At 38.9% G+C, this 134,905-nt stretch overlaps 13 protein-coding genes across 31 annotated transcripts; 5 read left to right on the top strand and 8 right to left on the bottom strand.

The window, feature by feature from the left end:
* The first annotated feature begins 17,592 nt into the window (after positions 1 to 17,592).
* cacna2d3 (calcium channel, voltage dependent, alpha2/delta subunit 3) lies at positions 17,593 to 50,481 on the top strand. Its single transcript, XM_041033540.1, has 38 exons — positions 17,593 to 17,717; positions 19,505 to 19,586; positions 23,399 to 23,515; positions 25,686 to 25,745; positions 30,273 to 30,435; positions 31,003 to 31,134; positions 32,349 to 32,409; positions 32,564 to 32,714; positions 32,949 to 33,023; positions 33,141 to 33,230; positions 35,732 to 35,845; positions 36,915 to 36,993; positions 38,274 to 38,407; positions 38,893 to 38,910; positions 40,745 to 40,816; positions 40,909 to 40,989; positions 41,093 to 41,167; positions 42,100 to 42,183; positions 42,375 to 42,446; positions 42,558 to 42,619; positions 42,732 to 42,799; positions 42,953 to 42,998; positions 43,112 to 43,209; positions 43,395 to 43,488; positions 44,640 to 44,735; positions 44,861 to 44,996; positions 45,667 to 45,730; positions 46,104 to 46,165; positions 46,256 to 46,300; positions 46,396 to 46,458; positions 46,992 to 47,062; positions 47,178 to 47,253; positions 47,524 to 47,564; positions 47,931 to 47,986; positions 48,137 to 48,254; positions 48,416 to 48,528; positions 48,795 to 48,877; positions 49,790 to 50,481. Exons 1-38 carry the CDS (start codon positions 17,593 to 17,595, stop codon positions 49,880 to 49,882), a joined length of 3,270 nt encoding a protein of 1,089 aa, XP_040889474.1. The 3' UTR covers positions 49,883 to 50,481.
* A 203-nt stretch (positions 50,482 to 50,684) lies between these two features.
* LOC121179016 lies at positions 50,685 to 56,182 on the bottom strand. Its single transcript, XM_041033584.1, has 11 exons — positions 56,116 to 56,182; positions 55,853 to 55,879; positions 55,467 to 55,757; positions 54,905 to 55,201; positions 54,291 to 54,329; positions 54,131 to 54,199; positions 53,643 to 53,747; positions 52,677 to 52,720; positions 52,529 to 52,589; positions 51,617 to 51,660; positions 50,685 to 51,529 (listed from the first exon to the last, which is right to left on the bottom strand). The coding sequence occupies exons 1-11, from the start codon at positions 56,147 to 56,149 to the stop codon at positions 51,437 to 51,439; spliced, it is 1,104 nt and encodes a 367-aa protein (XP_040889518.1). The 5' UTR covers positions 56,150 to 56,182; the 3' UTR covers positions 50,685 to 51,436.
* A 1,238-nt stretch (positions 56,183 to 57,420) lies between these two features.
* Positions 57,421 to 64,286, bottom strand: LOC121179003. 7 transcript variants are annotated; one of them, XM_041033558.1, is made up of 17 exons: positions 63,941 to 64,286; positions 63,754 to 63,780; positions 63,316 to 63,597; positions 62,828 to 63,106; positions 62,129 to 62,422; positions 61,183 to 61,473; positions 60,890 to 60,949; positions 60,622 to 60,702; positions 59,930 to 60,010; positions 59,803 to 59,811; positions 59,541 to 59,636; positions 58,997 to 59,015; positions 58,844 to 58,863; positions 58,705 to 58,742; positions 58,493 to 58,562; positions 58,070 to 58,110; positions 57,421 to 57,971 (listed from the first exon to the last, which is right to left on the bottom strand). In XM_041033558.1, exons 1-17 carry the CDS (start codon positions 63,972 to 63,974, stop codon positions 57,879 to 57,881), a joined length of 1,815 nt encoding a protein of 604 aa, XP_040889492.1. In that variant the 5' UTR covers positions 63,975 to 64,286; the 3' UTR covers positions 57,421 to 57,878. The 7 variants fall into 7 exon arrangements, with proteins under 7 accessions (XP_040889492.1, XP_040889493.1, XP_040889498.1 ...); XM_041033559.1 differs by having other exon boundaries at positions 60,917 to 60,949; XM_041033564.1 differs by having other exon boundaries at positions 63,316 to 63,496.
* A 1,518-nt stretch (positions 64,287 to 65,804) lies between these two features.
* Positions 65,805 to 73,612, bottom strand: LOC121179005. 6 transcript variants are annotated; one of them, XM_041033567.1, is made up of 18 exons: positions 73,491 to 73,598; positions 73,217 to 73,241; positions 72,709 to 73,007; positions 72,204 to 72,497; positions 71,458 to 71,769; positions 70,314 to 70,373; positions 70,171 to 70,230; positions 69,955 to 70,014; positions 69,801 to 69,851; positions 69,561 to 69,638; positions 69,321 to 69,404; positions 68,694 to 68,786; positions 68,402 to 68,420; positions 68,239 to 68,258; positions 67,558 to 67,598; positions 66,724 to 66,793; positions 66,093 to 66,133; positions 65,805 to 65,991 (listed from the first exon to the last, which is right to left on the bottom strand). In XM_041033567.1, exons 1-18 carry the CDS (start codon positions 73,522 to 73,524, stop codon positions 65,899 to 65,901), a joined length of 1,734 nt encoding a protein of 577 aa, XP_040889501.1. In that variant the 5' UTR covers positions 73,525 to 73,598; the 3' UTR covers positions 65,805 to 65,898. The 6 variants fall into 6 exon arrangements, 5 of the variants coding, with proteins under 5 accessions (XP_040889501.1, XP_040889499.1, XP_040889504.1 ...); XM_041033565.1 differs by having other exon boundaries at positions 69,801 to 69,866; positions 72,709 to 73,005; positions 73,215 to 73,241; positions 73,491 to 73,592; XM_041033570.1 differs by having other exon boundaries at positions 69,801 to 69,866; positions 72,204 to 72,440; positions 72,949 to 73,007; positions 73,491 to 73,592.
* Positions 73,613 to 73,858: 246 nt separating this feature from the next.
* On the bottom strand, positions 73,859 to 79,250 carry LOC121179011. Of its 2 annotated transcripts, XM_041033577.1 has the most exons (13): positions 79,132 to 79,250; positions 78,973 to 78,999; positions 78,518 to 78,799; positions 77,604 to 77,897; positions 76,995 to 77,285; positions 76,707 to 76,766; positions 76,448 to 76,507; positions 75,739 to 75,825; positions 75,545 to 75,563; positions 75,258 to 75,277; positions 75,078 to 75,094; positions 74,886 to 74,934; positions 73,859 to 74,389 (listed from the first exon to the last, which is right to left on the bottom strand). In XM_041033577.1, exons 1-13 carry the CDS (start codon positions 79,163 to 79,165, stop codon positions 74,364 to 74,366), a joined length of 1,266 nt encoding a protein of 421 aa, XP_040889511.1. In that variant the 5' UTR covers positions 79,166 to 79,250; the 3' UTR covers positions 73,859 to 74,363. The 2 variants fall into 2 exon arrangements, with proteins under 2 accessions (XP_040889511.1, XP_040889512.1); XM_041033578.1 differs by lacking the exon at positions 76,707 to 76,766.
* Positions 79,251 to 83,883: 4,633 nt separating this feature from the next.
* LOC121179026 (protein B4) lies at positions 83,884 to 85,553 on the top strand. The gene is made up of 5 exons (XM_041033598.1): positions 83,884 to 84,096; positions 84,234 to 84,490; positions 84,574 to 84,682; positions 84,795 to 84,844; positions 85,014 to 85,553. The coding sequence occupies exons 1-5, from the start codon at positions 84,003 to 84,005 to the stop codon at positions 85,269 to 85,271; spliced, it is 768 nt and encodes a 255-aa protein (XP_040889532.1). The 5' UTR covers positions 83,884 to 84,002; the 3' UTR covers positions 85,272 to 85,553.
* A 45-nt stretch (positions 85,554 to 85,598) lies between these two features.
* LOC121178968 (transmembrane and coiled-coil domains protein 1-like) lies at positions 85,599 to 88,587 on the bottom strand. The gene is made up of 5 exons (XM_041033491.1): positions 88,514 to 88,587; positions 88,295 to 88,410; positions 86,946 to 87,363; positions 86,729 to 86,864; positions 85,599 to 86,080 (listed from the first exon to the last, which is right to left on the bottom strand). Exons 1-5 carry the CDS (start codon positions 88,585 to 88,587, stop codon positions 85,745 to 85,747), a joined length of 1,080 nt encoding a protein of 359 aa, XP_040889425.1. The 3' UTR covers positions 85,599 to 85,744.
* A 158-nt stretch (positions 88,588 to 88,745) lies between these two features.
* Positions 88,746 to 100,655, bottom strand: tmcc1b (transmembrane and coiled-coil domain family 1b). Of its 3 annotated transcripts, none has more exons than XM_041033554.1 (8): positions 100,607 to 100,655; positions 97,387 to 97,562; positions 95,652 to 95,695; positions 94,052 to 94,827; positions 91,903 to 92,322; positions 90,548 to 91,032; positions 90,317 to 90,452; positions 88,746 to 90,208 (listed from the first exon to the last, which is right to left on the bottom strand). In XM_041033554.1, the coding sequence occupies exons 4-8, from the start codon at positions 94,649 to 94,651 to the stop codon at positions 89,894 to 89,896; spliced, it is 1,956 nt and encodes a 651-aa protein (XP_040889488.1). In that variant the 5' UTR covers positions 94,652 to 94,827; positions 95,652 to 95,695; positions 97,387 to 97,562; positions 100,607 to 100,655; the 3' UTR covers positions 88,746 to 89,893. The 3 variants fall into 3 exon arrangements, with proteins under 3 accessions (XP_040889488.1, XP_040889489.1, XP_040889490.1); XM_041033555.1 differs by lacking the exon at positions 100,607 to 100,655 and adding an exon at positions 99,010 to 99,120; XM_041033556.1 differs by having other exon boundaries at positions 88,748 to 90,208; positions 94,052 to 94,314.
* Positions 100,656 to 101,377: 722 nt separating this feature from the next.
* LOC121179006 (proline-rich protein 36-like) lies at positions 101,378 to 104,939 on the bottom strand. The gene is made up of 6 exons (XM_041033571.1): positions 104,612 to 104,939; positions 103,328 to 103,447; positions 103,126 to 103,244; positions 102,691 to 102,841; positions 102,485 to 102,606; positions 101,378 to 102,407 (listed from the first exon to the last, which is right to left on the bottom strand). The coding sequence occupies exons 1-6, from the start codon at positions 104,844 to 104,846 to the stop codon at positions 101,511 to 101,513; spliced, it is 1,644 nt and encodes a 547-aa protein (XP_040889505.1). The 5' UTR covers positions 104,847 to 104,939; the 3' UTR covers positions 101,378 to 101,510.
* A 5,776-nt stretch (positions 104,940 to 110,715) lies between these two features.
* LOC121178995 (glutamine-rich protein 1-like) lies at positions 110,716 to 116,781 on the top strand. 4 transcript variants are annotated; one of them, XM_041033545.1, is made up of 12 exons: positions 110,716 to 110,732; positions 111,943 to 112,202; positions 112,314 to 112,388; positions 112,741 to 112,878; positions 112,973 to 113,827; positions 114,238 to 114,397; positions 114,541 to 114,695; positions 114,775 to 114,889; positions 114,979 to 115,087; positions 115,197 to 115,348; positions 115,445 to 115,535; positions 115,624 to 116,781. In XM_041033545.1, exons 2-12 carry the CDS (start codon positions 111,951 to 111,953, stop codon positions 115,811 to 115,813), a joined length of 2,292 nt encoding a protein of 763 aa, XP_040889479.1. In that variant the 5' UTR covers positions 110,716 to 110,732; positions 111,943 to 111,950; the 3' UTR covers positions 115,814 to 116,781. The 4 variants fall into 4 exon arrangements, with proteins under 4 accessions (XP_040889479.1, XP_040889478.1, XP_040889477.1 ...); XM_041033544.1 differs by lacking the exon at positions 110,716 to 110,732 and adding an exon at positions 110,853 to 111,197; XM_041033543.1 differs by lacking the exon at positions 110,716 to 110,732 and adding an exon at positions 110,853 to 111,277.
* A 79-nt stretch (positions 116,782 to 116,860) lies between these two features.
* LOC121179014 (mitochondrial RNA pseudouridine synthase rpusd4-like) lies at positions 116,861 to 119,399 on the bottom strand. The gene is made up of 6 exons (XM_041033582.1): positions 118,937 to 119,399; positions 118,451 to 118,658; positions 118,229 to 118,322; positions 117,730 to 117,880; positions 117,497 to 117,594; positions 116,861 to 117,331 (listed from the first exon to the last, which is right to left on the bottom strand). The coding sequence occupies exons 1-6, from the start codon at positions 119,322 to 119,324 to the stop codon at positions 117,128 to 117,130; spliced, it is 1,143 nt and encodes a 380-aa protein (XP_040889516.1). The 5' UTR covers positions 119,325 to 119,399; the 3' UTR covers positions 116,861 to 117,127.
* A 632-nt stretch (positions 119,400 to 120,031) lies between these two features.
* Positions 120,032 to 123,391, top strand: LOC121179023 (WD repeat-containing protein 82-like). The gene is made up of 9 exons (XM_041033593.1): positions 120,032 to 120,450; positions 120,670 to 120,770; positions 120,887 to 120,953; positions 121,540 to 121,639; positions 122,098 to 122,214; positions 122,342 to 122,497; positions 122,612 to 122,681; positions 122,770 to 122,912; positions 123,004 to 123,391. The coding sequence occupies exons 1-9, from the start codon at positions 120,290 to 120,292 to the stop codon at positions 123,034 to 123,036; spliced, it is 948 nt and encodes a 315-aa protein (XP_040889527.1). The 5' UTR covers positions 120,032 to 120,289; the 3' UTR covers positions 123,037 to 123,391.
* Positions 123,392 to 124,884: 1,493 nt separating this feature from the next.
* Positions 124,885 to 133,333, top strand: LOC121179024 (twinfilin-2-like). 2 transcript variants are annotated; one of them, XM_041033596.1, is made up of 9 exons: positions 124,885 to 124,909; positions 125,775 to 125,852; positions 125,965 to 126,143; positions 126,966 to 127,061; positions 127,156 to 127,260; positions 127,608 to 127,733; positions 131,637 to 131,787; positions 132,477 to 132,598; positions 132,773 to 133,333. In XM_041033596.1, the coding sequence occupies exons 1-9, from the start codon at positions 124,885 to 124,887 to the stop codon at positions 132,938 to 132,940; spliced, it is 1,050 nt and encodes a 349-aa protein (XP_040889530.1). In that variant the 3' UTR covers positions 132,941 to 133,333. The 2 variants fall into 2 exon arrangements, with proteins under 2 accessions (XP_040889530.1, XP_040889529.1); XM_041033595.1 differs by having other exon boundaries at positions 127,156 to 127,314; positions 127,620 to 127,733.
* Positions 133,334 to 134,905: the final 1,572 nt, after the last annotated feature.

Raw genomic sequence — 134,905 nt, 5'->3', positions numbered from 1 at the left:
ATCGGACAAAAAAAGTCAAAAATTTTTTCGACCTCAAAATGTCATAAAAAACATCATAGTATAGTATGGGGTTTTTTTCGGGCAAAAAAAGTCAAATTTTTTTTCGACCTCAAAATGTCATAAAAAACGTCATAGTATAGTAAGGCGTCAAAATCGGACAAAAAAAGTCAAAAATTTTTTCGACCTCAAAATGTCATAAAAAACGTCATAGTATAGTAAGCCGTCAAAATCGGACAAAAAAAGTCAAAAAAATTTTCGACCTCCAAAAGTCATAAAAAACGTCATAGTATAGTAAGGCGTCAAAATAGGACAAAAAAAGTCAAAAAATTTTTCGACCTCAAAATGTCATAAAAAACGTCATAGTATAGTAAGGCGTCAAAATCGGACAAAAAAAGTCAAAAATTTTTTCGACCTCAAAATGTCATAAAAAACATCATAGTATAGTATGGGGTTTTTTTCGGGCAAAAAAAGTCAAATTTTTTTTCGACCTCAAAATGTCATAAAAAACGTCATAGTATAGTAAGGCGTCAAAATCGGACAAAAAAAGTCAAAAATTTTTTCGACCTCAAAATGTCATAAAAAACGTCATAGTATAGTAAGCCGTCAAAATCGGACAAAAAAAGTCAAAAAAATTTTCGACCTCCAAAAGTCATAAAAAACGTCATAGTATAGTAAGGCGTCAAAATCGGACAAAAAAAGTCAAAATTTTTTCAACCTCAAAATGTCATAAAAAACGTCATAGTATAGTAAGGCGTCAAAATCGGACAAAAAAAGTCAAAAATTTTTTCGACCTCAAAATGTCATAAAAAACGTCATAGTATAGTATGGGGTTTTTTTCGGGCAAAAAAAGTCAAATTTTTTTTCGACCTCAAAATGTCATAAAAAACGTCATAGTATAGTAAGGTGTCAAAATCGGACAAAAAAAGTCAACATTTTTTTCGACCTCAAAATGTCATAAAAAACGTCATAGTATAGTAAGACGTCAAAATCGGACAAAAAAAGTCAAAAAAAAATTCGACCTCAAAATGTCATAAAAAACGTCATAGTATAGTATGGGGTTTTTTTCGGGCAAAAAAAGTCAAATTTTTTTTCGACCTCAAAATGTCATAAAAAACGTCATAGTATAGTAAGGCGTCAAAATCTGACAAAAAAAGTCAACATTTTTTTCGACCTCAAAATGTCATAAAAAACGTCATAGTATAGTAACACGTCAAAATCGGACAAAAAAAGTCAAAAAAAAATTCGACCTCAAAATGTCATAAAAAATGTCATAGTATAGTAAGCCGTCAAAATCGGACAAAAAAAGTCAAATTTTTTTTCGACCTCCAAAAGTCATAAAAAACGTCATAGTATAGTAAGGCGTAAAAATCGGACAAAAAAAGTCAAAAAATTTTTCGACCTCCAAAAGTCATAAAAAATGTCATAGTATAGTAAGGCGTCAAAATCGGACAAAAAAAGTCAAAAATTTTTCGACCTCCAAAAGTCATAAAAAACATCATAGTATAGTAAGGCGTCAAAATCGGACAAAAAAAGTCAAAAATTTTTTCGACCTCAAAATGTCATAAAAAACGTCATAGTATAGTATGGCGTTTTTTTCGGGAAAAAAAAGTCAAAATTTTTTTCGACCTCAAAGTGTCATAAAAAACGTCATAGTATAGTAAGGCGTCAAAATCGGACAAAAAAAGTCAAAATTTTTTCGACCTCAAAATGTCATAAAAAACGTCATAGTATAGTATGGGGTTTTTTTCGGGCAAAAAAAGTCAAATTTTTTTTCGACCTCAAAATGTCATAAAAAACGTCATAGTATAGTAAGGTGTCAAAATCGGACAAAAAAAGTCAACATTTTTTTCGACCTCAAAATGTCATAAAAAACGTCATAGTATAGTAACACGTCAAAATCGGACAAAAAAAGTCAAAAAAAAATTCGACCTCAAAATGTCATAAAAAATGTCATAGTATAGTAAGCCGTCAAAATCGGACAAAAAAAGTCAAATTTTTTTTCGACCTCCAAAAGTCATAAAAAACGTCATAGTATAGTAAGGCGTAAAAATCGGACAAAAAAAGTCAAAAAATTTTTCGACCTCCAAAAGTCATAAAAAATGTCATAGTATAGTAAGGCGTCAAAATCGGACAAAAAAAGTCAAAAATTTTTCGACCTCCAAAAGTCATAAAAAACGTCATAGTATAGTAAGGCGTCAAAATCGGACAAAAAAAGTCAAAATTTTTTTTGGACCTCAAAATGTCATAAAAAACGTCATAGTATAGTAAGGCGTCAAAATCGGACAAAAAAAGTCAAAAATTTTTTCGACCTCAAAATGTCATAAAAAACGTCATAGTATAGTAAGCCGTCAAAATCGGACAAAAAAAGTCAAAAAAATTTTCGACCTCCAAAAGTCATAAAAAACGTCATAGTATAGTAAGGCGTCAAAATCGGACAAAAAAAGTCAAAATTTTTTCAACCTCAAAATGTCATAAAAAACGTCATAGTATAGTAAGGCGTCAAAATCGGACAAAAAAAGTCAAAAATTTTTTCGACCTCAAAATGTCATAAAAAACGTCATAGTATAGTATGGGGTTTTTTTCGGGCAAAAAAAGTCAAATTTTTTTTCGACCTCAAAATGTCATAAAAAACGTCATAGTATAGTAAGTTGTCAAAATCGGACAAAAAAAGTCAACATTTTTTTCGACCTCAAAATGTCATAAAAAACGTCATAGTATAGTAAGACGTCAAAATCGGACAAAAAAAGTCAAAAAAAAATTCGACCTCAAAATGTCATAAAAAACGTCATAGTATAGTATGGGGTTTTTTTCGGGCAAAAAAAGTCAAATTTTTTTTCGACCTCAAAATGTCATAAAAAACGTCATAGTATAGTAAGGCGTCAAAATCTGACAAAAAAAGTCAACATTTTTTTCGACCTCAAAATGTCATAAAAAACGTCATAGTATAGTAACACGTCAAAATCGGACAAAAAAAGTCAAAAAAAAATTCGACCTCAAAATGTCATAAAAAATGTCATAGTATAGTAAGCCGTCAAAATCGGACAAAAAAAGTCAAATTTTTTTTCGACCTCCAAAAGTCATAAAAAACGTCATAGTATAGTAAGGCGTAAAAATCGGACAAAAAAAGTCAAAAAATTTTTCGACCTCCAAAAGTCATAAAAAATGTCATAGTATAGTAAGGCGTCAAAATCGGACAAAAAAAGTCAAAAATTTTTCGACCTCCAAAAGTCATAAAAAACATCATAGTATAGTAAGGCGTCAAAATCGGACAAAAAAAGTCACAATTTTTTTCGACCTCAAAATGTCATAAAAAACGTCATAGTATAGTAAGGCGTCAAAATCGGACAAAAAAAGTCAAAAATTTTTTCGACCTCAAAATGTCATAAAAAACGTCATAGTATAGTATGGCGTTTTTTTCGGGAAAAAAAAGTCAAAATTTTTTTCGACCTCAAAGTGTCATAAAAAACGTCATAGTATAGTAAGGCGTCAAAATCGGACAAAAAAAGTCAAAATTTTTTCGACCTCAAAATGTCATAAAAAACGTCATAGTATAGTATGGGGTTTTTTTCGGGCAAAAAAAGTCAAATTTTTTTTCGACCTCAAAATGTCATAAAAAACGTCATAGTATAGTAAGGTGTCAAAATCGGACAAAAAAAGTCAACATTTTTTTCGACCTCAAAATGTCATAAAAAACGTCATAGTATAGTAACACGTCAAAATCGGACAAAAAAAGTCAAAAAAAAATTCGACCTCAAAATGTCATAAAAAATGTCATAGTATAGTAAGCCGTCAAAATCGGACAAAAAAAGTCAAATTTTTTTTCGACCTCCAAAAGTCATAAAAAACGTCATAGTATAGTAAGGCGTAAAAATCGGACAAAAAAAGTCAAAAAATTTTTCGACCTCCAAAAGTCATAAAAAATGTCATAGTATAGTAAGGCGTCAAAATCGGACAAAAAAAGTCAAAAATTTTTCGACCTCCAAAAGTCATAAAAAACGTCATAGTATAGTAAGGCGTCAAAATCGGACAAAAAAAGTCAAAATTTTTTTTGGACCTCAAAATGTCATAAAAAACGTCATAGTATAGTAAGGCGTCAAAATCGGACAAAAAAAGTCAAAAAAATTTTCGACCTCAAAATGTCATAAAAAAACGTCATAGTATAGTAAGGCGTCAAAATCGGACAAAAAAAGTCAACATTTTTTTCGACCTCAAAATGTCATAAAAAACGTCATAGTATAGTATGGCGTTTTTTTCGGGCAAAAAAAGTCAAAAATTTTTTCGACCTCAAAATGTCATAAAGAACGTCATAGTATAGTAAGGCGTCAAAATCGGCCAAAAAAAGTCAAAAATTTTTTCGACCTCAAAATGTCATAAAAAACGTCATAGTATAGTAGGGTGTCAAAATCGGACAAAAAAAATCAAAAAAAATTTCGACCTCCAAAAGTCATAAAAAACGTCATAGTATAGTAAGGCGTCAAAATCGGACAAAAAAAGTCAAATTTTTTTTCGACCTCAAAATGTCATAAAAAACGTCATAGTATAGTATGGCGTTTTTTTCGGGCAAAAAAAGTCAAAATTTTTTTTGACCTCAAAGTGTCATAAAAAACGTCATAGTATAGTAAGGCGTCAAAATCGGACAAAAAAAGTCAAAAAATTTTTCGACCTCAAAATGTCATAAAAAACGTCATAATATAGTAAGGCGTCAAAATCGGACAAAAAAAGTCAAGTTTTTTTTCGACCTCAAAATGTCATAAAAAACGTCATAGTATAGTAAGGCGTCAAAATAGGACAAAAAAAGTCAAAATTTTTTTCGACCTCAAAATGTCATAAAAAACGTCATAGTATAGTAAGGCGTCAAAATCGGACAAAAAAAGTCAAAAAATTTTTCGACCTCAAAATGTCATAAAAAACGTCATAGTATAGTATGGGGTTTTTTTCGGGCAAAAAAAGTCAAATTTTTTTTCGACCTCAAAATGTCATCAAAAACGTCATAGTATAGTAAGGTGTCAAAATCGGACAAAAAAAGTCAACATTTTTTTCGACCTCAAAATGTCATAAAAACGTCATAGTATAGTAAGACGTCAAAATCGGACAAAAAAAGTCAAAAAAAAATTCGACCTCAAAATGTCATAAAAAACGTCATAGTATAGTATGGGGTTTTTTTCGGGCAAAAAAAGTCAAATTTTTTTTCGACCTCAAAATGTCATAAAAAACGTCATAGTATAGTAAGGCGTCAAAATCGGACAAAAAAAGTCAAATTTTTTTCGACCTCAAAATGTCATAAAAAACGTCATAGTATAGTAAGGCGTAAAAATCGGACAAAAAAAGTCAAAAAAATTTTCGACCTCCAAAAGTCATAAAAAATGTCATAGTATAGTAAGGCGTCAAAATCGGACAAAAAAAGTCAAAAATTTTTCGACCTCCAAAAGTCATAAAAAACGTCATAGTATAGTAAGGCGTCAAAATCGGACAAAAAAAGTCAAAATTTTTTTCGACCTCAAAATGTCATAAAAAACGTCATAGTATAGTAAGGCGTCAAAATCGGACAAAAAAAGTCAAAAATTTTTTCGACCTCAAAATGTCATAAAAAACGTCATAGTATAGTAAGCCGTCAAAATCGGACAAAAAAAGTCAAAAAAATTTTCGACCTCCAAAAGTCATAAAAAACGTCATAGTATAGTAAGGCGTCAAAATCGGACAAAAAAAGTCAAACTTTTTTCGACCTCAAAATGTCATAAAAAACGTCATAGTATAGTAAGGCGTCAAAATCGGACAAAAAAAGTCAAAAAATTTTTCGACCTCAAAATGTCATAAAAAACGTCATAGTATAGTATGGGGTTTTTTTCGGACAAAAAAAGTCAAATTTTTTTTCGACCTCAAAATGTCATAAAAAACGTCATAGTATAGTAAGGCGTCAAAATCGGACAAAAAAAGTCAAAAATTTTTTCGACCTCAAAAAGTCATAAAAAACGTCATAGTATAGTAAGGCGTCAAAATCGGACAAAAAAAGTCAAAATTTTTTCGACCTCAAAATGTCATAAAAAACGTCATAGTATAGTAAGGCGTCAAAATAGGACAAAAAAAGTCAAAAAATTTTTCGACCTCATAATGTCATAAAAAACGTCATAGTATAGCAAGGCGTCAAAATCGGACAAAAAAAGTCAAAAATTTTTTCGACCTCAAAATGTCATAAAAAACGTCATAGTATAGTATGGGGTTTTTTTCGGGCAAAAAAAGTCAAAAATTTTTTCGACCTCAAAATGTCATAAAAAACGTCATAGTATAGTAAGCCGTCAAAATCGGACAAAAAAAGTCAAAAAAATTTTCGACCTCCAAAAGTCATAAAAAACGTCATAGTATAGTAAGGCGTCAAAATCGGACAAAAAAAGTCAAACTTTTTTCGACCTCAAAATGTCATAAAAAACGTCATAGTATAGTAAGGCGTCAAAATCGGACAAAAAAAGTCAAAAAATTTTTCGACCTTAAAATGTCATAAAAAACGTCATAGTATAGTATGGGGTTTTTTTCGGGCAAAAAAAGTCAAATTTTTTTTCGACCTCAAAATGTCATAAAAAACGTCATAGTATAGTAAGGTGTCAAAATAGGACAAAAAAAGTCAAAAAATTTTTCGACCTCAAAATGTCATAAAAAACGTCATAGTATAGTAAGGCGTCAAAATCGGACAAAAAAAGTCAAAAATTTTTTCGACCTCAAAATGTCATAAAAAACGTCATAGTATAGTATGCCGTTTTTTTCGGGCAAAAAAAGTCAAATTTTTTTTCGACCTCAAAATGTCATAAAAAACGTCATAGTATAGTAAGGTGTCAAAATCGGACAAAAAAAATCAAAAAAAATTTCGACCTCCAAAAGTCATAAAAAACGTCATAGTATAGTAAGCCGTCAAAATCGGACAAAAAAAGTCAAAAATTTTTTCGACCTCCAAAAGTCATAAAAAACGTCATAGTATAGTAAGGCGTCAAAATCGGACAAAAAAAGTCAAAATTTTTTTCGACCTCAAAATGTCATAAAAAACGTCATAGTATATTATGGCGTTTTTTTCAGGCAAAAAAAGTCAAAAATTTTTTTGACCTCAAAATGTCATAAAAAACGTCATAGTATAGTATGGCGTTTTTTTCGAGTAAAAAAAGTCAAAATTTTTTTTGACCTCCAAGTGTCATAAAAAACGTCATAGTATAGTAAGGCGTCAAAATCGGACAAAAAAAGTCAAAATTTTTTTCGACCTCAAAATGTCATAAAAAACGTCATAGTATAGTAAGGCGTCAAAATCGGACAAAAAAAGTCAAAAATTTTTTCGACCTCAAAATGTCATAAAAAAGTCATAGTATAGTAAGCCGTCAAAATCGGACAAAAAAAGTCAAAAAATTTTTCGACCTCCAAAAGTCATAAAAAACGTCATAGTATAGTAAGGCGTCAAAATCGGACAAAAAAAGTCAAAAATTTTTTCGACCTCAAAATGTCATAAAAAACGTCATAGTATAGTATGCCGTTTTTTTCGGGCAAAAAAAGTCAAAATTTTTTTCAACCTCAAAATGTCATAAAAAACGTCATAGTATAGTAAGGCGTCAAAATCGGACAAAAAAAGTCAAACATTTTTTCGACCTCAAAATGTCATAAAAAAGTCATAGTATAGTAAGCCGTCAAAATCGGACAAAAAAAGTCAAAAAATTTTTCGACCTCCAAAAGTCATAAAAAACGTCATAGTATAGTAAGGCGTCAAAATCGGACAAAAAAAGTCAAAAATTTTTTTTACCTCAAAATGTCATAAAAAACGTCATAGTATAGTAAGGTGTCAAAATCGGACAAAAAAAGTCAAAAAAATTTTCGACCTCCAAAAGTCACAAAAAACGTCATAGTATAGTAAGGCGTCAAAATCGGACAAAAAAAGTCAAAAAAAATTTCGACCTCCAAAAGTCATAAAAAACGTCATAGTATAGTTTGGCTTTTTTTTCAGGCAAAAAAAGTCAAAAATTTTTTCGACCTCAAAATGTCATAAAAAACGTCATAGTATAGTTTGGCTTTTTTTTCAGGAAAAAAAAGTCAAAAATTTTTTCGACCTCAAAATGTCATAAAAAACGTCATAGTATAGTAAGGCGTCAAAATCGGACAAAAAAAGTCAAAAATTTTTTCGACCTCAAAATGTCATAAAAAACGTTATAGTATATTAAGGCGTCAAAATCGGACAAAAAAAAGTCAAAAAATTTTTCGACCTCAAAATGTCATAAAAAACGTCATAGTATAGTAAGGCGTCAAAATCGGACAAAAAAAGTCAAAAATTTTTTTTACCTCAAAGTGTCATAAAAAACGTCATAGTATAGTAAGGCGTCAAAATCGGACAAAAAAAGTCACATTTTTTTTCGACCTCAAAATGTCATAAAAAACGTCATAGTATAGTATGCCGTTTTTTTCCGGCAAAAAAAGTCAAAAATTTTTTCGACCTCAAAATGTCATAAAAAAGTCATAGTATAGTAAGGCGTCAAAATCGGACAAAAAAGTCAACTTTTTTTCGACCTCAAAATGTCAAAAAATGTCATAGTATAGTATGGCATTTTTTTCGGGCAAAAAAAGTCCAAATTTTTTTCGACCTCAAAATGTCATAAAAAACGTCATAGTATAGTATGGGGTTTTTTTGGGGCAAAAAAAGTCAAATTTTTTTTCGACCTCCAAAAGTCATAAAAAACGTCATAGTATAGTAAGGCGTCAAAATCGGACAAAAAAAGTCAAAAAAATTTTCGACCTCAAAATGTCATAAAAAACGTCAAAGTATAGTAAGGCATTTTTTTGGGCCAAAAAAAGTCAAAAATTTTTTCGACCTCAAAATGTCATAAAAAACGTCATAGTATAGTAAGGCATCAAAATCGGACAAAAAAAGTCAAAAATTTTTTCGACCTCAAAATGTCATAAAAAACGTCATAGTATAGTAAGTTGTCAAAATCGGACAAAAAAAATCAAAAAAAATTTCGACCTCTAAAAGTCATAAAAAACGTCATAGTATAGTATGGGGTTTTTTTCGGGCAAAAAAAGTCAAATTTTTTTTCGACCTCAAAATGTCATAAAAAACGTCATAGTATAGTATGGCGTTTTTTTCGGGTAAAAAAAGTCAAAATTTTTTTTGACCTCCAAGTGTCATAAAAAACGTCATAGTATAGTAAGCCGTCAAAATCGGACAAAAAAAGTCAAAAAATTTTTCGACCTCCAAAAGTCATAAAAAACGTCATAGTATAGTAAGCCGTCAAAATCGGACAAAAAAAGTCAAAAATTTTTTCGACCTCAAAATGTCATAAAAAACGTCATAGTATAGTAAGTTGTCAAAATCGGACAAAAAAAATCAAAAAAAATTTCGACCTCTAAAAGTCATAAAAAACGTCATAGTATAGTATGGGGTTTTTTTCGGGCAAAAAAAGTCAAATTTTTTTTCGACCTCAAAATGTCATAAAAAACGTCATAGTATAGTATGGCGTTTTTTTCGGACAAAAAAAGTCAAAAATTTTTTCGACCTCAAAATGTCATAAAAAAGTCATAGTATAGTAAGCCGTCAAAATCGGACAAAAAAAGTCAAAAAATTTTTCGACCTCCAAAAGTCATAAAAAACGTCATAGTATAGTAAGCCGTCAAAATCGGACAAAAAAAGTCAAAAATTTTTTCGACCTCCAAAAGTCATAAAAAACGTCATAGTATAGTAAGGCGTCAAAATCGGACAAAAAAAGTCACGTTTTTTTCGACCTCAAAATGTCATAAAAAACGTCATAGTATAGTATGCCGTTTTTTTCCGGCAAAAAAAGTCAAACTTTTTTCGACCTCAAAATGTCATAAAAAACGTCATAGTATAGTAAGGCGTCAAAATCGGACAAAAAAAGTCAAAAAATTTTTCGACCTCAAAATGTCATAAAAAACGTCAAAGTATAGTAAGGCATTTTTTTGGGCCAAAAAAAGTCAAAAATTTTTTCGACCTCAAAAAGTCATAAAAAACGTCATAGTATAGTAAGGCGTCAAAATCGGACAAAAAAAGTCAAAATTTTTTCGACCTCAAAATGTCATAAAAAACGTCATAGTATAGTAAGGCGTCAAAATAGGACAAAAAAAGTCAAAAAATTTTTCGACCTCATAATGTCATAAAAAACGTCATAGTATAGCAAGGCGTCAAAATCGGACAAAAAAAGTCAAAAATTTTTTCGACCTCAAAATGTCATAAAAAACGTCATAGTATAGTAAGGCGTCAAAATCGGACAAAAAAAGTCAAAAATTTTTTCGACCTCAAAAAGTCATAAAAAACGTCATAGTATAGTAAGGCGTCAAAATCGGACAAAAAAAGTCAAAATTTTTTCGACCTCAAAATGTCATAAAAAACGTCATAGTATAGTAAGGCGTCAAAATAGGACAAAAAAAGTCAAAAAATTTTTCGACCTCATAATGTCATAAAAAACGTCATAGTATAGCAAGGCGTCAAAATCGGACAAAAAAAGTCAAAAATTTTTTCGACCTCAAAATGTCATAAAAAACGTCATAGTATAGTATGGGGTTTTTTTCGGGCAAAAAAAGTCAAAAATTTTTTCGACCTCAAAATGTCATAAAAAACGTCATAGTATAGTAAGCCGTCAAAATCGGACAAAAAAAGTCAAAAAAATTTTCGACCTCCAAAAGTCATAAAAAACGTCATAGTATAGTAAGGCGTCAAAATCGGACAAAAAAAGTCAAACTTTTTTCGACCTCAAAATGTCATAAAAAACGTCATAGTATAGTAAGGCGTCAAAATCGGACAAAAAAAGTCAAAAAATTTTTCGACCTCAAAATGTCATAAAAAACGTCATAGTATAGTATGGGGTTTTTTTCGGACAAAAAAAGTCAAATTTTTTTTCGACCTCAAAATGTCATAAAAAACGTCATAGTATAGTAAGGCGTCAAAATCGGACAAAAAAAGTCAAAAATTTTTTCGACCTCAAAAAGTCATAAAAAACGTCATAGTATAGTAAGGCGTCAAAATCGGACAAAAAAAGTCAAAATTTTTTCGACCTCAAAATGTCATAAAAAACGTCATAGTATAGTTTGGCTTTTTTTTTCGGCCAAAAAAAGTCAAAATTTTTTCGACCTCCAAAATTCATAAAAAACGTCATAGTATAGTTTGGCTTTTTTTTCGGTCAAAAAAAGTCAAAAAAATTTTCGACTACCAAAAGTCATAAAAAACGTCATAGTATAGTAAGGAGTCACAATCGGACAAAAAAAGTCAAAAAATTTTTCGACCTCTAAATGTCATAAAAAACGTCATAGTATAGAATGCCGTTTTTTTCGGGCAAAAAAAGTCAAAAATTTTTTCGACCTCAAAATGTCATAAAAAACGTCATAGTATAGTAAGGCGTCAAAATCGGATAAAAAGAGTCAACTTTTATTTCGACCTCAAAATGTCATAAAAAACGTCATAGTATAGTAAGGCGTCAAAATCGGACAAAAAAAGTCAAAATTTTTTTCGACCTCAAAATGTCATAAAAAACTTCATAGTATAGTAAGACGTCAAAATCGGACAAAAATGTCAAAAAAAATTTCGACCTCAAAATGTCATAGAAAACGTCATAGTATAGTATGGCGTTTTTTTCGGGCAAAAAATGTCAAAATTTTTTTTGACCTCAAAGTGTCATAAAAAACGTCATAGTATAGTAAGGCGTCAAAATCGGACAAAAAAGTCAACTTTTTTTCGACCTCAAAATGTCAAAAAATGTCATAGTATAGTATGGCATTTTTTTTGGGCAAAAAAAGTCCAAATTTTTTTCGACCTCAAAATGTCATAAAAAACGTCATAGTATAGTATGCCGTTTTTTTCGGGCAAAAAAAGTCAAAAAAAATTTCGACCTCAAAATGTCATAGAAAACGTCATAGTATAGTATGGCGTTTTTTTCGGGCAAAAAATGTCAAAATTTTTTTTGACCTCAAAGTGTCATAAAAAACGTCATAGTATAGTAAGGCGTCAAAATCGGACAAAAAAGTCAACTTTTTTTCGACCTCAAAATGTCAAAAAATGTCATAGTATAGTATGGCATTTTTTTTGGGCAAAAAAAGTCCAAATTTTTTTCGACCTCAAAATGTCATAAAAAACGTCATAGTATAGTATGCCGTTTTTTTCGGGCAAAAAAAGTCAAAAATTTTTTTGACCTTAAAATGTCATAAAAAACGTCATAGTATAGTATGGGGTTTTTTTCAGGCAAAAAAATCAAAAATTTTTTCGACCTCAAAATGTCATAAAAAACGTCATAGTATAGTAAGGCGTCAAAATCGGACAAAAAAAGTCAACATTTTTTTCGACCTCAAAATGTCAAAAAACGTCATAGTATAGTATGGCATTTTTTTCGGGCAAAAAAAGTACACATTTTTTTCGACCTCAAAATGTCATAAAAACGTCATAGTATAGTATGGGGTTTTTTTCGGGCAAAAAAAGTCAAATTTTTTTTCGACCTCAAAATGTCAAAAAACGTCATAGTATAGTATGGCTTTAAAATCGGACAAAAAAAGTCAAAAAAATTTTCGACCTCAAAATGTCATAAAAAACGTCATAGTATAGTAAGGCGTCAAAATCGGACAAAAAAAAGTCAAAAAAAATTTCGACCTCAAAATGTCATAAAAAACGTCATAGTATAGTAAGGCGTCAAAATCGGACAAAAAAAGTCAAACATTTTTTTGACCTCAAAATGTCATAAAAAACGTCATAGTATAGTAAGGCGTCAAAATCGGACAAAAAAAGTCAAATTTTATTTCGACCTCAAAATGTCATAAAAAACGTCATAGTATAGTAAGGCGTCAAAATCGGACAAAAAAAGTCAAAAATTTTTTCGACCTCAAAATGTCATAAAAAACGTCATAGTATAGTAAGGCGTCAAAATGGGACAAAAAAAGTCAAAATTTTTTTCGACCTCAAAATGTCATAAAAAACGTCATAGTATAGTAGGGCATTTTTTTCGGGCAAAAAAAGTCAAAAAATTTTTCGACCTCAAAATGTCATAAAAAACGTCATAGTATAGTTTGCCTTTTTTTTCGTGCAAAAAAAGTCAAAAATTTTTTCGACCTTAAAATGTCATAAAAAACGTCATAGTATAGTAAGGCGTCAAATTCGGCCAAAAAAAGTCAAAAATTTTTTTTACCTTAAAGTGTCATAAAAAAGTCATAGTATAGTAAGGCGTCAAAATCGGACAAAAAAAGTCAAAAATTTTTTCGACCTCAAAATGTCATAAAAAACGTCATAGTATAGTAAGGTGTCAAAATCAGACAAAAAAAGTCAAAAAAATTTTTGACCTCCAAAAGTCACAAAAAACGTCATAGTATAGTATGCTGTTTTTTTCAGGCAAAAAAAGTCAAAAATTTTTTCGACCTCAAAATGTCATAAAAAAACGTCATAGTATAGTAAGGCGTCAAAATCGGACAAAAAAAGTCAACATTTTTTTCGACCTCAAAATGTCATAAAAACGTCATAGTATAGTATGGGGTTTTTTTCGGGCAAAAAAAGTCAAATTTTTTTTCGACCTCAAAATGTCATAAAAAACGTCATAGTATAGTATGGCTTCAAAATCGGACAAAAAAAGTCAAAAAAAATTTCGACCTCAAAATGTCATAAAAAACGTCATAGTATAGTAAGGCGTCAAAATCGGACAAAAAAAGTCAAAAATTTTTTCGACCTCAAAATGTCATAAAAAACGTCATAGTATAGTTTGGCTTTTTTTTCGGCCAAAAAAAGTCAACATTTTTTTTGACCTCCAAAATTCATAAAAAACGTTATAGTATAGTTTGGCTTTTTTTTCGGTCAAAAAAAGTCAAAAATTTTTTCGACCTCAAAATGTCATAAAAAACGTCATAGTATAGAATGCCGTTTTTTTCGGGCAAAAAAAATCAAAAATTTTTTCGACCTCAAAATGTCATAAAAAACGTCATAGTATAGAATGCCGTTTTTTTCGGGCAAAAAAAGTCAAAAATTTTTTCGACCTCAAAATGTCATAAAAAACGTCATAGTATAGAATGCCGTTTTTTCCGGGCAAAAAAAGTCAAAAATTTTTTCGACCTCAAAATGTCATAAAAAACGTCATAGTATAGTAAGGCGTCAAAATCGGACAAAAAAAGTCAAAAATTTTTTCGACCTCAAAATGTCATAAAAAACGTCATAGTATAGTAAGGCGTCAAAATCGGACAAAAAAAGTCCAAATTTTTTTCGACCTCAAAATGTCATAAAAAACGTCATAGTATAGTAGGGCATTTTTTTCGGGCAAAAAAAGTCAAAAAATTTTTCGACCTCAAAATGTCATAAAAAACGTCATAGTATAGTTTGGCTTTTTTTTCGTGCAAAAAAAGTCAAAAATTTTTTCGACCTCAAAATGTCATAAAAAACGTCATAGTATAGTAAGGCGTCAAATTCGGCCAAAAAAAGTCAAAAAATTTTTCGACCTCCAAATGTCATAAAAAACATCATAGTATAGTAAGGCGTCAAAATCGGACAAAAAAAGTCAAAAAAATTTTCGACCTCCAAAAGTCATAAAAAACGTCATAGTATAGTATGCCGTTTTTTTCGGGCAAAAAAAGTCAAAAATTTTTTCGACTTCCAAAAGTCATAAAAAACGTCATAGTATACTAAGGCGTCAAAATCGGACAAAAAAAGTCAAAAATTTTTTCGACCTCCAAAAGTCATAAAAAACGTCATACTATAGTTTGGCTTTTTTCTCGGGCAAAAAAAGTCAAAAATTTTTTTGACCTCAAAATGTCATAAAAAACGTCATAGTATAGTAAGGCGTCAAAATCGGACAAAAAAAGTCAAAAATTTTTTCGACCTCAAAATGTCATAAAAAACGCCATAGTATAGTTTGGCTTTTTTTTTTCGGGCAAAAAAAGTCAAAAAAAATTTCGACCTCAAAATGTCATAAAAAACGTCATAGTATAGTAAGGCGTCAAAATCGGACAAAAAAAGTCAAAAAATTTTTTGACCTCAAAATGTCATAAAAAACGTCATAGTATAGTAAGGCGTTTTTTTCGGGCAAAAAAAGTCAAAAATTTTTTCGACCTCAAAATGTCATAAAAAACGTCATAGTATAGTAAGGCGTCAAAATCGGCCAAAAAAAGTCAAAAATTTTTTCGACCTCAAAATGTCTTAAAAAACGTCATAGTATAGTAAGGCGTCAAAATCGGCCAAAAAAAGTCAAAAAATTTTTCGACCTCAAAATGTCTTAAAAAACGTCATAGTATAGTAAGGCGTCAACATCGGCCAAAAAAAGTCAAAATTTTTTTCGACCTCAAAATGTCATAAAAAACGTCATAGTATAGTAAGGCGTCAAATTCGGCCAAAAAAAGTCAAAAATTTTTTCGACCTCAAAATGTCATAAAAAACGTCATAGTATAGTAAGGCGTCAAAATCGGCCAAAAAAAGTCAAAAAATTTTTCGACCTCAAAATGTCATAAAAAACGTCATAGTATAGTAAGGCGTCAACATCGGCCAAAAAAAGTCTAAATTTTTTTCGACCTCAAAATGTCATAAAAAACGTCATAGTATAGTATGGCGTTTTTTTCGGGCAAAAAAAGTCAAAATTTTTCGACCTCAAAATGTCATAAAAAACGTCATAGTATAGTAAGGCGTCAAAATCGGGCAAAAAAAGTCAAAACTTTTTTCGACCTCAAAATGTCATAAAAAACGTCATAGTATAGTAAGGCGTCAAAAAATGCAAAAAAAGGAATATTTTTGTAAGACCTCAATAATTCATAAAAAATGTCATATGGCCGTAAGGCATCAAAAAATGCCCAAAAAAATTCATATTTTTGTAAGACCTCAAAATGTCATAAAAAAACGTCATATGGCCGTAAGGCATTAAAAAATGCCAAAAAAAAGGCATATATTCGTAAGACCTCAAAATGTCATATGGCTGTAAGGCGTCAAAAAATGCCAAAAAAGTCATATTTTAATAAGATCTCAAAACGTCATAAAAAACGTCATAGTATAGTAAGGCGACAAAATATGCCAAAAAAAAAGTCACATTTTAGTAAGACCTCAAAATGTCAATAAAAAATGTCAAATAATGTTTGTATCTTCATGACTGCTGCAGCAGCAGCTCTGGGGAAAGTATTGAATTATTTGCTCAAGGACACTTCAGTAGGACTTGAATCCCAGTCCTGCATTAAACCAGACAAATAAAACTGTCCTCAGTGGCTTGACAGAGAACTGCTTCTCTTTTCCGCTGATGGTTAATTAAAGCGTTCAGGGAGCCGGTGCTGCTGAGCGGGGGCCGGTCAGAGAAGCGACTGGATGATATTGTCCGTCATCCAACGTGCAGACGGCTTATCGGCACGTCGCAGACAGTACGGGCTCCTCACAACTTTGATGTACGATGCAATTACTAAACTAATAAAAGCCTCAAGTCGAAACACTGCTCCTGTGGTGGTGGTGGTGGTGATGGTGGTGCGGGAGGGTGTGTGGACGGGGAGGGGTAGTGCATCAACCCGCCTGCTGCCTTGACATCATTATCGCTTCCTAATCAGCGTTTAGAACACAGGACGACCGGTACATCTTCAGGTTTTATTTGATGGCACAAACCAAAACTTTATGTCATCGTATGTTTTCGTAGATGTTCCTTCACCAGTTAGGCAGCTGAGGTACTAATTCACCACAATTCAACTCCTGAAGTAATCTCCACGTGGAAAAGTTGCTGGTGAGTGACATGACGTCATTGATCAAGGTGATTAATCATGAGACTTAAGTCAATCATAGACAGTGCAAGAATTCATTGTTTGAACTTGGTGGGGCGGATCGAGAGAACATATATTTCCAAATCCAAATGACTGCCATGTTTTCTTTTTTCTTTTTCTTTTTTTTCTTTTATTGTGCTGCTGGCAGTGCGGATGCTTTCATCAAATATCTGCAGTCTCATTATCGCCCACAGAGCCGTTTTATGTTAGAAATCTCCCCTTTAACACTTCTCCAGGCATTACCTTCATGCGCGGCAGAATAATTATGTCATGCACTACACAATTATTGTTTAATTATTGTAAAAACGCCCGCGTGTAAATCCTGGAGTGTGCAGCACGGAGACTGGAGACAGTACAGTACATCAAGCGTGTGCAGTATTATGCAGCCTCAGCGTTAAATGCAACAACTTAACAGTGAAATGCTGTTTTCAGTCAACATGAGAGAAGTGCATAGCCAAAGTTCAGTATTTTACGGATGGATTTTATTTTTCTCTGCAGCTCTGGGGCCAGTGCGCCGGTGTATGCCTCTCTTTGAACCTGAAAAATGAATGAGTGGATCTCTCAGAAGTCACATTCTGCGGATTTCGACTCTTCGAGCTTGTCATGCTTCTTGGCAAAGACGACACGTTTCCAGGAACAAAGGTCTGAGATTCTTGCAGCAGAGGAGAGGATGGAGGCTGGAGGGTGATGCGCTCTCTCTCTCTCTCTCTCTCTCTCTCTCTCTCTCTCTCTCTCTCTCTCTCTCTCTCTCTACAAGCAGATACAGTGGGGTACGTTCAGGAGCGCGGCTGGAGAAGGTGCACCGGGGTCCAGCAGTCCAGCACGGTGCTGGGACGGGATTTTACTGTGTATCTATTTTTATAAGCAGAGTTGAAGATGCAGGGAAACTGGAGGATCCTTTTCTCGCACATGTGCAGCACCAGCTTCCTTCTGCTCTGGATCTTCGTCGGCTTGAATGTGGTAGAGGTGGCGGGGTCCCAGCAAGGGATCCCTCTGTCAGTGTGAGTGAGAAGCTGCTCTGCAACTTTGTTTTCACGTGGAAATAACTAACATGCATGTCTTTCTGGTAGGAAATGTAGCCATCAGAAGAGCAGCATTTTTTCAAAGTGACGTTTTTTAAGATTTAAATTCATTTGAGGAAGTTTAAACAGATTGAAGTTACAGAGAAATTGAGAATTTGCCAGTGAAGATCTGTGAAAATGCCGCTTATTTCTTATTTGTCTTGGCTTGTCACCACATACTGGTAGAGAGTGATACTGTTGGGAGGAAACAAGTAATTAATTTTAGCAAATAAGCAGGAGGATTAAAAAAATTCTTAGGGGGTGGAGAAATTCAAAGTAGAGCATGTTGACAAAACAGCAACAGCAAAACTCCGTATTTCTTATGTGTCTTATATTGTTATATGGTTGCCTTATATACAATCAGTAAATTAACACTGACAATCATAAATAAGTCAGAAATAACAATGAGTGTTAGGCTCTTTAGGCAGTTAGACTCCACTGTACAGTTGGTTAAAAGGGTTTAAAACAAGAGAAACATCTTTACATCTCCTTGGGTTTGTGGGGCAATTTATTTCTTAAATGCACCTTTTATCATTATGTATTTTTTTCTTGAACAGTGTAATAATTAAAATTGTGAAAGAGCAAGCCATTTGTTGATTAGCTTTATAAATGTTTGTGTTCATGGATGTTCTGAATCCCATTTTGCTTTTTAAGCTGGCATGAATCTGTATCTGCAGCAAACTGAGCGGCCTGGTGAACTGCAACCATTTACTAGCAGAACCTTTCTGAAGAATTTAGTTGCCTAGTTCTGCCTGCAACAATTAATAAGACTAAGAAAAATCCAAAATAAAAATCTACTTATATATATATATATATATATATATATATATATATATACATGTATACATGTATATATGTATATGTGTATATGTGTATATATATATATATATATATATATATATATATATATATATATATATATATATATATATATATATATATATATATATAAAGACTTAATGGTTAGTTTAGTTTAAAAGCCAAAATGTTACATCAGAAACATCCACAAGATTTTGCAAGACAACAGATAACAGAATATCAAAAGAGATTCAAATTTTTCCATTTCAGGAAATCTTTCAGAAGCTGTTTGGAAAAAGGCTCTACTTAGCTCTTTTAGCAAAGCTGGCTCTGTAGATGAGGACAATTCATCCGCAACACACAACTACGAGTCCTTTATTTTTCAGACATGACTTTGTCAGACCTGACTTTGTGAATCTGTAAATCAGGTCACTTTCTTGAAACGTCGTCCATGTTTCTTATAGGATGGTTGCATTCACCTTTGTTTTATATTTTAGGTATTTTAGGCACAGTACTTCAGTGCCACAGTTAGTCAAAGGCATTTACAGTTTAATAGCAGAGGCTCCAATAACTACAGTATAGATCATCAAAACTACAAGCAATCCTCTCTCAGGAGAGTGAAGGTCAGGACCACTGGGCTGTGACAACTTTCTTTTGATTGATCATGACAGAAAAGAAGTCTGAAGAAAAGACAGCTGAGGAGAGATAAAATATGTTTAAAAGCAGACTGAAGATGAAGATGAAGACATGGAGTATTCAATAAATACTATATTTGAGTTTTTGCAATAACATGTTTTTTTTTTATTTAATTCAACCTTTCATTCTATGTATTTCTTTTTTAAAAATTTTTTAGCTTTCACTTGTCCATAATATTTGGCATACTATTGGCTTAACTGGCAATTATTCCTTTTTTGTCTTTTTTTTTTTAGTGTAAAGCTCTGGGCCTCAGCATTTGGTGGAGAAATCAAATCCATCTCTGCAAAATATTCTGGATCCCAACTCCTGCAAAAGGTATTCTTCTTATTTCCCATTCTTGTGTGAACACAAACGCTCTTTCCCTTTGTCTGATGGTTATGTAGTTACACACGTTGTATGGTGTAATGCTGTATTCCCTCTCTAATGGCTGCAGAGACATTTTGGTGTCTCAGCTGAATGCTGATGCGTTATTTTAGAGGAGACTCAGGTGTGTTGGGCAGAGACAGAGCTCTCTGTGTGTGCTCGCGCATGTATGTGTGTGCGCACCTGTGTGTTTGTACTTGATACGGCTCATTAACCACGGCTCTGATCCCTCTCTCATCTCATCTCTCCAGTTAACTCTCTGGAGTCAAGAGTTTCAACCTCTGGATATGAATGCGACAAGGAGACAAATTGAATAAGTGTGTGGTTGGGTTTGACAGTGGGTGAGGGGTGGTGAGAAGTGAAAACTACAAAGAATGAGTGATGATCCAGTGCATTAGATTTAACTTTCTGACCACTTGATGGCAGAGGTGGACTCTATGTTCACAAGCATCCAGTTTGAAAAGGTGGTCAGAGCCAGCTCAGGTGGATAAATGGCAAACTGTCCGCTTCACTTAAATAGGACCAGACCAGACACTGTGAAGTAAACTGCTGGAGGTGAGGCTGTGTTGGTGAATTCTGAAAACACGCACTGCAGTGAGGAGTGTGTGTCCAGGGTTACAGTACATACAGCACACAAAGTGTGTGAACATCATGTGCCTCAAGATATTATGCTGCGGTAACAATACAGGCGATAAAGAGCATGGGTTTGAAGTCTTTTTTGTGCATGTTAAATTTATACATACTGTAGAAGAATAAAGGTTAGTAGCTGTACACACATTACATTCATACCCTTTGGCATTTTAAAAGGCATTAAAGCCTAATGATGCCATTAGGTTACATTAGAACACTGTGCTTTACAGAAAGGAAGAAAAGAAAGAGAAAAAAATGGACGAGGCGGACAAAGCGATAACATGGACAAAAACTGCACAAGCCATAAAAATATAAAGTTATAATGTAAAGCTATTAAAACCCTTAAGAATCCCTACATTTTAAAAAATCCACTGTCTTTGATAGTTTTACCTTTGTGTGTTTTTGTGTTTCAACAGACTATAGGATACTTAGACCAAGTGAACTACTCAAACTCAACATACCATGTTCTGGAAATCTTGCGCATTATTTCACACTCACACTTTCAATAATTCCCACAATAATGAAGTGTAAAATAATAGTTATAATTTTAAACAATGGGGTCGGCACTGGATTTGGAAAATAAAGATGCAGTGTCTGAAAGATCTTGGCCATACAATGTGAGCCTGTAACAACGAATCCATGAGAAGGTCTCTGGTATTGAAAATGGATGCACATGCATCATGTGCAAACAGCTTTTTGATGTCATAGACTCAAATTTACTTTTCTGTCAGGCTGAACTTTATGTTTTTAGAATAGATGCAGTGAAAAGACCAGTGCTTGGTTTGAACCATGGGTTTTATAGTGTACACTGAGTGGTCAGAAAACCATAAACTCCTCAATGATATAATGCAATTTGACACAGTAACCCTGAAATAAATACAATACCTAAAATGCCAAGTTTTAGTTTTTCAGTTTCAGTTTTAAGCTGTTTCCATGTCGATTTAGTTCTATGGTGTGTTGTGAAGGTGTACTTTGTGGTGTGGTGTCACACTGAACTGCATTATATGGAAAAGCGTTTACACAATTGGGTCAATGTCTCTTACATGTACAGATAGGAAAAACAAAAATATTAGAAACACATTGTGAAGATGCATTTCAGAACAGAGCAAACTACAGCCTTAAACATCTCCACAGAATTGGATCAGTACTTAACAACTGAGTTTAATTGTCAGATTTATTACTACTGCACTGCCTTGCACTTGACAGTTGTTTCTGTTTTTCTGTTTTTCTGCTGTATAGATCAATTTCAGCGGAGATCTTCCATCTGTAACAACTCTTTCCTTCCTTCCTGTAGGTAAAGTTACTACATTAATCCCTTCATACTTATTAATCCCCTGCATTTGACCCCACCCTCACTATTTTAGGAGCTGTGGGCTATCACAGTGCCGCGTCCAGGGACCAACTCCAGTTCTGAGGCCAGCGCCTCGGGCAAGGGCAGTAGCAGGATTAATCCTAAAAACTCTGCTGCATGTCTTGGAGCGTGGGAGGACAGCAGTGCGCCCAGAGGAAATCCACGCAAATATGGAGAGAGCATTCAAACTGCATTTAGAAAGCGACTCCAGGGTCCAAACCTAGGACCTCCTTGCTCAGAGGTGAGAGTTCCTTATGTAAGATCTAAGTTCTAACATGCGGTGGAAGCTGAAGCACTGCGTGATTTCCTTCCATTTGTTATTTCATCACTGCACAAAAATGTTTTGCAATATGCCCTGCAGATTTGTCCCTTTTTTTGTGTGTATGTAAGCACTTTACTCGTGTTCCCGTTCATGGAAGCATGTCTGGAGAGAGCTGCGCCGAGCTAGTCAGCACAAAGCAGTGAGCTGTGAGGGAACTGACGGGTCGTTAGGGGCTGGTCATTAAGCCTGATCATTAGATGCTTTTATGGTGAATTACCCGTTTTTACTAAGATTTCTACAAAAAGGGAAACACTGAGGCTCCTCTGGCTCCCGGCAGTCACACCTCACTCCTGCATTGGTCATTACTTTAATCAATAATCATGATCAGTACTTTTGATGGATGGGGCTTAACCTCCACTTGATGACTGGAGGAGTATAAGTCGGGGGGAGGGGGGGGGGGGGGGGGGGGGGGGGGCAGGGGGGGACTGGGGGACTCTGGGTGCTGAGGCGAGGAGGACAGGCGTGAAATGAACTGTTCTGCTCCACTGCGAGCCCACACTCTTCCTTTCAGTAGGTAATTTGTCGCCTCATGTACTGATGTGTGTGTGTTTTTGTGTGCATCCTATCCACACAATGTGTAACGTGTTTGAATGTGTGCTAGGAGGCTATCGTCGCTTTTGTTTATTTTTAGATAAGGTTGTTGAAAGTGTGTGCGATGTGGCTGACCGGACAGCATGAGAGGATCAGGCTTTTGTTTTTATTTGGCATATATGTGCGTGTGCATGTGCGTGTGTGTGTGTGTGGGTGGGTGTGCCAGGCAGGTGTGGGATTATGTAATGTCATATTCCTCCGAGCTGTGGCAAGCTTTGTTCTGTATCACTGGAGGTCCTGTGCATCCAGCAGAATCAGCATTATGTGAGGTGTAGTTCATTACCCAGAGTCAGCCAAGCTTGACACATTATTATCTTTCTCCTGTGCTCTGACTCCATTTCAATTACCCTCTTACCATGCATAGCCTTCAGAGCCAGCCCCGCCCCCCTGGCCACCCAACATGGCCATCTCAAGCCAATCAGAGAGAAAGAAGCAGCATGTGCAGCCAATGAGTGAGACCAGATAAAGACTATCAATCATTCTGTGCTGCAGCAACGGTTTTATCAGCCGTTCATCTGAGACTGGCTGCATGCAGCTTGTCAGCCAACATGTGAAGGCTTATAAGCCTTGTTTAACAACTCCCAGTCTCTCTGAAGTGGGATGCAGTGAAACAATAGTCCTCGAAAATGTTGCAGAACACACACACAGGGGAAAAAAGCAATTATCTAAATATGTTCTTTTTTCTTGCCTTAGTAGTGTAAGGTGAACTTTTTTGAGAGCCCCTGCAGTGGCTAAATTACTCACAGTTTAATCCATCATGTGAGCTGAGTGGCTATTGGCTTCCAGTATGTTTTTCTACAACCAGTGTCACATAAGATTTACAGTTGTCCTCTTGGTCAATGCCACACTCTTGTTTCTGGTTATTTTCAGAAATATAAAGAATTTGAAAAGTCAGTCAGAGTGGAAGAAATTGATGGTGTGAAACTGGTCAAAGATCTGGCCGTGAAGATGGAAGAAATGTTCAGGAAAAAAGCAGAAGCCACCAGGGTAAGTACCATTTGTTTGAAAAAGCATTTAAGTCAACATTTATTTTTTGCTTTGTTCATTTGATGACTATTCTTTTTTAGGGGAAGAGGGACCTTACGTAAATTATTAGGGGAGAGCTTCGGAGAAGGGGGAGGGTTGTATATTGTTTTCTTTTTGCTTATGGGAGGGGTCTTTAACTATTGCTCATCTCCACATGAATTAGTAGCTGCTAGCACCCAACCAAGAAGAGTTGAATCAAGGGTAACTGGACTTGGCTGCGGGTACTAGAAATCAAGTTCAAGTTCAACTCTACTTGGAAAACCATGAACTGGACGACTGAGAATCTTCACAGATAACAGTACTCAACTTGTGTTCTGATATTTCATGGTGCACTGTTGGCACACCTGTCTGAAAGAAACGAACCCTTTGAGTCTCCAACACACCCGGTTATAGGACTCAGGCATCATGTGTCTGTGGTTGTGTCTGATTATACCACGCTAACTACCTCTGATCGAATTCATCTTTATTTTATTATTTTGAATCGGGATGGGGTGACAAAAATTGCACTGCTAAAGCCCCTCAGCTGGCATCTATGCCTATATTTCACTCATTCAGTGACTGATGCAACATTTTGTTGCTTGCTTTTTTGATTGTTTTTGTTGAAATATTAAGGTTTTAATATTATATAATTGGAGATATTAGGAGAGGAGGGTGTTGCAAAGTTTTTAAGTGATCCAGTGAAAATATTAGTAAGTATGGTAAGTATGGGGAGGTTTTTTTTTTCTAATTTTGCACAGTCCTTAAATTGAGCAGGTTAGTCACTAAGCAGACAATTGACCAGTGTTTAAAAATCAAATCTGTCCTTATTGCTAATGTAAAAATTTCGTCTGGAACATGGTCTTGCATGTAGTTTATTACAGTCCAGGTTCGGGCTGTAGTCAGACCCACAGCAGCAGCAGCCTGTCTGTGACCTCAGCGCAGAGGCGCTTGTAACCATTTTAATGCTGCACCTGGCAGGGACTTCTGGGAAATGATAAGGTTTATCTCTCCCTGCCCGATCCCATGTGTGCGACACTTCATAGCAATTCAGCCTATAAATAACACTCGGGAAGGCGCTTAATTTAATGAACGTGATTTGATTCAAATCAAAGTGGGCTTTTTAAAAAATTACGTCTAAGCAATGCAAGCACGCAAGACACAAATTTGGCTGTATAAAAAAATCATTTTTAAACCGACGCCAGCACAGTCACAAAAGTGAGGCACTGGCCTCAATAACGTGAAGGTGGAGTGTCTGACCGCTGCAGGTGTATTTCATAAAAAAATTATGCACTTGCCTATTCCAGGAGTATTCTCCACCTAAATAAGAAAACATTGCATTTTTCGTAGTATATTTTTTTTCCAGCTGTTTTGGCAGCTGTTCTTGACATGAGAACTCACCGTGAGGTCAAGTGCATTTGGCCATCACAGCTCAGCGCTCGGCGGAAAAGCCTCAGTTGTGTTTACATAGCAGTTATTTTGACAGGTGTTAATTACCTGCTCGGCTCCGTAGGCGAGAGTGACTGTAGCGTTTAAGTGGCATTTCCCCCGGAAACACGGAGCCAAGCACATTTTCCAGAATCGAGTTATTACAGAAGCTATCGCTGATTTGGTGCACGGCGTGAAAAAACCCCCATCCTGCCTCCATCAATCATTTTCACAGCTGCACTCCACAGTAGTGCCCCACATTTTATGCGTAATTTTTGTCCTTAAAAACACCGTAAGAATTGCCAAGGAGGGAAAGCCTTAACACTTTGAGCAGCGTATCCGTGTATCGACTTTAACTTAAACCAAAGGCTGCACTTGCTGCCGATTTCATCCGAAGATTAATCTAAAGCCTTGGCTCCTTGATCATGTTCATCTTCAATGGAATGACATTTGCTGGGATGTGGAAATGATAGAGCAAATCTGAGAAATATAAAGAGCAGCAGAGTGTTGAAAAATAAAAAAAATTAAATTCTGGGAATGGACACCCCAGAGGCCTTTGGGGAAGTTTGTATAAGTCTTAAAGAAACTGGTGCAGTATACTTACATTACCCAAAGTAGAATTTGCAGTTTATTTACATTAAATAGGAATATAGATCGTTTAGATACTTTCAAGCATATGCTGTGTAATAGCTCTGCTCTTATTAACCAACCCTTTCCCTCCTCTCAGCGGCTGGTGGAGGCAGCGGAAGAAGCGCACCATCAGCATGAGGATAATCCCGACCTGCAGGTGAGGTTTGTCCCGGCCAAAAGAAAAGAAAAGAAAAGAAAAGAAAAGAAAAGAAAAGAAAAGAAAAGAAGAACATAATTATTTAAAAAATGTGACGTGTCATTATGTTAGACCGGGATGAATCATTTTCAGTCGGGCTGGGGAGGAGCTGCCGCAAGGTGAGAGAAGGGTAATAGGCCCTGAAAGTCTTTTAATTGCGTTGGCATCGTCCTTCACACTGATGTCCTGTCAGCGGTTTGATACATAATGCTTCTTTGATAAGCAATGCCGCACACACTGAAGGCTGCAGGGCCGCACAGTCATAACTCAGACTGAATGTTTTTAAGCGTTGGTATCATAGCTCAGAAAGCAGGTCTGCGCTTTAAGTTCTACGTACAGTCGTACAGAATAACTGCAGCCGATATTACAGTGTTAAAGAAAAATCAACTTTAGGCCTATAGTACAATAGTGATTAAGTTCTGTCGCCGTCTGCATGCAGAACTTAAGGCTGTGCTGCATATTGTAGTCCAAGGCATGGTAAAATTTTTAATAAAGTACTAGCATTTCTCAGGGGATACTGGACTCACTGTACAGTCACATAGACTAAAGCAGAGAGCATTATGGGACACAGAAGTCGGCATGCTTCGCTACTAATTTTAATTATATTTCACAGGATATGCCCATGTCCTCAGAATCTGTTCAGGACATTATTTAGCGACTCCCACTGCCGATTTCCAGGTTTGCACTGCGCTCCCCGAGTCTCTGCAGAGGGAATGCAGTATTTCTGTCGTTTGTTAGTGCTCTCTCTCTCTCTCTCTCTCTCTCTCTCTCTCTCTCTCTCTCTCTCTCTCCAGTGGACAAAGATAAATGAAACTCTTTTGCGCGGCGCATTGTTTCGCGTTCATGGCTCTAGATTGGAAACCCACTGGAGCAACAAAACACTGAAATAAAGGCAGCACTTTACAGTTAATAGAAGCATTTACATCATATGAATACATTTCAGTCACCTTGTTCCCTGCCCGTTTCTCTGGTGTTCACACATCTGTTACAAGACAGGTTATCTTTGAGCCCCTTAAACAAAAAATACGACAGTTTTTTTTTTTTTAAGGAAATATTTTTGATCATGATCCTTGAAAACGTTTCACTTCTTTGTCCCTCTAAGAAAGATCGCTTGCAAAACACCTCTACATTTACACGTCTGCATTACTTTTTTTTCCGTGCATAATGTCATCAAATCATATTTGAGTTGTTACTCTTACATTTTATCCAGATAACATCACTTGGAAAATTCTCAGACTAAACAGTGTATATGCATAAATACACTGTACATAAAAAAAAATACACTACTTCAATTCTTTAGAAAACTTTTCTCATAAACAAGTTTTGTAGAAATATTTTAATGTTTTTGTAAACTTGACATAGTTATATCGCTTTCTTTTTTCTTTTTAATTTTTTGCCATAGACATATCTGTCTCACAATTATTGTATTTTAATAAATCATACGAAAGAAAGAAAAAAATAACTTACGTCATAGTAAAATTGTCACACACTCTTGATAGATGAAATGTGTTTTAACATTTTTATGCAAGCAGTTGACAGTTACTGGTACACAGCACAGGACTATCACACAAACATTTCATTTCAAAGGCTATAAAAAATAATAAGGAAAATTCAATATCCACCTGAGGTAATGATGTAATGTCATGATATTACTCCTTGTGGCATCATTTAACCAACCTCGCCTCCGCTGACACCACATATTTTTCATGCACCATTTCACTGACCACAAAGAGATAAGCCGACCGCTCTTATCTCAGCTGCTTCAAGTCAGGACAGTTAGGTGTTTTGCATTAACCTGAGTGCAGTCTACAGTTCAAGGGTGTGCAGATCAGGTCTGATGGAACAGTAGAAACTTGGCTCTTAATTCTGAAATGTAGCTATTATAATGTTTCTTTGGCTAAGTGTTTGTTCACAGAGGTTTTGCTGAAAACTTAGAAAAATCCTCCATCAGACTTTAAAAATCAGAAACATTTACAGTTGCTCATGAGGTGATTGTTTTTAAAGTATGACATTAAAAATATAACTATAATAATGTTCCTTGTGTAGTTTTAAACATTAACCATTAATCTTTAAGTGAAGGGCTTAAATTTTTGCTTTTATGATTGTTCCTTAAATTTGTTTGCAGCATTAGTAAAGAGTTATTACTACACCATCACTGTGTAATTTAGGAATCCTTGTCTGCTTTGTATTTCATACTTTGTATATGAGAAAATAAAAATGAATAGGAGAGAAGGATGTTAACAGTTTTTAAAAATCCACATTTTTATTTTTGTTCGCTGTGATCAGGGTAGTTCCTGAACATGATAAAAAATCAAGTACACCCTAAACATTCTTGCAAAATTATGCTACTGAGGAAAATTATTTTAAGTGATACTGTAGATTTTCTTCTCAATATTAACTGTGTTGTGCTCCCACTTTCTGTTGAATCCTCTTGTTGAGCACATTTACTCAAACAACAACTTAAAAAAAAAACACTTTCCGTTCAACAATCTGATCCAAAAAAGGCTTCAGGACATATTAGTTCATGTGAATTAAGACAGGTGCTGGGCCTTAAGAGCACAGAGTAAAGCTTCGTGAGACTCACCATCTCCAGATATTGGAGCGTGGTTATACAGTAAGGCCCAGCAGCCTGTAATGGAGGGCAGATCTCTGCAGTAGGGCCTACAGCTAACTGCAGTGGTGTAAGAGTCAGTGGGGCGTCTCGGAGAGCTGCAGTGTCCCATGGCCTGCTCTACAGTAATAACCCTTGTGGTTAACGTGCCTCTCTACAGCACTATCAGTTCTGCTGAGGGTGCACGTTTCTCTCCCCTGCTGCTCCCCCTCCGCAGCTCTCTCCCCACCCCTCCGCCCCGCCGCAGCTCGTCAGAGAGCTGCTCAGGCGTGGTATGAGCTGTCAGGGGCTGCTTGATGGTGATGCCCGTGTGGCCTCCCTCGAGTGTGATGCTGCAGAGTCCATCACCCATCTCTCTCTCCCTCCCTTCCTCCATCTATCCCCCTCTTTTTCTCTCAGTGCAGACAATAAGGACCAGAGGCCACAGAGAGACCGCTCAGACAGGATGAGGTAGTCTTTCTTCTGCAGCAGAAGGCAGTGAAGGACAGGACAGACAAACTGTTGGGTTTCACTTAAGAGAGGCCAGACTTTTCACTGGCACTCATGAAGCTCACTTTGCACATCCAGGAGCTTCTTAGACATCAGTGACAACTTCTACCTTTTATGTTCATTCTGACAAATGGAGAAATTCCCAAAACTGCACTGACTGAACATTGTTTCACCTAAAATATACACACAGTCATGCACATACTGCCTATATATGATGAATCACTGCAGTCAGCCATCTTTTGGTCACCTCGCTCTTCATGTTCACTTGTCAAAATGTCCTTGAGCAAAATACTGAAACTCAAATTCCAAATTATATATTACTGTTATTATCTCTGCCAAGGAAGGTATGTTTTGATCTATGTCTGTTTGTTTGTTTTATGTATCAGCAGGATTACACAAAAAGGGTGGATCTTGATGTAAAAATTTCAGACATATTTATGGTGTTTAGATCTGTGAGTTTGCACACATTGTGTAGATCCTGATAATAATCTGGACCCAGTGGACAAAAATGCTGAATCCACATTACACGAGAAATGAATCATTTATGTCATCAGACTACGTCCCAGACAGATGTGTAGGACTGTTTGCTTTAGCAGAGGTATACAGCCAACCTAACCATTTCCAGTCTATGGGAAATTTCTGGAAATGTGCTTGATTTTCTTATGCTTTTTGCTTTATTTTCTTCTACTCCATTATTTTCTTTCTTTCTTTTTTGGGGGGGGATTTCTGTTGTCTGATTTTATTATTTCTGATTTCTGATCTGATAGTTTGTAACCATTTGTGGGAAGGTTTAGACTATGTACACATTAATTTCATAAATAATCTTTGTTTTGACTGAGGTTTAACACCTCTGAGTAAAAGGCTCACGATTTTCAAGTCTGTCATAAAACAATAGTCACATGCCTGTAGTACATGTACATTAAAACAGGTTTTGTTTGCTGTAATTGTTCCTCCTGTCCATTCTGACTATACAATATTCCTTCCTATGAATCCAGAGGAAGGGGAGAAGTCCACCATCCTGGATTCCCTCTTTGTGTTATTGTAGCTGTGCTGCAGCTCAACAAGAAAACATTGTCAGGGGAAACAAAAAAGGGAATTTCATTTTAAAAAGACTGTAATTCTGGAAGAAAGGCACTTGATTGGACTAATTCAGACCAGTTAGATGTAGTTAGGATCTCATAAAGGATAGTACTAACAAGAGGAATGAATACAGCAACCAAAGACATTCAGTGGGATGTGAGGCTATCCTCAAAGTATTAATACTTTTACTGTTTAGAGGTTGAGCTAGAAGAATAATGCATTTTATGACTACTCTCTTCAGGTTTCAGTTAACATTTGCTGTACCTGAAGTGTCTTTAACATATCCCATATCCACTCTTTTTCTTCAGTATGAATACTTCAATGCCGTGCTGATCAATGAAGTGGATGAGGAGGGCCACAACGTGGAACTGGGTGGAGAGTTCATCCTGGAGCCCAACGATCATTTCAATAACCTGTCAGTCAACCTGAGCCTCAGTGTGGTACAGGTGCCCACCAACATGTACAATAAAGGTAAAGGAACAGGCAGTGGATTATGGGATTATGTGAGGGTTGTTAACCTACTGCGGGCTGATGAACGGGGAGGAGAGAGGGAGGGAGGAAAGTAAGAGGTGAAAGTGAGAGATGGTAGTTGAAGCTGTGTCAGTGTCACGGGCTGGGAGAAATGGAGTTGGGGGATCGATAGCAGTCCAGGCATAAGGAGAAAACAACTGCAGAAGGGTGGGGGTGTGGGGATGGGAAAGATGTTGCTCATATGGTAGCTGTTCACTTGCTTCTTGTTGTATAACGCAGTGTGTCACCACCCCCTGTGTATCGCCTGGGCTGCTTTTGTTTGGCTGTAATGGACTCCCCATAAGTCTCTGTTCGCAGCACAAAGGGAAGCTCGTCTAGCAGGAGGAAGGGAGGGGATGATTTAGTCACAGGCATTGTATCTCCTTCAAAGGGGGGGGGGGTCAATAGGGTACAAAGGTCAACAGTGTGCTCGATAATGGTGACCGGGACCAGGATGGTCACCATTTAATTCACTTGTCTTTCTCTCTTATTTCTCTGTGTCTTTTCCTGCATCCTGCACCACCTCAGATCCTGACATAGTGAACGGAGTCTACTGGTCTGAGGCCTTGAATAAAGTATTTGTAGATAATTTTGAGAGAGACCCCACACTCGTCTGGCAGTACTTTGGGAGTGCCAAGGGATTCTTTAGGCAGTACCCTGGTGAGTGCTGTCATTCTGTCAGTGTATCTTCATATTTCTGTGTGTGTGTGTATGTGTGTATGTGTGTTTGTGTATGTGTGTGTGTGTGTGTGTGTGTGTGTGTGTGTGTGTGTGTGTGTGTGTGTGTGTGTGTGTGACAGAGAGAGAGAGAGAGAGAGAGCGAGAGAAAGAGAGAGAGAGAGAAAAGAAAGGGTTGTCCCATGGGAACCATCAGCTGTCAGTGCAGGGAAAAGGTCAGAACAAATGATTCAGAATTACTAAAGGGGTAATTTGGCTAATGTTGTAATTTTACAGACCATCAGAGAGGATGCATATATACAGACTGTAATTAATCAGCATTTGCCAGTGTGGACCTACAGCCTTACTGAGGAACAGTGCGTGGCTGCTGGATCTAACCAAAGTTATCAGACCGTCACAATGATATGAAACAGCCGCTCGGCTCTCTGCAGTGCTGGAGCGAAGCCACAGAGATGAGATTCAGCTGATGATATTGTTATACAGATACGGACTCTGTATGTTCAACGTAAAAGAAAAAAATCATGATGGAATTTCTTCTTCTTTGTGCTGGCGTATTCATAATTTTAACGTTAAATTAACACACTTCTAAACTTGATTTTTGTTTTGGCCACATTCTATAAAAGCGAGAACATGTTAATATAGATGTGTTTCCAGTTTCAATAATCATTTTCCTGGCGGCTAACAGGAAACAGTAAAATGTTACTGTATACATTTATGTCAAGAAATAACATGAAAAGACCAAAACCAACCACACGGATGTCTGTGTCTCAGCATTTTCCTACTCTGCTCATTGGTTCCTACTGAAGACATACTTCTTTGTAAATGAGGCCATGAACATTTACTTTCACTTTTTTTAAAAAAAGGGATAAAAAAAAAAAGGAGTGAATAGTGTAGTGTTATTTGTTGGGGACTGATTTTAGCCACGTGTTAATCCACATTTGCTGCACTTGTGTGTATTTACTGGATGGTGATTGTTGGGAAAGAGTGTGACTCACTGATCTCCTTTTAATAGTTTTTGGTCAAAAGTGGAGCTTCATGGCTCAGAGGAATAAGCTGTATCAGGCCTTGGATACACAAACATATCAGATATCCCGTGGTAGTGTTCTTGTGTTCTGTGTGACTGTGACTACTGTGAAACTCTGTTATTTTCTGCCTCCTACTCTTTCTCTCTATTGACTTCCTGATCTACTCCCCAGGAGTGAAGTGGCATCCAGATGAACACGGTGTCATTGGCTTTGACTGTAGAAATCGGAAGTGGTAAGGCTCCACATACTTAAGAAAATATTGCTGCACATCATAAAGTATTGCACATCATATATATGCACATCATAAGTATTTCTTTTCCTGTCATTCCTTCATTATTGTAAAAACCTGGGTTTCTTAGTGTGTGTAATTTAACATTAAATCACAGGTACATCCAGGCAGCAACGTCTCCAAAGGATGTAGTAATCCTGGTCGACGTCAGCGGGAGCATGAAAGGGCTGAGGCTGACCATCGCTAGACAGACCGTCTCCTCCATATTAGACACACTGGGAGATGACGACTTCTTCAACATCATTGCAGTAAGTTTTAGTTAAACCAGACTGTCACCTTTTCCCAGTGTGTGTCTGAACTTGTATGTGTCTTTGTTCATTAATATATTTGTGCATCTCAGTCTCAGTTCTCTGTAATTTTAGTCTAAATGTTTTTAGACATTTCTATTAAGTATTTCAGATAACCAGAGCTCAGTCTTCCATGAAAAACAAAGGGTGCTTATTTAATTCTCTTTTATCTAAATGCCATTTATGTTTCCCCAGTATAATCAGGAGATTCACTATGTGGAGCCTTGTTTGAATGGCACCCTTGTCCGTGCCGACAGAACCAATAAAGACGTGAGTCTCTATTCAAGCTGACACATAATGAATGTATATGGATTGTATCAGGTTGAATTTGTGTGATTAATGTTTAAAACCTTTTTTTTCCCCTCTACTTTCATCGTTATCTGTCAGCATTTCCGAGAACATCTGGACAAGCTGTTTGCCAAAGGGATTGGGCTGCTGGGTGAAGCTCTGACCGAAGCGTTCACAATCCTGAATGATGTAAGTTCCAGTACAGTAAACTGTGACTCTCAGTTTAATGAAGATGCTGCTAAAACATAAATCTTCCCAGTCTTTATTCATCGCAGATCAACTAAATTCTTATTTTCTGTTTACTGATTATGTGACAGTGCTGTTGAGTATTCATGAGTTTTCACAAAACGATTCATTTATTTATCGATTCATTTGGCATAAAGTGATGAATTTGTGCACATGCTCAGATATCACAAATAAGCTTTGTTCTCATTTAATTCAAGGGCTCCACTTGACAAGAACATGAGGAAACATTTTATTTTACAAGCCACATTTGTTTTTCACTGACAGAGAGTGTTAAAAAGCGTGTTCTGCGTGTTCTCCCCTAATCATAAAAAGTAGCACACTCTAGTCAAATGTATCTGAGCGTTTGGGAGGTGTGTCGCCTGTCGAAATGCTCCACTGCTATCCCCATTTCGCCCTCCAAACAGACACATCTATTCTGAAGCATGATTAATGCCTCTAATTAATGTCAATGATTAATAACGTAGCTGATTGGAACACAAAGCAGATAAGGCCAGGAGCCACGCCGCACTCCTTTTATCTCCCTGTTTTCAGGCGAGCTTTGGCTGCGCCGTTGAAGCTGAGGGAGCGCAGCTTTTACCTCTGCATTTGTCAGATTAATTAAAGCCCTGCAATGAATATGGTAATCGCGTAGCCAGTAGTCCACCGCTGAAACTCATTGTTACGCCACTGCCCAGCGAATGAAGTCAGAATACAGCCTATCGTGGAGCAAATCAAAAAGAAACTCACGTCACTTGCAGTGCACTGCAGCATTTTTACATCTGGTCCTGGTCAACAGAATGAGAGCAGTGTTGTGATACAACAGGGGCATGATATAATCACGAAAACAGCAAGCATATAATAAAATATTTTATCCGATTTTGCTATCACTGAATACATGATTCATGTTTTTGTTGGATAATTTTAGAACGAGAACATTGGCTCTGAAGCAATGAGGGCTTAGGATTCATAAGATCTGATCAACGTCACGACCTCGATGAATTGATTATGCCGTTTATCTTAACATCTAACAAAGTAATGCGTTTGTATATACAAATTATTTTTTGTTTGTACCGAAACAATTTCTGTTTACATTTAAACTAAGGCTTAGCTAAAGGTTTAAGCCACGACATCAGAGAGTTCATGCACATTTTCAGTAACAAATAAAGACCCTCCAGTCTTTCTCTGGACATCTTTCTCTGGCTCAGGGAATGTGGCAAAATGTAATGAGTCCGTGTAAGAGACACAGATCTGGCTTTTTCATAGGCCTCTTCGCATCTTCTTTTACATTTTGACATGTCACAGTAGGGAAAAACACAGGTATAAGTAATAAAAATGAATAATTCCATTTAGCTGCTTCAGTTTCATTTTACTTGCTGGTTCCTGTCATGGATTATTGGGGCACTTGAATAGAACAGAGCCATCGTTTATGTTATTAGCTCTACCTGTACTTTTTCCTACAACGACCAGTCAAAATACCTGATGTGAAAAAAGTCTATTATAAGCAAAACAATACACATTTTGATTGTGTTCAAATCACTTTAGAGTTAATTTGCTGTTTCCCATTTGTCTGTAGCTAATATGGAACATCTGCATTAAGTGTTTCATCCTTTTCCTGTTATTTTCTTTATTGAAGTACAGCCTTACTCACTGCCCTGCTCAGTTCTCTCTGTTTGCACTCCTGTAATATCACAAACTCTGCAGACAAACAGCAGCATATCAGGCAGAAATTGGCTGCTTTAATTTGAGATGAAAGATGCATGTTGTGCTGTTTCTGATAACAACTTTTAAAGTCACCACAGTTCTTGACCTGCTGGATCGTACTTTACATTTAAGACTCTCTAGAGTATATTTTCAGCTTATGTACTGCATTGGTTTTTGCAGCATCACATCATGCACTGTGTTAATTTATGTAATTTATTTAGTGTCACATTTATTTATTTGTGCCTACTCACATTGACTTAAATCAGACAAGATCATTTTTTACACATTGAATTTGCATTTGTGGTGATTTGCACATGATACCACATGTATAGTGTGTGTGTGTGTGTGTGTGTGCGTGCGTGCGTGCGTGCGTGCGTGCGTGCGTGCGTGCGTGCGTGCGTGCGTGTGTGTGTGTGTGTGTGTGTGTGAGCGAGAGCGAGCTCGGGAGGCCTGCTGATACTTGGCCTGTGGGATGTGAGAGCAGCAGCGCTCAGCAGGTTTCAGCCTGTGATCGTTTCACTACACACTCCTTTCTTTCTCTTCACATTCACCCTCTTACAGGTCAATAAACCAATTAATTACCACAATGCATCTTCCGGCATCAGAATAAAGTGAAACACATTCCTCAAGTTTATTTACTAAGACATTATCAGTATTTTGTTAACCTGGCAGACATAATCATCAAACACAGTGGAAACAGACATTCTCTGTTTGTTTGATGTTTAAATAACAACGCTAGTATGATGCTGCCTTTCTTTCTGCAGTTTAACCAAACTGGTCGTGGCAGTGTGTGCAGCCAGGCCATAATGCTTGTGACTGATGGGGCGACCGAAATGTACGATGATGTTTTTGAGAGGTACAACTGGCCAGAGAGAAAGGTGAGTTTCTTTTCTCTCTTTCTTTCTCTCTTTCCCTCTGCCTCTCACTCTATTTTTTGTTCTACACAGTGCTTCATTTTCAATGTTACATGTGTCCTTTTTCTGAATTTTCTGCTTGCGCTGCACTTTTCTTGCTTCGGTAGACGTATATTTTAATTCTATACGCTGGCTGGAGCTCTGTCTTGACGTTTTGAGGAATCGGTTTCTTACTTCATTACCACACATAACTCTGTAATGCAAAAACCACGTCAATATGATGTTTTTCAGTGTGTTGACACATTACAGAGCAACCCCCTCCATGAGGAAGAAAACAAGGGAAATTAACTGCTTTCGAGGGCAGAGCGTGCACAAGCAGCTCAGACTCAGAGGCTCTAGTCCTTGTGCCCCGTCCGCTGTCTTCTCCGCACACTTCTTGCTGGACTTAACAATGGATTTAAAATCTTTTGTTATGCTCCCTTTGCAAGGCCTAAAAGCAATTGAAATGAAATGGACTGCTGTGCTATTCACAGAGCAATAAAAACAACAGCTCAGGGGCTTTTGTTCAGTCCTATCAAGCATATGTGTGTGTTGGCAGTGTTTGGCAGGGTACGGGGCAGTATTTGGCAGGATACCCCCCCCCCCCCCCCCCCATACACCCTCAGGGTCGCTATATGGCAGCCATTCAGTATTTCTATATGCATTATGCTTAGCAAAGCATCTGGAGCCAATGAGCCGTACAGGTCTGGCAAAGTGTCACACAGTGTTCTTTAAAAGGACACTGGAACATGGCCTCGTGCCCTACCCCCAACAAAAGGATTATTAATTGATTTCAACTGCAACAACGGAAAACTGGAAAAAAAAATCCAGTTTACTGTTAAAAAACAAAGATAAGGTGAAAAAAGATATGACAAGCAGCTAAACTGTCTGCTTCCTCGTAAGAAAGTGAAAACATGCAGCCACTTCTTGCTCCCAAGCCAGATAGAATCAGGACGGGAAGATAAAGTACTGAGGAGACACATCACTTTGCATGCTTTGATTGGTTAATCCTTCCATCTTTGAAACTGTCGACATCAATGTGTCCTCTGCACAGGTGCGGATATTCCCTTACCTGATTGGGCGAGAGTCTGCGTTTGCTGATAACCTCAAATGGATGGCGTGTGCCAACAAAGGTTTGAGACTTTTTTGATAAACACAGCTCGGATACAGCCTGATGTGGTTATGTGATATGATAGGTTGAGGATGTGTGGTTATTCGTGTGGTTTGGTCGTGTATGCGTATGTTGTGTGTGTTTTGGTGTGTGCCTGCATGTGCGTGTGGTGGCTCAGACTCTTGCACCAAAAGGCAATGAAGTGGCACTTGGGGGATCAGAGGTCAATCTGCTCTAATCCCTCTTCCTGTCAGAATGTCCCTCCCTTGGCTGCTTGCTGCTGATGGCTCCCACGTGTCAATGCTTTGGATGAGTGCCTTCTGGAAGGGAAAGTCACAGCCAGGAAAACAGATCACAGGGGGATTGTGGGGGAGACAAGCCCCAAAACCTCCTTCCCCGCCCATGCCACTGCTGTGAAATAATCTTACATGTCCAGTATGAAGCACTGTCAGCAACAGCAGGAGCTGACGCCAAGTCAAATGACTCTTGTGTCGCTCTAAGTCGAACCACTGGAGACCTGCTCCAGAGTGGTTCAGCACAGTCCAGTAATGTCAGGGACATCAGCAGTGGTAGAAAATACCTATAAATAAGTACATTGCACTTCAGTAGAGTTTTGAAGTACTTCTATTTGACTATTTCCATTTTAAACTGCTTTGGACCTTTACTCCACTACATTTCACTACACTACATTTTTCACCCATGCATTCTTAGCACCCATGGGTCACATCTGTGAATGGGAGCTCCCACACAGGGACTTTAAAATTAGCCCCTCCAAGCTACAACTTTAAAGTGTACATTAACATGTATCACTAAAATAGTCAAATCATAGAAAATATCCTGGACGTACAGTAACATTCTAAAAGAAGTCCTTCATCTTTTCTACCGTCGAGGACACTGATGTCATGTCCTTGGCAATTTTATGTAAATCTGGAGGGTTTAGTAACATGGCAGGAGGTTGACTTTACAGTTAAAAACATACACAATTGGTATTTTTTCAGTCTGATTCCAATGCTTTCACTAATTAATTTTTTTTTTTTTTTTTGTTTGTTTTTTTAAAGCCTTATAATAATAAACATGCCTTGCCTTTTTTTGTGTTTGGTCATAGTTTTCTAAAGGGGAGGTGTGGGAGGAATGTGGATAACCTCCCTATTTCTAAAATCCTACTACTTCTTCCACCACCGACCATTGATTGTAATATTTTTTGTGTGTAGCTTTAAATGGTGCAAAAACACGTACAACAACAGATTGTGGAAGATGTGTGTACTGTGCTTTATTTTGGTTAATATGTGCGTTTTATTGCAGGATATTTCAGTCAGATTTCCACCTTAGCAGACGTTCAGGAGAACGTGATGAGGTATCTTCACGTCATGAGCCGCCCGAAGGTGATCGATCACGAGCACGACACAGTGTGGACTGAAGCTTATGTGGACAGTGCTGTAAGTATGTCGTCGAAAGCGGTGCAATTGCTTTTTCTGTGAACATCTAAGTTATTAGTTCTTACTCAATGATTGTACATGCTTTCTACTACTAGTTCTGATATGGGCAAAACAACAGGAAAAGTATAATGTGATCCAGTGCATTAACAAACACTGAGGTTGTATCGGAGAATTGTTGATTCCACTATCAGGTGTTTTTCAAGTCGTAATGTAGTTTGTTAATATACTGTTTCACACTATATTATGAAGTGTTACTTTGTCCATCCCTCTACTGTACAGTAAATGTGCACATGTGTGTGTCTGCTCTCTCATCATTACTCTTCATGCTGCTGGAATGATTCCTCATTATGAGCTTCATTAATCTGCATGGATCGGATCTCTCCCCCAATGTACATCTGTGTCCACAAAGTCAATGCAGAACGGGCTGACTATAATTCACTGGATGATTCAGTGTTTGTCTCTTTGTGTCTCTTCTTTCTTTTCAGCTTACCCAGGCTCATAAGGTAAGTATCTACATGTGATCAGATCTCCATGTGCTCTCAGGTAGACTTAAATTAATAGAAAACATAAGTGATTTGTCATCTTATTGTAAAGGAATTCGCCTTATGCAAGGAGTAGATCTGAACCATGATCAGAAACAAGCTTATCGGTAGTGAATGAGAGGTTTCCACTGGGGCTCGGCAAATGTGAGTCATATTGTACAAAGTAGAAGTGACTTGAGAGGTTAAATAGCTGATTATTGTCCCCACTTTTCAAGTTTAAAGTGAGGAGAGGCTCTTCCCTCTGAGGGACAGAAGCAGTAGAGAAGCATTTATTGTACAATGAGCACACACACAAAAACACACACTCACACGCACACATATAGAGGGGCTGGGAGATTGTCCTCTGGAGTGTGTGCTGTTGTATCTCAGCCTCAGACACACCATTCATCATTCTGTGGATCATTGCATTTTATCTCCTAAAGCCCATAATAAAACTGACATTGGAGGGGAGACCAAGAAAGAGAGAGGGGGAGAGAGAGAGAGAGAGAGAGAGAGAGAGAGAGAGAGAGAGAGAGAGAGAGATGGAGGTGAAGGTGGTTGGGTGTCTGTGGATTTACCTGTGTGTGTGCGTGTGTGTGTGTAGACTGAAACAGTCCAGTTTTCTCTTCCATTGTGTGTTGTGATGAATTTAAGGACCCACCATTCTTCATTTTGTCAAGGTAGCTGGTACACACCGCAGTTCACAGTTCGTTTGCTTCCTACGCATGCACGTACACAAATGAACATCAGTCACACACACACACACACACTAACATGAACACAGGCACACTCAGCTGTGTCGACTCAAGAGGTGAGGGAATAGCAGACCTACTTTAACAGCGCTCATGTGCTTCATTATGTCAGCCTTCATCCTCCTCAGCTGACCCTGTCTCCTCTTTTGAGCCCCACATGAGCCCCACATGGTTCAGGTTTGACAACAGGAAGACTGTAACGAGAATCATAGGCACATGTAATTCTATAGGACTTCATTTGGATGCTACATCTAAGCATTTTTTGCAAGAAGTAAATTCCATTTCCCTCCATCAAATCAGTCTGGCATTTCTAGTTTTCAGTCAAATTTCAGGCCCTAATTGTGAGACTGATAAGTTTTGTACTGTGGACAAACATAGCTATTTCACATTTTGATATGAGACCGGGTTGCTGCACACTAAGAGGAGGACCCGCCCTTTCACTGCTGTGCCAATCATTTGGCACAATTCAGTTGGCCTAGAGCCTATTCAGTCCCGCAGCTCACTAAGATCCCAGACACAAGAACGCACGCCGCAATATTATTTGAAAAGGAGATACCTATGTTTATAATTGGCAGTGAGTCACAGCCAGTTTAATATAACACAATTTTATAAAATATAGGAGGGTAGGGGGTCCCTGCTCCATCTCTCCATCAGTTTCGGGGTCCTTGGCCTGAAAAACATTGAAGACCCCTGTTCTAATTGATGTCTAGTTTAAGCTTTAATTGGTCAAGCACTGTTTGCCTTGCTTTTCCTGATGGCATGCCACTGGTTTAAGACAATTTAATACATTTTTAACCTGTCTTTTAAAAGTGTGCAAATACAGTCTGGTTCCAGACCTCTGACTTACACTTGTTTAAAATGATTGAAATGAATGAAGTGAAACAAAATGGCAAATCATTGTCTGATTATCTGACAAGGGCAGACATGGTTTAAATGTTTTACCTTTTTTTTCACTGTAGTCTAGACGGGTGCTTGAAAAAAATGACACTACTACTACTAATATTATTATTCAGCTAAAATTGCAGCATTTGTCAGTAACAAAGTCCTAACGCTTATATTTTCAGTTGAACGACAAAGCGGGCCCAAGTCTGATGACTACAGTAGCCATGCCTGTCTTCAGCACAAAGAATGAAACGGTGAGTGAGTGACTACAAGAGAAACTGTGTGAGTGTTTGTGCAGTTTTCATCTAAAGTTGTGTGTCTGTGTGCTTTGAATCTTTTCATGCAGAAGAACCAGGGTATTCTGTTGGGGGTCGTGGGAATAGACATCCCTCTGCAGGAGCTGATGAAGCTCATCCCCAAACATATGGTACGATCAGCTGTTCTTGTACTTTTGCTTTAAATAAATGAATGGATTAGTATGCATTTTGAAAAATCTCTTTCACATTCTGTATATCATTTTCTGTCTGTAGTTAGGGATCCATGGATATGCATTTGCCATCACAAACAACGGCTACATCCTGACACACCCGGACCTCAGGCCTTTGGTAACTCAGTTTCTTAACATCACCTCTGCACCTGAACAGTCTCATAGCATTCCCTGACTTTACCCTGTTTTTCCTTTTTTTGTTTTGTCCATGCAATTGTATGCATAACCGAAATGATGATCTGAACACCTCCCTTGACGAGACCACACAGAGACAAATGTGTTATCTGGTTAGGAGGTTACCTGGGCTCGTATAGTCTGTAATCCCCACCTTTTCCTTTGATGTATGCATGCAGGGATAAAGGCCACTCATAGGGCTGGCTGGCCTGAGATTTCCCAGAGGTAACTTAACACTCGCTGGCAGAGACTAACAGCCGCTCACCCTGGGACCACTGGTTCCTATGGAGCAATGGCTGTACTAGTGGATCTGTGTGTGCCAGTGTTAGTGCTATTCCTCTCTGTGCAACTGTGTGTGTGTTTTGGTCTGTGTTGTTTTTTTGTGAGTGTCTCTTTGTGGCTAAAACTGTGCTGTGGTTGTAGTCATTGACTTGTTGTTTTTTGTGGACTGGACTACATACAGTAGCAGCATTTGACATGTATAGTGTAATGCACTGATGTAGACTTGTTTGAGCGTGGACTTCCTATCAATCATATTAATTATTTTTAATTTACCTGGCAGTGTTAATTTCACAGATGATTTGTTAAATAATTACTCAGCAAAAGCTCCATAACAGGACTTGATAGACTAAAGTGCACACGTCATTTTAACTGGGAAACACAAAAAAAGACAAATTTCGATAAAACGTACAAGTAGATTTATTTCTTTAATATCATGCTCATATATTTGGAAATTATGTGTCACATTCAGATTTTACAGTTGTGTCAGGCTAGATTAGTTGCCATGTTTGAGCTATGGTTAAACTTTTAGTGAAAATAATACCCAATTATGCAAAAGGGATCATTAAGTTGTGTGTATTGTGTTCCTCTGTATAGTATCAGGAGGGTCAGAAGAGAAGGAAGCCCAACTACAGCAGCGTGGATCTCTCTGAGGTGGAGTGGGAGGACAAAGATGACATTGTACGTGTCAAAAACAATAATATAGAAAAAATATATATAAATACAGAAAAGTCACAATTTTTTGGCATATATTTTGCATAAAATACAAAAAACTGAATGTACTTGAATCTAAATGTTTATGATGAAATGACTTGATTTCACACTGTAACTGTACAGCTTACATGTTCATTACTTTGCGCTTTATCTTTCAGCTACGCAATGCTATGGTGAGCAGGAGGACAGGCACCTTCTCTATGGAGGTGTTGAAGACAGTGGATAGAGGGGTGAGGCTGCAGATAAAGATGTTTATGATAAAGAAAGTGGAGAGTTGATCTCTCTGTTTTCTCTAGACTGAAGGTGTAAATCTCATCTGAACTGTTACTCTGTTGTTTCAGAGGCGTGTCCTGAAGATGCACAATGACTATTACTACACTGACATCAAAGGAACTCCATTCAGGTGGAAGAGAAGTTTTAATATATTCCTAAATGATTTTCTGTCAGTTTATGTCTCGGTTCCAGTTAAACACTGACTGACTCAAGTTGATTCTCTCCCCTGTCTGTGTTGCTAGCGTCGGAGTGGCTCTTTCCAGAGGCCATGGAAAGTACTTCTTCAGAGGAAATGTGTCAGTTGAAGCAGGTATGTCACTCCATCTCCTGTCATTTACTCTACTAACAAAAGCCTAAATGCAGTTGAGATGCTTGTCACTCTGACCTGCTTGTTTGCGAGGGCTTATTGCATCAGTCTTCCCATGCCGGCATTGCTGAAGCGTTATTGACTTGTGTTTTTCAGGGCTCCGTGATCTGGAACAGCCAGATGTCGCCCTGGCAGATGAATGGTAACGCTGGGGTTATAGAAGAGGGCATTCATGCGTTATGTAGGTTATCCCTCTGTGTTCATCAGGGATGTTGAGGCCTGTGATGTAACAGTGTGGCTCTGTTTGGACCACAGGACCTACTGCAACACAGAGGAGCAGCATGAGCATCGTCACCTGACCCAGATTCAAGCCATCAAGCTCTTCATGACGGGTCGCAGACCGCACCTCAAATGTGAGAGACATCTAAATTGTACTACATGGAGTCTGTATTATCTGTGGGGCAAACTTATTATCAGATGCAGTGTAAAGATAGTAAGCAAAAAATGTGATTGTCACAAAAGAGAGGGATGTTTTGTTGTTTGTGTTTTGTTTTGTTTTTTTAATTTGTTGATCAGGTCATGGTGTAACATTCTGCAGGTGACAGAGAGCTGATCCAGGAGGTTTTATTTGATGCTGTGGTGACTGCTCCACTGGAAGCCTACTGGACTGGACTGGCCCTCAACAAGTCAGAGTAAGCACCATGTGGTACCACTTCTTTCAAGTGGCACAAGTGTTAAGCTCATAATAAAGTCTAATAAGTTCACTGTTTACTAATAAGCCATCAATGCACGTTTGTGAGTCATCTGCAGTTCTAAATGAGAAAAGTAAAAAGAAAGTCATTAGTTACAACTTGTTTTTGTGTGCGCTAAAATAAATTTTGACATGGGTCTGTCACAAGCTCCCATATCCCAGAACGACTGATTTGGCAAGAAACAGTGACAGCACATCACTCCCTGTAATAACACAAGTTCCTGCTTTTCTTATTTCACATTATAAGTGAGCTTTACAGGTGCTGGTAAAATGATGACAGAGCCTTGCTTGTCTTGTTCCAATCTAGCTAAGCTAATAACTCCTGGCTTTTCAGCTAACTCTCGGCAGGAAAGTAAAGAATTATTTTTTCCAAAATGTCCAGGGATTTTTTCAAAACCTGGCAAACCCAATATTGTTCTTATCAGTGGCCCAAAACTGATTATAAAAGCAGTAGTGAAGTACTTGTTAATCATTAAAAAGCCGTTAGTGGAGATAACCTTTGTAAACTATACCTTTTTAGAAGGAAAACACTAAGCCCTTGTATGTTTACCACTGACACTTTGAATCCTTTTCTGTTATATATGTGTCCTTATTGGTGCATAGGATCTTCTCTAAATTGCATGTTTGTTTATGTGTAATTTAGGACGTTGCACCTAATGATTTATAATTTTTTTTATCTATTTGTTTATTTTTGATTGACTGATTCGGCCCACAGAATGTCAAACATAAAGGGCCCATCTCAAAATTTCATGGCTCAATGTGGTGACTTCAAATTGCTGCAAATTCAAACTGACATAAACCCCAAATGAACAATATCACATTACATATAAAAAAGCAGGCAAGTTTAAGATGTACTGTAACATCACACAGTCTGACTCTTAATATGGTCTAGATCAGCTGTTGCTGTTAAATCAACAACAGATCTGAGCTTTCTCTCAGAAACAACCAAGTCACATTGCATAACTGCTTTTTAAAAAATTCCTAAAATATAAGTATAAACAGTAAATCTAAATTACATGTAGGGTTGTGTAGCTGTGTCAAAAATGATGCACAAATGTGTTTATGTGGGACTGCTCTGCATTACACCAACAGGAACTCAGACAAAGGAGTGGAGATTGCCTTCCTAGGAACACGCACTGGCCTCTCAAGAACCAACCTGTTTGTGCCCGCCGATCAGCTCTCCAATCAGTGAGTGCCGCTGCTCAACATTTCTCTAACCATTACTTACAGCACGAGGCGAGGCCGTGATTGTGCTTGATGAATCTAATCCTTTGCTCCTCACTACTTCAGTTTCATTCTGTGTGCGTCCTTAGAGATTTCCTGACAGCGGAGGACAAGGAGGGTGTGTTTAATGCTGATCACTTCCCTCTGTGGTACAAGAGAGCGGCAGAGCAGGTCCCCGGCACATTTATTTACTCCATCCCCTTCAGCACAGGTATGCAGAAACCAGTGATCGCTGCATTTAATCTGTGCAGCAAAACATATCAAGACAGAACCACACAAGACATGAGCCTATCTCCTATCATGAGCCTGCACATATTTTATCTGCATCTTGCACTACACAAGTCCATCTCAATATACTTTTCACTTGCCAATATAGAAAATTCATCTGGTTACCTTAGTCATTCAGCATTTTAACATCTAAATCAGTATTTCCCCATTTCCCCCTCTGTGTTATGGTTTGTGGTTTTTACTGGTTTTCAGTGATAGGATGTGCAGTACAGCTCACTTCCCTCATGGCTTTTCTGCAGTTAATGTGTCCCACGTTCTGTCTGCTGGCCGGTGGGGGGGGGGGGGGGGGGGGTGGAATTCAGCTTCACTCTCCAGGACATTTACCACCTTTCTTCTGTTAATGACAACTGCATCCACTCAGGGTTCGACATCGTAGCCTGAAATGTCCCATAACAGCACTCGTTTCAGAAATATTAGAGTCATCTGGCCATAGAAAAAGCTCTAACTTGATTCCATTACTGTAAAGTAATGGACTGGTGCTGCCGGTTTCCTTTAGAGTCAGCTGAGGCTGCTGAGTACAGGGCGCCATCTACTGAACAAAAAGAGTAAAGTGAACAATTGAATTATACTTTATTTCTGCTCTTCCTCTCTAGCTTTAGAAAATAAGAGTGTGGTTTTGGCCAGCACAGCAATTCAGCTCCTCGATGACAGAAAGTCTCCAATTGTTGCAGGTAACAACCTCTAAACCACCTGTCATATTGAAATAACAATTCTTTAGGGTCTTTTAAAGCACTTCTTTAAACTGACTTTCAGCTGAAAGCCTTTTCCTAATGTTTTAACTATGTGTTTTTATCCTGTTATAATTTTATTTTTGTATGCTCCTCATTCCTTAACCATTTTATTCTGTTATATTTTTAAAAGCTTCTTGTAAGTAATCATTTTAACTCTGTTTAGAAAACTGCTATATCAACAAAGCTTTTTTTTTTCACAGCTAAACAGACATTATTTTAATCATTATTATGTTCTATTGTGTCTATTATGTATTTTGCATAGCTGTTCTTCTGGATATTGTACAGTCTCTTATGTGCTTGGTGTTGTGCTCAGCTGTAGGGATCCAGATGAAGCTTGAGTTCTTTCAGAGAAAGTTCTGGACTGCCTGCAGACAGGTGACTACACAGGAACTACTGTGACATGGTTTGCAAAAACTGGGTTTCCAGATTGGATGTGAAACTAAACTCCTTGTGTTTTGTGCTCAGTGTACAGCTCTGGATGGAAAATGTAGTATTAGCTGTGATAATGAGGTAAGAACAGTCACCCAGCTCTGGCTCCTGATTTTTTCCTCTGGTTGTTTGTTGTTGCTTTGTTTACAAAATCTTTTTTATGCGCCCTCTGACAGGACATTAACTGTTATCTCATTGACAACAATGGTTTCATTCTTGTCACAGAGGAGCAATCCCAGGTACAGTGTGCATGTTTGAGTACACACGTTTACATCTATGAACAAAAGTTGAAATAATGGATAGACCTAAATACATGCTGCCTTAAATTTAACTGGTTCAATTGTCCTTAAAGTGTTTACCCACAAGCCTTGAACACTTCAGTTCTCTTCGCTCTAACGCTGTAACTTTTGGCAGCACCAAGCAGCAGACAGACACAGATAGATACTGGCTGGTAAAAAGCCATTCCTTCAGGAGTTGGTGGAAACCAAAAGCAGAGCTGAGTAAATATTGAACTTCTATTCACTCTGTGACCAGAAACACAACTCTAAATGAATCATAATGTTGCTCTGTAACTACTGGATGTATAAAAAAGCAACTGTTTGCTAACCACATCAGCTTAAATGGTGATAGGTCTGTGTTGTGTTCACAACATGTTTAATAATCTTTTAATCAAGTGTTTCCATTAATTTGTACAACCCAATCTACAACATGTGGTCTATGTATGGTACATATAAGTGTGTGCCTGTGTGCTTTGACATAACTTCTCTATCAGACAGGGCTCTTCTTTGGAGAGGTGGAAGGTGCTGTTATGAACAAACTTCTCCAAATGGGCTCCTTCAAAAGGTCTGAGCCACAGTTTAACACATCATAAAACCATTAATCCAGTAAAAAAATTGCCTTAAAAATGTGCTGTTGGTATTTTTCTTCTGAATGTAACCCCTGCCTGTTTGTGTTGCAGGATCACACTGTATGACTACCAAGCCCTTTGTAAAGAGTACGCTGGGAGCAGCGACAGCGCACGCACTTTATCAGACGTAAGTGTGCAAGACAGAACAAAGGCTGGTAGATTTAGAGATAAAGAAATTAGAAGCAGACATTTTATTGTCTGTGAAACAGAGCATCTACATTTATGTTGGCCAAGTAAAGATAATGAGCATAGACCACAACACCTCAGTCTCAGAGTTTGTGGTTAACAGTGTTCAACAGTGAAAGATCAGATTAGAGTTTTGCAATATGAATAGTGACATTCAAACAATGGTAAACAGCACACAGATTGTGATATGAAATGCTTTTCTCTTTCCCAGCCTTTCTCTGTGGTTAGATGGCTCCTGACTGAACTTGTCATGTAAGAGTATTGTAAATATTATATTTTTTTGTGTGTGTGAATACAAAACCTATATAGTGACATACACAATACTTCTACTAGTTATTCATTACGTGTAAGCATAAGCACAACATCAGTTTCAAATAAACCAATTCAGTTGCAACCACATGTCTTTCTTTTCAACTATGTAATAAGTTCATAACTCAACACGTCAACCAATAACAAGATGCACTGGCTATTGCTTACTTAATAGCTGCTTAAATGCTAATAAATATGAATGAATGTCGTCATCATCTATTTATACCTTTTTCTAAAGACATGAATTTATATTTTCCTCACTGTCACCAACCATTGGTTTAACTGTGATGTTTGTGTTTCTCTCTTTAGTTTTCTGCTAGAATTTAACCTGTACAGCTGGTGGAATGTCGATCTTTCAGTTAAAGGTAACTGCAGCTGATGATTATTATAGGCTTGTATGTGCTAGAGAGTTAGGTGAATGTGTTAGACGGCATGAGAGTGAGAAATGGAAATTCTCTGTTTGTTTTTTTTTAAGCTTCTGTGGTTCAGCTAAACTTTCCTTGTCACACATTCAGCTCAAAGGTCTCGGGGTAAAACCATGATGGTTCCATGTGATACAGAATACCCTGCTTTTGTCTCTGAACGCACCATCAAAGAAACAACAGGCAACATTGACTGTGAGGGCTGCATCAGGTACTGCTTTAGGCCGTCTTAAATAAACTACTCCAAGAATCATCAACTATCAATCATCAATTCCCTTGCTCACAAATTCCATCCATAAAACACTTTCAGTCTGCCACTATCCATATTATAACTTTTTAACTCCAGCCTCTTTGTCTTTGTTTGGATTACAGATCTTTTGTCATACAGCAGATTCCCAGCAGCAACCTCTTCATGGTTGTTGTGGACAACAAGTGCGACTGCAGCAGTGCTCTTCCAGTAACCATGGATCCTATCGAGATCATGTATATCCTTTCTAAATGAAACGCTGATGTTATGTGATAGGTGCACACCTTTTCTGACCACATTTTCATTTGAGTACACGGCTATTCTAATCACAAGAGTACATACTGTTTAAGCTACTGGCTGTGAGAATCATAGGTGAGTTTTTTGAGCTGCACCACTGAAGCGTTCAGTTTCACATCAGACTAAATGATTCTGAGCTCAGACTTATTAACTTAGGTCTTAGGAGGATTTTCTGTCCATTTATTTTTATCCTTGACACCTTTGAACACAACGAGTCACTAAAATGTGACAGGCTGAAGTTTCAGAAGGACAGAAAAAAACCTGAATCATGTCATCCTTTCCACCCCGAGGTATGCGTGTATGTGTGTGTTTGTGTGTGTGTGTGTGTGTGTGTGTGTGTGTGTGTGTGTGTGTGTGTGTGTGTGTGTGTGTGTGTGTGTGTGTTGCCTCTACATGTACAATTATAAAGTTAAAAATGCAGCAGATCGCTCTATATATGACACATACTATTCATAATGCAACCTGATCACTTAGTGAACTCCCACTTTCACTGAGATACTCAGCTCCATGGAATGAAAGACAAACAGTTTATGTATAATTGAATCATTAAATAGTAGTTTTGGTTTATTACAATTTTTCTTAGTTATGGCTAACATTCTTATATTAGTAATAATGTAATTGTACTCACTAAGTTAATTTCTGAGATCTGGGAAGACAGAGATGTTGCTAAAAAGAAGTGCAAGGAGGCATGAAGAACAAATAGTCAGACAGTCATGCTGGTTTTGAATAAACCCCTCGGTCAGCCAATCTTATTTGGAAAAAAAAACAGTGGTTAATGGTATATTTTGAAACCGTAAGTTTACAGACTGACTCACTGATTCAACTTTAACCTCCTGTGCTTACCACAGTTGTGCAGAGTTCTTCTGTGCAATAAAGGATTATTAACATTATTTAATGTGTGTTTTCTTCCAGTTTACATTGATAGGTAGATGTCTGATCACCTGACTGCTCAGGGTTTTGTTTTTTTTTTTTGTCTTTGAATTTTGTTCTACCAATGCCGCTGTGTTCCCAGATGCCAGTAGTCACTTTTGTGAGTCCTGAGCTATCATGATCAATAGAAACCATACTTGCGGATGTAAAAAATGAATGTCACCGGACATGAGGTTGTTCCTCCATAGTTTACATCTATTAGCTCTATTAATGTTTAATATCATGCCCATGTACTGCTCCATATGTATCAGAAATGATTGTGCCTTCTACAGGAAAATGCCATGGAGTGTGGTTCAGCAACACGCCTCTTCAGTCCTCTAACAGCGGCTCTGCTCCCTCTGATAGCAGCGACTATCAGCAGGTGACCATTAACAGCAGGAGTGGACATCAGTAAGGACGAACTCAACAAGAAGATGCTTATTAACACATAGAGAACATGGCCAATCAGAAATGAATTCGCTCATACCTCTGCGACAGGCAGAGCTCCGCTAAGAAAAAAACTTTATCTGTAGCACTGAGACTCACATCCATTAATGCAGAAAACGCAAACGATGTGGTGTAACAAAAGAAAATGAGATTAATGGTAGTGATTGGTGACTTTGCTCAGTCAGCGTTGCAGATCACGGTCACTGACAGTTTGTCATACTGTCCTGAATCTGCCCTGAAATTAAATAAGAGAAAGTAATATGTCTATAGTCAAAATTAATGCCTAGGAGTACAGAAAACAAGTCCTTTGTGCAAAGGATGATAGTAAGACATCACGTTTGTTTTTTGTTGTGAGGGAAAAAATGAAAGTTAATGTAAACGCAGAATGTAAAAGGCACTTTTGTCATCTGTGAAAATGCAGAGCAGTCTGTATTTTTGGCATTAAATTGCTAAAAAAAAACAATTGACAGTGCCGCCATACTTCAAATTTCAAATATTTTAAGTTTATTTTGTAACTACCTTCTTTTTGACGTTGATAATAATGTGGATCATGTAAAATATAGTAGAGACAACAGAAGATTAAAGCTTCATGCTGTCAGTTCCTCCTTTTTTTAAAGCAGAAGACATTTCAGACAAGCTAAAGATGCATGATGACAATTCAACAGTGTGTTTAAGAATGTTAACTTCATACATCATGCCATAATTTGTCAAGGTGACCACATACTCTTAACCACGTTTGAGAAAGCTGGTGAATAAATACAAAGAAATATTTTACTTCATTTCCACCTCGTGTTATTTTCTCAAGTGTGTGTGTGTGTTGTATTACTCATGTTGTCGGGACATAAATCTGCTAACACATTCACATTGTGAGGACTCATCTTCCTTTTGGGGAGAAAAATCAAGTCCCCATTATATAAATCATTCGATTTTAGGGCGAAGACCAAATAGTAATAATGGTTAGGTTGACGGTAAGTCTCCAGGAAATGACTGTGAGGATCTAAAATGGAACAATGAATGAGACTCAAAACCAAACAATAAAAAATAGAGACACTAAATACAGAACATAATACAAAGCAATTCATAGTATGCTGTTATATACAAAAGCAGAGTGTTGTAAATACATTCATGTTTCAGTTGAACAAAAAACATAAGAAAACTAAACAAACAAAAATTACAAACAGAAACTGAACTGTTTTGTTTACTGTTTTGTTTCTTATTTTTCTTTTTTGTTTGTTTGGGTTTTTTTTTTTAGTCTTGATCTGAAAGAATAGGAAAAGTTGTAATACATGCTGTGCTTTTTATACTTTAAACTGCAACTTAAAACTTGAAACCTCTGGTAAAACTTTGGTTTAATCCTATCCGTTGGTAGGCATTGCAGGAGTCTAAAATTATACTATTCTACCGTCCTATGCAAGTCAACTCTAAACACAAGGCTTACATTTCTAACAGTTTTTCAGGCTGCTGCTTTCGCTCTGTGTTTAAAAGTTTGTGTTTCAGTGTGCCTGCACCGTGCTGTTCTTCATACCTCCCAGGGCCAATGCAGCTGGCTCCTCAGAGATGATGGAGTAAAAACTGTATGTGTCAAACTGTGAACACAAAGAAATCAGTCGTATCATCTATTAATAAATGTGGCACATAGATTTAATGCTACACATAAATTTAATTCCACTTACGTTCTGATTTTGAGACTCTCGCCTTTTCACTTCCTCAGGTCCTGCTAGTGAGAAAGACCAACATTAAGATGACACAAACGCAAACGATCTGGTGCAGCAAAACAAAATGAGTTTAATGGTAGTAATTGGTCACTTTGCTCAGAGCGAACGTCATTGACAGTTTGTCATATTGTCCTGAATGTGAGCTGACATGTATAAATAGTCACATTGTGAGGACTCATTTCCTTTTGGGGAGAAAAATCAAGACCCCAAAATATAAATCATTCAATTTTAGGGCGAAGACTTGGTTTAAGGTTAAGGTAAGGGTTAGGCAAATAGTAATAATGACTGTGATGATAGTTTGTGTGGGATCTAAAATGGAACAATGAATGAGACTCAAAGAAACTAACCAATCAATAAAAAATAGAGACACTAAATGCAGAACATAATACAAAGCAATTCATAGTATGCTGTTACATACAAGCAGAGTGTTGTAAATACATTCATGTTTCAGTTAAACAGAAAACATAAGAAAACTAAACAAACATTACAAAAATTACAAACAGAAACTAATGTGAACTATTTTGTTTACTGTTTTGTTTCTTATTTTTCTTTTTTTCTGTTTGTTTTGTTTGGAGTTTTTTTTTTTTTTCAGTCTTGATCTGAAAGAACAGAAAAAGGAACCAAAAGTTGGAATACATGCTGTGCTTTTTACACTTTAAACTGCAACTTAAAACTTGAAACCTCTGGTAAAATTTTGGTTTAATCCTATCTGTTGGTAGGTCTGAGAAAGAGGCATTGCAGGAGTCTAAAATTTTACTATTCTACCATCCTATGCAAGTCAACTCAAACACAAGGCTTACATTTCAAACAGTTTTTCAGGCTGCTGCTTTCGCTCTGTGTTTAAAAGTTTGGGTTTCAGTGTGTTCATACCTCCCAGGGCCGATGCAGCTGGCTCCTCAGAGATGATGGAGTAAAAACAGCGTGTGTCAAACTGTGAACACAAAGTTCACAGTTGTATCATCTATTAATAAATGTGGCACATAGATTTAATGCTACACATAAATTTAATTCCACTTACGTTCTGATTTTGAGACTCTTGCCTTTTCACTTCCTCAGGTCCTGCTAGTGAGAAAGACCAACATTAGGTGGCGTGATCATTGTCACTGTGTGTCTCAGACAGCATTATTCTTTCAATTTCATCAATTAGCCAAAACAAAATAAACAAGCTAGAACATTTTATCATCATAGAACTATTAATATTATCTCTTCTCATGCAGTATTTTGCTCATATATGAAAAAGAGATGAGACCCATGCAAAGGAAGTCATTTTTGCCTCAGTGCAGCAGTGGTCTCCCACACGCGCCCTACTTTCAGTTTGAGTCTTGCGTCTTTGCTGTATGCATGTTGTTTTCACAGTGGTTATTTTAGTATCTGAGACCAATGTAAAGTCGGTTTAACTGAAAGAAATGTGAAGTTCCAACACATATTTCCTCCAAACTGCAAATGGTTTTAAAGAGCCAAGCTGTGTATAGGAATATGTGTATAGGAATGTGTGTGACCAACCTTAACCCAACTGAAGCACAGTGTGCGCTGACAACATCTGTTTAATTAATGCTTCATCATCAGTGCCTCCTCAACCAGCTGTCTGGCTATCAGCAAGGCCATCATAACCTCATACCTCTCAGTGTTATCATGATGATACACTCACGCCAATGATGTTTGCTTCTGCAGCTCCCTCCAACACAACATCTGCTTTATGTGCTAAATTCTTAGTGTTTTGGTGTGTGAGCTAGTAGCTATTTTTTGTTTGTTGTGAAAACATTTAACACTGAAACTGACAGCAAATATCACAATTCAGTGACTGAGAGAACATTCTAGAGCTCACAGACATTCAATAATTAGAGGCAAATTGTTGAAAAATACTTTGATAGGGAGGGTTTTTGATTTTTGTCATGCCGCTACATTTCATTATTAAACAGCATGCGCGAACACCCACATAAAAAATAGATTGAGGCTTTACAAATTAACACATTGTAGCTCTCACCAGCTCTGTTCTGGTTCCTGAGAAATGCTGATAATAGTAAGATGACACCCACAGCCACTCCACAACCAGCCACAATGACTGTCAATTTCCATATGCTTGTTCCTGCTTTGAAAAAACAGAAGCCATGAATAAGCACCAGTGTCAGTACTTACATCAATTAAAACAAAAAAAGCAGGAAGACATGTACTATGTAAAACTGCAATATTTCCACCACCAAGGCCAGTGCACACCAACAATTCAACTTTAAAATATAAATCTTTGCTATTTTTTAACATTTTTCCCAAATGATGTCACATCTAACTTTTTTTCTCCCAATTGCAGAAGTAATTTGGGTGAGCAATTTGCACAGCTCATGCTATCTTGTCACAAAATGTGTCAAATTTCCAAAAGAAAAATCATCATGCTACTAGATGGCATGCCATTATAGTAAATTTTTTTAATGTTTATGTCAGAATATGCAGTTTGTGTGAGGAATTACTCACACTCACCTGGAGCCTTTTTCAGTGGGGTTACAGGAAGAGAGCTATCTTTGGTGCCAGGCTCACTGACACTCAGACCTAGTAAGCACACAACCACAGTTTTCATAACGTCCGCAGCAATGCATGTTAGTATTTTAACGCACTAACAAAAATCTTTATTTTACTGTACCTGTTTTTTCACTACCAGATTCTGGAGTCACACCAGCATCTTTTTTATACACACACACACACACACACACACACACACACACACACACACACACACACACATAAACACACACACACACACACACACACACACACACACACACACACACACACACACACACACACACACACACACACAAATGTTTGTCACAAAAGTAGAAACGAGAGAACATGGTCACCTTTTATCACAATTATGGCCATGTGCATGCATGTGATGCTCTTATTATGGACTCTAGTCCTTGTATGTATGAACAAACTTGACCAATAAACATCATTTTGATTCTGATTTAATAATATCTCATTTAAACTTTTCAAATGACATTCATTTCAAATTTTGTTGCAAATTTCACATTGTTGCAGTATTTTAAGTCCTGTCATACACTGCCACACTACTCATTCTTTAATACATGTGACTGTTAATGGGAATGGAGGTTGCTGAGTATTTCTTTCTGCTTTTCAGTCTGCAACCCCCAAAAAACAATTTACACCAACAATATTACAGCAAGACAACTTCTCTTGTGCTATTACATTATCAGCATATAGTAATACCAGTAGATGGAAGTAACAGGTACTCACTGTTTATGGCAATGGAGGATATCTCACTATATGGAGATTCAATTTTTTTTTCTCCAAGCTTTACAGTGTAATGACAGGTCACTTTAACCACAGCAGGTGAACTCTGGTGTGATATCTTCAGCAGCGCAGTTGCTGTCAGTGTGTGTTGACAGGAGAAGTTTCGGACGGTTCCTCCACTCAAAGTGTAGAAAAAACACTGAGACACAGAAACAGACGATGGAGTCTGACAGTTCAGTGTGACCGAGTCTGTCTCTGTGATCACCGATGGATTCACTGTCAGTTTAGGCGGAAGAGGAGCTGTAAATTTAAACATTAAAAAGATGGAATTTGCATGTATTTGAAAATATTTCTAACAATGAATGCATTGTACCATAGTTAGCCCTATGGCTGATTGCATTAACCGAAGCAGAATATTATTGTATGATTTCTGATACTGATACACTTGTTGTACTGATACACTTCCCATGAAGAAACAACCACTATACTGAAAGTCGTCAGTACCTCTGCACCGATTCTGTAGCAAGATATAATAACATCAATACATAACAGTAAAGTTACTCACTGTTAATGGTGATGGAGGATATGTCACTGTATGGAGAATCTAACTTTCCAAGATTTACAGTGTAGAAACATGTTACTTCAACCTTGGCAGGTGAATTCTGACGTGCCATCAGCAGCAGCTCAGTCCCTGTCAGTGTCTTCAGACAAGAGAGGGCTCTGACAGTTCCTCCACTCAAAGTGTAGAAAAAACAGTGAGACACAGAAACAGACGATGGAGTCTGACAGTTCAGTGTGACCGAGTCTGTCTCTGTGATCACTGATGGATTCACTGTCAGCGTAGCTGGAAGAAGGGCTGAAAGGGTAGAGATTAGCATGTGTATGAAATACGTACGTGTATGATAGCCGTACAGCTGGCCATGGAAACAAATATTAAACCCAGGAACTCACCTTGTACTTTGACCTCATGAAAAGAATCTGTTGGAGAAACAATATGTTAACAAATGAAAAAGATGCATTTATAAATGAAAGATTAAAACTAACGTGTAGTCCTTTCAGTCAAATGGAAAAATGCTGCCATATCTCATGCACATAACGAAACATAAGGGCTGATATTACATACTAATTTGATGCTTGCAAGAAATAGTGTACCTCTACAGGTGTGTAAGAGCCCACACTAATGATGAATGTTCCAGATAGAAGGTTTAACTTACAGATGAGGACGACAAGCAACAGATGTCCAGCCATGATGAAGCTGAATACTGCAACTGGCAAGAAATCTGATTTTGACATGCACAAGTGTTAGCTGATGCACTTGATCTCAGGAAAACCACAGCAGGCATCAGAATGCAATAAGCCTGTTAGACAAGCCACAGAAACATGTACAGCCATCCTCTGTAAGGCCTTGTATGTAAAATTTAGATCTAATGTGGCTCAGTGTCGACTAAATGATGCAGAACGGCGGCTGAAATGCATACTAGGTCGCCTAATCCATGACTGAAATCAGTCCTCACTAATTTAATCAATAATTTTGGAGTAAAGTTTTCTTAATAATGTTTTCTTTAAAAAAAATACATAAATGAATAAAATAAAATATATAGTGTCCACTTGTGAAGATTTACAATTTCAATGGCAAAAAATGGGCTTTGGCCTTAGAGCCACAAAGAAGCTGGAGAAGTCTTGATGAATGGACCAACACATTTCTGGTTTTGAATTATTAAACCATAAAAGTCTGTGAAGATGCTCAGTCATCCAGGTAATGGTATGTCTAATTTTGTATCTCTTTCTTGAATATTTCTTGGAGGCCCCAAGACTACTGGGAAACCTGGGTCTCCGTCTGGTAGGCTCGCTTGGTATTTCATCCATTAAAAAGTTTCTCCAGCAGAACAGTTTGTATAGTAAAGTATCAGTAAATGCAACAATAGAAATGGATTCTGTGAATAACTGGTGTTCAAGCTTCTGCTACAGGAGAGATGAAAAATGGCAGCCAATGAAAGCATCTGGCACGTGTGGACCAATGAGGAGACTACAGCATTCCTTGAATTAATACAAGAAAAAAAAAACAAAGAATCTCTCCATCACCAAGCTTTCCATCCATCAAGTTCAGGGTAACAAATTTTCCTTCATTTGAGGTTTGATTAATTACGTGATCTTAAGACCTGTGTTACACACATTTTTCACTTGCAGGTGAGTATTTGTGCAAACAACCTGAACTCTGACTGCTCACAGTTTTTTGACCACTCCCACACAACTGTCGCTCTGCACCTGTCCTATTTGCCAGCTTTGGTTCCCGACTTCTCCTTGTCCCCAAAACGAAATTCAAGCTGAAAGGGTCGCCATTTTGACACTGTGGAGGAGATCCGGCATGAGTTGCAGACAGTGCTTGACATACAGAACAGGACTACCCAGTGTGTTCTAAGCATAGCAGGAACCAGCACTGGGAGCAGTGTATCGCTGTACGAGCTGACTACTTTGAAGGGAATGGTGGCCAAAATTAAATCAGGTACACTTTTTGCTGCACAGTCTATGAACTTTTTTATTGCACCTGGTACGTCCAATTACAAAAAATATGTTGAAAGTTAAGCAGAAAAAAAAAATTAAGAAATCTAAAAAATACAAAGTACAAAATAAAGTATGTTGTCCTTATTACATGCCACTCAGTGTCCTACATATTCTGGAGAAAACATGGTTTCTGCATGGATAACAGTCACTGACAACATTTGTTCCACTTGAGGAATTGTGACAGCCTTAGTGGAAACAAGTCGAAGCAAGGAAATCCAGGTGGATGACTGGGTTTTCAAAGCTCAGGGCTTTGACACCAGAGACCAGGGTTTACAGGGTAACAAATAACAGAAGTCTAGCACTGGCCAAGATAATACTAGTCTGGCAGGTCCAGCCTTAAGGTTTAACTTTTTAATAGTTCTTTTGGGTTGTCTGCTTCTTCTTCTTTGTCCACAGTGTATAAAAAATTAGCATGTCAGTGTGACTGCAGGGTGCTGTACGCAGTTATATTTAGGGCTGATGCAGGTGGCTCCTCAGAGATGGTGGCGTACACATGGTATGTGTCAGACTAGGAAAAGAAAGAAACCAACTTTAACTCTTTCAATTATAACATATATAGGCCTAAATAGCAAATATAGTCAATAATATGCCTCATGTCTCACTTACATTCTCATTTTTGGGATCCCGACTGTTCAGATTCTCAGAACCTGCAAGTAAAAGATAACCACATACACAACGGACAATGCATTAAATTCTATTGTGCCATTTAAAAAAAACCTACAGTTGGCTTACAGTTACTGTGTTCTGTGTACAAGTGCTAGGGTTACTTAGTAATTATGGACGTTGAAATAAAATTTGTTGTTGTGGAATGTAAGGAGAAAGCAACATGAAATGCTTTGCTTGTTTAATGACATAATTGTGAAAAGGTATTTGTCATGCTGCAGTACATACAGTGTGTACAATGCACTGTGATATATTGTTTAAAAGACATCTTGCAGACAATTAATTCTGTTCATAAATCAGGAAACCTGTTTGCCATCCTGCACAAGAACCTTGCACTACAGTCTGGTAGGAGAAAGAGCAGCTCACCTGAAGGACCATCAGCACCAGGTACAGAGCTAACCATACTGTAGCCTTCTTTATTATTATGTGCAGGTAACTTGTTTGCAAAGAGGAACAAAGAAGAAGAAGCGAGAGGAATTCATGAACTTTACAATTCACCCTGAGGAGCTTCGCAATTCAGATGTTGGATCATTTTAGATGATGTGAAAGTTACATCTGCCAAAATGAGTTTTAATTACCGATCTTCCATCAGCGCTTCTCATGTGTAAAGTGTCATCTACAACAGAAGGTCAAACAAATATAAATGCACCACATACTGTGTACGGTATGTATGAACAAGACGATGATGATGTTTTCAGACCACTAGATGTACATTACCTGTGGTACCGGCCTGTGATCTGTAAGAGGAGGTTTCAATAAGCAATATGTCCACCATGAGCTGAACTTCTGTATGAAACTTTATCAAACAATGGTAATGGGAAATACCTTGTCACTCAGCTCTTGCTGAAAAGGATAAAAACCATTTCTTACCTCCCATAAAAGCGTTTTCCTGAAAAACGAAAAGAAATGCATGTATGTGTGTGTCTATACATACATACATACATACATACATACATACATACATACATACATACATACATACATACATACATACATACATACATATATATATATATATATATATATATATATATATATATATATATATATATATATATATATATATATATACACATACATACATATATATACATATATATATACATATATATATACTTGTTTTAGTGCAATCAAAGTCAGAACAAATGTGTGTGTGATATAGCTGAATTAGCCCAATTAACAGGTATTCTCTAAATATATCTTTGTTGGATTTTGTTTGTTTTTGACCACAAATCTCTTGCTGCAGTGATTGAGATTATGCAACATTGCTTTTGATAACTGGAGGCAATCTATCAAAATGTTATTTCTATGGGAGTAGTTTTAGGATGGTTGAAATGAAATTTAAGCTATACATACACATAGAAAACTACAGTCAAGCACACAGTCATTGGACACAGATTGACATTGTTCTCACCACTTCTTGTTTTGGTGCAGAGAAGTCCGAGTAAGATGATACCCACAGTTACTCCTAAACCAGTCACAGCTATTGCCACCTTCCATATCCATATTTCTATTTTGGAACAACAAAGGCCACAAATGTTTGTTGCAAAGCTAAAGCTAATTTTTTGAAAAACATGTCAAATGGTCTTTCGTTAAGAAAATTATTCTCCTAAGATATATAGTATGGTATTTTGAATTTTAATAAAAAGTAGTATGTTGTAGGGATCATTGCTCACCTTTGTTTCCTGTGACCCAGTTAGTTCCGGTTCGGTCAGTCAGACTCAATACATAAATGCAGCCAAACATTAAAAACATCCACATCAATCCATCTTAGCATTTTTGATTCATGCATACAAATCTCACCTGTAATTTTGTCTTTTGATGCTGGAGTCACAGTTTTGTTAGCACCTATAACAACTGTGGTAGCCTCTCTAGCAATGGTTTCTTGAAGATAGAAAAGACAAATTTAAAACAAAAATGATAAATACACTGTTTTTATTGTTCTAAAACATTGGTGTGAAATCTACTACTGCCACCTTTCATTTCCATTTTTCTGTTTTGGAACAACAAAGGCTACAAACTAATCTCAGTCTCACTTCCTGCAGTGTCAATATGAAAGAGAGAAGACAGTTACTGTACATACTGTTCATACATCTTCTCTAACACCTACACTACACGTCACACTAAATAATTCAAAATGGAAAGCAAAACGTTATTTTTCCTCTGATATAAAGGTAATACAGTATAATAAGCTGTGAATCATGTGATGAATCAGAGCGAACAAACAAAAACATGTTCAACATTATATTTATGCAAAATGGGTTGCTCAAATGCAAAACAATACTGGCACTGATGCAGCAAAAAAAATGTCTTTCGTTAAGAAACTTATTCTCCTAAAATATATAGTATGGTATTTTTAATTTTAATAAAAAGTAGTTTGTTGTACGGATCATTGCTCCAGTTCGGTCAGTCAGACTCAATAAGTAAATGCACCCAAACATTAAAAACATCCACATCAATCCATCTTAGCATTTTTGATTCCAAACGATTCTCACCTGTAATATTGTCTTTTGATGCTGGAGTCACAGTTTTGTTAGCACCTATACCAGCTGTGGTAGTCTCTCCAGCAACAGTTTCTTGAAAAAGATACATTTAAAACAAAAATGATAAATATACTATTTTTATTGTTCTAAAATATTGGTGTTACAAAGAAATTATGGAATTGTGTGGCCCTCCTAATGTTATTCGTAATCTGCCTTTCAAATTAACAAATAGAGTAATTAATGTGTGATAATCTTGTGGATTGTGTGTAGTATGTTTAACCTGTGGCTTTAGTAGATGATGGCGTACTTTGCATTGTGCTTGACTCTATTTTCACAGCATCTGCAATAAAATCTGGATTTGGGCCTATCAGTTGTATGTAAGCACACCTACCTTAACATTTGTGCTACTTTAGTTAGGGGATTTTATTTTTATTTTTTTCACACATTCTCAAAATGTGGAATCAATTTTTCTTCCCCCGTTTTTTGGTTTGAAATGCCAAAAAATACATTCACACCTTAAACATTGCTTGGTGGCAAACAATTATACAATTTTTGGGAATAGTATTCACTTACTGTTTATGGTGATGGAGAATATGTTGCTATGTGGAGATGTAACACTGAACACCTTTACCCTGTAATAACATGTCAGTTTAACCTCAGCAGGTGAACTCTGATGTGTTGTGTGCAGCAGCTCAGCTCCCGTCAGTGTCGTCAGACAAGAAAGGGCATTAAGAGTTTGTCCTTTCACTGTGATGTAATAACAGTGAGACGCAGAAACAGATGATGGAGTCTGACAGTTCAATGTGACTGAGTCTGTCTCTCTGATCATCGGTGGATACGCTGTCAGCGTAGGTGGAGGAAGGGCTGAAGATTCAAAGATAAACATATGTATTAAAAACTGCATGTTTAATATAATCAAGGATTCTTCGGTTACATGTATTTATTGTTGTAAAATTAATGAAAACATTAAAAGTTTTTTCCACCAGTTTAAAATTGTACTGCTGTAACATTTTCTGATAAAGGACAGTTTAAAAAATAATCTTCCGTGCCAAAATCTAGCACTGAAATTATCCACAGTGCAACTTGTGTAGGCTCACTTGACTCTACAGATTTAGGTGTGTTATGCTACAGTATTAGCAGCTAATGTAGCGTTCAGCTGTTAACATCAGGGGGAGATGGGGAGCTGGTAACAGAAGTCTGTCAAGCTCACTTCATTCTAACTCCACAACACAAGATCGTTTTCATTTTCAAACTTGTGGTCTTCAGACCCAACTGATGTTGATTTAAGAGACTGAGCCAGTTCAGAATTAGCACAGCTTCCTGCTGAGCCATAAAAGGCTTTGCAGAACGTTTTCTTTACATATGCAGTAGTGCTCTACAAGACACTGACATGTAAAATCAGTGGAATTTCCCTTTAAAAGAAACAAGATTGAAGCAGATGTTAGATGTTAGAGTGTTTGTTTGTGTTTGTGCCACTGAATTAAGATGTAATTAAACATATGGCATTGTAATCACTTACTTTGTATGGTGATGGAGGATATGTTACTGTGTGGAGACTGATATTGTCCTCCTCTGTGCTCAGCAGTATAATAACATGTTACTTCAACCACAGCAGGTGAACTCTGATGGGCCATGTTCAGCAGCTCAGTTCCTGTAAGTGTCTTCAGACAAGAGGTAACTCTGGTATTTTGTTCCTTCACAGTGTAGAAAAGACACTGAGACACAGAAACAGATGATGGAGTCTGACAGCTCAATGTCACTGAGTCTGTCTCTGTGATCACCAGTGGATTCACTGTCAGTTTAGGCTGAGGATCTGAAAATATACACATATGTTGGATTAGATAAAAGAAAATTGCATCTTTTTAATTCAATTCAATTCAATTCAACTCATTTTATTTTATTTATATTGCACCAAATCATAGCAGAAGTTATCTCAAGGCACTTTCCATATAGGGCAGATCTAGACTGTACTCTTTATAATATTATCCACAGAGACTCAACATTTCCCCCAAGAGCAAGCACTTGGCGACGGTGAAAAGGAAAAACTCCCTTTTAACAGGTAGAAACCTGAAACAGAACCTGGCTCATGGTGGGCGGCCGTCTGCCTCAACCGGTTGGGTTAAGAGAGAGAGAGAGGGGGGGGGCGGGGAGAGGAGCCACTTTGTTGTTTGTGTGGATAATGTAGCACAATATTAAAACAGTAGTAGTGTTCACTCACTTTGTATGATGATGGAGGACATGATACTCTCTTGAGATTGATCACCATCAAGGTAAAAACATGTCACTTTAACCTCAGCAGGTGAAGTCTGATGTGTCAGCAACAGCAGCTCAGTCCCCGACAGTGTCTTCAGACAAGAGAAGCTTTTGGCAGGTTCTTCTCTCACGAAGCGGAAATAACACTGAGACACAGAAACAGATGATGGAGTCTGACAGTTCAATGTGACTGAGTCTCTGTCTGTGATCACCGGTGGATTCACTGTAAGTGTAGGCTGAGGATCTGAAAATATAAACATATGTTGGATCAGATAAAAGAAAATTGCATCTATTTAAAGAAAAGATAAATAAGATAAAAGATAAATTTATGATGGCAGGGGGATGTACTGAAGCTGCAAGTATTTCAAATGATCAAATCTGACACAAGTTCCTCACACTTGTATTGTGTGGATAATGTAGCACAATATTAAAACAGTAGTAGTGTTCACTCACTTTGGATGATGATGGAGGACATGTTACTCTCTTGAGATTGATAAACATCAAAGTAAAAACATATCACTTTAACCTCAGCAGGTAAAGTCTGATGTGTCAGCAACAGCAGCTCAGTCCCCGTCATTGTCTTCAGACAAGAGAAGCTTTTGGCAGGTCCTTCTCTCACAAAGCGGAAATAACAATGAGACGCAGAAACAGACGATGGAGTCTGACAGTTCAATGTGACTGAGTCACTGTCTGTGATCACCGGTGGATTCACTGTCAGTGTAGGTGGAAGAGGGACTGAAAATTTAGAGGTAAACTTATTTTAGATTAAATTAATAATTGGTGCATCTGTAAAATAAGATTCACGATGAGAAGATAAAGAGAAAAATACACTGTACAAAAAGAGTCAAGTTAAGAACAAATTACAATTAAATGTTAAACTCAGTGACTAACCTTGAGCTTTATTCTCAGAAAATGAATCTGTTGGAAAAACATGTCAAAAAGAAAAACAGATGATTTAATAACTCATCAGTGACTTAAGATTTAGAGTCCAGCTTGTTATCTGGAATTGAAATGCTCCTGTAATTGTGTGTAATTCCTGAATTAAAAAGGAAAGAATCTGAGAAGAGGTTTAACTTACACATGAGGACGACTAACAGCAGGTGTCCAGCCATGACGAAGCTGAACAGTGTGAATATCCAGAATCTCTAGACAGACTACACAGGTCTGTCTGAGTACTTTGACTTTTACTTACATACATGTCATTTTGCAGAAGTTGCTCTCCGGAAAACCACAGCAAGCATCAGAAGCGAATCACACAAATAGACAGGCCAGAGAAACACATACACTCAACATGGCATCATGTACAAAGATGGTTCTTTATAACTAGATCAAATCTACCACAGTGTTAGTTAACTGGGTCAAATGTGTTCATAATATCTGTGGCTTTCTCGTTGTCTCTTTTATTTTTGTTTTACTTTAGTGAAATGGCACGGTTAGTGGTAGGCCAGTGACGTCACACTGAAGCCTGAAACTGTGCAGCATCGACCTTTGTGCAGTCATCTGCTATGCCTGAGGATGAAGAAGGAGCTCAGTGGTCGCCATTTTCACAGTGATGATGCTGTCATGGCTGCAAGTGGACCTCCAGAAAGAGGTCCACCTGCAGGTCCACACTGACTACTACAAAGGGGCGATCCATATGATCCACGACCGCTGGACTAAGTGTGTAAATGTGGACATGGACTATGTTAAAAAACAACAAACTTATCAATCACATCTCATTTACACAACCTTTAATTTTTCATGTAGATTATGTAAACTGGTCAGTGCAGTTCTGCCTGTCCTCCCTTTTAATTCTAGAGTCTAGATTTGGTAAATGTATGTGTTCTTAATTGTGGGGTGACCAGTTATTCTGCTGCATGTGGTTTGGTTTACTAAAATACTAAAATATTGGTTACATTTGGGAAAAGATCGACAGAAAAAGTCTTGTCAAGTAAAGTGATTCAAGAAGACATTGTTTTTTGGTTTTATTTAGAACCAAGATCGCAGTCTTTCCCTTACAGTATCCATGTGCATGGAGTCACCTTAAAAACATTACCAAGACTTTGGGTGCCAGCAAAATAATTTAAGAAAACAAATGAAACATGTTCCTTACCCATCTATTTGCTGCACTGGATCTGGTGTTGTGACTGTCAACTTCTGCCATTTTCTCAAAATAATAACATTGAAAATGAAACAATGTGGAACTGGGAGGTCTTCCAAGTAAACTCCGATAAACCATTTTTTAAATGAACATGATATGCTCAGTCTTTGTTCTTACAGTCTCACTGCAAGCCAGTGAGTCTGTTTGCATGGACATTGTATGTATACATCAATTGTGTGCTGTCAGGACAAGCAAGCCAATCTGTGTTTGACCAGTTAAAGATAAAAATACTATACTGAAGTGGTAGCAATATCTGTCCTTGCATCTCTGATCATTTATGGGACAGAGCACAGTTCTGTCCCATAAATGATCAGATATTGTTTCTTTGCCTTCATCTTGTAATTTTTTGCACTCTTGGTTGATTCTCTGTCTCAGGCTGTAAAAATCACTGCACGTCACTGGAATACATCTTATCCAGGTTTCTGAATACTGCCAACTATCTGTGAAGGTGCTTCATACCACAATTTCACTGTAGTAGTACTTAGTATCCTGGTCACAGTTCTTCCTCGGCCTAATCAATTTAAACAAGAAAGACTAGGCCTTACTTAAGAATAAAAGCAACTGTTTTCATGTCATTAACAGAAAGTAAAAACAGGAAGGGGCCCTGGACTCTGCCTTGTGGGTACTCTCTGTCAAGGGACAGTCCAGGTTGAGGTAATCCACAACTTCAACCTGTTGGCCCCTTTCTAACATTTAAAAAGACACACAGCTGAGAGCTGTACCATTCATGGCAACTGCCATTAGCTTGGAAAGAAGAACTCCACATATCAAGGCTTCTTGCAGGTCAACACCAGACTACATATATTACCTACATCAATTTTTCTCTGCATAAATACAGTATGAAAGATTTAAAACAGCTGTTTATGCAGTCTGCTTTGTTTTCCTCTGTACAGGTTTCAGTGTGGCTGCAGGGTGCTGTACACCATTTTGCTCAGGGATGATGCAGCTGGCTCCTCTGGGATGGTGGCGTACACATGGTAAATGTCATCCTAGAAAAGAAAGAAAACAGCTGTAAGAGTTTGTTAAATCTACAGCATCTACAAACCTTTATGGCAAACAAATTCAGTTCTGTGCCTCATGTGTCACTTACGTTCTCACTTTGAAACTCTCTTCTGTTCAGATTCTCAGAACCTGCAGATGAGAAAGAACCACACAGCAAGATGATTGTTTTCACTCATTTGGCATTTTATTGCACCAGCTCTATAAAATGAAGAGACATAGAAGTGAAATGCATAGGTTTAATGTAGATTAAAAAAGGCTTAGAGTATATTCCACATCATCTAGGTCAGAGGTGTCCAAACTGTTCCACAAAGGGCCGTGTGGCTGCAGCACCAGACTTGACTTATTTAATCAACTGATCTCAGTCTTCAGACAGTTGATTGGTCAAACTGTGTGCTCTTGATTGGTTAGAACAAAAACCTGCAGCCACACGGCCCTTTGTGGAACAGTTTGGACACCACATCTATGTCAAGAATTTAACAGTCTTTGTGTTCTCCTAAATTTGGATATTCATAACAAGTGCTGAGTGATTAAACATCTGCCTGTATCACAAGCCAGTGAAAATATTTTGGAAACAACAGCACCTTTTAGTGCTAGTGTTAATACACTAAAATGTCTGTTGTTATGGGGCTTGTTACATAGTTAAAACATCTGAGAAAATTAATTGTGTTACCAAGAGTATAGTGTACATTCTGGTAGGTGTAAAGTGAAAAGCAGCTCACCAGTAGGACCATCAGCACCAGGCACTGAGGTGATGACACTGTAGTAGGATTTATCATTACCTGCACGTAGCTTCACATAACAAGAAAGAGGGGAGAGGAAGTGAGAGGAACACATGAAAAACATTAAGTCATCTTGACCAATCCTGTCTCCTACAGATCACTTTATAAACAACTAAACTGCAACAGCAAGTACATCTTATTGGAAACATTGGCTGGATAACATTCAGAGTCAAGACTTTTTTTTTTTTTAACGAATGAATGAATAAATGACGTACAAAGTGCACCACTGTCACACCAGACAGAGTTCACATCCACAGTACCATCTGTGGTTATGTTTTGCTGACAAAAGCACTTTGGTTAGGTTTGGGAAAGATCATGGTTTCTGCTACATGTTAATAAACACTTTGTGTCTGAAGTTACTGCATATTAAACCAGACCATCATCCTTCCCCAACCTTAACCAAGAACCGCAGGTGCCTAAATATAAAAAGGTTAATAATGCTGTGGTCACTACAAATGTTCAGTCAAGTGGATATTGTACAGGAAGATCGGAAGTTTGGGCCAAAAACAAATAAGGTGTCTGAAAAATATCCTACTGATATGTCCAGTATCAACAGGTATTAGCGACTTGCCAAACATGTAAGATATCCTCATTACGTTAATAGAAAAGATAGTAGTAATGGTTCCCACCAAACCTATTTGCTGCTGCAGCTTAGTTGCATACAACAGTAATCTCTAGGAGACAGTGTTGCTTTGAGGTACCTTGAAATTCAAAGGTTGGATTATTTTCCATGATGTGAAGGTCATATCTAACAGAAAAAGGATTTTTACTCACCAGTTCTTCACGGTCAAAATGTTTCATGGCCATAAAGTCATCTGCAACAGAAGGCAAAACACACCTCAGTGTACTAAATGACAAAAATATAAATGCAACACATATTGTACACTCAGTGAGCACTTATGAGCACTTAATGAGAACATTATACTAATACTAGGTAGGGCCTCTAAAACTCATGGACTCCAGAAGATGTAGAAGATGAAACATTCTTTTGAGATTCTGGTCCATGTTGACATGATTTCTGCAGATTTGTCAACTGCACATTCATGGTTACTGTTCTGGCATGACACGAGTGGGAACCCAACATGGTCTCCTGCTGTTGTAGTCCATCCACCTCAAGGCTGTGCAATGATCACATGTTGTGCAGTGATGCTCTTCTGCTCACCTGAGCTGTAATGAGTAGTTATGTGAGTTACAATCAGTCTCACTTAAGCCCATCTGTCCCCAACAATCATGTCACGGTCAAAGTCACTGAGATCACCTTTTCTCTTCATTCTGATGTTGGATGTGAACATTGACTGAAGCTCCTGATTTGTATCTGCATGATTTTAGGCATTGCACTGCTCCCACATGTTTGGCTGACTAGGACAATTTCATGAATATGGGGGTGTACAGGTGTTCCTAATACAGAGCTCAGTAAGAGTTGAGGTGAAATTGCCTATTAAATGTGTACATTACCAGTGATGCTGGCTTGTGACCTGAAGACAAATAGAGGAAAAGACGTTTAAACAATGAGTGGATCCTATTTATGACTTCTCTCTACAGATTCAACAACTAATGTCTAGTTGCCCTACACAGTCACTCAGCTTTTGTTTGAAATTTAAAATAAAACATTTCGTACCTCTTCTGAGAGCAACATTCTGAAAAATGCCAAAAAAAAGAATGAGAGAGGAAAAGAGAAGTGTTCAAGAAGAGCCCTTAACTCATGCATGTATTGCTTTAGATATGTCACAGAGTCACATTCTGAAACTGACAATAAATCTCTTGATGCTTTGACATGTTTTGAGTGGTGAGTGGTTTTTAGATTTTTGGCATGAAATTCTAAATTTCAGTAATATATTTTAAGTGTGTACATGTATATTGGGAAAGTATATTCAAGCTCTAGTGGACATATAAATCCATGTTGTTCTCACCACATCTTTTGGTGCAGAGAAGTCCCATGAAGATGACACACACAATTATTCCACAACCACTTGCCACTGCTACCAACGTCCATATTCCCATTTCTGTTTTTGGAGGCCACAAACATGTGTCAGTCAAACTCCCAACACAAAAGCAGGAAGACTGTGTGTATCTACAGTACTTCTTCATGTGCATGACAGTAATTATCAAAGAGGAGCTGCTTTACAACTGTTGTCAATTTAAACAGTAAAGAAAATAAAGCTGTGGATATGATGGATCATTGAATTCAGGTTGAGGACATGCTGAGCATCACAATGATGCAACAGGTTGCTTCACTGTGACACCGCTCAGTGATACAGTTCTCAAAAACAGCAGAAACATGAAATAAGTGTTCACTGTTGATATGGTGGAAAGAATTCTTAGCATTAAAATATCTCAAGTTTTTGGTCACATTTTGCAAAAAGGAATTAACTTGATGCAAATTATGTCAAATATCCTATGGAAGAAAAATACTACAAAAATGTATTGCATTATGTCTTAAATATTAAAAATATGCAGAATGTCTGAATAATTGCTTGCCTTATAAACATACACAGAATTGTCTCTTACCATTTTTGATACACTCATAAAAGTCTCACCTGCAGTTTTATCCCCTGATGTCAGATTCCTGGGTGTTTTGGTAGCAGAGGTCACACTAAATGTAGTGCTGAGATCAGCAGTAACTGAAATGACAAATTTCAATACTTTCAAAACATGTTTTTTAAAAAATGTTTGTTGCATTTCTCACTTCATCATCTTTCCTCTTTCACTGTCTACTAAAGGCATAAAATGCCCCAAAAAGCAACTTTCAGTTAATCGATTTAATTTCATTGTTTTACCTGATGCTGGTTTCACTGGTGTTAAGGAAGTAGAGGTAAAACGATCCTTGGCATTCCTTCGTTTGCCAACAGTCCGACCTGGTCAATGAAGAAAAATACATTTCAGAATAGTCTCATAATAATAATAATAATAATAATAATAATAATAATAATAATAATAATAATAATAATAATAATAATAATAATAATAATAATAATAATACTCAGGGAAAAAAAGTCTCATATGTGTCATGTTGTGACCTTTTCCAGGAGTTACAGGAGTTGAAGCACGAGGTCTGCTACCAGTCAGACCTGTTGAATGAAAAACTTTTCACATAACAATATAGTGAGTGCTTTGTGATAATGTTTTATTTAAATGTGTAACATTTCTATTTGACAGTGTAACACGTCGTACCTGTGGTCATAGTAAATACTGGCATAGTCTGCAATGTGTGTGACTCTGTTTCCGTATTATCTACAATAACAGAAGATGGGTTTGGACCTGTCATTTTCATGAGTGGACAACTGTGTGGGACAGTGTATTTGTGCAATCATTTGAGCACGCAGCAATTAAAGAAACAGATTTTGTGATAAACTAATGTTGCACAACATACATCTACAGTTTTGTTACCTGATCTTGGTTTTACAGGAGTTGCAGGAGTGGAAGAATGAGGCCTGATAACAGGAAAACCTGGAGAAAAATACACAAACAAACTTGAAAAGTATTTTATAGAAGTGATATGTGATGAGGATTTCTGTTTAAATTTGTCTTACCTGTGGTCGCAGTGAATGCTGATTTCATGCAGGTTGTGTGTGATTCTTTTTCCACAATATCTACAGTAAAAGGAAACAGATGGATATTTCTGTTCAAACAAACGCAAAACTTTTCAAAACTAAAAAAAATCAGATTTACTCAGATGTTAAGTCTCTAGTGAGGGCAGCGTCTGTTAATCAATCACTTTGGTCCAGACTGAAAGATTTGGTGGATTTTGTCGGGGAAATGCTGTCTCTCTTCTCCCCGACTTGATTAATAAGAAGGGATCACTGAACCTCAAATTCTTCAATTTAAAATACACTTTATTCATACAGTATATATGGGTAATTCAGATGCAGATATCTGGAGACCTGTGACACACACACTGTACCTTCTGTCACAGATCTAAAGAAACAGTTCAGAAGAAGCTCATTATATATCGTAAGTAACCCCCCCATTGCACACCAAGAATCTGACCCCCTGGGTTCAATTACTTTACAACTGTTTACCAAGCCCTTTTACAGTTTATGACACCATTTGCAGGTCAACCTTGCATGACCTAACACAACTGGTCGGACAATCAACAACTTAGCCTTCCTATGACCCACAATTTCCATGAGATTCAGTAGAAATTCCCTTTAATATGTGCTTAAGTGCTGTATGTGCTTTAAGTGCTGTGTTGTCTCACATACAGTGAAGAAGTCATTTCCACATCAGAAATCAATGTACTGTAGTTCAGAGTCTGTACACAGGATGTCACCTGCCTGTGGTTTTTAAAGGATATAGGTAGGAATTTTCAATCAGGTGACAGATATCTCTAGACAGAACGGGCAAGTGGTTTTAGACCATAAACTCAGGTAAACACTACAGGAAGGTAACAGTGAACAGTTTTATGGATAAAATTATGGACTGCTGAAATGGACTCTTGCGTGAACAAAAGAAGATCCTTGAGCTGTGAGCAATTAACATATCATGTGAAGCCCGAAGAAGAAATATTTGAACTGCACTTATTTCACTACACACACATTTGCAGTGTCATAGTGGTCGCATCATTTACAAGCCATTTACAATCAGTGCAGCCCCTCAGTGGCTTTATGTTTAGGCTTAGCCTCTACACACTGCAAAGTCACTCTGGTATGTCTGTCCATGTCCTCTTTGACGTACCTGTCAAACTGTATCCATCACTATGAGGAGACAAAGTGTTGAGTTCACTTCCCAAACTGTAATCACAGCTGGCATCCTTTAGTTGAATGAAACACAAGTGTCTCAGAAAATCATCTATTGTGACAGTAAACTGGCAGAACCACTGTTTAGATGAGGATCTTTCCTTCCAGATGGTTGTTGTTTGAACTGGACGACTTGTTTCTCCAAAGTACAGGTTACATCTTGTATCTTGTTTTGCAGATCCAGGCAGTGAGCAAGTGAAGATAATGTGGTCGCCATGAAAATGTTGAACACTCATCAGTGGTTTCTGACCTACAAAAGGATGAATGAAAAATCATTAAACACAATATGCCATTCTGTTAACAAGTACACTGCATGTTGTAGCAGTGTAGCAAAAATTTTAAACAATGCTCACAATCACAGAAGTCCTACTGTCAGACCTTATTCATCATGTTTTTACTATTAACATTCAACTGATGGATTCATAATAACAGTTTTGTGTCAAATTAGTTGAGTATGACTTACACTGTAATAAGAATCATTACTCAGAATAAAAGCAGAATCTGAAAACAAAATCAAACAATGAAACCGATCAAAAAAAATCCCACAGGTGGAATTTGAAAGGGAAAGGAAGTTGTTCAATCCCATCGTTTCTCTTCACTTTATTCTTTAGTCCATGGATAACATCTGATATATGACATGATGTCACACTAACATATCAAAGCACTGTACAAGCAGTCACTCACTGTTTATGGTGATGGAGGATATGTCACTGTGTGGAGATGGAGAATCTAAATCTCCAAGCTTTACAGTGTAATAACATTTCACTTTAACCACAGCAGGTAAAGTCTGATGTGCCATCAACAGCAGCTCAGTCCCTGTCAGTGTCCTAAGACACGAAAAGCCTTTTGTTTCTGACCCCAGAGCGTAGAAAAAACAATGAGACACAGAAACAGACGATGGAGTCTGACAGTTCAATGTGACTGAGTCTCTCTCTGTGATCACCGGTGGATTCACTGTCAGTGTAGGTGGAAGAGAAGCTGAAAATTTAAGCATATGTTGCATTAAAAACTGGAAATTGCATTTAATAAATACATTTCTGATGAAGAGTTTAAAGTAGCAGAGGAGGCAGACTGACTCATGCCAAGTCTGAAGACCCAACCCCCACGTTGACAGACAGATTGTGTTGCTACTGTAGCAAGTTATTCAAATAGGAGAGGATTATGGCAGATGGCAAAAGCAGTCACTCACTGTTTATGGTGATGGTGGACATGTCACTGTGTGGAGATGGAAAATCTAAATCTCCAAACTTCACACCATAAAAACATTTCACTTTGACCACAGCAGGTAAAGTCTGATGTGTCATGTGCAGCAGCTCAGTCCCTGTCAGCGTCTTCAGACAAGAAAGGACGCCAAGAGTTTGTCTTTTCACTGTGTTGAAATAACAGTGAGACACAGAAACATACGATGGAGTCTGACAGTTCAATGTAACTGAGTCTCTCTCTGTGATCACTGGTGGATTCACTGTCAGTGTAGGTGGAGGAAGGGCTGAAAATTCAGAAAAAAACATGTTATTTCAAATACTTTAAAGCTGCATTAATGTCATAATATTCATGATGAAAACTTGTCATTTAAAGTAGAATACAAAATACTGTACAACAAAACTGACTAAACAAACGGTCAAATTAATAACAGATGACAATTAACTTCCCACAGTAATAACAGCAGAGCTGGACATGAAAGGGAATAGATCAGACTCTGAACTTGAATCTCATGACAGGAACCTGTTGGAAATACAATGTGTTAACAAAGAGTAAAACTCCAAACCAAGCTATACATCACAGAGCAACAACACAGTCAGTAGGACCACACATAACATTTCAAACCATAAAAACGATAAAACGTAACTGTGCTGTGGTATAGCATGCTGTTTCACTATGGAAAACATTACATATTAATGGCAAGTGTGAGGCTGAATTTCTTTTTAACAGTCAACATTGAAAATTAATAAATCAATAGGAGGATTAACTTACACATGAGGATGACAAACAACAGGCGTCCAGCCATGATGAAGCTGAATACTGAGACTGTCCAGAATCATCCAAACAAGATACTTGTGTGTCTGACTACATTCACAAGGTTCCTTTTGTAGAACAACAAAACCACAGCAAGCAGCAAGTGAATCACACAATCACAGACCCACACATGTTACATCCTGTTTAAAGTTCTCAGTATCTGTGTTTTATTTATCTGAAATCTACCACACTGGAGGCTAACGTCTGAATAAAGATGGTGCTATGTTCATCATTTCTATTGGTTTGCTGTTGTTTTTTCCATAAACACAGCAGCTCTATTTTTACATATTGGTAGATACACAAACTCAACTGTATAGAGTCCCAGTGTGTGTAAAACTCATTTTATCACTGCTTCAGTTATTTCTATAAACCATTCACACTGGTACACACTCTTTCCATGTTCATGGTTTTTTATGTGCTTCACCTAAACACGCAGTTATTTCCATGTTTGTCTCAACAATTCAACAATTTTACTTCATATCCCCAAATTACACTGTACAAGATGTGTGTTCTTCATTCCAGTTGATAAAATGTCACATTGCCTGGATCAGTGTTTTCAATTCATTTAAAAAATAGAATTTCCCTGCATTCAGTCTTTTTCATAGTTATGTATAATGTTTTTATTATTTAAAGCATTGCAACACATAATATATTCTCTTCTGTCCTGTGTCTGTTTTTGTCAATTCATTACAGTTCAATAAAGCCATCAGACAATTCTACAAAGTCTTAACAATATAAGCATCAGTTATTTGTATGTAAGAAAATGAAAAGACGGAAGACAAACAACACTTTGATTTCAGCAGGACTTTGCAGAGCTGTACACTGTATCTCTCAGGGCTGATGCAGCTGTTGTCTCTCTATGATAAGAAAGAAACAGACATGACTTAACTGCCTTCAGTGAAGTGCAAATGTTCTCCTGTATTCTGTATTTATCAAGATACAAATGTTGAACATGTTGAATTTCTTTCATACCACAACAACAACCTTGTTCAGATATGAGAGTGTACACACTTTCATGACTCCTGTAATGACATGTTGTTCCTGTTCAAACTGGCTCTTGCTTTTTTCGCAAGCATTTTAACAGAACTTGCACCTCCAAGTGGCTGATCAGTGTTTAATTTGTTCAGTGTCCTTTATATTTGGTCATCCACCACTGCACCAGGGCCCTCATCTGTGCTGGTAATAGAAGGATTGCCACTGATATACATATAGAATAGTTCATTCATTTAGTAAAATGCCATGATCACTGGCAAAAAGATTATCATAATTTTCGCACGTCCAAAGTGATTCATTTTTATTCCTCAACCTATCAAAGAACATTATGCTACATTCACTAAAAGAAAATCAGCTCACCAAAGTTGCATTGATAGGTGACGATACTGTAGGTTTCATCAAAATCTGCCTGCAAATTATTTCATAAAATGTGAGAGGGAAGGGAGAGAGAGAGAGCAGCCTTATCCAAGACAGAATAATCACTGCACGAAGGAAAACATTCAGGAGAAGCAGGAGTTTTGAAATGACCACTCTTTTACTGTTGAGACTCACCATATATTCCCTGTCATCTACAACAGAAACCAAAGCACCACTTAACACACTTTAATAAACAAATGCAGATGATATATACATAGACATGAAATATACATGTATAAATATGTATATTCTGTCATATTGCTTTGGTATCATAACTATAATGTGTTCAAATGAGAAACATATGTTTTGATTTACCAGTGACGTTGGCTTTTGGTCTAAATGAAAAAAAAAACGGCTTCTGTAAAGATTGTGTTTCCATTACAGAGGAAATCAAAATCACAGTAGGCTTTTTACAAATGAATAACACAAACATCTCTAAATTATGTGACAGAAAACTCTGAGCCTCAGGTTGTGCTGGGAAAATAATGAGTGGAGCCTTTCTGACTTTTTCAATGAAAGTAAACCAGAGAAATGATGGAAAAGAAGATATAGACTCACTCAAATTTACTTGATATTATGTGAGAAAAAAAAAGATTTCTTACCTTGTGGAAACACATTTTTCTAGAAAATGTAAACAAATAATTTTTTTTGCATTTCACTTCCAGACACTGACATCAGCTGCCTCTAAATGAATAATTGTGAAGCCAAAACATGAAATATTTCCCACAACTGCTGCTTAGTTTTAAAAGAAACACTCAAAGAAACTTTGCTGAGGATAATAGTTTTAAATTCTTACCAATCCAGATTTGAATAAAGAGAAGTGCCAGTCCAAGCAAGGGGACACCCACAGTCACAGCTGCTCCAATAATCCATGATGTCTCATCTGCATCAAGACGAGAAGTCATTAACAAGCATACAGTGTCAACATCAAGGACTGGAGAAGTATACAAATCCATCTCTACCATTACATTGGTGTGAGACACACATATTCACAACATATATTTCATTTGACACCAGGTCTGTGCTGGTCTTGAATACCATGGATGATGTTGTTTTCTAGGATGTAACATCAGTCTGTCACATCCATATTTTCTGAGTTCAAACATAAACCGCGATCCTTATGGTTTTCATTTTTCATAGGATTTCATGCTATTGCCATAGTATCATATAGTTTTCTCTGATCCAAGAGATTCTTATCGGTAAACCAGATACCTCACAGCTGGCATGTCTTGTTTTACAATATACATTTTGAACAAAGGATATGACATGGCACAAATACCTTAAATTGTTTGTTCAGGCTAAGGTGTTGGAGACCAACAGTCTGACCAACTGAATAACCCAATGTACATTTCATCAGTGATTTTGTGACCTGGTGTGGTTTTCACAAAAGTTACAGGAGCAGGAGCACAAGGCCTGCTAACAGTCAGGCCTGGCATTAAAAATAAATGAATGAATGAAAATTTGAAAATGTCTGGATTTCTATTTAGATGTGTAACATTTCTTACCTGTAGTCAGAGCAAATGTCAGCACTGTCTGAGTCGTGTGTGACTCCTCTTTCACAGGATCTACAATAAAAGAAGATGGAGTTGAGCCAGATTTGTCAGTGTGCACAGAAAAATAAACATATACTCAACTACAATCTGATTATTTGGATTAAATATCCAAAATCTGCATGTATGTAAAACTTTTTCTGATTGTGGGTAGATAGTAACATAGTCCAGTATATTCACAGTATATAATGACAGTAATGACAGTATGTCTAACCTGTGGCTTTAGTAGATGATGGCATACTTTGCATTGTGCTTGACTCTATTTTCACAGCATCTACAATAAAAGATGGATTTGGGTCCCTATCAGTTGTATGTAAGCACACATACCTTAACATTTGTGCTACTTTAGTTAGGGGATTTTTTTTTTTTTTCACACATTCTGAAAATGGAATCAATTTTTCTTCCCCCGTTTTTGGTTTGAAATGCCAAAAAATACATTCACACCTAAAACATTGCTTGCTGGCAAACAATTATACAATTTTTGGGAATAGTATTCACTTACTGTTTATGGTGATGGAGGATATGTCACTGTGTGGAGATGTAGCACTGAACACCTTTACCCTGTAATAACATGTCAGTTTAACCTCAGCAGGTGAACTCTGATGTGTTGTATGCAGCAGCTCAGCTCCCGTTAGTGTCGTCAGACAAGAAAGGACATTAAGCGTTTGTCCTTTCACTGTGATGAAATAACAGTGAAACACAGAAACAGATGATGGAGTCTGACAGTTCAATGTGACTGAGTCTGTCTCTCTGATCATCGGTGGATTCACTGTCAGCGTAGGTGGAGGAAGGGCTGAAGATTCAAAGATAAATATATCTATTAAAAACTATGTTTTACATAATCAAGGATTCTTCAGGTGCATATATTTATTGTTGTAAAATTAATGAAAACAAGAAAAGTCTTCTCGACTAATTTAAATTGTACTGCTGTAACATTTTCTGATAAAGGACAGTTTAAAAATAATCTTCTTCCATGTCAAAATCTAGCACCGAAATTATCCACAGTACAACTTGTGTAAGTTCACTTGACTCTACAGATTTAGGTGTGTTATTCTACGGTTATGCTATTGTATGAAGATATAATTAAACATATGGCATTGTAATCACTTACTTTGTATGGTGATGGAGGATATGTTACTCTGTGGGGACTGATATTGTCCTCCTCTGTGCTCAGCAGTGTAATAACATGTTACTTCAACCACAGCAGGTGAACTCTGATGGGCCATGTTCAGCAGCTCAGTTCCTGTAAGTGTCTTCAGACAAGAGGCGACTCTGGTATTTTGTTCCTTCACAGTGTAGAAAAGACACTGAGACACAGAAACAAACGATGGAGTCTGACACTTCAATGTGACTGAGTCTGTCTCTGTGATCACCAGTGGATTCACTGTCAGTTTAGGCTGAGGATCTGAAAATATAAACATATGTTGGATTAGATAAAAGAAAATTGCATCTATTTAATTTGATTCAATTCATTTCATTTTATCTATATTGCACCAAATTATAACAGAAGTTATATCAAGGCACTTTCTCTGTGGAGCAAGTCCAGACTGTACTCTTTACAATATTATCTACAGAGACCCAACATTTCCCCCAAGAGCAAGCACTTGATGACGGTGAAAAGGAAAAACTCACAGAAAGACAGAGAGAGGGAAGAGGAAAGTAGCAAGAGGTGAGGAAAGAGATCTTGGGACGATTTAAAGAAAAGATAAATAAGATAAATTATGATGGCAGGGGGATGCACTGAAGCTGATTATTAGATGTATAACTGTTCACACTGATCCAATCTGACTGTGACTGAGTGACTGAGTCTCTGTCTGTGATCACCAGTGGATTCACTATGAGTTTAGGCTGAGGAACTGAAAATATAAACATATGTATGATAAGATTACTGAAAACTGCATTTATTTAAAAGATGATAAGTTTATGATGGCAGGACAATGTACTGCAATTCTTAGATGTATTACCCACTTGTTGTTTGTGTGGATAATGTAGCACAATATTAAAACATCAGGAGTGTTCACTCACTTTGTATGATGATGGAGGACATGATACTCTCTTGAGATTGATAACCATCAAGGTAAAAACATGTCACTTTAACCTCAGCAGGTAAAGTCTGATGTGTCAGCAACAGCAGCTCAGTCCCCGACAGTGTCTTCAGACAAGAGAAGCTTTTGGCAGGTCCTCCTCTCACAAAGCGGAAATAACAATGAGACGCAGAAACAGACGATGGAGTCTGACAGTTCAATGTGACTGAGTCACTGTCTGTGATCACCAGTGGATTCACTGTCAGTGTAGGTGGGAGAAGGACTGAAAAGTTAGAGGTAAACTTATTTTAGATTAAATTAATAATAGATGCATCTGTAAAATAACATTCACGATGAGAAGATAAAGAGAAAAATACACTGTACAAAAATAGTCAAGTTAAGAACAAACTACAATTAAATGTCCAGCAGAAAGTAGGATTAAACTCAGTGACTGACCTTGAGCTTTGTTCTCAGAAAATGAATCTGTTGGAAAAACAACATGTTAATAACTCATGCATCAATAACTCAATAACTGTTGTGGAATTGAACTGCTCCTGTAATTGTGTGTAATTCCTCATTTAAAAAGGAAAGAATCTGAGAAGAGGTTTAACTTACACATGAGGACGACAAACAGCAGGTGTCCAGCCATGACGAAGCTGAACAGTGTGAATATCCAGAATTGCTAGACAGACTACACAGGCCTGCCTGACTACTTTGACATTTACCTACATACATGTCATTTTGCAGAAGTTGCTCTCAGGAAAACCACAGCAAGCAACAGAAGTGAATCACACAAATAGACAGGCCAGAGAAACAAACACACACTCAATAATGGCATCATGTACAAAGATGGTTCTTTATAACTAGATCAAATCTACCACAGTGTTAGTTAACTGGGTCAAATGTGTTCATAATATCTGTGGCTTTCTCGTTGTCTTTTATTGTTTGTTTTACATTAAAATGGTGCAATGGCACGGTTAGTGGGAGGCCAGTGATGTGACATTGAAGCCTGTTAAGCATCGACCTTTGTGCAGTCATCTGCTATACCTGAGGATGAAGAAGGAGCTCAGTGGTCACCATTTTCACAGTGATGATGCCATCATGGCTGAAGGTGTACCTCTTTCTCAAGTTCCAAGACGCCAACTTCTACAACGGAGGGATCCATATGATCCACGACCGCTGGACTAAGTGTGTAAATGTAGGCATGGACTATGTTAAAAAAGAACAAACTTATCAATCATGTCTCATTTACACAACCTCTAATTTGGGTCTAGATTTGGAAAATGTACGTGTTCTTAATTGTGGGGTGACCAGTTAATTCTGCTAAATGTGGTTTGGTTTAAGATACTAAAATATTGGTTACATTTGGGAAAAGATCGACAGAAAAAGTCTTGTCAAGTAAAGTGATTCTTCTTGTTTTTTGGTTTTTTGGTTTTATTTAGAACCAAGATCTCAGTCTTTCCCTTACAGTATCCATGTGCATGGAGTCACCTTAAAAACATTACTAAGACTTTGGGTGCCAGCAAAATAATTTAAGAAAATAAATGAAACATGTTCCTTACCCGTCTATTTGCTGCACTGGATCTGGTGTTGTGACTGTCAACGTCTGCCATTTTCTCAAAATAATAACATTGAAAATGAAACAACGAGGAACTGGGAAGTCTTCCAAGTAAACTCTGATAAACCATTTTTTTAAATGAACATGCTCAGTCTTTCTTCTTACAGTCTCACTGCAAGCCAGTGAGTCTGTTTGCATGGACATTGTATGCATACATCAATGGTGTGCTGTCAGGACAAGCAAGCCAATCAGTGTTTGACCAGTTAAAGATAAAAATACTATACTGAAGTGGTAGCAATATCTGTCCTTGCATCTCTGATCATTTAAGGGACAGAGCACAGTTCTGTCCCATAAATGATCAGATATTGTTTCTTTGCCTTCATCTTGTAATTTTTTGCACTCTTGGTTGATTCTCTGTCTCAGACTGTAAAAATCACTTCACGTCACTGGAATACATCTTATCCAGATTTCTGAATACTGCCAACTATCTGTGAAGGTGCAGCCACTGTCAGTTTGTGTTTCTAAGTTTGTGTAAGGGCTTCATACCACAATTTCATTGTAGTAGTACTGAGTATCCTGGTCACAGTTATTCCTCGGCCTAATCAATTTAAACAAGAAAGACTAGGCCTTACTTAAGAATAAAAGCAACTGTTTTCATGTCATTAACAGAAAGTAAAAACAGGAAGGGGCCCTTGACTCTGCCCTGTGGGCACTCCACAACCTCAACCTGCTGGTCTCTCTCTGACCTTTAAAAAGACACACAGCTGTCAGCTGTACCATTCATGGCAACTGCCATTAGCTTGGAAAGAAGTACACATATCAAGGCCAATCAATCAACACCAGACTACATATATTACCTACATCAATTTTTCTCTGTATAAATACAGTATGAAAGGTGAGATTTAAAACAGCTGTGTATGCAATCTGCTTTGTGCTCCTCTGTACAGGTTTCAGTGTGGCTGCAGGGTGCTGTACACCATTTTGCTCAGGGATGATGCAGCTGGCTCCTCTGGGATGGTGGCATACACATGGTAAATGTCGTACTAGAAAAGCAAACCAACTGTAAGAGTTTGTTCAATCTACAGCATCTACAAACCTTTATGGCAAACAAATTCAGTTCTGTGCCTCATGTGTCACTTACGTTCTCACTTTGAAACTCTAGTCTGTTCGGATTCTCAGCACCTGCAGATGAGAAAGAACCACACAGCAAGATGATTGTTTTCACTCGTTTGGTATTTTATTGCACCATCTCTATAAAATGAAGAGACATAGAAGTGAAATGCATAGGTTTAATGTAGATTAAAAAAGGTTTAGAGTATATTCCACATCATCTGTGTCAAGAATGTTTAGAGTGTTTAGGTTTAGCTGACAAAAGTACTTTGGTTAAGGTTTGGGAAAGATCACAGTTTCAGCTACATGTTAATAAACACTTTGTGTCTGAAGTCACTGCATATTAAACCAGACCATCATCCTTCCCCAACTTTAGCCAAGAACTTCAGGTGCCTAAACATAACTTTGAAAAAGGGTTAATAATGCTGTGGTCACTACAAATGTTCAGTCAAGTGGATATTGGAAAGAAAGATTGGAAGTTTGGGCCAAAAACAAATAAGGTGTCTGAAAAATATCCTACTGATATGTTCAGTATCAACAGGTACTAGCGACTTGCCAAACATGTACCATATCCTCATTGCATTAATAGAAAAGATAGTAGTAATGGTTCCCACCAAACCTATTTGCTGCTGCAGTTTAGTTGTATACAACAGTAATCTCTAGTAGATAGCGTTGCCTTGAAGGGCCTTGAAATTCAAATGCTGGATTATTTTCCATGATGTGAACATCATATCTAACAGAAAAAAGGATTTTTACTCACCAGTTCTCCATGGTCAAAATGTTTCATGCCCATAAAGTCGTCTGCAACAGAAGGCAAACCACACCTCAGTATAATAAATGACAAAAATATAAATTCAACACATACTGTACACTCAGTGAGCACTTTATTAAGAACACTATACTAATACTAGGTAGGGCCTCTAAAAACAAGGGTTCTGTTTTCAGATAAAATAAGAAATTACTAAATTAGAAAGGTTTATACAGTAAAATATATGTTTTACTGTTGTACTTTGTGTGCATTGATGTTGTACAAAGATCAAATTTATCAGGTTTTATCCTGTAGTGCAATCCTTGCATTACAATCCAAAGTGAATATTATAATCCAACATGTAATGCAGTACAGTATGACACAATAACACAGTATAGTAGAGCAGTATATAACTGTAATCTAATGTTATATAATTAACTGATTTCACCATGTAATTATTCTCACCAGAGGGAAAAATAAAATATGGTTTGTTTGTTTTTTTAAAATAGCCATTTCAAAGCCACTGTAAGGACAGTGGCTTCAACAGCCAGTCCAGGATATTGGACATAGAGGACGCTGCAAGGGCTGAGAGGGCTGGGCTAATTCAACGTGCAGAGAAGCTGTACACTTCACAGCAAGCCCACAACAATGCTGTTCTGGAGAGACTAGGGTTCTCCACCCAGCATGGTAGCATGGTGAAAGCCAGAGACAAAAGCCCAAGCCTAGACAGCTCAGATAGCTCTGTGGACACCATCCGCTCTACAGGCACACATACTCCAAGTGAGTTGATAAAAATCACTTGGAGTGTGTGAGATGATGATCATCGGAGCAGGTAAATTCATACTGTTTAGGGATGATAACTTCCTTTTCTGGGAACTTTACCAAGAAACCTTTGAGATATAAATAGAAAGAGTTCAAGATGCAACGACAGTAAATAGGTAGAAATTTGAGTAAAATCATTAGTATGTCATTGTCAATCTGAACAGGCAAAGAGGTAGCTGGTGAACATGCCCTCCAATCAGATAAAATCAAGGTGAACGGGATTGTGGAAAAGCTGGAAAAACACCAGCTCGTCCAACTTACATCAACTCCACCTCCAGCGCCTCCCAGAAGGACGACTTTTGTTCCAACAGCTCCATCAGTCGCTGCCCCGACTAACAGAAGAGAGACAGCAGACATTTTCCTTTTTCTTTGTATTTTTCTTCTTATTGCATGCAGTTTCATTTGCCTATTTGTGCATGTATCTATTGCATACTCTGTACATAGAAGTACTAACTGATGTTATTTACTTTATATAGGTGAAAAACTTGAGCTCTGTGCTGCCATGGACACCATAGCAGTGCTGCATGTTCACCTTGCGAAGGCCCTGAGGTCACACACTGGTAGAGGGCTGCAGCCCTGGCAGAGTTGTAAGTGCTCTGCTCAAAATCAGGTTGAGGTAAAAAGAGAGAATTTAAATAAATAGTAAATAAAACATAGTTGCAGGACATAGTTTGTCTGACATTTCCCTGTCGCTGTTCTTCCTTAGCCTCCGTTGTGGTGCTGTGAGGGGGAGCACAGCGAAGGCAGAGATGGGAGGAAAACGTGGGCAACAACAAATTTACTTGATAACATGACCATCTTCATCTCCACTGTCTCAAACTCTATATGTATGTATGTAAATAAAGACAATAAACAAATGTACTTCAAACTAAACAGTACTTATTTTGAATATTTAACAAGTTTCTCAAAGAGAGACAAACTGTCTTCTCCAAGGAAGTCCAGAAGAGTGAAGTCAATTTTTCAGAAATATTGCAAAAGACTTCCCAGCCTTTGTCGAAGCAACAGGACACAATGAAAGATACGTACCAGCAGAAGTCGGATTAAATTTTTTTGCCACGATCCCTGATGGCTCTAATTTCCAACCCCTAATGCATTGCACCTGACGTGATGAGATTCACCTGGTCTCATTTTACCGGAAGCAACTGCATAAAGACAGAGACTGGGTAGAAAGCACGTGTCGCGTACCTTTAGGCTGCTTTGTGTGTCCTGTATTATTATTATTTTTTTTTTAATATTGTGTTTTCGGTAATGCCTCCTAAAAAGCCAGCAGCAGACTCTGCTGATCCGCCAGTGCCGTCCTCCAGCGATGCCCCGGTGGAAGAGAAAGCTGAGTCAAAATCAGGTCTGTGCGCAAACGCCAATAAATCAGACCTGTTGAGTGTAATATTTCAAACTATCGTACTTTCCAAAGCTGTTGTGTGGTCAGTGTTAAAAGCGTGTTTTGTACATAAGTGCACAAATATACTGTTTGTTCTTCAGATGCTGCGACGCTGCGCAAACTTGCCGCTCATCCGTCCACAGCCATTATGGTGAGAGAGGCGCTTAAAGAGTTGGACTCACGCAAAGGGGTTTCATCCCAAGCGATCCAGAATTATATTAAACAAAAATACCCCTCAGTGGATTTGGTGAGGTTGAAGCATTTGGTCCGTAGAGCCCTGAAAAAAGGAATCGAGAATGGCACGCTGGTGCGGCCTGCCAACTCCAATGTCACTACAGGCGCGATGGGAAAATTTAGGGTAAGATGTGAAGTCCACAGCTTTATCAAAGAGGGTCAAGTAAGGTCATTAATCAGGCCCTATTTTTGTCATCTGTTCTGAAGCTTGCACCAAAAGTCAAGGAGACAAAGCCAAAAACTGAGAACACGGATCCTAATGTGCAAAAAGCTCCAAAACCAGCAAAGGATGGAGCCAAGAAGCCTCCAAAAGCAGGTAAGAATACAATGGTGAAATTTCCACAACCAGCAATGTAGCAAAATCCAGGTGTTTTGTTTTTGGTTTTTTTGGTTTTTTGTTTTTTTAAATTCCCTGTAAATTCTTCGAGGTGCCACAAAGAAGAAAGATGGTGCCAATGAGCAAGCAAAGTCTGAAGAGGTGAGATGATGTTTCCATGCTCAGACTGTAAGAGTTTGTTCTCTCTTCTGTATTTTTATCTCTGATCTTAGTAGATCAACAGAAACAATGACTAGGTTAAAATGGAAAATATTACAGTATTTTTGAAGCTTTTGAAGTGATTTTATTTATTTATTCATTCATTTTTAAGGACTTAAAGCCTCCCAAAAAGTCAAAGAAAGGTGAAGAGGCTACCTCAAAGGCTGCTCCAGCAAAGAAGCCAAAAGCTAAAAAAGCGGTAGGGAACGAGGATGGCAAGGGAGCCTCTGATTCAACCAAAACCAAGCCAGCAAAGACCAACAAGGAGGCAAAAGCAGGGAAGGCATCCCAGAGTAAAGCTGCTAAAGCAGGCAGTGATGCTGCTGCTTCAAAAGCAACTGGGAAACGAGGGAAGAAAACAGCAGAGTAAACAAATAATTAACTGTTTTTATACTGTTTTTTCTTGCAATAAAATCTTAATTTTTGGAGCTTCTGTGTGCTTTTAAAACTTTTTGACATAAAGCTATGTCTTCTGTGTCAGGGATGTACAATTTTAGCACTTCAAATAGAAGTGTGGCTTAGTAGACTTCAACTACAGCAGCACAAACTTCTACAGTTGGTTAGTAAGGTAACCTGCCATATACTGAAATTCACCATCAAGTCATAATTGTGTATTACGTAAATACACAAGCACCTAAGGCTGTTTAGCTTTCAAACAGTGTGGCAGCAATTTTAAGTCTATGGTGTTGAAGTTGCTGATTCATGTTCTGTAAATAAAAATAGACTTTTAAAAACTTCAAAAGGGTATTAAGTTTAAATTTGACTTCTTTGCTTGTTACTATCCCATCTCTTATCTCTTTGGGCCACAGGATTTCTGATAAAGATGCCAAAATGATGCCTCAGTCAACTTTGATTGTCTCTCTTCTCAGGATGCTTAATGCAAGAAAGGTGGTGATGATACTCTGAAATAGTATCCCAGTGCCTCCAGAGAAAGGAGAAGAGGAGTACAAAAAGCAGCGTAGAAAGCATGCGGCTGAATGTTTTCATTAAGGGGACGACACAGTTGGTCACAGTGGACACAAACACCAAAAGTACTGATGTAACAGCTAGCAGCACACTGATCAGTTTTCCAAGAAGGGTCCATGCTGTGGTCTTAACCAAACCATCCAGCTGCTCCACCTGCTGTTGCTGCTGCAGCTCCATCTTGGAGATGCGTGTCTGACATGCCTCCAGCGCCTCCTACAGGACAGACAAAAATTGTCAGTGAAGATTCTCTAATGACTAAGGAGTTACATACAGGCAGCACCACTTGTGTTAGCCATAGACTTTTTCCATGGCAGATATTTGGACTTGTCATAGCCATGACAATTAACCTGTTTCAAAGCCCCAGACAACTGCTGGAGTACAACCTGGCCCAGATTGACTGGATGATAAACAAATGACTGACTTTATTTCAAAACTAAAATAAAACATCAAATCAAGATTTTGACATATACACCCTTGTATTGAGACAGGGCCTCAAGATTTGTAACAAGGCAGGACCCACCTTAAGGCTCACATCAGGTATTATGCTTTAAAAGTGCATATTCCTACACTACATAGATTTTCAGTGAAGGTATCAGTTGACACAGTAAGCCTGGACCGCTCACAGCTTCTGTAATGCTGCAATCTAGCATTGGGTAAAAAAAAAATGTAAAAAACAGAGCTATAATTAATCATATTGATTAATAACAGCTCAGTTTCAGTGAGCCAGTATACACAATACCAGGACATTGGAACTAGCTCACCTAAGCAGAACACAACCTGTATTAATAATTGCACATACATTTATTCCTATGACATGTCAAAATGTCTGCTGTGAAAATGGTTTATTTAAGTGAAGCTTACATGAACATTTGTTGCTCTTTCATAAGACTGGAAAGCAGTTTTCTCCTCCATGCTGGCTAGGTCCTCTTTTAAGTTCAAAATTTCGTTCTGGTGCAGTTCTGTCAAGTCATTGAGCTGCTCTTCTAAAAGTTCACATCTGCAAAACCATAATGAGAAGTACATCACAAACAACACAGTTTCTGTCAACCCACAGAATACATGAGTAAGCACAATCTACCTGCATACTTCCTCTTCTAGGGCCTTCACAATCACTATGTAATCTCGCTGGTAAAAGGCTTTTAAGATTTCAAGGCCTTCCTCAAGTTGACCTTGTTTTTCCCAGAGCTCTTGAATCTCATGGAGTAAATCATGAGAGCCTGAGGACTGCTCATGATCGGAGGTATTGTCCCTGGAGCTACTATTACTGTTTCCTCCAGGCGCTCCTGCAGAGCCAGAAGTAACACGAGAACAGTCATCATCACCGCCATACTTCCAGCTGGACTGCAGCTGCCCTGCCCCAACAGTCTTTGTTCCCCCAGGGCCTACACCTTCAGCTCCCTGGGTTTCATCCAAGTCATTCAGGGCTGCAATGTTGTCAGCGCTATCGAACTCGCAGCAGATGAGAGAGAAGATTTCTCCCAGCTTGAATACCACAGCTGGAGAATGAGTAGATCAAAAGAAGCTGGAAAGGCCACCTGTCACCTGTAATGGACATGATTGGATGAATGGGCTACTACTCAGGCCACCAAACCACTTTCCTACTGTAACGTGAAAATTAAGACTGTGACTTTCAGCATGTTCAAATGAATCCCAGTAACACATTAAAGACACATTAAAGTGGCCTTTTCTATGCATAAAATGACATCAACAAAAATGCTGTGTGTTTCTGAACCAAAAATCCTGAAGGTACCGGGAAAGCACACAGCTTGTCTCATAAGACTTTGGACCTAAGAGCCCATTCCCTACAAGTCCCTATAAAAACTGTTGATAGTGAAGTTCACCTCCACGGGACAGGCAGAGATTTTAGTCAGTGAAAACCGAAATCTGCATGGGCACATACCCATAAAAGTAAGTTAATGTACTTCGTGGTTAGACTGTTAACTAGCAAAATACTTAGCACCTAGGCTTCACGGTGACACAATCAGCTTAGCCATTTAGAGTTGGAGCCGATATTTTCGGTTAGCGTTATTAAATAAAAGTATTTAACATAATGGTTTGATTCTGCAAACAATCCTAGCGTTGTTTAGAGTGTGCTCGACGTTAAACGTGTAACCCAGCAAAATTAATCACATAAAGAGCAAGACGACCCTTAACGGTTTTTGTTTTTCAGTTTGTTGTTAGCAGTTAGCTAGTAGCTAACGTCGCACCGACCGTTGGCAGGATTTTATGTTGCTTAGCAAATGCAGTTCATTATTCAGACAAAGTGTGTAAACACTGTATGAAACAGAGATTTACACTTTCCCTCTGAAAGGCCTGGGAGCATCTTATATTTGGTCGCACTTTTTATACAAGATAAGTTTTCAGAAGTAGTTTTTAAAAAATGCAGCCATTCAGCGGAGAGGAGATTTCTAGCACTTCTTCACCTACCTCCAAGGTACACAGTGAAGGGAAATAGTCTATAAAATGCCCTGCAACGATGGTAAAACCCACGCTGTACAGAAAGAGCTTGACTAACATCTGACTCTCCTGCTGGCTTTATGCACCTGTTGACAAACAGTTGTTTATCAAACATCCAGTGGAGTCTTCTGTGCCTCACTTACCCACAACACACTGGGTCTGATGAAAAGGTAAAGTCAAAAGCACTACTTGTCCAAGATGTCAAGGACTTCGCCGGCCATGTGGGAGCTGCTGAGGAGCAGCATCCTCGCCACATGAATCATGGTGGGGATCCTGTAATTCTGTTGTCGATTTGGCTGAAAAAAACAACAAAAAAAAAAAAAAAAAAAAAAAAACAGTTTTCTGAGAGGTGTTTCTGTTCCTTAGCCTACCCTGCATTTGATATACATAGTGTAGATGCAATGACAGAAACATCTGTTAGTATACTGCAACACAATTCAGCAGTACCACAAACTGTAACCTCCAAAGTGATCACTGAATCAACAATTCAATTCCATTTCACCTTTTAAAACAGCAAATTTATTTATTTTTAAAAAATAAAAAAAAATTAAACTAAAAAGTATTACTATTTCATTGTCACTAACAGAAACAGTACGGAAGCACTGAGTCTTTGAGCATTTTAACAGCTCTTCAAGTATGTTAAATCAGTTCATAGATTATTCTTCTGCAGTGGAAAAGCCACCGGGACAGTAGGATCCACTTGGCCCAAAGGGCAGGGTCACAACTCCAAACTAAATGTTCTTGATAGTGATATCCTGGTTGTGGGAGAACCAGTGTTTCTGACTTCACACATCCAAAAGAAACAAGTCAAGAACCCACTACTATTTGATTCAGTGACAAGTCTGATTTCAGAGAAATATAGCTGATGTGCAAGCACCCCATTCTCCAGAGTGTAAGTGAGCAGGAAGAGGAAGAGTTGGTCACACAAGCTGAAATTTGAAAAGACTGAGTAAAGAGGAAAGAAAGGTCAGATTGAAAAAAAAATCAGAATGGCAAAAACCAGAAGAGAGAGAACTTACAAAAAGACAATGTGGATAATCAAATTAGCAGAACACTGTCAGCTCATTACAGTTAAAAGAAAATGAAAAAGCTATCAATCAGCTGTATTAAAAATAGTAGTGACTTCAAAACAATACCACTTGAATCAGCTCAAAAGTAATAAAACTCTGAATTACAATTTCTTCTGTGAGGAAACAATGCAAAGTTTTCCACATGTAAACAAATTCACTCAGAAGAGAGAAATCAAGTGTGCAGTTCTCTCAGCCCCTCCTTCAGCTATGCCCCGTTCACCCTTACAGTATGTGCTTGTGCCACAACATCAGACAGAAAGTCAAGTCCAAGCACCTGACCATTTCTCCCCTTAATCCTTTCTATTCTTCCCAAAACACATCTCAGAAAGTAATAAAGTGACAAACCTCTTATGCAATCCTCCTGAGTGTTTTGAGAATTTGCAGGGGAAGAAAAGGTAGGACTACTGAGATTCAACTCCCTGTATAGATCTGTGTCCTCCCTTAACACATCAGCCCCAAACCCTCTGTCCCTTCATTTAAATAAGCCTCTCGAAGCCGGTCATCTGGGGTGCAGGAGAAAGCGATGCAGATACTCTGAAATAGCATCCCAATGCCTCCAGAGGAAGGCAAGGAGGATTACGAGGAGCAGCGTAGAAAGCGTGCGACTGCGTGTTTTCATTAACGGGACGACACAGTTTGCCACTGTGGACACAAACACCAAAAGGACTGCCATAACAGCTAGCAGCACATTGATTAGTTTTCCAAGAAGAGTCCGCGCTGTGGCATTCTCCAGTCCCTCCAGCTGCACCACCTGCTGTTGCTGCTGCTGCAGCTCCATCTTGGAGATGCGTGTCTGACATGCCTCTAGCGCCTCCTACAGGACAGACAAAAATTGTCAGTGAAGATGGTCAGAGGAAAAATTTGAAGTGAAATAGTTCTGATGACAAAGCAGAAACATTATGTTAATTCTGGTGAGGCTTACCTGAATGTCCCTCGCTCTTTCATAAGACTGATAAGCAATTTTCTCCTCCATGCTGGCTAGTTCCTGTTTCAAGTTCAGAATTTCATTCTGGTGCAGTTCTGTCAAATCATTGAGTTGTTCTTCCAAACGCTCACACCTGCAAAAAAGACACAACAGTACATTACAAACAGAACATTTACTTCTATCCATACAGACCTGCTGTACAACAGTACATAGGATATGATATACTACCTGTATCGTTCCTCTTGCAGGGCCTCCATTATCATTGTGTAGTCCCGCTGATAGTGGGCTTTCAAGTTTTCAAAGGACTCCTCAAGTCGACCTTGGTTTTCCCGGAGCTCCTGGATCTCATGGAGAATAGCATCAAAGCCAGAGGCTTGGGCTTGATCAAGGGTATTGCCCTTGGAGCTAGGGGGGCCTCCAGGGGCTCCGGTAGTGCTATTGGCTCCCGCAGAGCCAGACGTAGCACTAGAACAGTCATCATCACTACCATATTTTGGGCTGGACTGCAGCTGCCCTGTCCCAAGGGTCCTCGTTGCCCCAGGACCGACACCCTCATCTCCCTGGGTTTCATCCAAAGAGTCTTTCAGGGCTGCAATATTATCAGCACTGCCAAACTTGTTGCGGATGAGGGAAGCGATTTCTCTCGGCTTGGACACCACAGCTCCAGCTGCAGAATGAGTGGCCTGAGAGAAGCTGGAGAGGCCACCTGTCACCTGTAAATCAGCAAGATCAGGTCAATACTCTAAAATGATATCCGATTTAACCGAAGTAAATGGGTGTAATAGCCTGAAAGTGTCCCAGGACAATACTTTCAGCTAGGTGGAAATATCCCATAGCCGTTGCACAGTGGGTATGGTTATGCTAAAGCTGAAAATCTATTTCTATCTTAGACACTCAACTGGAAAACAAATCACTTTCCCTTTATTTTGAGAACTTAAGAGCAGAATGTAGAATGGAAAAATTAAATGTTATAGACACCAAAGGGATGCACTACTATACAACTGAACCTACTCTGGCAGCCATTTTTTATTTATCTGGCACCCCTACCTCTTAGCACCAGGTGTGGTGGAAACGGTAGGGTATGATGGCTGGGTGAAAGGAAACTTGCTGATCTAAAATAATGCTCATTGAGCTGTGATAAAGGTTCATGACATCAATAGCTTATATGGCTGGTACATGGAAAACCCACACAGCTCATTTTTAATTAGCTCCACCTCTGTATTCCTTTGTGGCCAGCTTTTGCAAATATGGCAGTGTGAGACAACAAATGTGTGCTTCTGATAACATTTTGCACACTGATCCTAAATTTGCAGGCCTGCGACATGTCCACCACAATGACTTGCAGAGTGCACCAACCCATCACTCAAAGTGTGCCATAATGGCACAACTAGATGCAATGCAGCCATTAATTAATTTTAATAATAATTCATTTTTATGGTAATACCGTGTAAGGCAAGTCCAATGTACTGATTTAGATGGTATTTGGAAATGGGATTTTAATTTTTAAAATAATTTCAATAATGCTGAGAGAGTGGACTTTGGCAAAAAGGAACACCTTGAAGGCCTCAGTATAAAGCACACACCTTAGCTCCAACATCTTTCAGCCCCTGGTGCATGTCTCGAAAAACATCTTTGGGCTGGCGAGGGATGCCGTTGTGCTCCACCTCACGGAGCTTCCGGTGATAGTGCTCCAGCTTCCTCTGCAGTTGCTGAATAGTCTGAGCTGACTTTTGGTTCTTCTTCTCAAACACTTGTTTGATGCGTGCACTTTGTTGTTTGTCTGCATTATTAGCGAGTTTCAGGTATTCAGCCACGTTGTCGTCACGTGCAGTTTGTTCAATCTTGATTTGTTCTGTGAGCTTGAGGATCTTCTGTTGTAGTTGGGCGATGGCCTGCTTAGTTCGCTGGGGGTCTGGGGTACTATCAACTACATCATAACCGTCTGCACCGTAGGGGAGGGCATTGGGTGACACAGCAGGGCCCGATCCATCATAACGATCCAGCTATTGAAATACACAGAAGATCACAAATGTGAAAAATACTTACATTTATTTAAAGGTGACAATACAACACTGTGCTCTCTTGGCCTGATAAGGCAGTTTTTACTGTTCATTTTTAATGTTAATTTTTTGTAAATTAACATTTTTGTTTGGTCAACTTATATTTGACATGTTCCTACACATTCACAACATCAGATGGTGCCTGTAAAGCAAAAGTTCCCTGTTTGCTGTCGCTTCACAGCTCCAGCTCCAGGAGATATAGATGTAAAAATGCAATGATTAACTGTGGAAGAAAAAAAAGGCTCAAAAATAGGCCAAGTTAACTCAGGCTTCAGATGGAGTTACAACACTGATTTAAAAAAAATAAAAATAAACTACTGGATATCCAAGGTATCAAAACAGGGTGGTGCTAATTTGAATTGGTAATTCACTTTTAATATCCATTTGTTGACAGATCTAAAAACAAACAACAACTAAGAGAACATTTATGTTTTTTGACTTTTCCTTACTAAAAGCTGTCCTACCCTTGGTATCTCCTGTTTAGTGGACATAAATGGACCTCAGCTGGGAACTGTTAATTACAAGTAACAGGTCAACAGGTTTTACAAGATGAACAGGAGGGTGCAATGTTTCCAGCTTTCCCATGACACCTGTTGATAAACTTAAATCCACTGAGTAGCCCAAGCTGTAGCATGGCCTGTTCTACAATGTCCACTTTCTCCTGTTGTGTCATTTCAGAGATTCTCAAATTTACAATTTCAACAACACTTAAGATATTGTGTATAGATTCCTTTGAACACTCAGAGTCAAAAAAATAAATAAACAAATCGTTTATCGTTAAAAGTTTGTTTAGCCCTGCAAGCCTTCTCTGACCTGAAGTACACTCAGACAGCGAAAGCTAAATTTAGAAAGGCTTAAAGCACATAGTGACCAACCACTCAAAGGCAATCTCTGACCTTCCACCGCTGACAGCTCATCTCCCCATTCACCGGTTCATCCAGGCACATCTAAACCATTAACAGCCTTTTAAACACGTTTCCCCAGTTCACTTACTTTAGACATTCCTGCACATATATTAGCGCATGAGTCAGTTTTATCTTTTATTTTTACTGCCAGAAAGCAGCAGGGTTGCAAACATACAATGGATTTGCTTCCTCATGAGTGCACAATATCTCTTTCTATTACGATTTAAAGCCGAATGCTTTATGTCCTAAGGCCAACCTTCCTATGTGTTCAACATTTTAGGACTGAATTCAGTAAAATATTGCCATATTGTGATATATGAGTTGTACAATGAATGTTCTAGTAGAGATTTTAAAAGAAAAAAAAAACACCTCACCTTCATAGATGTGACTTGCTAAGTTTTTCTCGGCTATACATGATATGTGTTGTAAGTAGATTGAACATCTTTAGGTTTTGGGTCAATCGAATAAAACATTTGAAGAGGTCACCTTGGGGGATGGGGGGATCCCTTGTGGGATGTTATAATGAGCATTCTTTTTACTATTTTCTGACATTTTATAGCCATAATGATTAATCAGCTAATCAAAACATAATGCGAAGATCAGTTTTGAAAATAACAGCTAGTTGTGGCCCTATAAATAACACAGAATTCTCCCAGTGAATCACTAGCATCAAGACACGAATATATTCCTACTCAATACAAAAATACTGTTGCATGACCATGGTCTACTTCTCACCCCGGACCTCCTGACTGGACTGAGACACTCACCTTGTCAGGCTCCTCGGTGGAGTGGTAACCAGAGGTCAGCAGCATGTCAGCTAACGCTGGGCTGCTGGGTGTGTCTGTGGTTGAGGAGGAGCGTGGGCGTCCAGCCTGCAGCAGGGCCTCATGGGTGCTGCGCCTGTGGATCTGGGGGCTACCTTTCTGGGGCGGATCCCCAGTGCCCCCCGCCTTGCTGCGGCGGCTCTGCAGGCTGGTGCCTCGCCTCATTGGTGGACCACCTCGGAACTGCTGCAGAACACGGCTCAGAGCTGCAGGAGGGGCGGAAGCGGCAGGGTTGTCAGAATCCAAAGGGAGGGCCGAGGAGGCAGGAGCGTCCCCTACTTCTAACCCTACATCAATGGGTTCAGAGGGAGGGGCGCCTGTGCAGGACGAGACGGAGTCATGCGGGGAAACGGAGGAGCGTCGGCGCTGTGGCTGGAAGAACTGCTTCAGACCATGGCCCAACGCTCCCATGTTCTCCAGGGCATTATGGGTGATTTTGGACAAGCCGTGCTCTGACTCCGACGCCCTCCTGCCGACCTCCGGCTCCGCTCGGCCTCCTGTGTCCGGCTCCTCTGGACTCTGCTCACTACTACCCTGATCCATCAGAGACCTCCAGTTTCACAGTGAGGTTCTACTTGGGGGTGCAGGGACTAGCTACACCCCGTCGACACCCCTCCCCTCTGAGAGGCTGGTTGAAAGCCGGGAAGCAGAGGGGATGGCGCTCAGTTGGGCCTTTTGAGTGGGCATGCATCTGTGGCTTGGCTCAAAGTCATGCTCGTCTACCACAAAAGGAAAATAAAATGGATTATGACATGCACCAGTGAGTGATGAACATAATAAGCAGCAGCAGAATATAAACCAACACCAAGCAACATAAACTGGGTTGACACAGACATGACCACTTTGTTTTAGTTCAAAATAGAAAGGTTTCTTGTTAATTCTATCCATAGAAAATCTTTCTGAAAACAATTTGTAACTGGAAAACCTTTATATTTTCTTTCTATGAATAAAAACAGTAGGCATCCATTTTAGCTAAGCAGCATGTGGCTTGTCTGATAGTGCCAACCCAGTAATGCAAAACACAAAATCTACTAAATTAAACAAGCTTTTGAGAACAGTTTCTGAAATGTTGAAGTCTGTTACATTGCACAGTTTGAGGCCTCTGGCTGTTTGTGAAACCACTTTCCATCATTTCATTTAGAGCATCCGAACCCAACTGTGCACCGGCTCTTATGCCAGTTGAAAAATCACATTTCAGAAAGTATTCATTATGTAAATTAATAAAAAACAAATCAAGATAAGAGAGTGCTTGGATGATGCTAAAAAAAGACTACAGAGTGAAAAATGGAAATTAAATTCTAAATGGGCAGTGATTGCTATTTAATTCTCATCTGATTAAGGTGTTCAACGATCCACAGCGGTCTCCTCTTTGCATCTCAATTTATTACAAGGGCCCTTCCAAGTCTTTGGCTCTCAGATGACATCTTATACAAAACCTTTTTGGTTTACCAACATGTAATGAGACAGTGAGAAAGAAAGCAAGAGAGGAGGTGAGACAGAGTGTGACAGGGAGCTTACAGATAGAGTGTGACAGAGAGCTTACCATCAGCCCAGCCTCTCCTCTTCTGACTCACAACTCAGGATAGGCTAAATAAAGTAGAAACATAAAAAAACATAAATAATAAGCTCCATACAAAATAAAACGTTCAAAATTAGGCACAGCATCAAACAGAAATTAACAAGCTTAAACACAAACCATTAACTCAGTAGTAACTGGTAATTAGGGCTGGGTATCGTTCAAAAACACCCATACCAATACCTTGCCTTTGATACCGATTCCTGAACAATAGTTTTTTTTTCAATTCCAAATTTAAAAAAAAATCTATTCTAAAAAATCTACATTACATATAACTTTGAAAAACCTTGGTTTTATTTTTCAGTTTCTGAACTTTTTCATTCATACATGCATGGAAAACGTGCAAAGTAAAAAGTGAAAAAAGCACAAAGGAACAAATTCGGACGTTTGACTGGTTTACATTACATATTCAAATATTGTTAAACAAGAAATACACCTCTAACTAAGCATGAAATCAAACGTTCTATGGAATCATGCAGTACATTATCAACTGTACAGACCCCTTGGTTCACAAAGACTAAAATAAAATTTATTTTTCTGCAGCAGTAAGTATTGCTTATTTCGATGAACTCTAAAGAAAATATCTAAAGCTTAAAGTGATGGGTCTGATAACGTAGTACATGGATCATTGTGCAGACAAACAGAAAAATGATTCCACGAGTCAGCAAAGCAACTAAGTATCGCGTAACAAGCCAGCAGCACAATCTCCCAACAAACACAATGAAATGCTCCATTAGTGATACATAGTGACTCAGTGCTGGTCCTGCTGTTGGATCTGCAGTGTTGGATAAGAAAGCGCTTTGTTAAAGGGTAGGTGGTAGGGAATAGTAATGAAAACACAATCTTTACCAATTCTTGTTGATCAACAAGGTTGAACAAAAACTGTTTCATTTTTTAAACTGTATCACTGTTCACCTACTGCCGTCACTCATTCCACTCATTACAAATGAACAAATGAAAACATCAATAGATTATTTGCATGAAGCATCCCTCCCTCTGTAGGGGCAATGCTGTAACTATAAACAGACCACTGCTGACTCTAAAGCGCATCCTCAAACTTAAATATTCTGTGACATTAGAGAAAACCATAATAAAACAATAATAGAAAATATGGTTATATCACTAAGCTTCTCCTTTGAGTGCCTCTCATTTTATTGAAAAAAAAAAAAAAAAAGACAGAAGCTCTCGAACCACATTTTCTGATTGTGAATGACAAACCATGAGAGATACGGCCACACAGACATTCAGTGCAATGCAATGCAGTGAGCTTTGTAAGCTCAAGACAAGATATAGGAACAAACGTTCCACACAAACACGAACGATATCTTTCATCTACAGTGAGAGTACAATGATGTCCGACTTCTCCAGGCTGAGGGCAAAGTGTTCTCTTTGAAGTGGGTCAGCTAACATTCGCCTATCACTCTTTGTACATGCAGCACTCCAAGGTCACACCATCTACAGAGTGCTGTTCATGTCTGGGAACATTTGAGCTTTAACTTACATTACAGCACAGCCCTACAAGCATTATTCCAGTTTTGCTACATCTTCCTAGACTATATCATAAGTAGCTGTGCATAGGAAAATGCAAGTGAAAATTAATTAAAACTAATCAATTTTACAGCAGAGTATATATGTATATAGATTTATATATGTTTTTCAAATATGATGAACATTTATTATGGTAAATTTCAGATAGACATACCTTTAGATGTGGTCATCAGCAGATGATTTGTGGGTCTATTAACACAGGAGAAGGCTTAATAATCCAGGAGAATTCCCAGCACCACTTTTTCTGGGTGATTCTTCCAAATGAAATCTAGTGAGATAGCTGTCGAACTCTAGTCAACTGTTTCCAAGGACATTTAGAAAAATCACATGCTGCAAAGAAAAACAGACAAGACAGCATAAGAAACTAATTAAGAGAATGGCAACATTTTAACGTGAAAGATTTTTTTGAAGAATAAAACAGTGGTTCTACACAGACATAGTCTACGCTGGCACTAGTAGGGCCGAGTGCTACACCATAAGGAGTTTTTGCCCACTGGTGGCAAATATTTGTGGATGCTAGGCAGACTAGCTGTTGTACACATAACAGCTAACAGAGACCCAAATAAAGGAAAGAAATAAACCTGCAAATTCCACTCTCCTAAACCCTATTTCTAGCAGCAGGAGGTAGCTGATTTCAAACAAACAAACAAACTAATAAACAAACAAACAGACAAAGTCAGCCATTAGAAGCTGAACAAAGTGAAGCATCTCGGAAACAATCAGTGCAAGTTTACAGTGAAAACCAGGGTATCTTTAATAGCGGCTAAGTTAATCAGTGTTCCCCATTACTGTTTTATCTCAGCTGGGGACTGAGTATGTTTTCATAACATAGCATTAAAGGTTTCTCCTACTTTCAAATTTATCTAACCGTAGAGTCTACATGTAATAAAGTCCAATGTACAATCTGACATTTAAGGCAAATTAAATTCAAAGTCATTACTCCCACAAAACAAACCAATACAGCCTTAAAAAAAAATAACAAAAGGCTCATGCAAGTCTTTATTTTCATACCGTGAATGGCAAAATGAAAACACGTGTTTTAATTCCGTGCAGCACAGGCCCCCAAGGCCTCTTAGCTTAATTAATTGTGTAATGTTAATTAATAGTGCCATATAGCCCCCTTGAGGATATCTGCAGGACATTACCCATTTGCCTGTTTTACAGAGCCACTATTGAGATAAAACGATTCAGCGTGACAATTAAAACAACAACAAATGGTAAACACAATAATGTGCGGTAGCTATATTTTAATACAAACAACTCTCCCTGCATGTTATCGTCGTTAATGCCTTCCGATCTTATCACAACCACCATCCTTTCAATAAGAACATCTAGTTATTACCAACATAAATATCGTTTTTGACTAGACTGTTTTGCAAAGTAAATACAAAACTTTAAAGAAAACACACTATACGTTAGAGAGCTTAACATCAGCACACAGCTTAGGTTAGTTAATTGCATTACTCAATAGGTTACAGGTGCATTCGGTGTCATTGCATGTAGTGTGACTGTAATAATGCTTGAACGATGCAAAGCAGAAGGTGTAATAAAGTAAATTATGAACACAAATACAAGGATGTATTTACGAGTGATGATATTACGCTACTGAAAATAGTCTGAGCCCAACGGTTCAACGTTAGCAAGAGATAAGAAGAGGTTGACATTAGCAGCTCGTTAGCCAACGTTCGTAGGCCTGGTCTTAAAAACACACAACATTAAGATATATTTGCTGTATACGTAAATGTAGTTTATTGCTTTATTGTAGGGTGTTTCAAACCGTTGCGTTAGATAAAGTCAGAAAACATCGCTGTCCCCGCTTTGATGGCTTTTCTGCTCCTCTAGCAGCTAGCAGGAGTAGCTAACGTGGTGCACCGGAGGGCGTTCATTTCACTTCACGGTGCACACCGGAGATGCTGTGCGGGGCGAGGTCATAGAGTTGTGTCACCTTACGTGCAGACACATTAAGATCCGAGTAGTAAACACCTGCCATGCCAAACATCTGCACGTAGCACAACAGACTCAAACTTTAAGTGTGTAGTTTGATAACCAGCCCTCCAGGTAAAATGATCTCATCTGAGGACCTGGAATGCCAAACTGGTAAAACCACATCTGTGCAGTTTGCACCCAAGCTTTACCTTCCCTGCGTAACCTTGGTCAAATGGCTTTTGAGAGCTATACTCTGAGCCCTTTTACTCTGACAGAGGGTAGACCTGTATCTGATTACCAAAATTTAATTCCCTTATTATTATTATTATCATTTATTATCATCTCATGATTTAGCTGCTGATAAACCCTTTCTGTTCTGCTCATAAGTTTTTACATTCAGGTTCACTGGTCAACCCCAACATCACTAATTTGAATGCATAAATCAGGTGGTGGCCACCATGTAATGTGATATACATGTGACAAGGCTTGCAGTGCAATCCGGGAGATTAATGCTTAACAATTTGTTGGACTCTCCTCACCCTTTTCAATCATCAAACTGTGGCATTTTAAACTGAATATCATAGCGAAGTACCAACTGTCTTAACCAAATGTCACAGTAATGATAGACTCATTTTTTTGTCAAAACCAGCTCTACAACAAATATGGAAATAAACCATGAAAAATCCACGTCCATTATTTTCGAGAAATATCAGAATCCCGTAAAAACAGCACAGCACCGGCATTAAACGGCCCTGACAGGTGCGAAAAGCTCAAACACACAGGGTGAGTTTAGATTGAAGGTGGTGGCTGGCCATCTGTCACATACTCCTACTAGGCTTTCTTAATCACACCTTGGGAGTCTTGTATTTCATGGTGGCGTAGTGCTACAGTTCCTCCAGTATAGGTTTGCAGTAGCTAAGAGTCTCCTGTTTGTATGGGTAACATCATCCAGGGCTTATTGAGGACAAAGTCAGACCTGTTCCGAATCAGCTAAATGCAACGCTAGAGCAATTAGTTTAGCATTTCTTGGTCTGTAAAAATATCACTGTTATCAGGCCTGGGTGTTGTCTCCAAAGTTAAACCTTTACTTATTGTCTACATAGCATAAGCGTGAAATCGCTTTCGGTAATCATTCACATGTAAATACACTAAATAACATCGCCCACCCCGACTACCCAGGGTGGCAAAACAGGCGCGTACTCGCCGCCCGTCCACTCAGCCTGTCAGTTAGCAAGCTGGCTAGGCTCCCTAGCTTAAAAAAAAAAAACACATCGCTTCAGCCATGGCTAGCTACAGGCAAACAGGGCACAGCGCCAGGCGGCAGCGACAAAAGGATAAACCACCGTTAACACACCGCGACCCTTGTGCAGGCCGGAAAACAGCATATGGAAGCGCATTTCATTCATAGAACAGTTCGCAAAATGAGTGTTTTGCTGGCTTGAACTTACATGGGCGCTGAGAGGATTGTGTTGATGACCGTTCATTTCTCCCGACGGTGGCACACTCCCACGGTGACGTCAAATAGCGTGCTCGACGTCTGAACAGCTGAGCAGCAGACAGTGCACCGTCCCACAAGATGCACGCAGGCAGCGGCCAGCGCGTCTGCGATCTTTATATACTGAAACTCATTGGAGTTGTGTCCGCAGTCATTTGTCTGGGAATCTGGGGGATTTTGCGAAGTTATAATGTAAAAAAAAAAAAAAAAAAAAAGCCTTTTGCACAGAGAGTCAGAAAAAGTTAACGGGGTGGTTTTTGGATAATCCACTGGTGGATCAGAAAAAAAATAGCCACTAATTTGATAATTATTAATTCAAGTATTTTTGAGTAAATATTACACAGTTACTGCCTCTAACCTCTCAAAACTCTCTCTCTAAACCTCTTTTTTCCTGAAATTAGAAAAGGGGATATATTCGGGTTTTGGATTGTTGGTCAGACAAAAACAGCAGTTTGAAGAAGTGAACCTTGGGCTCTAGAAAACTCATTTCACCATTTTCTGGCATTTTGGACACCAAACAATTATCAGTTGATCACAAAAATAGTTTCTAGGCTACAGCCCTGAATGTCTAGACTACCAAGACATCACACATCAAGAAAACAAATCCAGACAGTGACTGTGTGGCAAATGTTGCTCTTTATTTTTTCCCATCAAGAAAATTTTGATTTTGAATTCTTCTTACTAAATGCATGACAAAAAAACTCAGTTGCTTGCCCTGTAGCAATTTAGTGATCGATTTCTATTCAGTAGGAAAGGCTCCTTAGAGAGTTTGTTACAGCTTTGCTTGCCAAATGTGCAGGGTTCATCAAAATGTATGAAGAAGAGTCTGATGCTCCTGGGGGCCATCAGCAGTACCTTTACCAGCTTCTTGCAACTGATTTTGGCCACTGATGAGAAGGAAAAGGGTAAAATGGAGGCACAGCGTGGTAGATAGGCTGACGTTGGTGCTGATCAAATGGAGCTGTGTTTCTAAGAGGCGTGGTTGGAGAATCAGGAAATACAGGCATGGGAGCCTGCTGAGGAGGGTAATATACTGGCATATGAGGGTGTGGATAGTAAAATGGCTTTTCAGCAGTGGCTGCACTGGTTGTTGAGGTGGTGACAGGAGCAGCAGTCGGAGCTTGAGTATTTAGTCTTTGAGAGGGATACTTAGGAGGAGGATACAACACAGGGATCTGGTAGGTATGTGGATGCACATGTTGTGGTTTGGGCTGCTGAATTACAGGTTTGGGATTTTGAACAGCTTGGGGTTGGCCTTCTGGAGGCAGTGGGAGTTTAGGGAATGGGAGGAAATGATATTGAGGTAGCACTGGAAACTGTGGCTGCTGGGGAGGCGGCAACTGAGGTGACTGGGCTGGGGGAGCAGCAGTGTTTTTATTAGTAGTAGACTGCACTGGTGGTACAGGTCTGGGAAGCAAGACATATTGAGGGAACTGTGGATACTGTGGCATGAATGGGAATGAAGGGTGCTGAGCTGGTTCTGCAGCAGGTGCTGAGGGAAACTGTGGTTGTTGGGGCAGTGGTGCCACTGTACCTGTGACAGGAGCAGGGGTGTGTGTTGGAGGGGTGGGCTCAGGAAGCACTGGGTACTGTGGAAACATTGGAAACTGGGGGAATTGATGATACTGCAGAACCTGACCATGGTCACTAGGAGGCGTAGTTGCTGCTGTGGTAGGCTTAATGTTTGGTAATGAAGGGCATGTGACTAAGAGCTCAACATCCGCCAACAGAAGAGAGAGTAAATACTGCTCATCCTGCAATTAAAAACAAACTAAGTAAATTAAAAGCATGTGTACATTTCAGCTTTTAAGCTCAAGAGGGTCCACTATACCTTGATCTCTATGCACAAGCCTCTGTTGTAGGGTGCAGTGAGTACAAGTCCTCTGGAAAACACTTCAACGGCAAGTCCACAACTGCCACAGACTGATGAAAGAGTCTTCCACACACCAGACTCTGCGACAGTTTTAATATCAGATGAGGACAAAGACTGAAGCCGTGCTCTAAAGCCAATAAAACACCAATATGTAAGTCACCTACCCTTTACTTTGAGTTCATTTGCTGTAATACTCCCAATCTTCACCACCATTCCAGACGGGAAGCAGGAAACAGAGGGTGGTGGTAACACAGCAGGGCAAGACATTGTCATTGGTGCCCCCCATAAACGCAGTGGTAGTACATAATCACCACCCTACGGAATAGAAAAAAAAATTAAGTGGAAAAAGAGTGTAAGTTCAGAATGTAAGAATTTTAGGTTGGTTGAAGTATAGTGGCAGTAAATCCACCTCCCCCAAAATATAAACATTAATTTACTGAGGAATGGGGATCAGTGTTAAGACAAATTTATAAAGATGCTTAATGGAAGTTCAGTTTTTGTACAGTTTACTGCTGAGAACAAGACATGCATGCTTTGCAATCGATTTAAAAAGACCTCCATGAGATGGTGTGAGTATTGACAGAAGAATTAAACTTTGCCTGTTGAATAACATGGCAGCCCTGGTAAGGTGCAGCAAAAAGCACATCTCTACGGGACCTCTTCACAGAGAATCCACAGCTGGAGGGCATTTGAGACAGAGGAGTAAGAGGTCCCACACCTGTTTGACATTAGAAAGAAAAAACATTTAAAATAGTGTATTGTGTATTGGCCAATACTCCAAACTCTTACAACAGAACTTACCACTATTCACGAGTAAATGGGGAGCTCTAAGCCATTTGACTTTCAGAGTCATCGAGTTGTCACTACATTGTACTGATGGATCCAGACGATTGAGTTTTGCATCCATCAAACGGTGCAACACTGAAAACACAAGTAAAATACAATTTGAGAATAATCAAACATACCAGAGAGCCCTGCCATGAGAAACTTTGACATGAATCTACATTTGTTCATTCACTCAAAACTGATATAATGCATCATGCTTTAAAAAAGTGCCCAGTAGATTTTGACCAGTCGTGTTGCAATATTTTTATGAGCAGGTCTCCCTATTGTTTCTGTTCTGCCAGGATGCACACGACTGGACACATGCAGGCTATGAGCACATCCAACATTATCTGTCTGCCCACTGTAGAGGGCAATGTACACGTGCCCTGGGGACATGAATGTGTATTATACCACCCCCATGCTTGTGGTGTGCATGTGCATCCACATGTGCATGCCAGCAGATCACATCCAAAAATAAATCCTCTCTCATCATATATGAGAAATCAGATGGCCCCCCAGTCATGCAGATTTTTTAATGGAAAAAAAAAAGTAACATCCAGTAGCTTTTATAGCCAACAGGAAAAAAGCAAGAAAGTATTGGATCTTGGCACTTCTCCAGCTTTTGGGGACAAATCTTGTTAGGAGTGGCCAGGCCCACTTTCCCTAATTAATCTGACTTTTCAAATCAATTTAAAAAAAAAAAAAAAACACACAACAACAACAACAACAACATAGATTTGATAACAAGGCTGGTTCATATTCTGGCTCTTGGAATTAAGATTTCATCTGCTCACTCTTATTTTCCAGCTGTGGACTGGAGATAGCAGCTAACTCTATGTTGTCCATACCCAGTGTAAAGCAATTACGGCCTCAGATGACAGAATCTGGCACTTTTCACCACCCTTCCTCTGCTGACCCCCTCACCCCACTGTGGTCCTGCCCAACAACATTCAATACTACTCAACTAATCAATACTATAACGGTTTAAATGAAAATAAATTAAGCAGACCTTTGATTATAGAGGGAGAGAGTCTATCCTTAGGACCTTCTTTTTAAATTGGTAAATGCTGTGCTAGATGTTGGATGACCTTTCTCAATGGATGGCCTTTTTTCAATGGACTTACAAAATCAAATCAAATTAAGCTTGATTCACCTCCCTGACCCAGTTTAACACGATATCAGACACCGTAGCTTCAGTCTTGCAGGTGAACTGCGTGGCACAAACGTTCAGCGCCATAAGAGATCAGATCTGTGTCTTACCAGGTGTCGATTTGTGATCACCCTCCTTGTCAGACTCGAAGGCGAGGGATCCGTATCGAGTGGGGACCGCAGATTCATGTTGTACATCGGACACCACACTTTTGAAGTGAAGCCTGCCTTGCACCGGAGGCCTTTGCGCAACATCTGCTGTTTCGGCCGCTTGTCCACCACAACATTTTAAAGACGTTAGAGTCGCTGTTACGAAGAAGTACAGCACAGGATTTTTCCAAGGCATCACACCTCTGATGATTAGCCTCTTGTAGGCATGTGCTTTTATAAATTTGTTGATAAGGTAATCGCAAAAACCGTCGCCGCGTCCAGGAGCCACACATATACTTGTCAATTCTGATTAATTGACGAACCAATCACCACCATGTCGATGAGACCACCTGTTGTGGGAGAGGCAGATTCTGACACGTGAGAGAAAAGCTTTACATCAGCATGATCTGTAATAGTATGTAGACTATTGCCAAGATCTTATTTTCCTAATTACACATGCCTTCTTCAAACACCTTTTATATGCATATCAGTTTATAATCAGTGTAAGCGCAAATTAAATTTGAGAAAATAAGACATGGGGTATATAATCTCTGATATTAGATTAAGACAAAGAAAAAAAACATTGTGGTTGTTTCTCAGATTCCTCACAAAAAGTAAATTAAGATTGCTTAAAAAACACAGACACACATTAAAAAAAAAACCCTGATATATAACAATTACAAATATTTCATACAAAGTAGCTTTATTTACAAACAACATAGTGAAAACATCCAATCAATCAATTTTTGCAGAGGTAAATGGTGCAGTTTCACGTTACCAAAGATAATAAATAATAAATGCTCACCTGATTTTTAACACTTTACACTAATGTGATGCAAGCAGGAGGGTGCTGACTCAGATGATAGGAATTTTAAATATACTGATTGACAACTGGTCTGTCCTGCATAACATTGGCATATAGAAACAAACATTATAAAATTCTAATCATGAAATATCAACTAGGAATAAAATATTTACACCTTGCTCCTGCCATTTCCATGCACTTACATGTTGAAGACATAAACATGAAAACATATGAGAAGATGCAATTAATGTCAAAGCCTTATCCAGAACATAGGTATCTTATTAAATCAAGGAGGATATCTGTGGGAAACTCTAGGAGCTCATGTGCTGTATGTATGAGTAGTAATTTTTGCTTAGATGCTGCCATGTCTTGCAAGAGAATTATTGTCCACAATGTGTGATTATGCCTTTTCATCAAGGTTAGATGACTGACATCAGGGACTTTTGCTTAGAGGTCTGTGACATCGTCATCAGACCAGTCATGCTGATGCATCACTGCTGAGAGCACTGAATTCAACTCTTCTCCCTGATATAAAGTGGTTGGAGACCCAATGCTACCATTGTAATCAGCTGTGGTACTAGGTGACTGTATTGGCTCTTTAGTTTGGAAATGGTCAAGAGACGCAGAAATAGACTCTGTATCTAACATCCACCCGTAGCCAACATAAGCTGGAGGGAATGTTGTTGTGTCTCCATCACTGGTGTCTGTGACCACGGTGTGAGTCCAAGAGGGAGGTGGAGGTGTGAACAGACCTCCTGCTACAAGCTGTCCGTGATGAAGGGCATTGTCAATGCTGCGCCGGAGGTTAATAGGAGATGGAGGCCGCATGTCAAATTCTATAAGTGAAAGAATACATTCACGTTCCCCAACTTTTTGCCACAGTAGTGCAGCTTGAGAGTCAGAGCTGCTATTGCTCACGGGATCAGGCTTGTATTCTGGTATAATGGTAGATGGCTGATCATCATAGGGGCACATTACATTGTTGCTGAGACCTGCTCTAGACAGGTTATATTTTGCCCAGTTATTTGGCATCAGGTCTTCCCAGGTTTTCTCTGATTTTCTTAGTGGTCCTTTTCGTACCGAGGCCAAGACCCTACCCCACAAGCTTTTCTCCTCCACCCCTTTAGACACCTCACTTTTGCCCTGCCCATGATCACCCCTTGTTTGACCCCTTGAGCCCATCCAGAAGATCCAAGATCCCAGGACAAGCAAAGAGAATCCCCAGGCTAGCTCAAGGATTCTTGCCCAAAACTGACTTAGCCACCAGCCCCAGCCAAAGCGCCTCCAGTTCCCCAATAAGCCATAAAGCCAGAGGAGACTATACATCTGAAGGCTGCAGCAGAGCACCCCAAGGAAGGCGCACACTGCTGTTACCCGTTTTGCTCGCCTCTCAATCCTCTGTGAAGGAAACCACTGAGGTACAGAGGACCTGAGAAAGGGATGTAAGTGAGAAAGTGACTTGGTGAGGATTCCCATGCAGAATGGGAGGCCCCAGCAGAGGGACAGGGTCTGTAGCAACAGAGGGAGTGCAGGGGATAAGGTTGAGGAGTATAGGTCTGCTACAAGTAATGGAGTGCAGTGTGATATAGCTAGCCCTCCAACCACCCACGGGCGCTGCAGCTTTAGCGGAAAAAGTAATAATTTCAACCCCCTGAGTGTAACCAGAGCGAGAGCAACCTGTGCCCACAGAAGAAGCTGGAATGGGACATTATGGAGTGCTGCCAGAGTAGCACGAGAAAGAATCTGACGGGTACCATAAGGATCAAGTAGAAGGAGGACACCACGCAAAGCACCACTCACAATTAGGAGACAGCTCGCCAGGGTCAGGGCATCACAGAGGGGATGAGGAAGAGTGCATGCACCAGCCATTCCCAAAAGCGCCAGGACTGACATCAGTATGAAAAGGCTGGCAGATCCAAAGACATGTAGTTCCCAGGCAAATGCCAGAGTGCGGCTCATGTCATCCCAGAGCAGACTGGTGCCATTAATGTTTTTCAGTACTACGCAAGGTCTGAGACCAAGCACACAAGGATTTCCAGGTCCTGACAGGTTCTCATCCGTCATGGAAGTAAACACATTTGTTTGGACAGGGAGCTCAGGGCTGTCCCTACCTGAAAGTGAGAGAAAGAAAGGGGAAGAACCTTATTTTTGATGCAGGAGAATTCAACTGGGAATTTGCAACAATATAAAGTTTCTGGAAAACACACTTGGTCTTATAGACCAATGCAAAGGGTGAAAAAATCCTTAAGTGTTGATCAGTTGTACTTTATTTACGTGTCCAATTTCTTTGTTACCTTTCACAGTGGTGAATTTGTGACCATATGTTTTGCATCAATTGTGTAATTTGATGCATTGCTCAGGGAGGGGATTTTTGTATGGCATCCAAATGTGATAATTCAATGATGAATCAGGAACTAACCATATTCACTGTAGTAAATCTGATCAAATACGTACTGTATGTTTAACGTCATATAACTATCACATGTTCACTTACCATCCAGAGAGTAATCATTTATAATGGATGTATGACTCTCTTTTAATTGTTCTTTAGTTGTTCTATGGCTGCCTTCCAAGAAAGCTTCCTCTGAGATGATGTGTACACTGGAGTGGGTGTGTCCTGTAACTGAAGTATTAGCTTTATCAGCTCCTTGGTCATGAGCCTGTAAGTGGTGTAGAGTAAGTGCTGGTGTTGTAGTTAAAGCAATTCCAGACCCAGACCGCTTTTCAGTGCTGGCTCGCTCATCCTCCTTTGGAATGATAGTCTTGTTGATGAGTCTCTGTGATGTTGTACTGTCAACATTATGTCCACTGCCTTCCATGGAGTCACTGCTGCTTTCTGGATGGAAGATCACTTCACTGGCCAAGCTGTCCGAGGCACTGCTGTTTCTGCCTGTGCTTCGAGTCATTCGAACTGAATCAGTATTGTCCAGTGAATATGCAGTTTGAATAAGACTTCCAAGTGAAAAGAGAGAAATGGTTAGTGTAATGAAGAGTGAAGATGAACGCCCCATTTTTTGTCTCCCAAATCTCAATCCCAAGACCTGAAGAAAAACAAAAAAGAGGAAGAGTTGACAGATAATTCCCCATCTATATGAAAACATTTTGAATTGCACACACTAATTGGACTGACAACAGCTCTTCAGATCAGTGTTTACAATCTGTATACCTTTTCAACTTCAACTTTACATGAGTGTGAAATAGTTGATAGCAGAAAGATTTTAGAGGTTGGGTAGAGGTAAAGAGTCGCTCAGATGCGCAGATAATTAATCCTGAGCTTCAATCCTGTAAAGGACAATAATTCCCCTGTTTAATCCAGCAGGGCCTCACACTCCACAACATCTGTGGATGGTTTGTTTCAACAAAAATACAACACAGCTTGGCAAAAACACAGCATAAGCCAGTCTGAACTGTCTATGTGTGGGTCACAAATGTCTAGCTGCCACTTCAGTGATAAACAAATCACATATGATAATAAAAATTTAAAAAAAAAATCAGAAATGACTAATATGATTAAGATAGAACCCAAGTACCCATTAATCTTCTTTTCAGCACAACACAAACATTTCTTGCAGGTGGTGTGATTTTACAAATGCAACCTTGTGAGTTTAGTTGATAAATTAGCATTATTTATGTTCCTTTTTATTGTAAAACTGCTCAAAACACAAATCACAAGGTTAAGAAATGTCTTGCATCCAGACCTAATCCTGAGAAATTTTACTAAAACAAAAAAAAAAGCACTGAAAATGCTTTACATGCAAAGCTATTTGTCATGGATTTTCTGTTACAGTTAGTTCACACCGTTACCAAAAGATGTTACCACATTTCCAAAACAATCTCTGCTATAAACTAATCCCCCACTACCAAGAAATTAAATACTTAGTAAAACCAGACAAGTCAGATGTACCTGTGATTCCTTGTGCCCTGCTTCCTTTTAGTAAATCATGGGTTGCACTCCATCTCTAGCTGCAGCGCAAGTGTGTAACATCGGATTTCTATGAGGAACAAGAAGAACACCACAGTGAAGGATGAACACACTGGATTTACAGACATGCTCACAGCCATCCAGCCTTCAAGCTGACGTCTTATTCCTAATACTGCACCGGCTGGTAACTTGGCAGACTCCCATCATCATGTCACCTGCAAAGACATAAGAGCGCGACCTAAATGCCAGGGGTCACGTTGGGAAAAAGAAAACTTGCATAAATATCGGCCTGGTTATTGTCTTCACAAATGGAGATTTAAAAAGGAAAACATTTTTGTAAATAATTGACTAATGATATTTGTCCACATGTCTCACCTGCCTCTTTCTAGAACAGTTGTGTTAAGGCAAATCCCCTCTGGAAAGGATTACATTAAGATTCTTACAGTGGCACAAAGTCACATGAAGTGATAATGTGAAACCAACTAGACACGGTCAGTCTAGTATTGTTTCATGCCAAATTACAGGCTTATTAGTCTGAAATGTATGCATTTTTCAAGGCCTAAAGCCAAACATACTAATATACATAACTACCATTACTATTTCCATCACAGAGTTCTTGCTGAATCTCAGATAGTCTGCAGTGAGTGTGGGAATTAACTCTTCCCTATCCAGTGTGTAAAGGGCATAGCCTATACACACAGTACATCTGTCTTGGTCCACCTTAAGAAGGGTGAGAGGCAGTTTGTTGTGGAGCAAACAGGGGGAGGCCCTCAGCGGCACATGCCTGGCTCTTTAAGGCAGACTGGGGAAGTTAGATTTTGTTAAAGGTACATGCATTCAAATGTGTACCAGGCTTTAGCAGAGCCATCCTGGAAAAGCATTTCAGCACTGATTCAGGTTGTGTATGCACATGTGTCCTTTTAAAATTATTCAGCCAAGAATTTGGTTTTCCAGAGGCTGAATAAAGGACAGTGATATAGTAACATAAAGAGGATGCAGCCTGGCAAAATACTCACTAACTTTCTACTTTTTTGCCCCAGAGCTTTCATCCACACTTCATAGATATAGACACCATAAGGCCAATAAACCAATAAATTCAGCAAAAAACAAAAAAAACAAACAAACAAAAAAACAGCACAATTTTTAATGTAAGTCTATCTATCTGCAGATGTAAATATGAGTACGTAATTTCACTTCTCCTATTTTGCTTCAGTCTTTCAGTGCCAGATAATAAATACGATAACATGTAATAGATAATAAATATAGGTAAAGATATTATGGTATGTCTCCAAATAACCCAGTATTCATCTGGGAGAGTCTGGTGGTGAAGCAGCATGACAAGCTTGTGACAAACGGTGGGTCTGAATGTAATTTCAGTTGTCATTTGACAGTTGCAGAGATCCACATATTAATACAGGTCCTGGTCGTGCAGTGGGATGGGACTGTTGTTAACAAGACAGCGCGGCAGGCCGTCGCCTGGTAGAGCAACTGAGCAGGAATCGCGTTGTTCTCGGGGCCTATACTTCCGTCATTTTATATCTCACTGGATAAACACCGTGGACCCGCTTGTGCATTTGTGGCGGTGTGGCGCGGGCCGAAGTGATACTACTCGTGATTCTGCAGGATAAATCAATCAGTGCTCTGCTGGAGCCTGGGAAACTTGTTTTGTACGGACTGCAGTCTGGATCTCACCCTGAAACAAGCAGACGTCAGAGACCTCGCCTGGTCGCCGCTGCTTAATTTTATCTAATCACAGCATTGTTTGTGGGATTACGCTGCTGCTACATGCACTATGTAGCGAAGTGAATGGCATGCTGCTGGTAGCTGTTAGACGTTTATCGGCTTTTTAGTTTTAAACACCGTGCCTTGGCGGAAAGGAGAGGATTTCGTTTTATTTAAGGTAGCATGACAGGATCCGGAGCCATCGAGCTAGCTAGCTAACATTAGCACAATGATTAGCTAGTTAGTTAGCGTCATGTTACTGCAATGAATGGACTGTTGCTTTTAATGTCTGGCAATTTATCTCATGATATATACACACGATATATATACATTAGACATGATGTCGGTGTTTGGCGGTGCTAAACCAGCCAAATATTCATAGGGGTTGTGACAAAACAGTGCCTTGCTAACAGTGTGAAGCTAGCTTGCTAACCACTAGCTTTATCGTAGACACTATTATTAGACAGTACATAAAGTCTGGAAATCATACTGTTGAAGCTTTGGTCAATGACTCTACAGACATGTAATTAAACATTATCTCTCACTGTATAAATTTAGGCGTAGCTTTGAGTTGCATCTTTAACTGATGTTTAAATTGCTGGACAAAGTTGCACTTTGTCCCTTTGTGTTTTTCCAACGCCTCCTTTTTAATTAGCACCATTTAAAGTCACGCTCTTTAGCTTACTGTGCCGTGCTAAAATAACTGAAGATGCGAGAGTAAACCATTGCCCCCTTTTCATTACAATATTCTCCATTCTAAATTTCAGCACAACCCAATATAAATGTATGTTTGGGACTTGATTATAGTCTCAAATGTTTAAAGATTCATTCTCCTCATTCCAGGTCAAGTGATGATGAATGAGCAGGAGAGTGGGGTGGTGTCCTTTGATGAATATGTGCGGCAGAAGGCCCGCACTGTGCCTCAGCACAGGATGAAGGAGTTTCTGGAGTGTCTTGCCAAGGGCCCAGAGGTGCTGCAGGAGTTCAGTCAACAGGAAGGGGCAGTCACAACCACAGCCATGGTGTACCAGCAGCAGGGTACCAACTGTGTCTACACAGACAGCACAGAGGTGGCTGGATCGCTCTTAGAGCTGGCTTGCCCTGTAAGACCCTTTTAGAATGATTATTGTTGTTGAATGATGTTATTACTTTTCATGAGTGTGGCACAATCTGTTACACTTCTAATATATATATATGTACATGTTTATTGACAGGTACAGGTGACCTCGGCAGAGATTTCACCTCAACTGTCTGTGCACCAAGGGTCTGAACAGCAGCTTCAAGTGCAGGTTGGTTTAGCTGCCAGAAAAGATGAGAGGGAGGATTTAGTGACTCCACTTCAAAACTATAATATCAGACTGTGAATCAGTTTTTCATTTGTCCCTCACATTCCACTCTTAATATGTTCATAGTGCACGAAGTAAAACATTCACTCAATCCTGTATTCATTCACTTGGGGTTAACCTGCCTGCTCCCTGCTGGTTGTTAGGAGAAGTGGCAGTGGCTACGTGTTAAAGTGGAACCAGTCATTCACCTTCTCTCTACTGCCGAATTTGTGCCTGTCTCTGTGTGACCTTAAATGTATAAATATCACTATAAGATACAATTCTGTGATTTTTTTTCTTTGGCAAAATACCCCAGGTTCAGATCCAGGAACAGCAAGGCCAAACAGTTGGCCAGGTTCTCCATGTGGCCTCTCCCTCTCAGCAAGACCTGCAGGGAATCTCCACAGCCCAGCTTGTGCAGCAGGGAGAGCTCACAGAGGAGCAGCAACAGCAGGTACAGTATTAATTTCAGACCCCCCCTATTAATTGTATCAATATTGTGATGAATTTCTACAGTTTAGGGTTTTTTTGCAATGCTGTATTTACAGATTCAGGCACAGTTGGTTGCAGCTGTAGCTGGAGGACAACAAATCCAGTTACAGGGAACACAGCATATTCAGCTGCCAGGTGGCCAGCAAATTCAGCTTCAGGCTGGCCAACAGATTCAATTACAAGGTGGCCAACAGATTCAGCTACAGGGTGGCCAGCAAATTCAACTACAGGGTGGACAACAAATTCAGCTACAAGGTGGCCAGCAGATCCAGATCCAGACCATAGAGGCCATGTCTCCTTCCCAGCAACAGGACTCTCCAAGGGAGGCAGAAAGGAGGTCCGGCTCTGTGTCAACTGTTCTCCAACCTGCCAAAAAGCGTAAGGTGGATGTCCCTCTAGCTGTTTCCTATGCTGTTCCACAGGGTCAGCAGGTGGCTACAGTTCTGGCCATCCCTCAAGGGCAGCAGCAAAGCTACGTGTCCCTACGACCTGATTTGCTCACTGTTGACAGCGCTCAACTGTACAGCACTACAGGAACAATCACAGGTCCCACAGGCGAGACCTGGACTATCCCTGTGTACTCCGCTCCTCAACAGCAAGGTGTAACCCACATTGCCATACCACAGGAGACATACAGCACAGTGCAAGTTACCACCACCAACGGTAAGGACAAAATGTCCCCCAGTTCCTCATCAAGGTCTGCAGACGGGCAGTTGGCTTCCACTGGGACACAGGAAGAAATAGTACAGACCCTATTCCCAGCGCAGTTCATGAACGGGAACATTCACATCCCTGTGGCAGTGCAGACTGTAGGAGGGACTTACAACACTACACAGTCGGTACACATATGGGACCCAAATCAACAGCAGAGCCAAGGAGAAGACGGACAAGAACAGCGGCTCCATCTGCAGGTTAGAACAAACTTTTTCCTGACAGACATATCGTAGACTTCCATTTGTGTGACTGGAACTGAATATGGCATACACTTTATAGTCTGTTTTTCCATAGCTCAGTGCACACAATGGATGAACAGTTAATTTAAAAATTTATCCTAATGCTGCGATAAATCTCTCTGTCAGAAATCCACCAATTCAAAGCCAATGATTCAAAGAGTCTGAAGCCTTGCAGATACATCTTGGTGTTAGTCCTGATGTTTATTTTTGCTGTTAATCTTCTAAATCATGTGAATTATTACCACTTTACTAATTTTACTATTATTTAGCTAATTATCATTTTGTGATTATTGAGATATGTTTTATTTTTCCTGCCTTCTTTTCCCACAATGTCAATTAACTTTGGTTTTTATTTTGGACTTGTGCAGGGCCAAGTACAGACGGAGGCTCAAGCTGAACCGTCCACTGAGATTCTGGTTCCTGTCTGTCTAAAACCAGAGGAGGGCCTGGAGGTCTGGCGCCTTTGGGTGAAGCGAAAAAACGCAGAGCTAAGCAAGCAGGAGAAGACGAAGCTTGCTCCCATAGGACGTAAGTCAGTCTGCAATCATTTTATCATTTTACTGGAAGCAATAACACCTAATTTTTTTTTAAATGGTTGATGTGTTAGCTGTTCATGTAGGGGACACTTATCTTTATAGCACTAATGCTTATCGCTCTGTGGCTGTGTCCAGGTCGTCAGCCCCTGCGTTTTCAAGAAGACTTGGTGTCCAGTGCAGTAGCTGAGCTAAACTTGGGTCTTTCCCTGATGACGCAGGAAGCACGAGGCTCAGAAGACGAACAATTTGCACCAGATGTTCTGTTTTACGTCTTCTTGTGTATACAGAAGGTTAGTATGGCCCTGCTCTAACATGAAGAACTGTGCCAAAAGGCTATCTGAAGGTACTTAAGTGTGTTTCCTTCCATAGTATCTCTCTGAAAATGGACGTGTGGATGATATTTTCTCTGATCCATATTACACACGTTTCTGTGGGTCTCTACACAACATCCTGGATGGTTGGAAACCCAGTGTCCATCCATTAGGTAAGAGCAAATCAACATTTCAACATTTGGCTTTTTTTTTTTTTTAATAAAAAAAAAAAAGAATTACTTATTTTGTGTTTTCATTGTAGGCTACATCATTCCAAGTTATGTGACAGAGGAGATGCTGTGGGAGTGTAAGCAGCTTGGTGCACATTCACCAGCCACACTGCTCACTACTCTAATGTACTTCAATACTAAGTAAGTAACCTCCTCTCAGCACTAAATGACCCAAATCTGCTCTCTTAAATGGCACAGACGTGTATTTCAAATGTAAATGCAGTGTTTTAAAAATGTGTCTTTGTCCCAGGTATTTCCGCCTGATAACACCCGAGCAGCACTTGAAAGTAGCTTTCTCTAAGGTCCTAAGACACACGAGGAAGAACCCCACTAATGCCAAGGACAAAGCAACCAGTATCCGCCTTCTCAAAGGACAAGGTCCACACAGTGCCGGACAGAAAGGTGCTCAAGACAGCTAGCTTCACGTTGAAGTCTTGTTATGATTCACAGCCTTTGACAGCAGGAATTGCTGGTGCTGACCTCTTTTGTCTGTTTCAGGAACTGATGACATGTATGAAGAACAGGTCGAGGATCCAGACAATCCTCTTCGTTGCCCCATTAAACTTTACGACTTTTACCTCTTCAAATGGTGAGTGCCAATCACGAAAATCCTGCTTAACTGGATTATTCTTCTGTATATACACAAAAAACTTGAAGCCCCTTTTTTCCTTTTCCAGTCCTCAAAGTGTCAAAGGACGTAACGATGCTTACTACATGACTCCAGAGCCTGTCGTGGCACCCAACAGCCCAATGTGGTACTCATCGCAACCCCTCACGAGTCAGCAAGTGGAGCACATGCTGGCTCGCATCATCGTGGTCCGAGAGATCCAGGAGATCATTGGCGCTGGTCCAGAGAACATGAGCTAAACTGAGAGGGCTGACTGGACTGATGGGAGCTAGTTCTCCAGTCACCGATTGTTGACTATGCAGTACCTATCCCACTCTATATCGCTGACGATCTCAAATAAAATGGATCAACTTCTGAAACAATCTTTTTTTTTTTTTTTTTGAGGAGTGTATCATGATTGCACTCACAAGAATTTCTTTCTTTCTTCTTACCTTTTCTGTTTTCAGCTGATTGAGTGGACTGTTCTTTCTCTTGACTATCTATGTAAGCCATCGCCCCTGTAACCTTTTAACTGGCAGTTAAGTGAGGCTTTAGTCTCACCACTGCTGGATCACTGTCGGTCTCTTGGGCTGCTGCTCTCTCAGTTGAGCAGAGATGGTACATTTTCCTGTAAAAGTCAGTCTTCTCTATATATGAAGATATTTAACCCTTCACTTGTTAACCTCACAGACCGCTAACCATGTATTGTTTCTCCTCAAGGTCCCACTATGATACGTTACATCTTAATGGACAATTACAGGGACCACTGCTCATGATGTTTTTTTTTTTGTATACTGACTCAATTTTGGATCATGTATTGATAATGTTCAAAACTGAAGAACTTGTGCCTGTTTTTTCAAAAATGACATCATAATTTATGCTTGTGGATCATTGAGTGAGTTAAACCTCAAGATATTCACAAGGCCAAGTGCTATAAAGTAGTCATGCAGGAGGTTGGAAACATTTTTCTCAGGTCAAAGCTATCAATTGAAACACCCGTCAAGGATTTTTGCCAACTTATTCCTGTATGTATGTATAGTAGGTTATTAAACAGGATATGCAGACGGAGACGTCTTTGTTTAGCTAATGCAGTACTAATCCTTGAATCAAGAGTCATGTCAAGCAGTTCAACAATGAAAAGTATTTAGCGTACTGTGTTGTCTATGGAAATGCAACTTTGCTGACATTTGAAATAAGGATTAGTTGTGGGGCTTTTTGAAAACCGCTTCTTGCATCATAGCCTAGTGGTACCTCCAAGGAAATGACATGTAAATATGGATTAACGGCATTGATAAAAATAGTTGTTATACAGTTCTGCTTCATATGTTTATTACTAAAATCCGTTGTATAGCACTGTACAGTCATTTTCTACACAGTCTCTTCTCTGTTTGACAATTTTACAAAATAGCCCTACAAAAAAACCCCAGCTTGATATAATTTAATTTTCCATTTAATTTAAATGGTAACACACTTTCTTTTCCCCATGTGGCAGTCCGAAATCCTTCACAGCTGATGTCCACTACTTGCAGACATCTATTGGATTGCAAAGAATTTAACAAAAAGCGAGGATGCCATTATTTATCATCTTTTTCATGAGGAAGGTTTAAATGCAGTCGTTGCAGTGTTTGTGTGAAGTACTTAGGGAGAGGACAGGACACGTTGATGTCTGCTTGATTGGCTCCTGGCAGCGTCAGCTGTCGAGCGTGTAGATGAAGAGGAAGATACCGGATCTTGCTCTGCTCCAGTCCAAGCCTTCCCAACACACGTTCCGGTAATTTCTGTAAACCGAAATGTACTATTTAGTCACTTAGAAGTTACTGGTGACTAAACAGAAACCAGTGTCGGCCACTCACTGACGCTGGCACTGCTGCCTTGTATTTCACACAACTGGATTTATTTGAGGTCACACTGTTCTTTGTGGTACATTGAAAAACTAATTTTACCTGGGGTGCCAGTTTGCTCCACTGGGAATATTTATGGTCACCTAGAATGGGACATGCCAGAGCCAATGCCATGTGAACCCTCATCTGGTGCTTTGCCCCTGTGGACACATGAAAAATTACATAAAAAAGTACATAAAGTAAAGTGCCCATTCTTCCCATCAAAAAAGTGATTTACTAAAGTAGTTGGTCAGTAATTTACTTTGATAAGTTTCCCAAAAGCACAGTCTTCTTACCTGTAAAAGGCTGAAGCTCCACAAGGCTGCAACCACTGCTGCTGTCCAGGACTCTGTACTTGGTCACAGCAGAATGAGCTTGCCGATTGGCTCGGACTTTGGTTACACCATCACCTTCATCATTCATTTTGAAAAGAGGACTTAACGCCATCTGAAATTTAAAAAGTAATGAGACTGACGACACCATGAACCTAAATATGAATAATTCTATAATTACACCAAAGTTAATTATTGTTTTAATCAGTGATTAGTCTAATAATTTACTTGAAGCAACAGTAACTAGTTAACATGACAACTCCCTGTGAACAACAGCAAAAAAACAAAGTATTCAATCTACAGAATGAAACAAAAAAAAAAGCCACTCTGCATTTGTGAAGCTGGGACCAATTTGTACAACTGGCTACAGAAATTGATAGATTGTCAAATTCAGTATTAATTTTCTGTCACTTGACTTAATGATGTAATTGTTAGGGCTTCAAAACCACAGAAGAAGAGACACCTTGTAGTGTGGCTGGGGGCCTCTGACTTCTCTCTCTATGATGGGAATGTCAATCACTCCTTCAGATGGCACAGGAACACCGACTGTGATGACCCTGTGGAAGAACAGTGAACAGTAGAATGACCAACAAGACACCTGGGTGGGAACTGTGCTTTGAGATCTTGAATCTCTCAGTTCTTGAAAAAAAAAAAAAGAAAAAAAATCCGCTGTCCTTTATCTTACCAGTATTTTTTTTGCACTTGGTGGTTTCTGTGCAGGTTGAGTATGTGTTCCACTGCCTCTTCACTCCTGGCCAGCAGGAGAACTCCTGTTGTCTCCTTCTCAAGCCCCAGACAGGGGAGCAGCTGAGAATCAGACTTGATCTTCATCCCATCCAACATTTTGGAAAGGACAGGAAGCACAGAGGAGATCGATGTGACCCTGGAGTTATCTGAAAGATAGCAACAACGACAACAACAACAACAACAACAGAGAAAAGCAAGAACATTTTATAAAGCTGCAAACAGAGAATTTGAGGCATTTTTACTTGGAAATGACTGAAATTATTTTTCTGTTGAAAGACTAATTGATGAATCACCTTTCGAGCTCTAAAGAAAATAACTTTTTTTCTAATAAATCCCACATATCTCTTAAAATCTATAACAGATTCTTCAACTGTCAAAATTAAATCTGTAATATTAGATTAGAAAGCCATGCTGGCTGGTTTACCTCGGACAGGGACGCCATGAGGTTTATTAAGGACCACTACATCTTTATCCTGGTACAGCACGCTTCGGTGGAGGTGTTTAGCCAGCACGTTAGGATGAACATTTTGAAGCTGCAGACTGAACCGTTTCAGCTCCATCACCCTCCTCTGCTGGCCGGACACCGGAGCCTGGGCAGCTTCTGTCGTCGTCTTCTCCTGCTGGACCTTCCGGGCCAGGTCGATCGCTCTCAGGCGGGGTTTCTGTCCTGCGTTGGTGGCCTGGCACCGGCTGTGGGACAACACTGCGTCCGGACCCCAGCGACAGTTTGTCCGTGGTTTGACCCGAGACAAGAGGGTGATCAGGCCGGAGGCCCATTCACCCGTACGGGCTATTCTGTTATAACAGTTCATTATGGCACAGCGTGTAGGTGTTTGACATTAGCTTGGAGACGCGACCACAACATCCAGAGGAAACATGCTCTTCTCGCCGTTAAAGTACTTCCGAGTGGCACCTTTCAGAATAAAAGCGTAAAAAGTTTGTTTTTACACAAAAATAAAAAAGCGAGAAAATACATTATGATAGTTTTTAGAGGGAATTTATTAAACAAACGGTCGTTCAGTCAACTCACTGAAAATTTTGGACTGCATAGTTTATAGAGACATCAAAAAACGACATCCTGTCCTTGTGTGACCTCTCTTTGTACATTAATTCTCTAACTTTATCTGCACAATTAAACTTGCAACACGTCTGCCTTTTCAAAAACAGCAATGATGCACTGTGTTTTCGATGTACTACACAAATAGTAATACATCAATAAAGGAAAAAAATTAATAAAATAAAATAATGAAAATAAATTACATGTCATAATAAATTACAGGTCAACATTGCTACTGTATTTTACAATAACTGAATAAAAATAATAATTTATCGCACTTCGTCTGAAACAAAAATAAATCCAGGTGTATTATTGTACCTCTAAAATAGGTTGCTCTGTAAATTCAACAACCATTTCCTGCGACGTGTCTTGATTTCCTGTTTTCTAACCGCAGGTACGCTCGTTTCCTATGCTCCCACCGCTCGGCAAGTTTAAGCTATTGAACATAAATGTGACTATTGAACACCGCCCACCTGGTAGATAATGCTAAACAAATCGAGTTAGACTAGGTTGGTATAGCGTTGCATGTTGCAAATTATGTTTTTGTTTTTTGGTTTTTAAGGGAAATGTAGTCACTGAATTCACTTCAAGGCTCTGAGAGGATAGTACTCATCATTGCTCGACCAGCCAAACAACAGAAAGGACTTGCAGGGTTTATTACATGGATCCACGTTTTGGTTTTGGCTTTACGCAGTATATTTAGGATAAAAAGCTGCAGGTATGAAGATCACTGACAGCGTGTTACGGAGTTTCAGGGTCGCCAGGACCTACAGAGAAAATTCACAGAAAATCAACTGTGTGGACTACAGCCCAAATGGTGAAAATGCAATATCAAGCAGCGACGACGACTGCATTGTGTTATATGACATCCGGGAGGGAAAGTAAGCGGCAATTATGTTTTATATATATATTTTAAAAAGTGGATACAGTGTAATTATATTTAGCATTTCTAAATGTGTAACGTCCGCTGTCTTATTATTAGATTATGGTCTATATGAATTTGTGTTTTTCAGAAACTGCACTGGTTGTAAATGTAGGTGTGCAGCATGTTACCTGTGCTCTCATGTGACCAAATGACTGACAGATTTGTCTACTCTCAGACCCAACCGGACTCTGTTCAGCAAGAAGTATGGAGTAGACCTCATCCGCTACACACATGGAGACACAGAGACAGTGGTCTACAGCTCCAACAAACTAGATGGTAATAACTTGACAGTCAGCTCAGGGCACAGAGCACTAAATAACAACAAGATGGGAAATAGATCTCAAATACAAGTGTTTTAGCTTTGGAAAATAAAATGGTTTTGTGTCCTGTAGATACCATACGTTACCTGTCTCTGACTGACAACAAGTACATCCGATATTTCCCTGGCCATACTGCAAGGTGAGTATGTGTAAGCACCTGGACCACTCTAAATCCAGGGGAAGGATAGAAATGTAATATTATGTACACAGGTGTGGAGGTAAAAAAAAAAAAAAAAAAGTTATTTATTGTCACACAAGAAGCTATGAGGAGAATAAAGTGTGTGCAGCCTTTGGCATGTGCTGGGTAGACAAATGCCAACACAAGAACTGCCTACATTTCTGTTCTCCAGCTGTTGTTTACTGGAGACTGTTTTAGGTCCTGGGGTCCTCTAAGCAGATCAAACCAAGAAGCTACAGCTTTTATTCTAATAAGTGGAGTATTGTCAAAATTATCACAAAACAGGCATTTTTATAATGTCTACATCTCTTAAGTTAGGTAATCCATCCATTATCTAAATCTTATCCTAATGTACTGATTAGAAATATGTTTGCATTTCAACTCAAATATTTTACAAAAACACAAAGAAAGCTATAGTCTTATTTTCCTGAAGTTACCCAGATCTCCACAGGTGTCATTAAGTTTCACTTTATCTTATCTGGTCTGCTGTTGTGGTATTTTACTTTCTTTAATAATGTTTTTTTTTTTAATCACTTCACGGTTTCAGGGTTATTGCCCTATCCATGTCACCAGTGGATGATACGTTTATCTCAGGTTCATTGGATAAGACGATCCGAATCTGGGACCTGCGTGCTCCAAACTGTCAAGTGAGTAGTCTGTGAACGGACTGGAAAATGACACTTCCTCTTCTCTCTGTAGGCAGTTACTTAAATATATAATTACACCTACTGCTGGAGCTGTTAGTGCTTTAGAGCAGATAAAGCACTTCCCAAGTTACTGCACATCTATATATCAGTGGCATGCAAATCCCCGTTTAATAAGCATTTGTGCTGTGACCACTGGGTGTCCCCAGACCTGCCTTAGGGACCATATGGATCTGCCCTCTCAGATGTAAAGCTGGACCAACACACAGTAGCTAGAGTACAATATTGTAAAATATTATGCTCTAAAGAAAAACTAAATGGAAGGGGAGACATTAATATGAACGATGTGTGAGGGCTCAGATATGGTGGTAATACTTTTGCATATCTCTATGAAAATCCAAACTCCCTGTTGTAACTTCTCACGCTTTTTCCTTGTTATCACTTGTGTGTTTGTGTATCAGGGTTTGACTAATCCACTGGGGAAACCTGTGTGCTCCTTCGACCCTGATGGGCTGATCTTTGCAGCTGGAGTGGAATCACAGGCCATTAAGCTGTATGACCTCCGTGCTTTTGACAAGGTGAAACACAAATTCAGTGTGTTCACAGCTGATGAGTGAGCATGAGTGTGGGAGTCCTTTATACTGCTGCTTTATTGTTTTCTCTTTCACTTTGTACTTATGACTTAATTTATCTTGCTGTTAAAAGGGTCCGTTTGCCTCCTTTGAAACGAGGTTGAATCGTGTCTGTGACTGGACTGGACTCAAATTCAGTAATGATGGGAAACAGATTCTTATCTCTACAAATGGAGGGATGATCCGTGTCCTTAATGCTTTCAGTGGATCTGTGCTGCACACTTTTTCTGTAAGAGATACATTAATTAAATCACATTGCCACAAATCTGCTGAATTTCATCAGTTTGTATATTGGTACCATTACTTTGAAGCTGAAGGTGTCCCTGTCATTGCTCATTTCAAGGGCTACAACAACAGTAGAGGCATCTCCCTGGAGGCCTGCTTCACTCCAGACTCACAGTTCGTCATGATTGGTAAGCTAAAATACCACAGCTTTATATCAGGGTGTCCCACCTGCAAGATCTCTGTTCCGACTGTGTTTAACTGTGTCCTGCTGTGCAGGCTCAGAGGACGGGAGAGTCCATGTTTGGAGCACTGAGAGCGGGATGAAGGTGGCTGTGCTGGACGGGAAACATCCAGGACCCATCAACACTCTGCAGTTTAATCCCAGATACATGACGTTTGCCAGCGCCTGCACTAATATGGTGAGATGATCAAATGCACTAAATCAACTGCTGCCAGACAAACTGCGATGAACAGAGTTCTCATTTCTGCCTTCTTCTGTTCTCTCAACAGACCTTTTGGCTCCCCTGTGTTGATGACTTATAGTGGGAGTGTGGGCTCGTCTAACGCATTGCCATCGTGCCATGATGCAGGGATACCTTAATGTGTTGGTCTGCCTGTTTCAGGACGATAAGAACCTTTTGACCGAAGAGTATGTTGGAGAAAAATACTGTTTTTTAAATGTTTTATGTTAGATGTTTTTTTTTTAAATTTTGGAAGAACTGATGACTGAACAAAATACCTCCTGTAAAAAGTAATTGTTTGTTTTTTTTTGTTTTTTTTACAATTTGGTGAAATATTTAAACTTTATCTTGACATTTTATGTATAATTTAACAGATTAATCATCTGTAGTTTTATTGTTTAAATATTTGATAACAATGTTTTAGATTAAAAAAAAACAATAAAAATTACATTTTTTCCCTTTTTGCTATCTCCACTTTTATCATCTACCATTTAAATGATTTACAGTAAAAATTCCAGAAATAATTTTTATTATCAATTAGTCTGATAATCTGTGTTTAATATTTTCAGTTAATCACTGAATTGTTTGGACTATAAAATGTCAGGTGGATAAAAAATGTGAAAGTCCAAACAAAGCCTGTGGTGTCTTCATCCAGTTGATGATTTTGTCCAACGAACATAAGACAAAGCAGTGAACTGATCTGTTTTTAGATAATTATAAGATCAGAATATGGATGGTTCTCACAACAATGACACATCTCTGACTTGAGCTCATTTAACATGCAAACAAAAGTTCACTCAGTCGGTAAATCAATCTGTGAACACACATGCAAGCATGAGAGAAACGCAGGCAGTTTTAATCATTTTGATGAATGAATGGGTGTTTTTCCTTTTTTTGTTGTTCACATAAAGTGTGTCTTCCTGAAGCAGAGGAGGGTGGGTGGGGGCTCTGTTGAATAATGTATAGATGCTTGGGTTGTGTACTCACCACTGAGTGAATAATGAATGATCCCATCACAGGTAACCTCACAGGTACACACTTATCTTTCTCTCACCAACCTCCAAGTGTGTGTGTGTGTGTGTGTGTGTGTGTGTGTGTGTGTGTGTGTGTTTACGCAAGGTGTGTGGAGGGATAGATGGAGGAAGAAGTTCTGATAAGCATTTGTCGCTCAGATTCTTACAATATTAACTTCCCACACTCATTCACTGCCATCTACTATACATACTCTACTATCCAGTGTCATATTTGAACAGTGTGCAGGTGTTCCTTGAGGTATCTCCATCATTCTCTCCTTTTTCATCAGCTTTTAATGAAATAAGCAGAAATACCTGACCCCCCCCCCCCCCCCCCCCCCCAACTCCCTTTCTTGGTCCAGGTAACAATGGTGAAATGTAGCGGTCAGATTCTTGTTCGGTGTCACATTTCTGGTGAATGGAAATTGAGATCATGCAGTTGCGTCTGCCGCAGCCACTCTATGAGAATGAGTGATAAAATGTCATTACATGTGGCACACTGACAGCATCTGAAAACACTGCACTGATGTCATGAGCACAGGATTTCTACACAGCCTGGTGTGCCCCTCATACATAGTACAGTAGAGTACTGGACAGGACAGTATGTGACCTGGGAGAGGCACCCCCACCAAGACTTTTTAAAGTTGTGGTCATTGATACGCAAAGAGTTTTAGATCAGTGGTTAGGGTGGCATATCCACTGACAGGCACGTTATTACTCATCAGCCACAGTTCCGCAGATTGTATTTCAAGTGTTAGGAATCTCCCAAGTCACCCTTGAGGCGCGTGGGTCCATCTGTCTGCCATCAGTGGAGAGGCAGCCTACCTGCTGAGCAAGAAGAGCGAGGACACAGAGACCTGGACCTGGTCCTTCTTGCATGAGAGGAGTTTGAAGCGGTGACAACTGACTGTCAAAAGATGTCACACCAAACTGGAATTAATGGTAAGTTCTTTTTCTTTCTTTCTTTTTTTTTTTTTTTTTAAAGAAAGTAAACTGTAAATAAGTCTAGTTGTCTCCAAATTGGTTCCAATTTTAGTTTGGGTGTTTTTTTGTTTGTTTTTTTCAGCCTTTGAAGCTGTGCCATTGCAACTAATTCATCCTCATAATCTCACTTATGATGCGACTGATTTTAATGTTTTCCTCCAAAAAAAAAAAGAGGCGTTTTAAGATCACCCCGAAGTGGTCACTTAACTTCATCCACTTCATGTACCTGCTGTGAACATAAATAGTGGTGGACTGTAAAAGCCACGCGTGTGTGACATTCAAGTCTGCATACAACTGATTCACAGATAAAATGTTTGTGTTTTAAATTGTGATACCAGTAATCCTAATGTTTAGCACCTACAGGAATTTATGGATGGTTTAAGAGCTACGTATATCTGTGTGTTATGGCATTTGGTAATTGGAGCGTAGGGGTACAGGTTGGCGGAAGCATACCTCTCTCACCTTTCTCACCTGATCGTACATCATTTATGAGGCTGCTGTGTTTGGTAACCATGGTGAGAAAGAAGGAGGGGTTTTGACAAACAGTTAAATCTACTTTTCGGTACCAAACTACCCTCCAGGCATTAGAAAACTGGGTAATGATGAGACTGTTTTATCCATAATGCTCAAATTTGTCAGTGATTATTTCATACATTTGCCCGCTGTCTGAGTCACTTTAGGTGATAGCGTGACTATCTGGCAGTGGATCAAATTTTCTCCCTGAAGTGGAGTCTCAGGTTCTTACTTACCCAACTCTGTCTCACTTGCTTTCAACCCCCCATCCTCAGTTTTGACTAGTCTGCCTTATATCTGGTTACTTTAGCAACATCTGAGCTGAAAGAGTTTCTGGCCCGAGCGAGGGGAGGTGCCATCAGAATAATGAAGATTGTCATCAGAAATGGTAAACATGAGATGTTTCTTATACTCAAAAGAATTTGGCTTCATAAAGCATTCAGCTGGCTCGTTCTAAATCCTGAGATGAGTTTGCTGCTGATGCGTGTTTTTGTCTGCAGAGGAGTTGGTGCTAGATTCATACAGAGAGCCTGCACACAGCTGGGACAAGGACTATGATCAGTCCTTGCTTCCTCTGCTCACGCCTAAGGAGCCGTGCTACATCCTCTATCGTCTGGATTCCCAGAATGCACAGGGATATGAGTGGATCTTCATCGCCTGGTCACCTGACCAATCACCAGTATGTCTCAAGACACCGATCCACATGTTGTGACCGATCATCAGTTTCAAATTCAGTCATTCAGAGCCGTGCAGTTATTTTAAACTATGAAAAAGACTAGATGTTCAAAAGCTGTTGCTAACTGAAATTAGATTATAAGCAGGGAACAATTAAATAATTTTAAATGAACTTCATTAATTTTGTCTGTTTGTGAAACAAATTTAGTTTAAAAATAGGCAACATTTCCAAGTTATTTTTTAAGAGCAGGTGAAAAAAATCCAATCCAGGCTGGCTAAAAAATAATTTACATTTTTAAAAAGGTTTTATGAGCATTTATTGTGGCTCACATGGGGAAATGAGTACACTGATGTGTACTCATTTCCCCATGAGTACACACTGATCAGCCTAAAAAAAACACACGTTTGTATTTTCTCAAATACAAACGACACTCCAGACGACCAAAGGGAAAAAAAAATAAGCACAAAATTCACCTCATATGTTGATTTTTTTGGATGAAAGCCTCATGCTGAACCACAAATCTGATTTGCCAGCCCACTGATTGCAAAAAAAATGAGTGCAACCTTTATTCCCGACTTTGTTTTGGGAAAAATAAGACATTGTTTAATTCTAATTACTTCTAAATATACAATAACCAAATAAAAACCACTCTAGAAAAAAGCATGAACAGAAAAAGCAACTTTATCTAAGGGTGTACAATCAGTCACAAAAACAATAAAACCAAAATAAAAACTGATAACTATAGAAATGCAAAATGGTAAACAACACATGATAACCATCTCTGAAGCTCATCATCATCCTCCTGTCTGTTGTGCCATCCTGTAGGTGAGGCAAAAGATGATGTACGCAGCAACTCGTGCCACACTGAAGAAAGAGTTTGGAGGAGGTCATATCAAAGACGAAATGTTTGGCACAGTCGAGGTCAGTAAAATCTTCCAGTGTGACAACCGATCCGTGAATCTTCCCTTCTTGATGACTAAGTTCCCGTCTCCCGTTGGTGTCTCTCTGTTTGCAGGAGGACCTGTGTTTCCAGGGATACCTGCGACACATGTCCTCCTGCTCCTCTCCAGCTCCTCTCACAGCAGCCGAGCAGGAACTGCAACGAATTAAAGTCACAGAGGTAGAGTTTAAACAGTTTCAGCTGTCTGATATGCATATTCAATGTGATACACATGTCTATTTTGTGTACTCATCCTGCATACTTCTGCATTTTTTCCCCACAGGATAAAGTTGTATGGGTAAGTTGATTTTGTATGTGTGTGTGTGCATGAAGAAGACGGAGGAGGATGGATTTAAAAACTGTCTCTTATGTCCACAGGATGAACGCCGACGAATTGGGACTCCAACAGCACGAGCAAAGGTTTGTTCAGTCCTGTGAATAGACTTTAATTTTTCTGCTCAGTTATGTCATTTTATTTAAGAGAACTCAATAAAGAGTTTTCTATATATTTTTTTTCAATTCTGCAGGTTACAATGGAGTTTGGCTTAGACAAAAGGGCACAGACTCTCCAGGGTCTTGCATTCCCATTACAAGAAGAGGCCAAACGAGCTCTGCAGCAACTCAAGCAGAAACGTATCAACTACATACAGCTGGTGAGCCCTGACAAAAAACTTTTATTATTATTTACACAGTAGTAATAAAAGTGTAACATGTAACGTACTCCCTGTAAAGAAAAACAAGCTGCAAGGATCTATTTTTGAAGCAAACTTTGTGCCAGCGTTACTGCAGCAGTTAGCTCCAAACTTGGTATGGTGACTATTTTGGTTGGTGCGACTCTCGCTTTGCCCATGACCAAGGAGCAGTGCACTTTCTCTTTGCTCAACAACCTGATGTAAGAGCACGGTCCATAACCTTGACTGCTTGCATCAGAAAAATGATGCAGTTCAGCTCTCTGGACCTCGCCAAAGTTGTCAGGTACGAAGCATCTTGGTATCTCAATCTTCTCAAGGTTTTCCAAATCCTTCATCCAAGCCTCCCACCTTAGCTTCAAATCCCTGGGTAGAGGGTTATCCCACCCTGTACCTCTCTGACACATCTCCTGCAGCACTCTTTTCCTTCAAGAATGAATGGCGCTAAAAACCCTAAAGGGTCGTACAGAGAGGCCACGATTGAGAGAATACCTCGTCGTGTCGCTGGTTTTTCATCGAGTGTCACCTTGAAGGAGAAGCTGTCGCTTTCTGTGTTCCATCTTATACCAAGCACTCTTTGCACTGGTAGGTTATCATGACTGAGATCAACATTTTTTACCTCCACAGCGTGTTCTGCAACGTTGATGGAATCCAGTACCTCTCTGTTATTGGAAAGGAATTTGTGAAGGTGCAACTTTCCTTTGGTACACACAGCTTAAGCTTCCTTCACTAAATCAATTGCCTCACCGACCGATTTCACGCTTATGAGGCCGTCATCAACGTAGAATTGCTTCCTGATGAAGCTAGCTGCAGAGGGGTACTCCTTTTCATTTTTGACTGGCGAGGTGTTTCATGCCATAATTGGCGCAGCCAGGGGAAGATGAAGCTCCAAACAGGTGCACTTTCATGCGGTACTCTGTGGGTTCTGAATTTGTGTCCCCGTTTTCCCACCAGAGAAACTGCAGATAGTCTCAATCTTCTTTGCTGACATGAAACCTGTGGAACATTTTTTCCACATCACACATGACTGCTATGGGATGTTTACAAAAACGGCACAGTACCGCTGTCAGACCATTTGTAAGGTCGGGTCCTGTTAGCAGATGATCATTTAAGGAGGTGCCTTCGTACTTTGCAGAGCAGTCAAAAACCACCCGAATCTTGTTTGGTTTCCTGGGGTGGTAAACCCCTTGATGTGGGATATACCAGACCTTCCCAGGCTCTGGTTGGGTATCTACTTTCTCTGCATCACCATCTTTGAAAACACCTTCCATAAAACTCACATAGTCTTTTTTGAACTTGTGATCTCTGTCCAGCTTCCTTTTGAGGTGCTTCAGCCGAGCCAGAGCCAGCTTCTTATTATCTGGGAGACGAGGACGTACTTTAAAGGGAAGAGGCATCTCCAGGTTGCCACGCTCGTTTTGCTGAATTCCTCCTTTTAGGATCTGATTTTGTGTCTGCAAAGTTGGACTCAAGAGCCTTAATGACAGAAGACGGTGTTAGAGATTGCATACTCTTTGACTCTTTACAATTGAATCCTTCCCCATCATGGTGGAGAGCTTCAGTTTTACTGGCTCCATTGTTGCCTGAAGGTTTTTGCACACCTTTTGATCAACGAATGTGTGACTGCTTTGTGTGTCCAGTAGGGCATATACTAGGGTTTCATTATCAGGAGTGTTAGGTGCTGAAATCCACACTGGCACAATCATAGACGTGCTTCTACCTTCTCCTCCATTCACACAGCAAGATAACAAGGCTGTACTTTCTTCAACCGCACTTTGCTTTGTTTCTGCAGGGAAATGGTCTTCATGCAATGGAGTTGGGTGACTCTTCTTGCAAATGCCACACATAGCTCTATTTCTACAGTCTTTAGAATTGTGACCTTTTCTCAGGCATGCAAAACACAGCTTATTTTCATGTACAAATTTTTTCTTCTCTTCTACCGGCATTCCTATTAGCCTTTTACATTTATGTATGGAGTGATTTTCTCCACAGCAGTTACACTTGGGTTTGTATCATTAACTTTGCTGCATACAGGACTGCATGATCCATCCTTTACTTTGGTCTCCTCTTCAGTGTAAACATTTAGCTTTGCTTGAATAACATGAATGTCTCTTTGGTTTTCAAGTTTTTTCAACTGCTGGCGTTGAGCTTCAATAGCAGCTTCCATATCAATTTCAGCTTTCTTCGCTGCAGCTGAGCAGCTGTTTCTGCCCTCATAGCCGAGATGCTAGGTGATTCTGAGAGGTGCTCCGAATGGTGGCAGCTGCGTGCAGTATCTCTGGAGGCTACAGATCCATATATGGACCTAGCATATTCATTATCAAGTAGCATGCGTAACCTTGATCTCTCTGCCTCAGCATCAAACTCTCCCCCTCCTTCAGTGAGGCGCACCCTCATCAATTGCAGTAAATCTGCTGTCACCGCTGAGCATGCGTCAACTTTTCTCCAGATTTCCTGACTTGGTATGGTTTGGAGTCGGATGCTGTCATACAGCTCCTTTAACTCGCAGTCAAGCTTCTCAGCTTCATCCATCATGTCATACATGTCGCCTTCAGAGCACTCTTGCTTCAACCTTGTACGAATGTCCCTTACATTATTTTTCCATCTCTCGGATGTTGCTTTAAACTTATTCTTCTTTTGAATTAACTCTTGCTCTTTCAGTTCTTGCATTTTAGGTCTTAATCACCAATCATCATTTTTCCCTGATCTAGCTCCCTTACATCTTGCCCTTGTAACATGACATCAGACTGACTATCACCACTTTGAGACATTTGAACCTTCAAGAATTATCACGTCAAGAAAGCAAGTTAAGTAAGGTAAGTTACAAGGATATAATAACTGTAATTAGCAGAAAATACCCAAATTACATAACATGACACTTAATACTTATTCAGAACCTGAGATTAAATTTCCCAACTTACTGAAATCAAACATTGAACGGTCCTTTCAGCAAAACAACACCAATAGCATTTATCCTAGCATTCAATAGAATTTGTTCACACTCTTAACTTTTGAATATCTTCAATGGCTTGTTTGTTATGATCAAACAGTATCTTATGTTCTATTCATCATCTTCCTGAAGCAATATAGTTGCACAGTCTGACCTGAGCACCCACGTCGTAGCCTGGAGCTGCTCCACCAAGTGTCCCCTGCGACCTGTAGCTTGCTGCAGGATGTAATGCAACGATGCCGCCTCTTGCTGTAGCCTGCTGCAGGATGTAGACACCGCCGCTCGTCGAAGCCCGTAGCTTGTTGCAGGTTGTAGACACCGCCGCTCGTCGTAGCCCGTAGGTTGTTGCAGGATGTAGACACCGCCGCTCGTCGTAGCCCGTAGCTTGTTGTAGGATGTAGACACCGCCGCTCTCCAGCCTCGTGATGAATTAGGATACGTTTTCACTGAATCTACCCTGGAAACGCGATTCACGCCTCTTACTGATGCCCACAACCGATTTATTCTTTTTCAAAGTTAAAGACACCGTGAAAACTGCAATTCAATCGTAACAATTACCGTGTACACCTGCTTATCCAGCAGTAGACAGTTCTCTTTCGACCACTTTCTCTCTCCCGCTTCTTCGCTCACAACTTAGCAGATCTCGCGTTACTCCAACCGGAAGTAACCTTTCACAATAATTTAATTTGACTCAAACAGTTAATAATAATAATGACAGCAGAACCATGAACTTAGGTGCAGGGAATTTCATTATAAATTTATGTAAACATAATAAAGAAAACAATCAGAAATCATATTGCCATGGTAACGAATTGTTGTACTGAGCGTCAGCTACAGTCAGTCAGTAAAATGAAGTGAAATTGGCTGTGCATGACTTGACCCCTGAACAAAGCTTGTTTGTGTATGTTGTGACACAGAGGCTGGATGTAGAGAAAGAGACCATTGAGCTGGTTCACACCAAACCTACAGAGACCCGCGAGCTTCCATACAGGATTCCCACAGATTCACCCAGATACCACTTCTTCATCTTCAAACACTCCCATCAGGGCCAACTGCAGGAGGCGCTGGGTCAGTACACAGTCTGACTGTGGGTGTGAGTGTGGTGGTGAGCTAATGCACTGATGGAAAGCAACATCAAGTTCTCTGCTTATCCAATATCACATCGAGACATCAAGTGTCACCTTGTTTCTGCAGGGCATGTTAGCCCAGGTTTAGCTCTTTCAGCCTCTGTTTTGGTTTTCATGGCCCACAACTTTACTGTTTTGGTTCACTCTCACTGCCTCATTTCCAGCAGCAGCTCTAAAAATCCACTGTACACTACCTGCTCAACGCTATAACAGCAGACAGACAAGTTATCTGGTCAACAGAACAGCTGAAGAGCCGAATATTGCCCCTAAGTGACCAAAGAGACCTTAAAGGAGAGTAATTACTGGACTTAAGATAAAGTTGCTCCATATGGGCAGGGCAACTGTTTGTTAGCATGTTAGCCGTAATAGTTTTATTAGGTGATATGTCAGTGTTGTGTTTTCAGCTTATTCCACTGCCCCCAAGTGGTGAAAAAATAATTAACTGCAGCTTTCAAACACAATGTTCATCTGTCCAGTGACAGTGCGCATACATAGTTACTCTCAGACTGGTTTTAGACTGTACCATGTGAGCCACGTTTCTGTGTCCTTGTGCAAAGAGCTTTAACAGCAGAAATACAACCGATCCAGTGAAGCAGCAAATATCAGCTGACGACTTCATGCCTCTTCCAGTGTTCATATACTCGATGCCTGGGTACACCTGTAGTATCAAGGAGAGGATGTTGTACTCCAGCTGTAAGAACAGGCTACTGGATGAGGTGGAGAGAGACTACCAGCTGGAGGTCACCAAAAAGGTACAGGTCACCAAAATCACCCACTTATACAATGACCCAACACACACACTCTGTTGTTTGCTGGTAACCAAAGTCACCATAATTTATCCGTAAACTGTTGAAGATTATAGATCATGACCGTTATCAATCATGACACTGAAAAGAGCAGTAAGTTCATATGTGTGTATCTTCTAGATGGAGATAGACAGCGGCGATGGCCTGACAGAAGACTTCCTGTACGAGGAGGTCCACCCGATGGAGCACACCTTAAAGCAGGCCTTTGCCAAGCCCCGTGGACCAGGAGGCAAGAGGGGCAACAAACGCCTCATCAAGGGTGCGGGGGAAAACGGGGAAGAAAGTTAGACACAATACAGACACACATATACAAGTACACAAGGAAACCGACCCGATATCTATGAATTGACTTGTTCTTTGACTGTTTAGCTTCTAGCCGTTCCTTCTTTATTTTTACTCGAGGACATAACATTTCACGCTGAATATATTTTAAAAAAACAAACAAAAAACAGATCCACCATGAAGCAGAATTCATTCATATGTTTTCCTGTGGTCAAATAAAGTTACCAGATGTGAACATTTCTGAGAGAAGTGAGAGCTAAAGATACTAAATTCGTATCAAAATGCAGCTCAGGAGCTGCTTTGTCAACAGCGAATAAGAAATTATCGCTGTTGACATTCGAAGGTGATTGACAGACATATTTCAGATTATTACAATAAAATTAAATATCCGTCTACATGAAAACAAAGTCATGATAAAGTGTCAGTACTTTGAGGGAAATACTTGCATGTGTATCAGTCATTTCAAACTCCTGCTGTCCAGACTGTGTTCAAATCCACAGAAATTTAAGTTCTGGTTGAGATCCAAATGTTTCTGAAGCTTCTAAATATGTCAGGCTGAATCGTTCGGGAAATGAGTATAATAGGACGCACACAACATCTAAAACATATCCAGTTGTTGGAATGATGTGCCCATAAAAAACATGGAGTCTTAGATTTGAAAATCTGATTAACATATTAAATCTGACTTGTTCAGTCAGTAGAACTACTGAAATGTAAAAGAAAGAAATGTGGTGGTTGTACACGGGGCTATGTGCTGCTCTTTTTCTTGGACAGGAGCTGTGATTTACTGGATACTTCCCAGGAAACTGATTCAGACTTTATAAGAAAACTGGATGTTAAAGGGTTAAATGCTTTTTATTTTCTGAATTTATTTAAATTTGCCAATGTCTCTTGAGGTTGAAGACTTTAGTATTTCCCATCTTGCCTCTCCTGTCTCTGCTCTCCACTTTGGGAATTAGTTGCTTCACTTATTTTTTTATCAGTAATATTGATTCAACTGTTCAAGATCATCAGGAATGGCTATGAGGGTGGATTGTACTTTACATTGCGGAGGTATAGGCCTATGCCGCCCCCGTGGTTCACTCTTTACCACATGTAAATTCATCCACATCACTTTTACAGTTGCCTTCTTCAGTCACACAGTCAAGGTTTGACTACATTCAGATGAAGGCTGTCGTTTTACATGGACCTACAATAAAATATTTTCTTTATTTTCTTGTGTTGTTTGTGACCTCATTTCTCCCTCACACTCTGACTCTGTGTGTGTGTGTGTGTGTGTGTGTGTGTGTGTGTGTGTGTGTGTGTGTGTGTGTGTGTGTGTGTGTGTGTGTGTGTGTGTGTGTGTGTGTGTGTGTGTGTGAGATATCCTGTAGTCATGCAGGCCAGCAGCAGGGATCACGGCTCAGTAGTAGAGGTCAATTTGTTCTGTGTGTTTTCCAGGAAGGCTCTCTACTCAGAAGCCTTCAGCTCTGCTTTGTGCTGCTTACATACCTCACGGGAAAGACGGTTGATGTGAACATTTTTTCTTGGAAACAAGTTGCAGAGCTGAAAGGCAGTTTTCAAGCACTCATTATCTCTGTACATGGGAACTGTGTGGCGGGTGATGATGAACCTTGACTTTGTTTTTTTTTTTTCAAAGACTGTTCAGTTAATTTCCCGGAATTCAAATCAGCTGTTTGCACCACAGAGGTAATTTTATTTATGATAACACAACAAGATATAATGACTGACTGGGTTTTTTTGGTTTGTTTGTTGTTGTTGGGGTTTTTTTTTCTGAGCATGCTGCCTCGAGCTAGGGATTTGATGTTAACAAAAACAATGAGTGTTTTTGTTTCTCTTTATTTCATAAAGCAAATACAATGTGTGGCAAAAAAGACTCATAGACATAAAGTCAGAAATCATAGCGTTGTAATATTGAAACCATACAAGCTGCACATTATAATTCACTTATGCAGTTTAATGCTTGTAAAT

This window comes from Toxotes jaculatrix, chromosome 3, assembly GCF_017976425.1.
Source record: "Toxotes jaculatrix isolate fToxJac2 chromosome 3, fToxJac2.pri, whole genome shotgun sequence".
Classification (NCBI taxonomy): domain Eukaryota; kingdom Metazoa; phylum Chordata; class Actinopteri; family Toxotidae; genus Toxotes; species Toxotes jaculatrix.
The sequence above is the reverse complement of the archived record's forward strand: the minus strand, read 5'-3'. Positions and strand labels throughout refer to the sequence as shown.

Bases quoted from the DNA above. Each gene is read 5' to 3' on its own strand.
- LOC121179006 (XM_041033571.1), bottom strand. From the start codon at position 104,846: ATGCCTTGGAAAAATCCTGTGCTGTACTTCTTCGTAACAGCGACTCTA. The intron at 102,842-103,125 runs GCAAAGTTTAAT...TCTATTCCGTAG, and splicing joins GCTGCCATGTTATTCAACAG to GGTGGTGATTATGTACTACC. The intron at 102,607-102,690 runs GTAGGTGACTTA...AAACTGTCGCAG, and splicing joins AAATGAACTCAAAGTAAAGG to AGTCTGGTGTGTGGAAGACT.
- LOC121178968 (XM_041033491.1), bottom strand. From the start codon at position 88,587: ATGATTCATGTGGCGAGGATGCTGCTCCTCAGCAGCTCCCACATGGCC. The intron at 88,411-88,513 runs GTAGTGCTTTTG...GTTTGTCAACAG, and splicing joins GTCCTTGACATCTTGGACAA to GTGCATAAAGCCAGCAGGAG. The intron at 87,364-88,294 runs GTAGGTGAAGAA...CTCATTCTCCAG, and splicing joins CTTCACTGTGTACCTTGGAG to CTGTGGTATTCAAGCTGGGA.
- LOC121179014 (XM_041033582.1), bottom strand. From the start codon at position 119,324: ATGAACTGTTATAACAGAATAGCCCGTACGGGTGAATGGGCCTCCGGC. The intron at 118,323-118,450 runs GTAAGATAAAGG...GTTCTTCCACAG, and splicing joins CAAGTGCAAAAAAAATACTG to GGTCATCACAGTCGGTGTTC. The intron at 117,332-117,496 runs GTAAAATTAGTT...TTCGGTTTACAG, and splicing joins GGAGCAAACTGGCACCCCAG to AAATTACCGGAACGTGTGTT.
- LOC121179023 (XM_041033593.1), top strand. From the start codon at position 120,290: ATGAAGATCACTGACAGCGTGTTACGGAGTTTCAGGGTCGCCAGGACC. The intron at 120,771-120,886 runs GTAATAACTTGA...TGTGTCCTGTAG, and splicing joins CAGCTCCAACAAACTAGATG to ATACCATACGTTACCTGTCT. The intron at 122,682-122,769 runs GTAAGCTAAAAT...CCTGCTGTGCAG, and splicing joins CTCACAGTTCGTCATGATTG to GCTCAGAGGACGGGAGAGTC.
- LOC121179011 (XM_041033577.1), bottom strand. From the start codon at position 79,165: ATGGCTGGACACCTGCTGTTTGTCGTCCTCATGT. The intron at 78,800-78,972 runs GTCAGTCACTGA...CTAACTTTTCAG, and splicing joins TTCTGAGAACAAAGCTCAAG to TCCTTCTCCCACCTACACTG. The intron at 76,767-76,994 runs GTAAGTGAATAC...CTTTTATTGTAG, and splicing joins ATCCTCCATCACCATAAACA to ATGCTGTGAAAATAGAGTCA.
- LOC121179026 (XM_041033598.1), top strand. From the start codon at position 84,003: ATGCCTCCTAAAAAGCCAGCAGCAGACTCTGCTGATCCGCCAGTGCCG. The intron at 84,097-84,233 runs GTCTGTGCGCAA...TTTGTTCTTCAG, and splicing joins GAAAGCTGAGTCAAAATCAG to ATGCTGCGACGCTGCGCAAA. The intron at 84,845-85,013 runs GTGAGATGATGT...TTCATTTTTAAG, and splicing joins AGCAAGCAAAGTCTGAAGAG to GACTTAAAGCCTCCCAAAAA.
- LOC121179005 (XM_041033565.1), bottom strand. From the start codon at position 73,524: ATGGCTGGACGCCTGTTGTTTGTCATCCTCATGT. The intron at 66,134-66,723 runs GTGAGCTGCTTT...TCTCATCTGCAG, and splicing joins TGGTGCTGATGGTCCTACTG to GTTCTGAGAATCTGAACAGA. The intron at 65,992-66,092 runs GTAAGTGACACA...TTTCTTTTCTAG, and splicing joins GAGAGTTTCAAAGTGAGAAC to GATGACATTTACCATGTGTA.
- LOC121179003 (XM_041033558.1), bottom strand. From the start codon at position 63,974: ATGGCTGGACACCTGCTGTTAGTCGTCCTCATGT. The intron at 63,598-63,753 runs GTTAGTCACTGA...CTAAATTTTCAG, and splicing joins TTCTGAGAATAAAGCTCAAG to TCCCTCTTCCACCTACACTG. The intron at 60,011-60,621 runs GTGAGAATCGTT...TCTATCTTCAAG, and splicing joins ATCAAAAGACAATATTACAG to AAACCATTGCTAGAGAGGCT.
- cacna2d3 (XM_041033540.1), top strand. From the start codon at position 17,593: ATGCAGGGAAACTGGAGGATCCTTTTCTCGCACATGTGCAGCACCAGC. The intron at 35,846-36,914 runs GTGAGTTTCTTT...TCCTCTGCACAG, and splicing joins ACAACTGGCCAGAGAGAAAG to GTGCGGATATTCCCTTACCT. The intron at 42,620-42,731 runs GTGGAAGAGAAG...CTGTGTTGCTAG, and splicing joins ATCAAAGGAACTCCATTCAG to CGTCGGAGTGGCTCTTTCCA.
- tmcc1b (XM_041033554.1), bottom strand. From the start codon at position 94,651: ATGGATCAGGGTAGTAGTGAGCAGAGTCCAGAGGAGCCGGACACAGGA. The intron at 91,033-91,902 runs GTGTGTGCTTTA...GCTGATTTACAG, and splicing joins TGAAAGATGTTGGAGCTAAG to GTGACAGGTGGCCTCTCCAG. The intron at 90,209-90,316 runs GTAAGCCTCACC...TCTGTCCTGTAG, and splicing joins AAAGAGCGAGGGACATTCAG to GAGGCGCTAGAGGCATGTCA.
- LOC121179016 (XM_041033584.1), bottom strand. From the start codon at position 56,149: ATGGCTGGACATCTGTTGCTTGTCGTCCTCATCT. The intron at 55,880-56,115 runs GTAAGTTAAACC...TTTCTCCAACAG, and splicing joins GTTGCTTGTCGTCCTCATCT to ATTCTTTTCATGAGGTCAAA. The intron at 54,330-54,904 runs GTGAGTACCTGT...TGTATAAAAAAG, and splicing joins ATCCTCCATTGCCATAAACA to ATGCTGGTGTGACTCCAGAA.
- LOC121179024 (XM_041033595.1), top strand. From the start codon at position 124,885: ATGTCACACCAAACTGGAATTAATG. The intron at 126,144-126,965 runs GTATGTCTCAAG...GCCATCCTGTAG, and splicing joins GGTCACCTGACCAATCACCA to GTGAGGCAAAAGATGATGTA. The intron at 127,315-127,619 runs GTCTATTTTGTG...GTTACAATGGAG, and splicing joins ATATTCAATGTGATACACAT to TTTGGCTTAGACAAAAGGGC.
- LOC121178995 (XM_041033542.1), top strand. The intron at 112,879-112,972 runs GTACAGTATTAA...CTGTATTTACAG, and splicing joins CAGAGGAGCAGCAACAGCAG to ATTCAGGCACAGTTGGTTGC. The intron at 115,088-115,196 runs GTAAGTAACCTC...TCTTTGTCCCAG, and splicing joins CTAATGTACTTCAATACTAA to GTATTTCCGCCTGATAACAC.